The 144,179-nt window shown below is 38.4% G+C and overlaps 2 protein-coding genes across 11 annotated transcripts; both read right to left on the bottom strand.

The window, feature by feature from the left end:
- Positions 1–73,115: 73,115 nt before the first annotated feature.
- Rnase10 (ribonuclease A family member 10 (inactive)) lies at positions 73,116–117,957 on the bottom strand. Of its 10 annotated transcripts, none has more exons than XR_011706654.1 (6): positions 117,403–117,957; positions 117,144–117,261; positions 80,670–80,883; positions 79,460–79,758; positions 75,317–78,137; positions 73,116–74,328 (listed from the first exon to the last, which is right to left on the bottom strand). XR_011706654.1 is itself a non-coding variant. In XM_071608056.1 (6 exons), the coding sequence occupies exon 6, from the start codon at positions 78,130–78,132 to the stop codon at positions 77,482–77,484; it is 651 nt and encodes a 216-aa protein (XP_071464157.1). In that variant the 5' UTR covers positions 78,133–78,137; positions 79,460–79,758; positions 80,670–80,883; positions 82,442–82,518; positions 101,881–101,968; positions 117,403–117,957; the 3' UTR covers positions 73,116–77,481. The 10 variants fall into 10 exon arrangements, 9 of the variants coding, with proteins under 9 accessions (XP_071464157.1, XP_071464154.1, XP_071464160.1 ...); XM_071608056.1 differs by lacking the exon at positions 117,144–117,261 and adding exons at positions 82,442–82,518; positions 101,881–101,968 and having other exon boundaries at positions 73,116–78,137; XM_071608053.1 differs by having other exon boundaries at positions 73,116–78,137.
- Positions 117,958–126,157: 8,200 nt separating this feature from the next.
- Positions 126,158–135,917, bottom strand: Pnp (purine nucleoside phosphorylase). Its single transcript, XM_027929598.3, has 6 exons — positions 135,779–135,917; positions 133,029–133,198; positions 130,558–130,661; positions 130,202–130,377; positions 129,918–130,108; positions 126,158–128,240 (listed from the first exon to the last, which is right to left on the bottom strand). The coding sequence occupies exons 1-6, from the start codon at positions 135,787–135,789 to the stop codon at positions 128,023–128,025; spliced, it is 870 nt and encodes a 289-aa protein (XP_027785399.1). The 5' UTR covers positions 135,790–135,917; the 3' UTR covers positions 126,158–128,022.
- Between the last annotated feature and the right edge of the window lie 8,262 nt (positions 135,918–144,179).

The raw sequence follows: 144,179 nt of genomic DNA, 5'->3' as shown, positions 1-144,179 counted from the left end.
ACAATAGCTATATAAAAAATACCTAGGAATAAATTTAACTAAGCAAATGAAAGCCCCTTACAATGAAAATTATAAAACACTAGCTGGGTGCAGTGGCACACTCTTGTAATCCCAGTGGCACAGGAGGCTGAGGCAAGAGGATTGCTAGTTCAAAACTAGCCTCAGCAAAAGTGAGGTGCTAAGCAACTCAGTGAGAACCCTGTCTCTAATACAAAATAGGCCTGGGAATGTGGCTCAGTGGTCAAGTGCCCCTGAGTTCAATCTGCCGTTCCAAAAAAAAATGTAAAACATGAATGAAAGAAATTGAAGAAGGCACAAAAAATGAGATCGCCTATGTTCATGAACTGAAAAAAAAATACATATGGAACCACAAAAGATCCCAAATAACCAATGTAATCTTAAGCAAAAAGATCAAAGCTGTAGGCATTCCAATACCTGATCTCAAAACATACTTCAAGATCATAGTAATCAAGACAGCATGGTACTGGAATAAAAAACCCACACGTAGACCAGTAGAACAGACTGGAGATCCTCAAAACAAATCCATGTATTTACAGCCAACTGGTTCACAAAAAATACACTGGAGAACATCCCCTTCAGTAAATAGTGCTAGGAAAAATGGATATCTGAATACAGAAAAATGAATGTCAGCCCCTATCTCTCACCATATACAAAAATCAACACAAAATGGATCAAAGACCTAAATATAAGAGATGTAACTATGAAATTATTGGAAGAAAACACTTCAAGGGGAATGATACTGTATACTCAAATCTTAGGGTCATTTAAAATAGAACGAGGAAAAAATGTAATAAAATAGAACGAGGAAACTATAATGATGCCAGTCCAAACATGTTTAAAGAAATGAACTTTCTGCCTTACTAGTACAACTTCACATCCATGGGTTCTTTGAACCACATAGGAAAAGTAGTAGAGACTTTAATAAGTGATGTAAATTTTGCTGCCACAAGTGATGTAAGTAATAAGTGATATAAATTTTGCTGCCATTCCTAACAGAGTTTGGGTGTAGATGTGCTGAATTTGTATAAAAAAATAACATAATATGTATATATGTATGTAAGACTTATTATACATGTATTATTTACTTTTAAAAAGTATATATATGCCAGGGTTCAGCCCCAACAGGGACCCAGGGGTCCTGAATGATGAGTGGCATAGGCGAAAGAAGAAGAGATGGGATGACAGGTTGCAAGTTACAAGCAGCCTCCAGAAGGATCTGCTGCTCCTAAAGGGGCCTTTATTTTTATATCTTTTTTACAGATATTTTTTCAGGTAGTTAATAGATAGCCTCAAAGCCCAAAATTTCTTTGATTTACATAATTTTCAAGAGTTACATCTTTTCTGACATATATTGATTACTTAAGATATTGAGTACATTGTTTAAAATATTTTCCTGTAACCTTTGCCAATCATGATTAAGCTTTTACGTTTTTTACCTCAATCACTAGGTGACACAACTAGACTACATGTCTCCTGACCTATTATTAACTTCTAACTTTAAACCATACCTATAATTATTTCATTAACCTTTAACTTTAAAACATACCTATGATTATTGGAAAGCTTTCTTCTTCTAAACTAAAATAGTGAAAGTCTATTCCTTAAAAAGCCTACTACTCTGAAGTGCCTCTAAAATATATCTATATTAATTTTACATTATTCATTTTTAATTTCCAATGTAATTTTCTTTTTTCATATGACCTATTTAACTGCTTTCTTAAAAGAGTTTCTTTGATCCTTGGTCAAAGTACACCAAGGCTTACATCTTTGTATTCTTTAACTAAAGGGCAGGTTCTGCACCTCAACTCATTTGCCATTAATATTAACTAAGTGTTTCTCATTTTCATCATGAATTTCTGTGTAAGGCAAAGGAGGGTCTGTTGGTGGGGGGAAAGTGTGTTGCACAGGTTGTGGCTTTAGAACGCGGTGGGGGGGGCAGGGGCTAGTGTAAATTGTTAACTGTGGGATAAACATTTCTTGTTGCTTAGGCTTGAGGAATAACACTATTGTTTGTATCCTGAGAGATATTGAGACACACCTTGTGGCATGTTTTAATTGTATCCTTAGTCTCATTCTGGGAATTTTCCTGCAATCTCAGGCAACACGTACTTTTATTATTGATTGACGTATGCCCTATTATCCATATCATGAGGGTCATAAACAAAACAGTTAACATTCCCCATGGTTCTGGTTTCCAGATGGTGCGGCCCTGCTGAAGCATCCCCCATGCTGTGTCTCTGTCAGACAGCAGGTTCAGGAACGCCTTCACCATATATATATGTACATACTTTCAGAAATCAGTGTTGGTCTTTAAATTTTGGTTTTTGGTGTTTTTTGCTAGTAGAGTTTTAAAATTGTTTTTGTAATTTATTTTTGGTGTGGGTTTGCTTGTTCTTGTGCAGAGAGGTATGTAATACAGTCTTTCAACAATTTCTTTTATGCCTAAGGTATTGTCTTAATTATTAAGAACATTTTTACTCCAAAATTATGGAAAAGACCTTTATGTCTTCAGTACAACCAATGTTCTTTTTCAAAATTACTTTGATCTCTAAGCCATATCAATTGAGGAGTGTGCATTTTGGTATGTGTGGACAGGGTATGTGGGGGCATTGTGTGGGGGAGGAATACGGAAATCTAGATAACTTTTTCTTGATTAAAGCCTATTGTCTCACTATATTTATTATGATTCTCCCAAGAAAAATTTATCAGAATTTCTGATATTTTTAGATTCTATATTTTATCTTCATTTTTATCTCTGATTTCAGAGAGGAACTAAAATATGAAATGAAACAAATCTGGGAGTTGAATAAAAATGCATGGTTTCTAATCTCACATAGATGCATAGGAAAAAAATATCACAGATATCTACCTAACAAAAAAAAATTTAAATGTTGTAGAATTATATAATTATGTAATTAAAAAAAAAATCTTAACAAGACATGAGTAAAACTAACTCTGCAGAACACTTCAACCAATTGTGACAAATTTTCTGTGATCCCAAAGCTGGTTTGACTTCATTTTTCCAAAATTAGATATAAAAATTACTCTAGTTCTATTTTGAAAGTTAATTTTCAGTTATTAAGAAACTTGAGTTTTATGTATGACTATTCTGTGTGCTGCTAAATATTCTGTTTGTTGCATAAATATTGTCTCAAAATTTTTGTGAAAACTATAAATTTGAAACTGGTGAATGCCTAGATTTTTCTTATGAAACTTAATGTTTATCAAGAGATACCCTAGGATTTATCCACAGTTAGTCTAATTCTACAGAAGGAGGTTTATATGCTCTTTGTGGAACTCCTCAAACTAAAGAATTGACTTTCCTGATGCTGATGAAAAGTGGGAATTCCAGAATATTAGATTGTGAATTTCGAGGAAATCAGTTCTTCACATTTGAGATCAAGCCCAAAAAAGATAGTAAAGAAATTAATATCTTAAATAATGCTTTTTTTATATTTAACAAAATTGACAGTTTAACAGATAAGAATAAGAAATGAGCCAGAAGTATATCATTCAGTAATAACACTTCATTAAGATTTTATTTTTTCTTTCTCTTCTATGTAATCTTTTTTTTTTTTTTTTTTTTTTTTTGTGGTGCTGGGGATTGAATCCAAGGCCTTGTCCATGCAAGACAAGCACTCTGACAACTAAGCTATATCCCCAGCCCCCTGTAATCTACATTTTTAATACTTGGATCCTCTGTTAGATAGTTCAGTATTTTTATCTTCCCTCCCCTCTGCCCTCATTATTCACAATGTGCTTTTCCATTTGGTCTCTCTCTTTTTTTTTTTTTTTTTTGAGAGCAGCAGGGAACAGCCTTATTTTGAGCAGTTGAAATTCTGCTGGGGTTTTAATCCTGTGGTTCTGGCTTTACTTCTCCAAGAAGAGTATTTGTTTCAGGTTAACCAGTCAGGGGTCCCCAGATCTCTGGGTTCCTTCACGTGACAGAAACAAGGCCAATCAGAAGAGCTGTTTTCATGCTGAATGAAGGTAGGACAGGATGGCATTGCCTACTGTTGCCCTAAATAAAAGGCCACAAAGGTGACAATAATTGACTCTGCCATTACGTGGAGACACCTACACAGGAACAGATTTTGTGTACAAAGAGTGGAGTGGGAGACAGTAAAAACAAGAGTCTAGTGAAGAATTTGATTTCTTCTTGCTGGTGTACCTCTTGGACTTCCATCTTCTGTGAGTCAATATAGTTCCATTGAGTTTAAGATATTTCATTTGGGATTTCTCTATCAACCAGACACTGCTAGTACTGTGATATTGTGCTACCAAATACTTTATGTCTCTAAAATTTCATTCACAAATGTGTTTTTAGATATCTGAAGACATTTCTTTTCAAACTCTATTAGGATAAGGATCATTTTATGCATTGGCCTAAAAATGCCAATTTCTGGACCCCACCACAAAGACTTTGGTTAGTGATGCACTAAGATGAACCAAGGAGTCTACTGAATGTACTCTGTACTCTTTTCCCTCTTGTTTGTGGTTAATCCCAATTCCTTCTCCTTCCCCAAGCACCTACACATTTATTTTTATGTATCTCTATAGAGATACATAAAACATTTCAATAAGAAGGAGTGAAGATTGCTTTAGTCTCTAAAGTAAAATGTCTTATACACTGATAATAAATAAAATAGCATATTACTGGCATAACAAAACACAATACAGTGCTCAGAAACAGAATTCCTTAATATATAAGGAAGCTTTTAAAATTCAGGGTGAACGAATGGATCCCCCCCACCCCAGTATATATACTGGAATTATATATAAAGCATGTGGACAGAAAAAAAAAGCCCCAACATCTTATCATACCTGATAATAAATTCCAGTTGGATAAAATGTTTTCTAAAAATCTGTAGAAAGAATCTAATAGGGTATTAATGTAAATACATATACTTTGAAATGAGAAAAATTTTGAGAAGCATGAAACCAAAGGTGGAATTCATAAATAATGGAGTAAGAAGCTTGGAGAAATAGAAAACAGAAATTTTTCCTGGACAGAGCTGCATGTGTTCTCAGTAGGTACAGGGAGCATGGCCACAGGATCACTCTGCTGAGGAGACTCCCTGGGGTCCCCTGAGGAGGGTGTGAAAGCAGGGGTAGAGGAATGGGTTGTGAACATGGCCACACCAAGACTGCCCACGCTATATCACCACTGTGGATGAGTTCTTATTTTCTGTCCTATACTCTATGCTCCTGGGCTCCACTGTCCTATTCTCTCCAACTTCCAACATGTGTCCCCAGCATTACCCTTGCTTTGATCCCCCTCATTCTGCAGACTTCTGTATGCACCTACACACAACCTACCCAACCTTGAGTCAGAGGCTCTCCACCTCCAATTTCAGCACATGTGGGCCAGGATCTCTGGATTGTCACTGTTACAGAATCACTCATGTTGCCCCAAGGAAGAACTTATATTACACGAGAGCACAATAGTTAAGAAAACCCAAGAATCTGCTTCTGCAATAGAACAGCTGGGCTTCCCTGAATGTGGAACGATTTGTCACAGTACTCTAATGGCCCAAACATATTTCTAGTGTGGACTGTTTTGGTGGTCACTGTGTTTCTTTTAGTCTATTCTCATTTAGTTAAGAAGTCAGCCTGGAGAGAGTGATGGGGTGGGAATACAGTCTAGACTTTGGAGGGGAAAGTAGATAGATAGCATAGAACAGCAGCTGAAAACAGAGATGTGGAAATTATGAAGAACTGGACTTGAATCAGAATTCTGACTAAATATAATACCTTTTTTTTTTTTTTTTTTTTTGTGGTGCTGGGGATTGAGCTCAGGCCCTGTGTGTGGGAGGCAAGCACTCTACAAACTGAGCTATACCCCTAGTCCTAATGCCATGAATTTTTAAACAATCTCTGTTCACAAAGAGATGCTAATTATAAAAACAATAACAATACTAGGAGGCCTTTATCGTAGGATTGTTTGGATGATGGTGATATATGTATAAAGAACTTAGTCTAGCTGCCTCACCAACCTGCACAGGAACCTGGGCTCAGGGTAAACCTGGGTCCATCCTGCCACTTGCAGAACCCCCAGTGCTCAGGCCCCTCTGATGACCTGCATGGGAGCCCAAGCCCAGCATAGGCCTGGTCCGTGCCCCACCACCTCCTGGGAGCCCAGGTCTAACCCACTTCCATCTTGAGTCACTGTAGCCATCCCCATAGCCTTCTAACTACTAGATTATGGACTTCAAATGAACAAGAACATTCACAGTAAAAAAATCTCTCTCCAAATGTACTAAATGACCTAACATTACATCTCAAAGCCTAGATAAAGAAGAACAAATCAACACCAAAAGCAGTAAGAGACAGGAAATAATTAAAATCAGAGCTGCAATCAATGAAGTGAAAACTAGAGAAACAATTGAAAAAACTGACAAAACGAAAAGTTGATTCTTTGAAAAAATGAATAACATTGACAAACCCTTAGCTATGCTAACAAAGAGAAGGAGAGAGAAAACCCAAATTACTAACATACATGATGAAAAAGGAAATATCGTAACAGACAATACAGAAATACAGAAGATAATTAGGAATTACTTTGAAAACTTATACTCCAATAAAATAGAAAATATCAAAGGCATTGACAAATTTCTAGAGTCATGTGATTTGCCAAAATTGAATCAGGATGATATACACAATTTAAACATTTCAATTTCAAGCTATGAAATAGAAGACACCATCTGAAGCCAACCAACCAAGAAAAGCCCAGGACTGGATGGATACACAGCCAAGTTATACAAAATCTTTAAAGAAGAACTAATACCAATACTCCTCAAATTATTTCATGAAATAGAAAAAGAGGGAGCACTCCCAAAATCATTCTAGGAGGCTAATATCACCTGGTTCCAAAACCAGGCAAAGACATATCAAAGAAAGAAAACTTTAGACCAATATTTCTAATGAACATAGATGCAAAAATTCCAATAAAATTCTGGCAAACTGGGGACCGGGATGTGGCTCAAGTGGTAGCGCGCTCGCCTAGCATGTGTGAAGCACTGGGTTCGATCCTCAGCACCACATAAAAATAAAATAAAGATATTGTGTCCAACAAAAACTAAAAAAATAAATATTAAAAAATCTGGCAAACTGAATATAAAAACATATCAAAAAGATAGTGCACCACGATCAAGTGGGGTGCATCCCAGAGATGCAAGTTTGGTTCAACATACAGAAATCAATAAATGTAATTCATCACATCAATAGACTCAAAAATAAAACTCATGTGATCATCACAATAGATGCAGAGAAAGCATTTGACAAAATACAACACTCCTTCATATTCAAAACACTAGAAACACTAGGAATAACAGGAACATCGTAAAGGCTATCTACACTAAGCCCCAGGCCAACATCATTCTAAATGGAGAAAAATTGAAGGCATTCCCTTAACAAACCAAACAAGGCAGGGATGCTCTCTTTCACCACTTCTATTTAACATAGTTGTTGAAACACTGGCCAGAGCAATTAGACAGATGAAAGAAATTAAAGAGATACAGATAGGAAAAGAAGAACTTGAATTAGCACTATTTGCTGAAGATATGATTCTATACCTAGAAGACCAAAAAGTTCCACCAGAAAATTTATAGAACTAGCAGATGAATTCAGCAAAGTAGCAGGATATAAAATCAACACCCATATGTCAAAGGCATTTCTGTATATCAGTGACAAATCCTCTGAAAGGGAAACGAGGAAAACTACCCAATTTATGACAGCCTCAAAAAAATTTAAAAATTGGGAATCAACTTAGTGAAAGAGGTGAAAGGCCTCTACAGTGAAAACTACAGAACACTAAAGAAATAAATTAAAGAAGACTTTATAAGATGCAAAGATCTACCTTGTTCTTGGATAGGCAGAATTAATATTGTCAAAATGACCATACTATCAGAAGCATCATAAAGACTCAATGCAATCCCAATCAATGACATTCCTCATAGAAATAGAAAAAGCAGTCATGAAATTCATCTGGAAAAATAAGAGACCAAGAATAGCTAAAGCAACCCTTAGCGAGAAGAGTGAAGCAGATGGCATCACTATACCAGAACTTAAACTATACTACAGAGCACTGGTGACAAAAAAACAGCATGGTATTAACAACTAAAAAATAGACTTGCAGACCAATGATACAGAATAAAGGACACAGAGACTAACCCACATAATTACAGTTATCTTATATTAGATAAAGGTGCCAAAAACATACTTTGGGGAAAAGATAGCCTCTTCAACAAATGATGCTGGGAAAACTGGAAATCTGTATGCAATAAAATGAAATTAAACCCCTATCTCTCACCATGCACAAAACTCAATTCAAAGTGGATCAGGAATCTGAGAATTAAACCAGAAACACTGTGCCTATTAGAAGAAAAAGTAGGCCCTAATCTTCATCATGTAGGATTAGGCACTTACTTCCTAAATAAGACTCCTGTAGCATAAGAATTAAAATCAAGAATCAATAAATGGGATGGATTCAAACGTAAAAGCTTCTTCTCAGCAAAAGAAACAATCAGTGAGGTGCATAGAGAGCCTACAATTTGGGAACAAATTTTTTCAACATGCACCTCAGTTCTAGCACTAATCTCTATGATATATAAACAACTTAAAAATCTTAACACTAAAAACACAAATAACCCGATCAATAAATGGGTCAAGGAACTGAACAGACACTTCTCATAAGAATATATACAATCAATCAACAAATATATGAAAAAATGTTCAACATCTCTAGCAATTAGAGAAATGTAAATCAAAACTAAGATTTCATCTCACTCTAGTCAGAATGGCAGCTATTAAGAATACAAACCACAATAAGTGTTGGCGAGGATGTGGGGGAAAAGGCACACTCATATGTCCAGACCGGCAGGACACATCAACAAGGGCCGCGAACCTAGGTGGGGAGGAATGAAGGGACAAGAGACACAAGGGATGACAGCAAGACAGGAGTTCTGATCAAGCTGCAAACTTTTATTGTTCACACAGGGGTATTTATATGCTGGGGATGGGGAAGCTCTCTTATCGGCAGTTGCTGGATGTGGGTGGTAAAACTGCCAGCTGCAGGCTGTCTGATGATCCTGATAACCACAGGATGTTTCAGGGAGATAGGTCCTCTGCAGGACCTCTCCCAGGCAGGATGTCTCCCAGGGGGCTGTTTCTTGTAAATGTCAGGCTATTCTTTGAAGGAGAATTTCCTTCTAGCCCCTGACACTCATACATTGTTGGTGGGACTGCAAATTGATGTAGCCAATATGGAAAGCAGATATTGGATAACTGGGAATAGAACCGCCATTTGACCCAGATATACCCTAAGGACTTAAAAACAGCATACTATAGGGACACAGCCACATCAATGTTTATAGCAGCACATTCACAATAGCTAAAGTGTGGAACCAACCTAGATGCCCTTCAGTAGAGGAATGGATAAATGGATAAAAAATTGTGATATATATATATATATATATATATATATATATTACTCAGCAATAAAAGAGAATGGCACCTGCAGGTAAATGGATGGAGTTGGAGAATATAATGCTAAGTGAAGTTAGCCAATCCCCAAAAAAACAAATGCCAAATGTTCTCTCTGATTTAAGGTTGCTGATCCATAATGTGGTTGGAGGCATGTATGGAAGGATTAGAAGAACTCTACATAGGGTAAAGGGGAGGAAGCATGGAGGTAAGAAAGACAGTGGAATGAGATGGACATCATTACCATAAGTATATGTATGAAGACACAAATTGTGTGAATGTATTTTGTATACAACCAGAGATATGAAAAGTTGTGCTCTATGTGTATAATATGAATTGTAAAGCATTCTGCTATCATACAAAACAAATTAACGTAATTTTTTTAAAAAAGAACATAACCTAGTGATTGACATAACTGCTCATTACACTATTATTGTTTATCATTGTTTTTACTTTGGGGTGACTCCAAGAATGTATTTATCTAAGCTGCTCAAACTTGGTGCTTGCTTCACTTCTTCCCCAAGGACAACTATGGCCAGATATGAGCCAAAACAGAATAAAAGGCCTAGTCAGGGAGTTTTCCTTCTCAAAGCGGGATGCTAAATGGGGGAGGTTCATTTCAGAGCAAATTCTCCACTCCTAGGAAGGACAAGATGCTTGTGTTCCACATGGAGAAAACATGTGAGCCTCCTCTCCACCTGGGTCCCACTCTCCCACTGCAGTCTGCATTGCCTGTTCCTCTCCACTCACCTCCATTTCTTCCTTGCTCCATTCCTCAATCTTTTCTTGTTTCCTTTTCTTCCTCTTTACTTTTCTGTGTTTTCTATTCTCCTTTCAAATTCTCCCTCCTTTTCCTGTTTCTTTCTCACAATCCCTAGACAGGCTATTGACCTCATATGGTAATTTTTGTTCCTAATCCAGAGGAATTGAAATAGAGTCTGTGTTAGAATCTATTTAAATTCTTTAATTTGATTACATTTAAATTGATTCCAAGACAATTTTAAAATGGTGCAATTGTAGAGCTTAGAACAGTAATAGATGGTAGGAAATTCCCCTGCACAGGATAGATCATATCTCTTTATCTCTTTTAGTCTCTACAGAAAAAATGATAAGGACCCTGGTGACCAAGCATCCACTGCTTCTGTTGCTATTGCTGCAGCTACTACAGGCACTACAACCAATGAAAATTGACCGAGTATATTTGGGTATACCAGAAGAAAGCAGAGATGAATATGATGAACTTTTGGAGGAATTCTATGGTACAGGGCCTACGAGACCTCTCACCAAAAAAAAAAAAAAAAAAAAAAAATTCTAAAGGATTAGCATTCTTGAACCTGGAAGGCAATTGTCTGATCCCAGCTACTGTGATCACTTAGTCAGGGAAAGAAATGTTCAACACAAGCTAAACTGTTTGAAGGAACATTATTTTGTCATTATGGAATTCAGTGAAATGCAAACTCTCTGTTACTCAAAGTACGTACCATGTAAAAATGGAGTTAAGAAATGTATCAGGAGCAAAAATATAGTAGAGGGACTATATTGTAAACTCACAGGAGGAACTAAACTGCCAGATTGTAAGTATGAATCAGTTGAAAGGAGAGGATATGTTCTTTTCACTTGTCGATGGCAAGATGATATTCAGAGTCTTACTCCTGAGAAGATAAATGATATTGTGGTGCCATCTCAATAATAAACCTCCTTAGACAAAGAAGATCATTTTGTCAAAAGTGAGGGTGAAAACATCTACTCTAAGAAAGGAAAAGATAACTTTCACAATGAGGAAGAGTATTCTCTAAAAAAACAAACAGTGGCACACCCCTTAATCCCAGGGACTCAGGAGCCTGAGGCATAAGCCTCAAGTTCAAAGCCAAGCCAGTTGGAGCAACTTAGCTAGCACCTGTCTCAAAACAAGAAGGGCTGGGGATGTAGCTCAGTGGTAGAGTATCCCTGGGTTCCATCCCCAGTAACCAATAAAAAAAAAAAAAAAAAAAAAAAAAAACGTGTGAAGACATCACCCTGTTCATGCTGATCCATACCAATCAAACCTAAGAACAGTATCTTTGATTCCATTCATAGTCATCTTCTCCTCATTCACCTCGTTCCCTGCCCCAATAGCACTCAGAGGCAACATAGGCAGGTTCAAGACAGGTGGCTCTACACAGGTCACAAAGTTCAGAACGTTTGAATAAGCCATGACCCAGGAAGCCTGCAGTGAGAGGATGGCCAGCTGTAAGAGGACAGGGAATGATTGCCTAGTGTGCTCCAATGGCTTCATCATGGGATTCACCAGTTTAGCAGCAAAAATAAAGTGCTTCAATCTAGAGCTGTGGCTCACCTTTGCTTATGTGGGGTTTCTAGTTTTGCAACTTGCTTCCTGTGTCATGTGCATTGCATCCAGTGCAGATATTTCAGTTGTCCTGTTCCTTCCACACAACACAGCGCATGGGAGAAAAGTTTTTATATGTTTAGAAAAGCAAACTCCCCAGTGTGCTATTCAGTTGCCTGATGCTGCTTGTGTGAATTCCCACAGCTTTGCTTCAGTTGGGACAGTTGTGTCCATAGAACTGCAAGCATTTCCTCATTCTCTGGCACAGTCACAATTACCACAATTCCTTTTTCTCACTTTCCCACAGATGTGGCTACATCAGAGCACACATTGCCTCGGGAAGAAGCTGGACAATCAGGATGATAGGAGAAGTCTCTCTGTCCAGTTTAAGAAAAAAGCCTTCTCTTTCCTTCAGACTTCTTAGCATCTCTTCACTATTATTATTCCCTAAAATGTCCTGAGAATTGGGTAAGAGGTAATGATGGTGGATGGCAGGAGCACATCTGTTATCCTTGGACATTTTATCCCAATGCAATCTGTGTGTCTCCCCTGTTCCTTATCACTATGTTCCCATTTACAGCTAAGCTTCTACTTTACCAATCAGTTGATCTAAATGAAGGCTTAGAGTCAAATCTGTCATTCACTTTTCATTGACCAAGGAGCTGTGCACCAGAAAATCATGCTTCTAGACACCTGTCTTGACCTAGAGGACCACAGTTTTTGATTGTGATGTCTGAGTGGATGACAGTGATGCTTTTATGACCACCCCAAAAGCCCAACTATTACATTTAAACTGAAGAAATTTGGCATGTGGGCTATCCTGGTAAGTGCTATGAACCACTAGGCCATGTTAACATCATTGACTTTGGGTAATACAGTACACAATATATGTTTTTGTAAAACTAAAGTACAGTAGAATAACCAAGGCATGAAAACAGTTGTAATGTATCTTCCTCTCTCCAGACCAGATAATCCTCTCCAAATATCTTTTGAAAATAGAATCATGGAAATAAAACAAGAATCATGTACACAAATTTCTCCTGTTATTTAATATGCATATAAAGTTCAGCTATTGACCTCTACCAACTGGATTTTCTAGGAGAGCTCTTGGGTTGGTTAAAATGAGTCCCTTCCAAAATTCCCATGTGGTAATATCATATAAGGTCTTTAAGAGGTGATTGGGTAATGACAGCTTTTCTCTTGTGAATGGGATAGAAACTCTTATGAAAGAGGCTTCACCCAGCTTTCAACCAGCTTATCCTTCTTTTCCTCCATTACCTGCAGATACCACAAGGGTCCTTTCCCAGATTCTGGGGACTTGTCTTGAATTCCCTAGCCTTTAGGACTGTTAGAAATAAGTTTCTGTTCTTATAAACTATCTAGCATTTTTTTGTAGCAGGCTAATTTTGTGAGAAGTATGATTTTCAGCTTCATTGAACAGGATTTCATAAAGGTTATGTTCATTTTCTATTAGCATTACCTCCTAAATAATACTGGATCTCATTATTTAGATGAATATTGTCTATAATCTTATATCACAATTCATTCTTTATTAAAGAGTTCCCTGAAATAAGGAAACATTGATTTTAAATACTGGGGGAAACATAAAAGAGTTATAAAACAAAATAGATTGTTTTGTTCCCTAGACAATTGAAATGCAACCACCATTTTATCTTGGAAATTCCTGATGTACGTGGTATTATTGAATAGGTAAAATGTAAGAGAATTTAGCCCAATAAGCAGAGAGCATAGTTTCTCCTTTTCCATCTGTAGCAAAAAAAAAAAAAAAAATCTACAATGATGTAAAGACTAGAATGGAATCAGAGCTAACAACTAATCCTGTTGTGCTCCTTTGTGAAAAAAACTGATGATGTCAAATCTAGCCAAATTTATTTCCATTCTCACTAAGTATAACCGGCAGGGCCAAGAGATGTGGCTGTGTTTTAGAGCAGATAGAAGGTATCAAGCAATAAAAACTTATACTGGGCCTATGAACAAAAGGAAATTTGTTGTAAAGATAGCAACAGATTCACAACAGCAAAGAAGACAGAGGGCAAGGCTTATAAAAGGAACAGAATAAAGGAGCAAGAACAAGGAATATAACTGTTTTGTCAGCCTGGTACTGCTCCTATTGTTATTGATGCTGCCTTTGTTATGAGTGACTTCCTCCAACAGTTCCTTCAAAACCTTGACTCATTTACTTGAGAGACATAGTCCCTGACCAGTGTCATTGTCTGATCACAGGCAGAAACTGTCTCTCAGACCAGAGCTTGGAAATTAAGAATCTGTTCCTAAGGATTCCTGAAACCAATGCCACCACACCTCATAACACAAAGGTACATAACACAAAAGGAAATTGGGTGTAGTACAGAAGAGGAACAGTGCCCAAAAGCTCAAAAATAATAAATGTTCATTTTAGGCTTAAGTCAAAGCTTTTAGGAATTGTCTGCTTTGAATACTTAACTGCAGAGCCATGTTATGAAACAAGGTGTACATAGGAAATGACATTCTGGAAAGTGACACAAAGGTTTTTATCAAGTGATAATTAACATTAATAATAATATCCATACTAATAAATATGACTACTACTTTTTGAGTGACATCTGTGAATTAACTCCTTAAATCTTCAAAACAACTTTTACCTGATTTAACTGCTATAATAATGTGTACAGCACTGGTCATTGGGCTGAATACACTTCTTTGGTTTACTGTGTTAATAATTGTGCTTCTCTTTTCATAATTAGAAAGGATATAACTTGAGCAGGTAGTTACTGATTCACGCTATAGACTATATCATCACTCCTGGAAGCATGGGCATTTGGTTTGCCCTGCTAAGTCTACATTGTTACATTTTCTGCATGGTATTTGAACACATGTACATAAGTTTTTTTTTTCTTTTTTTGTCCAGTTTTTTAAAGGTATAATTGAAAAATAAAATTATATGTATTTACAGTGTACAATGTGATACACAAACACACACACACACACACACATACACACACACTGTGAAACAACTTCCACTATCAAGACAATTAAGCTATCACCTCACATAGTTCTCATTTTTATGTGTAATAAGAACATTTAAGATCCATCTTTGGGGAGTATGGACATTTAAAAAATATTAATTCATTCTTTCAATCCATGAACATAGTATATATCTTTCCTTGTATTTGTATCATCTTTAATTTCTTTCATCAATGTTTTTATAGCTTTCAGTACACATATCTTTAACTTCCTTGTTTAAATTTACTTTTATCTTGTTTTTGATATTATTATAAATGGGATTGTTTTCTTAATTTCTTTTTCTAGACACTTCATTGTTAGTGTACAGAAACACCACTACCCAAAACAATCTACAGATTCAATGCAATCAATATCAAAATTTAAATAGTATTCTTCACAGAAGTGGGAAGAAAATTCTAAAATGTGTACAGAAACACATAATACCTCAAATAGCCAAAACAATATTGACCAAAAAGTACAAAGCTGGAAGTATCACACTACAAGATTTCAAAATATATTACGAAGCAATAGTAATCAAAACAGCATGATACTAGCATATAAACAAACATATCAGTCAATACAGTATCATAGGAGCCCCGGTGTGAGAGATTCCTCAATTGGGAACTGCTGAGGAAGAGGGAGATGGGGCTAAAGTTTGGAGCCTAACAGAGAGACCAGGAACTGGAAATCTCCAGGAAAGACAGGGAGATAGTACTGGATGCTTACGTCATATGAGTGGTCCCAAAAAGAGACCCATGAGGTGCAGTCTCCCTGCAGGGACTGGTGGATGCCACTTCCTGTTTCCAGGTGACCTGCACCAGGACCAGTCTTCCCACCCTGGTTACCTCCACTGTCCTGAGGGCAGAGACACCAGCTTACAACAGACAACCCTACCAATTGGAGGAGAAGAGAAGCAGGAAAGATACAGGTCTCTAAAACTAGCAACAACCCTGGCTTTTTCCTTTGAGTTTTCTTTTTTTTTCTTCTACCCCTCTATTCTCCAGCGCTCACATCCCCAACATATGTGAAACTAAGAACTTTGAATGAAATAGAATTCTGAAGACTGAGTCATCTGAATAATATAATATAGAGGTATTGTGTGTGCCTTTTTCCTTTTCTTTTCCTTTTTTTTTCTTTCATTTTTCCCCCTCCAAATTTTACTATTCTAACATCTGTGTTTTTCTAAATATATATGTGTCTTTGTTTTATGTACTCTACTCTCTTCCCACATAGTTGCCTGCTCTAAATTACTTCCTGTCTGTTCTCTTGCTACTAACCCTCCTCATTAGATTTCTCTTTCACACTTCCTAAAATATATTAACTCTATATCCTCACATCCTACCTCCTCAGCATATGGTCCTATGCCCCATCCCCAGTTCATTGTCCACCATCAGAATCTGTAAACCTTTTTACAAAACTACTGATTATATTTTAGATAATAATTGAATCCATCATATCTGTACACTGAGACTAAGACTGTAAATATCTTAATAACAATAAATTATTGTAGGTGGTATATTGTTGATATTGAGATATGTTAACATTGTCCTTCCCCACAAAGGAGAGGTCTTGAAACCCTACAAGAGTACTACAAATCTATAGGGTAAAAACAATAACACCCCAGACCCACAGAGCTGGAAAGGAAGACACACAAACAACATGAAAAGACAAAAGCAGAAAGTGCCCCCAAATAAATCAAGACACCATATTATTAGAATTATTGGCAGCCACAACATAAGAAATTACAGAGAAGGAGTTCAGGATGTACATGGTTAAAATGTTCTGTGAACTCAAGGAAGATATAAGAGAGGAAAAACAAGCAGTGAAAGATCACTTCAATAAGAAGCTACATAAACAAATACAGGAAGCAAAAGATCACCTCAACAGGGAGATAGAGGTTCTAAAAACAAAACAAACAAACAAACAAAAAAACCAGAAATCCTTGAAATGAAAGAAAATCTCATTTGAAAGCATCAAAAAGCATTAAAAGCTCAAAAGAAAGCATCACAAACAGAGTAGACCTCTTGGAAGATAGTACATTAGACAATGAAGACAAAATATATAATCTTGAAAAGAACATAGACTACGAAGTGATAATGGTAAGAAATCATGAGCAGAATATTCAAGAAATATGGGATAGCATAAAAAGACCAAATTTAAGAGTTATTGGGATAGAGGAAGGCATAGAAGTCCAAATCAAAAGAATGAACAGTCTACTCAATGAAATAATATCAGAAAACTTTCCAAACATGAAGAATGAATTCAAAATCCAAATTCAAGAAGCCTACAGGATGCCAAATGTACAAAATCATAACAGATCCACACCAAGTCACGTTATAATAAAAATGCCCAACATACAGAATAAGGAAAGAATTATAAAAGCCATGAGAGAAAGGAATCAGATTACATATAGGGAAAATCCAATTAGAATAATGGCAGATTTTTCAACACAGACCCTGAAAGCTAGAAGATCCTGGAACAACATATATAAAGCTCTAAAAGAAAATGGGTGCCAACCAAGAATCTTGTATCTAGCAAAATTGAGCTTTAGATTTGAAGATGAAATATAAACCTTCCATGATAAACAAAAGTTAAAAGAATTTTATAGCTAGAAAATCAGCACTACAAACCATCCTTGGAAAAATATTCCATGAAGAGGAAATTAAAAACAACAATAAAAATCAGCAGAGGGAGGTAGTACCCTCAAGGAAAAAACTAATCAAAGAAGAAAATCAAGTTAAGTTAAATAAAATAAATAAACAAATATGGCTGTGAATACAAAACATGTCTCAATAATAACCCTTAATGTTAAGTGAGAAAGAAGAAAAATTCAATAAATAAATGACCTCACATTACATCTCAAAGCCCTAGAAAAAGAAGAAGAAATCAACAGCAAAAGCAGTAGAAGGCAAGAAATAATTAACATTAGAGCTGAAATCAATGAAATTGAAAAAAAAGAAACAATTGAAAAAATTGACAAAATGAAAAGTTGGTTCTTTGAAAAAATAAATAAAATGGACAGTCCATTAGCTATGCTAATGAAAAGAAAGAGAAAACTCAAATTACCAGCATATGTGATGAAAAAGGTAATATCCAAACAGACACTACAGAAATACAGAAATTACTTTGAAAACTATACTCCAATAAAATAGAAGATATTGAAGGTACTGACAAATTTCTTAAGTCATATGATTTTCCCAGATTTAATCAGGAAAATATACACAATTTAAGCAGACCAATATCAAGTGATGAAATAGAAGACACCATCAGAAGCCTACCAGCCAAGAAAAGCTCAGGACTGGATGCATACACAGCCGAGTTCTACAAGACCTTCAAAAAAGAACTAATATCAATACTCTTCAATTTATTTCAGGAAATAGAAAAAGAGAGAGCACTCCTAAACTCATTCTATGAGGCCAATATCACCCTGATTCCAAAACCAGGCAAAGACACATCAAAGAAAGAAAACTTCAGACCAATATCTCTAATAAACATAGATGCAAAAAATCTCAATAAAACTATGGCAAACTGAATACAAAAACATATCAAAATGATAGTGCACCACAATCAAGTGAGATTCATCCCAGGGATATAAGGTTGGTTCAAATACAGAAATAAATAAATGTAATTCACCACAACAATAGACTCAAAGATAATAATCATATGATCATTTCAATAGATGCAGAACAAGCATTTGACAAAATACAGCACCCCTTCATGCTCAAAATACCAGAAAAACTAGGTATAAAAGGAACATATCTCAACATCGTAAAGGCTGTCTACACTAAGCCCCAGGCCAACATCATTCTAAATGGAGAAAAATTGAAGGCATTCCCTCCACAAACCGGAACAAGGCAGGGATACCCTCTTTCACCACTTCTATTTAACATAGTTGTTGAAACACTGGCCAGAGCAATTAGACAGATGAAAGAAATTAAAGAGATACAGATAGGAAAAGAAGAACTTGAATTAGCACTATTTGCTGATGATATGATTTTATACCTAGAAGACCCAAAAAGCTCCACCAGAAAACTTCTAGAACTGGTAAATGAATTCAGCAAAGTAGCAGGATATAAAATCAATGCAAGTATGGTGGAATGTTGAATTGGATGTCAACATACTTTATATACAAACAGAGATATGAAAAATTGTGGTATATATGTGTATTAATAATTATAATGCAAAAAGTACATGATAAAGGCATGAATTGGCGTGAACTTACTTTATATACTATATATATATATATATATATATATATATATATAGTGCTCTATATGTGTAATAAGAATTGTAATGCATTCCACTGCAAAAAATAAAATAAAATAAACACCTATAAATCAAAAGCATTTCTGTATATCAGTGACAAATCCTCTGAGAGGGAAATAAGGAAAACTATTCCATTTACAATAGCTTCAAAAAAATAAATATTTGGGTCTCAACTTAACAAAGGGGGTGAAGGATCTATACAATGAAAACTACAGAACCCTAAAGAAAGAAATCAAAAAAAGATCTTAGAAGACAAAAAGATCTACCTTGCTCTTGGATAGGCAGAATTAATATTATCAAAATGACCATACTACCAAAAGCAGTATACAGATTTAATACAATTCCAATCAAAATCCCAATGGCACTCCTCATAGAAATAGAAACAGCAATTATGAAATTCATCTGGAAAAATAAGAGACCAAGAATAGTTAAAGCAATTCTTAGCAGAAAGAGTGAAGCAGGTGGCATCACTATACCAGAAGTTAAACTATACTACAGAGCAATAGTAACAAAAACAGCATGGTATTGGCACCAAAACAGACTGGTAGACCAATGGTACAGAATAGAGGACACAGAGACTAACCCACAAAATTACAATTATCCTATATTAGACAAAGTTGCCAAAAACATGCATTGGAGAAAAGATATCTTCTTCAAAAACTGGTGCTGGAAAAACTGGAAATTTGTATGCAATAAAATGAAATTAAACCCCTATCTCTCACCATGCACAAAACTCAACTCAAAGTGAATTAGGTACCTAGGGATTAAACCAGAAACACTGTGCCTATTAGAATAAAAAGTAGGCCCTAATTCTTCATCATGTGGGATTAGGCATTGACTTCCTTAATAAGGCTCCTATAGCACAAGAATTAAAATCAAGAATCAATAAATGGGATGGACTCAAACTAAAAATTTTCTTCTCAGTAAAAGAAACAATCTGTGGGGCTGGGGTTGTGGCTCAGCGGTAGAGTGCTCGCCTAGCATGAGCAAGGAGCTAGGTTCAATCTTCGGCACCACATAAAAATAAACAAATAAAATAAAGGTATTGTGTGCAGCTATAAAAAAAGAAAAAGAAAAAAAGAAACAATCTATGAAGTGAATAGAGAGCCTACTTCTTGGGAGCAAATTTTTACCCCTCACACATCAGATAGAGCACTAATCTCTAGGGCATATAAAGAACCCAAAAAGCTAAGCACCAAAAAAAAAAAAAAAAAACAAATAACCCAAACGACAAATAGGCCAAGGACCTGAACAGACACTTCTCAGAAGAGGATATACAATCAATTAACAAATATATGAAAAAAGTTTCATCAACTCTAGCAATTTAGAGAAATGCAAATCAAACTACTCTAAGATATTATTTCACTCCATTCAGAATGGCAGCTATTATGAAAACAAACAACAATAAGTGTTGAAATGATGTGGGGGGGAAAGGTACAATCATACATTGATGGGCACTGCAAATTGGTGTAGCCAATATGGAAAGCAGTATGGAAATTCCTTGGAAAACTGGGAATGGAACCACCATTTGACCCAGTTATCCTTCTCCTCAGTCTATACCCAAAGGACTTAAAAACAGCATACTACAGGGACACAGCAACATCAGTGTTTATAGCTAAACTGTGGAACCAACCTAGATACCCTTCAGTAGATGAATGGATTTTTAAAATGTGGTATAGATACACAATGGAATATTACTCAGCAATAAAAGAGAATAAAATCATGGCATTTGCAGGTAAATGGATGCAGTTGGAGAAGACACTACTAAGTGAAGTTAGCCAATCCCAAAGAAACAAATGGCGAATGTTTTCTCTGATATAAGGTGACTGACTCACAGTGGGGTAGGGAGGGGGAGCATGGGAGGAATAGAAGAACTCCCCATAGGGCAGAGGGGTGGGAGGGGAAGAGAGAGAGCAGGGTGTTAGCAATGATGGTGGAATGTGATAGACATTATTATCCAAAGTACATGTATGAAGACATGAGTTGGTGTGAACATACTTTATATACAACCAGTAACAAGAAAAATTGTGTTCTATATGTGTAATAAGAATTGAGGTGCATTCCGCTGTCATGTATTTAAAAAATAAAAGCAATTTTAAAAAAGAAAATATGCAACTGTCAAATTAGTCTTCATTATCTTACTAAAGTAGGTTTAGTTTAAGTAGGTATAAGTAGGTATAAGCATCCTATCATTTCACTCTATGTTCTAATGTTGTTCTTCCTGAACACCCCCATCCTGCCTTTCTTTTCTTTTTTTTAATTTTTCTTTTTTTTTAATTTTTATTTTTTTATTAGTTGTTCAAAACATTACAAAGCTCTTGACATATCATATTTCATACATTAGATTCAAGTTGGTTATGAACTCCCAATTTTACCCCAAATACAGATTGCAGAATCACATCGGTTACACATCCACATTTTTACATAATGCCATATTAGTAACTGTTGTATTCTGCTACCTTTCCTATCCTCTACTATCCCCCCTCCCCTCCCCTCCCATCTTCTCTCTCTACCCCATCTACTGTAATTCATTTCTCTCCTTGTTTTTTTTCCCATTCCCCTCACAACCTCTTATATGTAATTTTGTATAACAATGAGGGTCTCCTTCCATTTCCATGCAATTTCCCTTTTCTCTCCCTTTCCCTCCCACTTCATGTGTCTGTTTAATGTTAATCTTTTCCTCCTGCTCTTCCTCCCTGCTCTGTTCTTAGTTGCTCTCATTATATCAAAGAAGACATTTGGCATTTGTTTTTTAGGGATTGGCTAGCTTCACTTAGCATAATCTGCTCTAGTGCCATCCATTTCTGCCTTTCTTTTCTTTTTTTCTTTCTTTTTTTTTTTTTTTTTTTTTTGTATTTGGCTTGAACCCAGGGACAGTTTACCATTGAGATGGTAAACATCCAGTCCTTTTTGTCTACTTATTTTAAGGTAGGTTCTAATTTTCTGAGGATCTTCCTAAGTTCCTGAGACTTGTCCCTGGACTCTGTCCTTCTTAGCTGCCATGAGTTGAGAAGGCTTCCTCTCTATCACTCCTTTCTGCCATGATATTTTGCCTCACCTCAGGCCCACAACAATGGTGTTGGATGACCACTTAGTGAACCTCGGCAACCATGTACCCAAAGTAAACTTTTCCTCTTCTAAGTTGTTCTTGTCAGGTATTTTGGCCACAGCAATGAAATGCTGACTAACACACCTGATGTGGGTGATATAATATGTGACCTGGACCTTCTCAGCTGAACTAGGGACCCTTAGCATCCCCTGGCTGACTCAGCCTCATTCTGGCTTCCACTGTCTGCAGATTCATATGCAGCATGACTGCATCTGACAGTCCAACTCAGCCTCAGCTGCAGGCTTATCTTTTGGCAGTCCCCTTTCTACTCAACACACAATCAAGGGTAAGGGAGACAGAGTGCATCCTGAGAAGCCTCAGCATCTCCTCTGATGATTCATGTTGTACTACATCATTTGCTCTGATGATGATGTAACCCAAGGACTCCATCCTGAATGTCACCCTCAGTTTATATTATGAAGCACTACGTTCCCCAAGCCTTAGCCTCACCAGAATAAATAAAGACATACATGGGGCTTGGGAGGCAGCTGAATTGGTGGAATGCTTGCCTAGCATATGTAAGGCCCTGGGTTCAATACCCTGCACTGCAAAAATAATAAAATAAAATAAATAGAGGGCTGGAAGGATTTGCTCCTTATTGTCTGTCCTCACTCCCACCATCCCTCTGTCCTTGACTGGAAATGGAGAAGGCCTTTCTTTTGTTTGTCCTTGTCAATTTCTCTACTTGTACATAGCTAAGCCTCAAGGCCTGGCTGTCCTGGGCTTCTCTATGAAATAAATTGTGAGTTACGTTGGGCTTCCTATGACAGATTATGACATTGATATAGCTGATTCTTTGATCAAGGAAGACTAATTTGACCAATTAGGATATATAGTGGGCATTTTCCATCATTAAACATAACTCTAAATGCAAAAATGTTTTGATAAAATGTATTCAAAATGTATAAGATTCAAAGATTGCATCAACATATCATACTAACAAAGGAGTAGGAAAATTAAAAATATTGTAATGATTCCCAAGTCTTTCTAAGTATATCATATTAAGAAAATATTTCTAAAAATCCTAAAAAGCAAAGATAGCCCAATAACAATTGGCATACTTAGCTCCTAGTTCTTGATTTATAAAGATTATTCTTGGGGCTGAGGCTGTGGCTCAGTGGTAGAGCACTTGCTTAGAATGTGTGAGGCACTGGGTTTGATTCTCATCACCAAATATAAGTAAATGAATAAAATAAAGATCTATACATCTAAAAAAAAGATTATTCTCTACTAAAAGAAATCAGAGATCCATAGAGAAGTGATTAATATAAGGACCAACAAGGAAAATGTAAGACAAGCCTGTAGCATCTTGTGATGCCAGAAGATAGAAAAATATTTTTTAAAGGATAAAGTCTTGAAGTGTGAGCTTATTTAATTGTTGGTTTTTCCTTTTTTTGAGGAATGACCTCCAGGCAATGAATTTCCCTCTTAAAACTGCTTTCATTGTGTCCCATAGATTCCGATATGTTGTGTCTGTATTTTCATTTATCTCTAAGAATTTTTTGATTTCCTCCTTTAAGTCTTCTGTAACCCATTGATCATTCAGTAACATATTGTTCATTTTCCATGTGATGTAGGATTTTTCCTTCCTTCTTTTATCATTGATTTCCAGTTTCATTCCATTATGATCAGATAAAATGCATGGTATTATCTCCACCCCTGTATATTTACTGAGGGTTGCCCTATGGCATAATATATGGTCTATTTTTGAGAAGGATCCATGTGCTGCTGAGAAAAAAGTATATCCACTTGATGATGGTGATATATTCTATATATGTCAGTTAAGTCTAGGTTATTGATTGTGATATTGAGTTCTATAGTTTCTTTATTCAACTTTTGTTTGGAGGATCTGTCCAATGGTGAGAGAGGTGTGTTGAAGTCACCCATAATTATTGTGTTGTGGTCTATTTGATTCTTGAACTTGAGGAGAATTTGTTTTATGAACGTCGCTGCACCATTATTTGGTACACTAAAAAAGGAAGAGCAAAACAACAGCAAATGTAGCAGAAGGCAAGAAATAATTAAAATCAGAGCAGAAATCAATGAAATTGAAACAAAAGAAACTATTGAAAAAATTAACAAAACTAAAAGTTGTTTCTTCGAAAAAATAAATAAGATCGACAGACCCTTAGCCATGCTAACGAAGAGCAGAAGAGAGAGAACTCAAATTATTAACATACAGGATGAAAAAGGCAATATCACAACAGATGCTACAGAAATACAGAAGGCAATTAGAAATTATTTTGAAAACCTATATTCCAATAAAATAGAAGATAGTGAAGACATCGATAAATTCCTTAAGTCATATGATTTGCCCAGACTGAGTCAGGAGGATACTCACAACTTAAACAGACCAATATCAATGGATGAAATAGAAGAAGCAATCAAAAGACTACCAACCAAGAAAAGCCTAGGACCGGATGGGTATACAGCGGAGTTTTACAAAACCTTTAAAGAAGAATTAATACCAATACTTTTCAAGTTATTTCAGGAAATAGAAAAAGAGGCAGCTCTGCCAAATTCATTCTATGAGGCCAACATCACCCTGATTCCGAAACCAGACAAAGACACCTCAAAGAAAGAAAACTACAGACCAATATCTCTGATGAACCTAGATGCAAAAATCCTCAATAAAATTCTGGTGAATCGGATACAAAGGCACATCAAAAAAATTGTGCACCATGATCAAGTAGGATTCATCCCTGGGATGCAAGGATGGTTCAATATATGGAAATCAATAAATGTTATTCACCATATCAATAGACTTAAAGATAAGAATCATATGATCATCTCGATAGACACAGAAAAAGCATTCAACAAAGTACAGCATCCCTTTATGTTCAAAACATTAGAAAAACTAGGGATAGCAGGAACTTACCTTGACATTGTAAAAGCTATCTATGCTAAGCCTCAGGCTAGCATCGTTCTGAATGGAGAAAAATTGAAGGCATTCCCTCTAAAATCTGAAACAAGACAGGGATGCCCTTTATCACCACTTCTATTCAATATAGTTCTCAAAACACTGGCCAGAGCAATTAGACAGACGAAAGAAATTAAAGGCATAAAAATAGGAAAAGAAGAACTTAAATTATCACTATTTGCAGTTGACATGATTCTATACCTAGAAGACCCAAAAGGGTCTACAAAAAAACTACTAGAACTAATAAATGAATTCAGCAAAGTGGCAGGATATAAAATCAACACGCATAAATCAAAGGCATTTCTGTATATCAGCGACAAAACTTCTGAAACGGAAATGAGGAAAAACACTCCATTCACAATATCCTCAAAAAAAATAAAATACTTGGGAATCAACCTAACAAAAGAGGTGAAAGATTTATACAATGAAAACTACAGAACCCTAAAAAGAGAAGTAGAAGAAGATCTTAGAAGATGGAAAAATATACCCTGTTCATGGATAGGCAGAACTAACATCATCAAAATGGTGATATTACCAAAAGTTCTCTATAGGTTTAATGCAATGCCAATCAAAATCCCAAAGGCATTTCTTGTGAATCTTTTATCATATGAAAAACAATTAACTCATAATTAACAATTAACTCATAATAGAGAGAAATGAATTACAGTAGATGGGGTAGAGAGAGAAGATGGGAGGGGAGGGGAGGGGGGATAGTAGAGGATAGGAAAGGTAGCAGAATACAACAGTTACTAATATGGCATTATGTAAAAATGTGGATGTGTAACCGATGTGATTCTGCAATCTGTATTTGGGGTAAAATTGGGAGTTCATAACCAACTTGAATCTAATGTATGAAATATGATATGTCAAGAGCTTTGTAATGTTTTGAACAACCAATAATAAAAACCAATTTAATCCTCACAATTAAAAAAAAAAAAGGATAAAGTCTTATTGAATGAATATAGGAACCAATCTGAAGGATAAACCTCTGGAACAATTTGAGCACCAAAATAAATAAAAATAGTATTGAATGTAATCTATGTAATAAAATCAATCAGTATGAAGTCTATCCTGGTATGAATTTTAACTCAGAATAAACTTAACAGTCATAAAACCACACTAACATTTAGGTAGGTAAATAAAGCAGAAAAGGTAGTTTTTCATACAAAAGAATTTCAACTAATAAATTTACAAAGAAAGAAAAAGGGATCACCATTAGATAAACATCGTAGTAATATTTGTCAAAGACAGCATCTATCAATGAATGCTAAAATTAGTGGGCCAAATTTGTTGAGTAGGAGATCTGCATAATCTCAAATTATCTCCCCATAAAATATGTATTCATTATAAAGAAAAAAATAGCTGCTTACATTGGAGAAAACTGACAGACACCAACTTTATCAAAGTTATGACCAGAAATGAGAATTACAACATCCAAAATACTTGATACATTGAGTAACACACAGTATAGTTTTTGTGGTTTTCTTTTCAAAGATACATAACTTCATTCTAATCATGAAAAACATCATACAATCCAAAACCAAGAGATATTTAACAAAATAAAAGCCCAGTACTCCTCAAAAGTGTCAAGATAATGAAATATCACAGATTGAATGAATAAGAAGATAAAACTACTAAGGGCACAAGATGCTGAAAGAGAAAAAGAATGTTAGTGGAATGACTGCAGAAAGATTCTTTTGTTATCATTTGACTAGTCAGTCAGTTGATTTTCTTAGTTGTTTGTCTACCATAGCTACATTGCCTATCTAAAACTGTCAGAAAGATGTCTTTTGCAAGCTCCAGAAGCCACTCCAAGTATGTAAGCATCCTTGATGGTAACAGGGGCTGGGGGCGGGGGATGGGAAATAGAGCTCTGTGGGTGATCACCTGAAAGATAAGCCTATAGGTTTATTTGTCTTCCCTCCCTCTCTTCCTTCCTTCCTTCCTTCTTTCTTTTCTTCCTTGCTTTCTTTCTTTTTATTTTTTGCCGTGGACCAAAGTTTACACAGCCTAAGCAAACAAATCATCCACTCAGCTTTAAGATTACTACGGATACAGAGATATGATGGACACTTATTGGACTGAACCAAACAAACTTGACACACTGAGGAATATTTACCACAACACAGTTCAGCAGGGCTAATCAGGTCTGAGTAACTCCAGAAGCCACTCCACGTATGTAAGGGATAGCAAGGTGGGGCAAAAGTGACTTGGGCATGGTTGGAAGTCTCACACAGGTTCCTATGTCTATCTTCTCCACTCCTGACACCCCTCCATATCCCAGGGGGATAACTATTTTCAGTTTTTTTTTTTTTTTTTTTTTTTTTGAGAGAGAGAGAGAGAGAGAATTTTTTAACATTTATTTTTTAGTTTTCGGTGGACACAACATCTTTATTTTATTTTTATGTGGTGCTGAGGATCGAACCCAGCACCCCAGGCATGCCAGGTGAGGTCATTACCGCTTGAGCCACATCCCCAGCCCCTATTTTTAGTTTTAAAGTCTCTTTCTTTGTATATGTCTAGCTAAACCTCTCTGTGTATAACTAATTTTTCTCCTTTTACTACTCTAAAAAGTCTCCAACCTTCTTTTTAGCTTAGTGTATAAAAGTAAGAGACTGTTTTTGCTGTCTGCCTTCTCTGAGGCAATGACCACAGAACATGTTTTTTACCTTGGATGAGAGGAAAGGAAAACATAAAACTGGTTAATAATCTCAAAATGTAATTTTAGCCCATCTCTTGCACAAAGTAGGTATTTAAACCAAATTACTTTCCTAACAAATGTTGCTATATTCAAACCCCAAACCACTCCTTTCCTCTTCAGACCTATAAAGATCTATCAAATTATAGCTGGTTTCATAATGGTATGGATTACAGAAATTTAAACCATAATCCTCAGGTCAGAAATTACAGTCTTGATGCAACACTGATTTTCTGGGCATTAGAATCTCTGTGCTTCAGTGGTCTCATTCATTAAAAGAGAAGGCATGAAAAAAACCATCTTGTATTCCTGAATTGGAAGACTTAACATTGTTAAGATGTAAATACTATGCAAAGCAATCTATAGATTCAATGCAATCCCTATCAAAATCTCAATGACATTTTGCAGTAATAGAAAAATTCATCCAAAATTTTTGCCTTTTCAAGTGACCCCAAATAGCCAAAATGATCTTCAAAAAAGAAAGACAAAATTAGAGGTCTCATTTTTCCTGATTTCAAAACTCACTACAAAACTACAATAATCAAAACCATATGATACTGGCCCACAGACATATAAAACCAGGGAATAAATAGACAACAAAGCTCAGAAGTAAAATATTACAAATTTGGTCAAATGATCTTCTACAAAAGTGACAAGGTCATCTGTTATGGTTTAAATCTGAAATGTCCCCCAAAAGGTCACATGCTGAAGGCTCGGTTCCCTAGGCAACAGTATTCAGAGATGGGGCCTTTGGGAGCTGATTATATCGTAAAGGCTCTAAACTCATCAATGGATTAGTTCGTTGATGAATTCATAGCTTATTGGGTTATTGGGACAAAACGTAGCATTTAGTGGAGACTAGCTAGAGGAAGTTGGTCACTAGGAGCATGCCTCTAAAGGGTATATTTTGTCCGTGGCCCTTTCCTCTCTCACGGTGGTCTTCCTGGCTGCTGCAAAATAAGCATATTTGTTCTATTACATGCTTCCCACCATGATGTTCTGCCTCACCCCCAGTCCCAGAAACAACAAAGCCAAGTGACCATGGACACAAAACCCTAAAACCATGACCCAAAATAAATCAGTGGTGAAAAGATGAGTAACACACCATTCAATGGAGAAAGTCAGTCTTTTCAACTAACAATGCTGGAAAACTGAATAGTCAGATGCAAAAGAATGAAACTGTATTTATACTTAATATCATATGAAAAACAATTAACTCATAATGAACAAAAGACCTAAATATAAGATCTAAAACCATAAAATTCTTAGAAAAGAAACAGGGAAAGTGCTTCATGAAATAGGAATTGGCAATTATTTCCTGGATATCACACCAAAGCAAATACAGGGCTATGGTTTGAATATGGTCTGTCCCCACTGAAACTCATGTTGGGGCTTGGTCCCTAATGTAATAACGTAGAGAGGTAGTGGGGCCTTTAACACATCATTAGGTCTCTGATAGACATTAAGGCTGGTCTTGTAGGGGTGTATTTTTGCTCTAATCTAGTGTATTTGTTTCCACAAACCTGGTTGTTCTAAAACGAGTTTGCCTCTCATGTTTTCTCTCTTCCAGGAGTGCCCACCTGTCCTGTTTTTTCCATCAGGAGGTGCGACATCATGTGGTCCTCACCAGAAGCCAAGCTGATGCTGGTACCACTCTCTCAGACTTTCAACCTCCATCATCATAAGCCAAAATAAACCCTTTTTCCTTATCAATTTCAAAGTCTTGGGTATTCTATTATAGTAACACAAAACAGATTAAGGCATCAAACAAAAAAGAAGACAAATCGGACTTCATCAACATTTAAAACTTTTGTGTACCAGAGGACAATATCAACAAAGCATAAAGATAACTCACAAAAGGGGAGAACATATTTGCAAATCACATATTCATAAGGGACTAATATCCAAAATATGTAATGAACTTCTAAGCTCAAAAACCAAAACTAAAACAAAACAAAAATTCCCAAAACCCTAATGTAAAAACGGCAAAGAACTTGAGCAGGCATTTCTCCAAAGATATACAAAAGGCCAGTAAGAACTAGGGAAATGTTAATCAATACCATATCACACATTTTGAGATGACTGTTTAAAACAAACAAAGAAAAACCCTCACAGAAAATAACAAATGTTGGTACACTGGAACTCTCATGGATTTCTTTATTTTTACTGGGGATTGAACTCAGGGGCACTCAGGGACACCATGGAGCCACACCCCCAACCATATTTTGTGTTTTTATTTACAGACAGGATCTTACTGAGTTACTTAGCACCTCGCCATTGCTGAGGCTGCCTTTGAACTTTGATCCTCCTGCCCCAGCCTCCCAAGCTGCTGGGATTACAGGCATGCACCACTGCATCTGGCACTCTCATGCATTTCTGATGTGAATGTAAAATCACGTAACCATTGTGGAAAACAATATAGTAGTTCTTCAAAAAATTAAACACAGAGGAAGAAAGAGCTGAATGAACCAAAAAATCAACAACTCTTCTCAGATTGTGAGAGAAGTAAGAGTACAAGGAAAAGTGCTGCCCCACAACTGGAGAAGAAGGATGGGGGATGCAGCAAATCACAATATACCAAAGCAGGAAATTCCTCAGGACCCAGAGCTGGAGTTGAAAAACTTGAACTGAAATTAACAAATTGCTAGAGAAGTGCAGACCAGTCTGAGAGTTCAAAACTCCAGTTAAAACCCCAGTTATAGGGTGGGCCTCACAAATTTGTGAATTTTACCTCCAGAGTTCAAACAGATTCTCACAAAAATTATCAGCAAAAAATCCCTTGTGTTTCCAGCAGGGGAGGGGAAAGGAAACCATTTGAAATCTGCCACTTTGTTCTTCTTAACAAGGTCTGAATCAACTCCTCTCTACACAGACTGCCCCACCTGAGCAGGGAGAAATAAATAAGGAGCATTTCTGAGTTTACAAGCCAGAGGCATAAACTCACTAAAGCACTGAGACCTAAAATAGGACTATATAACACTCACCTTCCCCCAACATTACTACCACACTTTCAAGGCCTATTTACAGTAGGTCCTTTTACCCAGTAAAACATGCCCAGCTATCAAGAAAGAATTTCAGGGCATACTAAAAGGGAAAAAAAAAAAATGGCCAGTTTAAAGAGACTGAGTAAGCATCAGAACCAGATATGGCAGGCATGTTAGAATTATCAGATGGGGAAATTAAAATAACTCTGATTAATAAGCAAAGGGCTCTAATGTATAATGTACACATGGAGCAAGAACAGGTGGGAACTGTAAGCAGAGAGAGGAAAATCTAAAAAAAAAAAGGACAAAAGGAATTCTAAAATTAAAAGTACTGTATCAGAAATGAAGAGTGCCTATGACGGGCTCATTATCGATTGGAGACTACTGAAGAAACCATCTCTGAGCTTGAGGATATCGCAACAGAACCCTCTGAATTGAAAAACAAAAGTAACAAAAACTGGAACAAAACACCAGAACAGAATATCCAAGAAATTTGGAACAACTACAAAACACATAACTGCATGGAACAGAAATGCCAGAAAGACAAGAGTAGAAGGAACTGAAACAATGAAGATTTCACCAAGTAAATGTCAGACACTAAACCACAGATACAGAACCCCAAGAAGGATAAATGTCCGTGAAAACTATACATAGGTGTATCATTTGGAAATTAAAGGTTAAAAAAAAATCCTGAAAGAAGTCAGAAGAAAAATCACTACACCCATATAGGAGCAAAGATAAGAATTAGAACTGAAGTCACCTCAGAAACCATGCAAACAAAAAGAGAGTGGAGTGAAAGACTTAAAGTATTGAGGGGAAGTGGGAGGATAACAACAATGGAGAATTCTTTACTCTGCAAAATTATTCTTCAAAAGTGAAGCAGAGGGCTGGTGTATAGTTCAGTGTCAGAGCACTTGACTAGCATGTGTGAGGCCCTAGGTTCAATCCCTAGCAGTAGCAAGGAAAATGAAGAAAAAAGAAAAAGAAATGTGAAGGAGAGCTAGCATGGTGGCACACACCTGTAATCCCAGCTACTCAGGAGGCTGAGACAGGAGGATCACAAGTTCAAGGGTGGGCTAATGCAACTCAGTGAGACCTTGTCTCAAAATTAAAAATAAAAGGGCTGGGGGAGTGTGGCTCAGTGGGTAGAGACACTGTTCAGAGAGAACAAGGTTCTGGGTTTATTCCTCAGTTTCAAGGGGGAAAAAAAAGGAAGAGAGAAAAGGCAAAAGAAAATCCAACTGGGCACAGTAGCACATACCTGTAGTTTCAAGTTAGGATTGCTTGAGCCAGGAGTCCAAGACACACCTGGACAACATAGCAAGATACTGTTTAAAAAAACTTTTTTTTTTTTTAAGTGAAGGAGATATAAAGACCTTCCTAGACAAACAAAAATGGATGAACACTTTTGCCATTAACTTGACTTCTGTGAAATATTAAAATAAGTTATGTAGAGAGAAGGAAAAATAGCACAGGTCAGAAACTTAGGTCTACATAAAGAAAAACATCAAAAAATAGGAATAAGTAAAAGTAAAATAAAATTTTTACATATTCTTAATTGATCTAATGGCTAACAGCTTGTTCAAAATAGTAGTATAAACTATGCATTCACACACACACATTTTTGTATGCTACGTATAAGGGAAATGAATGACAGCAATGATGCATGGAATATGAGAGGAGTAGGATTACTTAGGATTACTTTGTTATTATAACAAATGTAATAATGTAGTCACATTATCTATAGGGCAGAATAATGTTAATTGAAAGTGTCTGGATGAGTGTAAAGTCATATTGCAAATTCTGACAATCACCATAAAAATAAGAATAATTGATATGGTAAAGAAAAGAAAACAGAACCACACAAAAAAAGCTCAATTAAAAAAAAAGAATGAAAAGCAAGTATAGGAAAGTAAGAACAAGGACGGCAAACAAAAAAGAGTAACAAATATGAAAAATATTAATTCAACTAAATCAATAATCATTTTTGGATGTCAAAGGTCTAAATGCACCAATTAATGTACCTGCATATGGAGGAGTTTCCTGAATGGGTAAATGTTTCATGCTCACTCATAGGGAAATGCAATATTGTAAAGATACTTATTTTTCCCTATTTAATCTACAGATTCAATGCCATCACAATCAAAATTCCAGAAAGTTATTTTGCAGATTTTGAAAAACTAATTTCAAAGTTTATATAGGGAAGCAAATGTCCTCCCTTCCTCAGCCTCCAAGGTTAGTTGGAATTACAATCATGTACCACTGCAGCTGATTCATTTTGCTTTATTAATGTGAGAACCAGCAGAGAAGATAAATGCTCTTGAGGAGAGGAAAAATAAATACAGTTCATAAAAGGGATACCTTTAAAAATAACTAGACTAAGTACAATATGATTGTCTCTAAAGGATTTTAAAACTTCTCAATGAGGATATAAAGTCATAAAACCTTATTTGATTCTGCATTTAATTTCTAACCTTAGAAGGTTGTAATCTATCCATGCCTCCATCCATTGTGATTATCAGTCAAGTATACAGTGCTAGATGGAAATTCAGAATGACTAATGAGAGTCAATTAATTACTGAAAGGTAGATCTTTTTATTTTACTAGCATTATTAGAAAATACACTAGAATGATGTTTTTTAAATTAATGAATTGTAATTTTGTTTCTTCCCAAATTGGAGATGATTTTTTTCATCTTCCTTCAGATGTAGTATGCTGCTCTGTATTTTATTTTAACTTAGAATTTTGAGAATGGCAGCGGTGTTCTGACTGAGACTATGAGGGGTGGCTAACCATTCCAAGGCATAATAAGCATCCGCTTTGACCCTACTTGAACACATGTTCATCCATTTATTCAACATGAATTTATTTAGTTTATACATGCCAGTCACTTTGCCAGCCAATGGGCTCACAAAGTGAAATATGGGTGCTTGGCTTATAACTAAATCCTAAAATCATAGTTCAGATTCAGGTATACAGAGTTAACTGGTGTGGCAGTATTTGGAAGGGTACCAGTTACATGAGAATAATTGCTCAAGAGAAAAGATTCAAAATGTAAATATGAAGAAGATATTGTATGAGAGATATTGAAAGACAGAAAAAGAAGCAATACTGTTTGGTGGGATAAGGGGTAACAGAGCAATCAAGGTGTAATCTTTCCCTTTTCCAAAAGAAAGTCACATACCTCAAAGGATTTCACTTAATTCATTTGGCACTGTTGATAGGGATTACATTTTGGAATAAATGCCACTATTTTCACGGAAGCACTGACAGCCATGATATTGACTCCCAAAAATGTCTTCATGAGTAAAAATATCATCAAGAAGGGCTGGGGAGGGCTGGAGTTGTGGCTCAGTGATAGAGCGCTTGCCTTGCATGCGAGAGGCTCTGGGTTTGATCCTCAGCACTACATAAAAATAAACAAATAAAAGATATTGTGTCCACATACAACTAAAAAAGTATTTTTAAAAAAGAAGAAAAAGAGTATCAAAGACACTATACCTGACTTACTTATCTGGGAGCATTTTGAGAGTTCCTCTGAAAAATTCTACACATGAAAGATATGAGAGGGATGGGATTTTTTTAAGAAATTTGGAGGCATAAGTTAGAGCAGACATTACCCATTTTCATCCATATCTATAATCCCTTTCTCCCTATGGGTTGTAATAGGATTTTCCAGTTTTTCCTCAGCACATGAAGAAATATTTCCCAGTTTTCTTCACAAGTAAAATTGATCTGATGACTAAATTCTAGGCAATAGTATGTATACCGAAAATAAAATGAGTAAAACTTCTGGAAAGTATTTCTGAAGGGAAGGAAAATGCCCACACTTTTCTTTATGGTGAACATGATGGCTGAAACTAGGGCAGCCACCTAGGATGCTTATGTGAAGGCCATGTGGTAGGTTTGGCCAGCAACTAGAAAGGGCCTAGATAGCACCACACCAGATCTGAACTGATCATCTCTGGACTTCAGAAAAAGAAATTTAACAGACAAATTAGCACCTATCTTATTTACACTAGAGCTATGTGAAGTTTTGATCACTGCCAATATGTATAGGAATTAAGGTAAGGGGAACAAAATCATATGAGATGTGAGTGGTTACTAGTAAAGTGACCCCATCAGTAACCCCAGATTGCTGAAGATTAGATTACCCAGGTATACTCAATGAATGTCTAGTATTGCATGTGGTGGTGTAATAATAAAAACAAAGCATACAACTGAGGCTACATTAAAGAAAATGTAAACTTTCTCCTAACTACTATCCAACCCATACTCTTTACCTCAAATGCTCTGGCATAAGAGAATAACAAAAATTTAAATATAAGGATTAGAAGAAATAACTCTTAGGTTGAAAATTACAGCTTGGGATGACATTTATGAGCCTGGAAGACTACAGAAATTTTTTTGTGCTTCATTCATTAGGCTCACATGATTCTTCTTAGTACTGAGACCATTAGGAGCAGAAGTGAGGCTCTTTGATCATCCATTTGCCTCCCTAAACTCCAAGCTAAGACACAAACTGAGATTCCTAGAGTTTTGTGTCCTCCATATCAATCTCGTCATTTATAGCCATAGGTCACAAGAGAGCTTTGTGACATACCAGAATTGCAATCAGGTATCTACACTCATCTTCAAAACCAGAATAAACTTCTGAATAGATTATATGGAAAAACTATTTTGAGTGCACTAAAAATCGTCAATTCTTCTGTTCCGCACACTCTATTCTTCAATAACCTGATAACATCAGCACGTCCTCAATTTTTGCTCAGCACTAAGTGTATAGAAAAATCTTGATTATGGTAAGCCCAGAGACTGTCCTGGGTCTTCTGCTTCTTGCTGAAGACCAAAAGGCTTAGATTAATGGCCCTGTACCTTATCAGCAATCCAGGGAAACCCTGGGGCACTGCTTGGGCATGATCAAAGGACAGTTGATGGAGTTAAAAAAATTATGTAAGAGATGTGGAACGTTCTGATATGTACTGTCCACACACACTCCGACCTCTTGCTCCTCATTATCTAAGTGGGAGCAGATACTGATTTCTTTCTTATTTCAAAAAAAAAAAAATTGGACAAAAAATAAATGAAAGCAACACGTCCAGGCTTCATTCACCTGTAAACATAAAATAAGGCCTCACTTCCATTAAAAAATAAATGTTAAACTCTCAAAATGTGCATGCCTAGGATACAGTCTCCCTTTAAAACTAAATGTCAAATTCTTCAAATGTGCATATATACTGGAATGTAGTCTCCCTTTCAGATCCTGGGGTAACTTCTGAATCTCTTGGGGCTACTGATTTCATGCATTCTCACAGATCCTTCCAGTTTGTCCTGCAGCTCTTTCTGTCCAGGAGTCACGTCCACTGACCATCCTGGCCATCCGAGGGTGTCACAAGCCTTACCCCATACTGAGTAGACTGCTTTCAACACTGTCTCAGCTTCAGAGGAGATGGCACTACTACTTCCCATGTACTTTTAGTCCCAAGAATATACCGTGTCTGCCCCTTGATTACCCAGAGCAGAATTGTGACCAATTGAAATGTCTTCAAAATTAAATTTTTAAAAAATTAAAATGGCACTAAAATATGATTAAGCTGACATCCCTGTATATTATAGATTCCTAGAAGTAAACCTCACAGGTTACATGAGTATTTTATTTATCATACTCACTAAGATGTACATTTAGCCAGACGCAGTGCACATACCTGTAATCCCAGCTACTCAGGAGCTTAAGGCAGGAGCATGTCAAGTTCAAGGTCAGCCTGAAGAGCTTAGTGAGATCTTTTCTCAAAGTAAAATTAAAAATGGCTGGGGATACTCAGTGATAGCACACTTGCCTAGCATTTGCAAGGCCCTGAATTGAAGCCCTGGCTTTGGAGGGGAAAAAAATTATTTAAAAAAAAAAAATATATATATATATATATATACATATATATATATATATATATATATATATATATATATATATACATATATATATATAATTTTTAAAAATATTTTAATTTTGTCTAGAATAAAAGAAAATTTATATTTTAAAGCCTGATGAATATGGACAAATTGTCTTCCCCAAACCTGTATCAATATATACTCTAACAGAGATTTTCTCTAAATCCTTCAGACATTTTCATCAGATACATCTTATTCCATTCAAGTAGATAAAATATTATTAACTGGTTATGAATAAAGGTAAACATCTCACATATTTACTAGCAATTTATTCTTTTCTTTAGTGAATTTCCCATTTGCATCTTCTGCATGTATTTATGCATTTATTGACTTTGGTGCACTTTACATACAATGGAGAGTAATCTTCTGGTATATATTGCAAATATTTGTCTGATTTGAATATTTATTTTGAAAGATTTTGATATACTTTCTCATTTAGAGGTCTTAAAATTTATATGACAAATTACAACAAATGGTCTAGCTATCTTTTAACATTATAAATACTTCCTAATTTTCTGCTTGTGCTTTTATAATATAATATTTAAATTTCTTATATTTAAAATATTTAACTCATATGAAATCATTTTTTAGCTTTTGATGTGAAGTAGAAATTCAACTCTACTGACTTTCAAAATAGAGCCTAACATGTCTCCATTTTTTTTGATACTCTACTATTTCAAGTTCTGGTCTGGTGGCATAGGCTGTGTAATGCCAATCATTTGCTGAAATAGCTGAAATTGTTAAACTATCAGAGAGTGCCATGGTAATAATGAATTGTGGGATTAACCTTCAGGAAAGAAGAGCCAGGCTTTGGGGGCCACCCCTGCCATACAACAAGAGAACATTAATTTCAAAAGTGGCATTATGAGAAACTGAGAAGAGCTTTACTCAGAATCAAAGAGCTAAGGAAACAAAAATTAAAATTTAAAAATCTAAGAATGAGGGCTGCAGTTGTAGTTCAGTAGTAGAGCACTTGCCTAGCATGTGTGAGGCACTGGGTTCAAGTCTCAGCAATACACATAAATAAATAAAAAATAAAGGTCCATGGACGACTAAAAAAATTTTTTTTAGATTTTTTTTAAAAATCTAAGAATAAGAAGGCATTTGATGATATGCAGACATCAGCTGATAACATCTCAGCTATTGATTAACCTGAGGAGTAAGAATGAACCAGAAATGGACCTACCTTCACAGAGACCAATGCAACCTTGAAACATTTAAAATTCTGATGAATAAGTTTAATTATGGTAAGAACCTCTTTCTTCAACAAGCAAAAGGAAAACCTCATAGAAGAAAATAACATCTTTTAGAGACTCAAAGCATTTTTCTAATTTGTCACATATTAGATTCAACTACACTTTAAAATCTTCAGGGATACAAGAAAAAAAAAGTCATGAAGGAAAACCAAGAACAAAACAGACAGTGAAAACAAGATAATGTCCAAGTAATCCAGGAAACAAAGTTTTTAGACAAGAATTTTAAAATGATTAATATATTCAAATACATGAAAGGCCAGTGTCACAGTCTACTTCTGATACTACAAGTCGGTCTCTGAGATGCCCACTGTTGTACACACCCAGCATCATCTCCTTCCCTTCAGCATAGGAAGGTTTGTGAATAACTAATTATCACTTCAAGACCATGTTATACTCTGTGGTACAGTCAGTGTTAAGAAAAGGGGAATAGGAGCTGGGGATAAGCTCAGTTGGTACAGTGCTTGCCTTGCATGCACAAGGCCATGGGTTCCATTTTCAGCACCACAAAAAAAAAATTTTTTTTTAAAGAAAAGAAAAGGAGATTACCTTAGTGGGCCTAGTGCAATGAAGAAGACTGGGCTCTGCTAAAAAAAGAGATTGAAGTGGAGGAGGGAATTGATGTGGAGAGATTCTCCATTGGTGGCTTTAATGATGGAGGGGCAACATGGCAGGTTGCTGAGTGACCCCTGGCCAATAGTCAAATAAAAACAAGGAACTCAGCCCTACAAGCCAAGAGGAACTTGTTTCTGCCAACAACCTGGGTGATCTTGGAAGTGAATTCTTCCCCAAAATCTCCAGGTAAAAATGAAGGCCAGCTGACACCTGGAGGTGTGTTAGTTGACAGAGAACCCAGTTAAACTGCACCCAAAATTCAGACACACAGAAACTTGAGATAATAAATATGTGCTGTCTTAAGCCACTGAGTTTGTGGTAACTTATTATACTACAATATAGATTTTGGAGGGCAACATGAAGCCATGCCAAAGAAACATATGGCATATCAGAACTAAAAACTACAACTGAAAACAACAACAACAAAAAAAAACTCAACGTGTAGATTTTAAAACAGCTGCAACCGAGAAAAAAAAAAAAAAAAAAGGAAGCTTGGGAAATTGATGAGACTATAATATCCAAGCCAAAGTACAGAAATGTAAAATGATGAGAAATGCAGAGGAAAGAAACCACACATTGATATAATTTGGCCAACTTTATTCCACTGTCCCTCCCCTTTCCCATTCCTCCTCTCTCCCTCTCAATCCTTTTCCTCTAGTCCATTGTTCTCCCTCCTATTTTCATGAAACTTTACCCCTTTTTAAAAGTTCCTTGTTCCTCTTTAGCTTCTGCATATTAGAAAGAACATTTGACTTTCTGAATCTGTCTTATTTCATTCAGTATGATGCTCTCCAGTTCCACCCATTTAATAGCAAATGACATAATTTTATTCTTTATGACTGGGTTAAACTCCATTATCAGTAGTCTGTTGAGGGACACCTAGCCTGGTTCCATAATGGACTTGTGAATTGCACTGCTATAAATTTTGGTAGGCATGTATCACTATAGTATGCTGATTTTAGTTATTTTGGATAAATACCAAGGAGTGAGATAGTTGGATCGTATTTTTAATATTTATTTATTTATTAGGTGTAGATGGACCCAACACAATGCCTTTATTTTTATGTGGTGCTGAGAATCGAAACCGGGTCCCGCTGGTGTGAGGCGATCGCTCTACAGCTGAGTCACAATCCCAGCCCATTCCCAGTCTTTTAAGGAATTTTCATAACTTCCCAAAGTATTTGTACTAGTTTGAAGTAATAATCAATGCATGAATAGACCTTTTCACCAACATCCTCACCAGCATTTATTGTTATTTGTATTTTTGATGGTTGCCATTCTAATGGATTGAGATGAAATCTTAGTATAGTTTTGATTTGTATTTCCCTGATTGCTAGGATGTTGAATGCTTTTTTCATATATTTGTTAATCACTTAAATTTCTTCATTTGAGAAGTATCTGTTTAGTTCCTTTGCCCATTTATTGACTGGGTTCTTGGTGTTTTGATGTTGAGTCTTTAGAGATCCCTATATATTCTAGATATTTATCCCTTGTTGGAAGAGTAGCTGGCAAATATTTTCTCTCATTCTGTAAGCTCCCTCTTCATGCTGTTGTTTCTTTTGCTGTGTAGAAGCTTTTTAAATTTAATGCCATCCCAGTTAGTGATTTTGGCGTGTGTGTGTGTGTGTGTGTGTGTGTGTGTGTGTGTTTTATTTTTTAATTTTTTGGATACCGGGGATTACACTCAGGGGCACTCAAGCACTGAGCCACATCCCCAGCCCTATTTTGTATTTTATTTAGAAACAGGGTCTCACTGAGTTGCTTAGTGCCTCACTTTTGCTGAGGCTGGCTTTGCACTTTCAATCCTCCTACCTCACCTTCCTGAGCTGCTGGGATTATAGGCATGTGCCACTGCACCCAGTGATTCTTGGTTTTATTTTTTGAGTTTTTTGAGTCTTATTAAAAAGATGTTGGTGCCCATGCTAATATGTTGGAGTGTTGACCCCTATGTTTTATTCTGGCAGTGGCAGTGTTTCTGATCTAATTCCTAGGTGTTTGACCCACTTTGAGTTGATTTTTGTGCAGGGTGAGATATGGAGATCTAGTTTCATTCTTCTATATACAGATATCCAGTTTTCCTAGCTCCATTTGTTAAGAATGCTATTTTTCTCCAGAGTATGCTTTTGACACCTTTGTCAAGATCAGATGACCAGATGTGAGCACAAGTGCATGGAGTACTGCATACATGGCATACATTAAGGGTGTCTGAGTGGCAAACCACTCCCCTGTGCTAGGCATGTGAGTGGCAAACCACTTACTCTGTAGGCACAGCCCTGGGCATGAGGCCATGTGTTGCAGTCCCTGCACTTGCTCCACAGCCAGCTCCTCAATTGGTCGCTGCAAGAACAGTTAGCAGAAATTGCATTGGTGGCTGCCTGTAATCTGCTTAGCTACTGCCTGAATATATACACATAATAACTGTGCAATAAAATCAGACCTGCTTCCTGCTTGGTCTCCAGAGGTCTTCATTAGTGACTTTGCAGCCACACTCTCCTCTACCCTGTTCCATGAACCTCCTTGCTGAATGAGAGAGAGCCCATGCAACCGTATCTATGTGGATTTGCCTCTGTGTCTTTTATTCTAGTCCATTGGTCTTCATGTCTGTTTTTATGCCAGGACCATGCTGTTTTTGTTACTATAGAACTCTAGTATATATTGTGATGCTTCCAGCATCACTCTAATTGCTCAAGATTGCTTTGGCTATTCCAGTTCTTTAATTTTTCCATATGAATTTTAGGACTATTTTTTCTAGTTCTAGGAAGAATGTCATTGAAGATCACATTAAATCTGTATATTGCTTTTGATAGTATGGCCATTTTGACAATATTTATTCTGCCTATCCAATTCTGTCTTTCCATTTTCTAAGGTCTTCTTCAATTTCTTATTTCAGTGTTCTATAATTTTCACTGTAGAGTTCATTCACCTCCTTGGTCAGATTTATTCCCAAGGGTTTGTTGTTTGTTTGTTTATTTTTGTTTTCTTTTTGTTTGGGGGCCATTATAAATGGAATTGTTTTCCTGACTTCTTTCTCAGCAGATTCATTATTGAAGTATAGGAATGCTATTGTTTTTTATATGTTGATTTTCTATCTGCTACTTTCATGAATTTATCAGGCCTAAAATTCTTGTGGAGTAGTATTTTGGGTCTTCTACATATAGAAATTGACCATACTTGCATGTTCTCCTTTCTCTTTTGTTTTTATCCTTACATACTAACTATAGCTTCTTCGTCTTAGCCCAAGATCAGTCATCACCTCTCTGACCTTCACTATGTCTCCATACATTTCTCTTCCCTGGATTCCATTTATTTTCTTCTTATTTATCTCAGATTTGTAGAAACCTGTATAATGAGGTATGAATATTACTATCCTGATAATTGATTGTCTTAGAAAGGAAAGTAATTCTTTTGGGAAAACAAAATCATAAGCTGCTCACACAGCAAGTAAGATCATAAGATCATACATGTCACAGGAGAGTAACAAATACATGACTTGAATTTTCAGGAATCAAGAAATTTGTTTTGCTCTGAAGGGGAAGGGACAATACAGAGGGAGAAAGTTTGTAGTTCCAATGTGCATAAGCCAGCAAAAAGGTTTAAGACTGAGATCTATACAGGATAAAGGACCAGCAAATTGATGATGGTACATTCAATGACATTTAAAAGAAAATTGATGTAACCTGGGTAAAATAAAGACTTCACTTGTCACATAAACCTTCATTTACTCTTTAACTTTCATGTCTTCTCAAGGCTTTTCCTGAATTGAGGTATATATGGTGGAAGTGGGGGTAAAATAGGAGAGACAGAGTTAGAAAAGAAGCTGGGTTTCATGAATGAGTCAACATCAGGTGTCATGAAAAAAGTATATCAGCTCATGAGATAGAAGCCTCACTAGAAATTTGCAGCAATATAAGAGAAGGGCTTTGGACTTCATTCATAAGAAGAGTAACAGACATCTGAGATAAACTTAACTATTATATAAATATTCTGTGAGGGTCTAAAGGACATCCAAATTGCACTTATTACCCAAGTTTGGGGCTTAAATATACAGAAGGATACAAGAATAAGGTTGTTGAGAACCCCCACTGGCCTTAATGTCTACCCTACAGACATATTTGCACATGCCCCAAGATTGGAGCTCTGAGAAACTGGTTTTTTGAAGTCACCATGGGAGATTTTTCAATTCATACACCCTAGTAATCTCACCACTTTACACTGTGAACGGATACTCTGAACAATGACCATAGAGTACAACGACACTCCCACTCCCTCAAGAACATCAAGGGTTAACCTTAAAGAATTCACACGTACAGTTTCCACTGTATAAATACCTTGTTTAAGGAATATAAGGAGGATCTCATTTAATTCTTCTGCCATGACTTTTTTGCACCATCTGTGTAACCCTAGGACAGTTACTGATTCTCCCAGTGTCTCAGTGGAACTGGAGAACACTATATTAAGTGAAATAAGATAGACTTGGGAAGTCAAGGGTCATATATTTTCTCTCATATGTGGATGCTAGAGAAAAAGGAGGTGAGGTTCTCATGAAAATAGAAGGGACCCGAGGGAGAAAGGAGGAAAGGAAAAGGGGAGGTAGAGAGGAATGAAATTGACCAAATTATGTTATGTGCATGTGCAGATATGTCACAATGAATCCCACTAGTATGCATAATTATAATGTACCAAATAAATTTTTTTTTAAAAAAAAGCTCTGTCTCAGAAGGAAGTTTTAAATTCTTGCACATTCCTATCCCTAAATGTAGTTTGATTCTTTCCTCTCTTCTATTCTTCTTCTCCCCATCTTTCCCTATCTGTGTTCTTGCTATGATTAACCCACACATAATCTTATCATATGGGGTTCTACACAGCACTTGATATGAAAGCTTGTTTTGGCATCTCCAGCTCTGAATAGAGTATTGAATGGCAAAAAAAAAAAATTAAAAAGACTAACACAACCCTGATTATTGAGATGGTTGGAGCAGAAGATGGGATTTGCTCTCCAAGTTGTCTCACTGTCGTAGTATCTGTGGTCTGTCAGCAAAGACTGATTCCACCGGATTATCTGTTACACAGATTTCCACTAGCCATATTATAAAAACTACCCATTGTATAAATTACAAGAAGCCTGTAGTCGTCTGAATAGTGACCCCCAAGGTATCCACATTCTAATTGCCTAAATCTTTGAGTATGTTACCTTACATGGTTAAGAGCACGAGCAATCTGATTAAGCTAAGTATCTTGATATAGGGAGATTATTCTGGAATATTTAAGGGTGTCCAATGTAATCACAAAATCTTTCCAAGAGAGGCAGGAGCATCCAAGTGAGTGTGATGACAGAAACAGAGAGAGAAGATCCGATGACCAAAGTGGGAGGAGAAGACAAGCCGCAAGCGAGAATGCAGGTGGCCTCTAGAAAAGCTAAGGAAATGGATTTTCCCTAGAGCTTCCAGAAGGATGACAGCTCTGCTCATATCAGGATTTTAGCCCAGAAAACTACCTTCAGATTTCTGACCAAATTTGTCTGACCAGACAAATTTGTGTTGTTTAAAGCCACTGAACTGTGGTAGTGTGTTATAGCAGCAACACAAAACTAACCAGACACTTTACCAAATTGAAAGTTTTGTTTTTCTCATGGAGGAGAACAGGCATGTATTTGTGGCTTATTCAGAGATAGTTGTGTCATACTTAAGACAGTTTAAAAATAATGTATATCTTAAGAAGAGTGAGTACATACACATGTGCATACTTGGTAGCTAAGGAGCAAAACTAAAGTGAACTTCTACAGCTTAGTCCATCTCTCTTCCTTTCTCATGGGACATCCTTTTCTTCTGGGAGAGCTGTTCCACTCTTCACTCAAACTGTGCAGCTCCAGTGGTTATTGTCATTATAGTAATGTGCAACACAGAGAACCCCTGCACTTCTTGTGTCTTGATTAAGAGAGCTAATAAATCCCTCTTTTTGTAACAGAAAGCTCGGTCCTCATCCTTGACACCAATCCAATAATGAAGACAAGGTCTTGAGAAAAAGGAAAAAAAAAAAAAAAGGTTTATTGCTTTGCTAGCAAAAAAGAAACACAGAGGACTCCTGTCCCCAAGGCTGTGATTCTGCCTATCAGCAGGAACAAGGGACTTTTGTAGAGGTGACTCAGAGAAAATGAGATTAAGGAGGAGAGATCAGGAAGGAGAAGATCAGAGAAAATAAGATCAGGGAGGAGAAGTTGAGGGGAAAAAAAAGATTGGGAAAAAGAAAAAAAACATGTAAGATTCAAAGTATCTAGTGAGCCCCTGGTACATTTTCTTTTCTTTCTTTCGTTTCTCTTTCTTTCTTTCTTTATTTGGTACCAGGGATTGAACCCAAGGGGGCTTATCACTGAGCTACATCCCCAGCTCTTTATGTTTTTTATTTTGAGACAGGGTCTTGTTAAATTGCTTAAGGGCTTGCTAAATTACTGAGGATGACCTTGAACTTTGGATCCTCCTGCCTTAGCCTTCTGAGCCACTGGGTTATAGGCACGCATCACCGCACAGCAAAAACTCCGCATATCTCCTTAGCTAGTTAGGGTTGCATTTCTGCCAGTGAAACTGGTTTCAGATTTCTGGCTTCTGGAAATGATGCTGGTGATGAGAATCAGGGCCAAGTTCCATTTCCACAGATGTTGAAGATTGAACACCCAAGAATCGCTGAGGCAAGAGTAGAAAGCAAGTTTTATTTAAAGAGTAGAAGAGAGATAGACTTCTCTCCAGAAAAGGGGCCCCAGAGCTGAGTGTCAGAGGAAGTGGGGGTGTCCTGCCCCTTTTATACATTTTAGATTTCCTTTGTTCTCATGGCCTCTCCTCACCCATCCTACCTATGTGACTAGTGCCCAAAAGGTGGGCCAAAGGTGGGAAAGAAGGTTTCTAGGGGTGTCTCTCCACATCTGCCCAAATGGGCTGGAAAGGAACCACCTGGGGCAGGAAAGGAGCCCCAGGAGGTGCTTCATTTACAACTCCCTGCAGGGAGGGACAATTCCCTGGAGGCAGGTATTCTCGCTACAGGTTGAAGAGGGGGACTGTTCCTGCAGGTATTAACATTTTATTTCCTCCTGAATCAGCCCCCATCTTTTTTTTTTTTTTAAGAGAGAGAGAATTTTTTAAATATTTATTTTTAGTTTTCGGTGGACACAACATCTTTATTTTATTTTTATGTGGTGCTGAGGATCGAACCAGCGCCCCGCGCATGCCAGGCGACCACGCTACCGCTTTAGACACATCCCCAGCCCAGCCCCCATCTTTTTGACCCAATCATTTATTACGTTCACTGATTTTCCTTTTTGTCCCCCAGCCTCAGAACTACAGAAAAAAGTAATTTGTTAAAGTAGCAACAGGAAATGAATTAGTTACTTTTATTCCATTAGTTACTAGTGGTTATGCTATCCACTTACATTTCAAAACATTAAATGAAATTCAGCATGCTGATTTTAAGTGTTTATATCATATTATCCTACTCTAAAAAAAAAAATTCAAGATCATTTTTTTCCAGTATCATGGAAAATTGTGATTCTCCTGATAAAGGACAAATGACTTTTATTTTTGTACCAAATAGGTAATGTACTCCACATGATTATGTAAGCATTTGCAATTACCTTGATGCACAAATCCATGTAAGTGAAGAAATAGCTCCTCCTGCAGACAGAGGAGGAAGGAATAGTTTGTCCTGGCTCTGAATTTTATAGCAATGAAATCAAATCCTATACTTGGTTGATATACCTAGCCTAGTTCTCTCATTAGATCAGAAGCCAGCTTGTCACAAGTTATGAAGAATTCATTTCTGTGTTTTCTGTAAAAATATTAGGATGTCTGTATGGCCTGGCCATTAGTTGATGTTGTAAAGCTGACTGGAATGCCTGCCCGTGCCCTGAACTCACCCATGTCTGGTTTTCCCTGACCAGATAACAGCCCTTTCCTAAACCTTAGTGACGCCTCATAAATTCTGGCCTTCCCTGGCCGATAACAACCCTCTCTGAGTCTCTAAGACCTCCATAAAATCTGATGCCGGGGCCAGCAAAAATGTAAACTTGTGTTATGCTCCTCAGAGTGTTGTTATCTGTAACCCCCCTTTGTGTAACTTTTTGGGCTATAAAACTGGGCTGCAAGGAAGCTTCGCGGCTGTCCTTGGCTCCCACGATTTTGATAGGAAAGGCAGCCTGGCCGGTAGAAATAATAAGCTTGCTTTAATTTGATTTTAATTGGAGTCAGTGGTCTTTTCTTGCGTCGTGGTCTAACATGGTTTTAGATGTATCTTTTTTGCTCTACATTATATTTATCCTATGCAATACATATGAAGCCTATAGCTGCAGTTTTCCTTTTCACTGCTGTGAAGCATTCCCTTTTGTTTTCATACTGCTATTTATAATGAACAATACTACTAAGAATATTCTTTCATGTCTCCAGTTACATTTGAAAGAGGATTTAGCTATGCTATATAACCAGGAACTGAATTGCTTGGTATATTATTTATATATTTTGTTTATTTTTGGCATGTTATGATGTTTTAATGTCTTAAAAATCTTTCTGGCAGAGGAGAAACTGCTTATCCCAGGACTCAGCTATATGACTTGATATGTGAATTTATCAACCCAGAACCCCACCTCTGCCTTAGTTTGCCCAGGACCAGGTGCCAGGTTACTAGAGGACATCCCGAGGGTTTCAAGTCCCCCAAATTATTCAAAACTAAACAATCCTAAACTGTTTATTCTGCCTATCTTGACATTCCCACAGACAATCCCAATAAATGCTATCCCCCTACCCCTGTCTTTTGCTACCTGTCCAGCCTTACCCTATAGCTAGGGAAGGCTGTCATTTGTCAAATATTCAAAGCTACATGGGTCCATTTCTAGGTTCTCTATTGGGCTTATTTGATTAACTCTGTATTAATAGTGTACTAGCTTAATAGCTATAATTTTATAAAAATTTTTGTATGGTAGACAAATCATCTTATTTTGGGCATCAAGGATAAGGACCGAGCTTTTTGGCAACACAGGGGGTCACTCTATGCTTTCACTATATCCCTTGTTGCTTTAAAACTTACATGTGTTTTTCTTTTTCCCATCCTTCTTTTCCCTGACCTTGTCCTCCTTGGCCTTCTTTTCACTAAACTTCTCCTTCCTGATCTCTCCTCCTTAAATCTCATTTCTCTAAATCACCTCTTTAAAACCCTCCTGGTCCCCTTGACAGGGAGAATCACAGACTCTGGGACGGCAGTCCCCTGTGTTCCAATCCAATAATAAGGAAACAGTTTTCACAAAAAGGAAAAAGGTTTATTGCCTTGTTAGCAAAGGAGAAATACAGGGGACTCCTGTCCCCAAGGCTGTGATTCTGCCCATCATCAGGAACAGGGAGCTTTTAAAGAGGTGAATCAATTCTTTGAGAGAATTCTACATGTTCTCTGTTGAAGTTGTAATTCATTTGTTAATTTCTGGAATCTTCTGGTACCATCCCCAAAGTCTGGATTACTTCATTCCTATGGTGGGTTTGTACTCAAGGACAGATTCACTCTGTCTAGGATGGGGAAGAAAGGTAATCCTCTTTCCTCTGCAATTAGGGAAGGGGAGAGATTAGGGAGGAGCAAGGAGAGAGGAAGAGAAAAAAATACAGGGCTGGGGATATAGCTCAGTTGGTGGAGTGCTTTCCTCGCATGCACAAGACCCTGGGTTCAATCCCAGCAGCACACACACACACACACACACACACACACACACACACAAAAATAAATAAATAAAAAATAAGTTACAGTGGCACAGCAGCATAAAGTGAGGCACTGTTAAATTTCTCCTTTGCTAGCAAAGCAATAAAACTTCCTTTTCCTCAAAACCTTGTTTTGGTTATTAGGTTTGTGTTGAGGATGAGGACAGAGCTTTCATTTACCCTTCCATATTTTATTAAGATAAGTGCCAGCATATTATTTATTAAGAAAACACAAGATGCTAACTTCCATTTTACAATTCCAATCATGAGACTAGTGTGCTGGTGCCATCTGGTGGCACATGTCATATACATTATATGTGCTAAATGCAAAAGGTCAGAGTCAAGACTAGAGTTCAGCAACATGTCAGAACTGCGAATGTAAATGTGTATACATACACATATGTAACTTCAACTACATTGAATTATCTTTATTTGTGTTCCCAAGACTACAAAATTAGCTTCATTTATTTGCAAGCTCCATTCTTTTCACATACTGAATTGTCTCCAAAAGTTTTTAAAGATTGCATTTACAAAACATGAAGTGAGAAACTAGAGTGTAGCTCATTGGTACAACACTTGCCTAGCATGCATGAGGCGCTAGGTTGGATGCCCAGCATCGGTAGAGGAGGGGCAATGAAGTAAAAGAAACATCACAAAGCAGAGACTAAAGAATAAAGCTTTAATAACCTCCATAAGAATATTCTGAGTTATTTGGTGAGCTATTGCTTTTATAAAACAAAAAAAAAAATGACTCTATTAAAAAAGAACTTTAAAAACAATAAATACTTGGAAAATAAATACATAAATTCGGGAGGAAGAATTATTATCGGGGTCAAAGATACAATCAAAAAATTAGTTTTGAAAGATGAAAAAATATAGGAGAATAAGATAAAATGTGGAAGAGCAGTCCAACCAATCAAATAATTAACTAAGAGAGTTCTATAAAAGAGAAAAGAGAGGAAAAGGAAAATTGAAAATTTGCTGAAGTAATTTTTTCAGACCCAAAGATTTGAGATTCCTAATTAAAACCTCCCTACTCCCAGTATAGGAGACAGTGACCTATACCTAAGCATAGTAATGTGAAAATGTAGAATACAGGTATAAAAATATCCTAAAATCTTTCTAGGGAAATGAAAGCACCACTTACAACAATTCAAAATGGCATCGGGCTTCTCAGCAGATGATGGACACTGACTGGAAGACAGACAACTGTGAAGAAATGTGTTCTCACAATTCTGAGAAGAAACTGTTGGCAATCTATCATTCTATCCCAGAAAATGTGTCAAGCAAATTTGAGAATATAATAAATACATTTTCAGATATGCAAGAATTCACACCATGTACCTTCCAAGCAAACTTTCTTATCAGTTCACTTGGGGATAGGATAAATAAACAAATAAATAAATGGGGTATTATAGTTTAGATTTGGAATGTCCCTCAAAGGCTTATGTGTTGAGGGCTTGGTCCCCAGCTGGTGGCCTATTAGGAAGTGGTAGAAACTTGATGAGCTGGGACCTAGTTGGAGGAAGTAGGTCACTGGAAGTGTGTCCTTAAAAGGTATTACCTTGTCTCAAGTTTCTTCTGTCTCTCTCTCTCTCTCTCTCACACACACACACACACACACACACACACACACACCAACCTGGCTGCCTTGAGGTGAGCAGCCTCCACAACTACACACTGCTGTCACTATGATGTTCTGCCTCACCTAGGCCCAAAACAGTAGTCAGCCAACCTTGGACTAAAACATTTTGTAACCATGAGCCAAAATAAATCTTCTCTAAGTTGTTTATCTTGGTATATTTTGTCACCGTGATGGAAAGCTAACACAGGCAAGTAGGCCAAGAAAGAGGAACACGTGGGATATAGGATTACAGCTTTGGGAAACACCTGAAAGGGCAGAAGCTCCAAGAGAGAAATCTTGGGAAAAAGTGAGTACTTGACAGGAAATTCAACTTAATTGAAAGAATTAATGAATTTGAGAACTTATAGCTTATAAAATATATAAGAAAATAAAAGGCAACGATGAACTCCAGAAAATACATAACATTGCTTTAAAAGTTATGGTGTTATTGGACCTCTAGAAAACATTTTTCAATATTTGAAATACTTAGAAATATAGTGTATCTATTTTCAGCTTTTAAAGCCAGTAAACATGGTTTTAATTTTGGTTATAGAATAAATATTAATGTTAGTAATCATGAAAATGTAAAAATCAAGAACAGTTGAATAAACTTGGGAGACAGAGGAGAATAGAGTGAAGGCCACTAATATCATCTTACAAAATAAAGACTTACATAGGGCATAACTGAAGCAGACACTAAGAGGGTTAGGAAATTACTAAATCAGAAAAATAAAAGCTAAAATACAGTGGTTTTAGGAGGAAGAAAGGAAAGTGAGTTGGAATTGAGCTAAATGTTAATCTGTCATATTGTGAAGTCAATAGGTACTTAATGAATTAGTAGATGGAACAATATTTCTATAGCTACTGAGGCACTTCTTAGGACTTATATTGGAGTTGGAAAGGTGGGGAAAGAGAATAGATTTTAGCTGTGTGCATGAACTATTTTGATAAATGCAAAATGAGAACCAAGTAACTGAGTTTCTGTTTAGAGTGATGAAAAAGTTTTGAAAATGAATGTAATTAATACCACTGAAATGAATACTTAAAATGTCAAATCTTATGTTACATATATTTCACCATAAAACTCAACTCAAAGTGAATCAAGGACATAGGCATTAGACCAGAGACTCTGCACATACTAGAAGGAAAAATAGGCCCAATTCTCTATCATGTCGGTTTAGGAACCAACTTCCTCAACAAGACTCTAAAGTACAAGAAGTAAAATCAAGAATAAATAAATGAGATGATATAAAACTAAAAAGCTTCTTTACAGCAAAGGAAACAATCAAGAATGAACAGAGAGCCTAATGGAAGAAAATCTTTGTCACCTACACCCCAGATAGAGCACTAATCTCCAGAATATGCAAAGAACTCAAAAAAGTTAACAACAACAATAACAAAACAAATAACTCAGTCAATAACTGGGCAAAAGAACTGAACAGACACTTCACAGAAGAAGAAATATGAATGATCAACAAATATATGAAAAATGGCTCAACATCTCTAGCAAGTAGAGAAATGCAAATTAAAACTATACTGAGATTTCACCCCACTCCAGTCAGAAATGGCAATTATCAAGAATACAAGTAAAGGGGCTGGGGTTGTGGCTCAGCAGTAGAGCGCTGGCCTCGCTCGTGCAAGAATGTGGGTTCGATCCTCAGCACCACATAAAAATAAATAAGTGAAATAAAGGTATTGTGTCTAACTACATCTAAAATTTTTTTAAAAATATATATTAAGAATACAAGTAAAAATAAATATTGGGGAGGAGGTGGGGAAAAGATTCACTTATACTTTGCTGGTGGAACTGTTCTCTGGAAAGCAATATGAAGATTGCTCCAAAGACTGGGAATGGAACCACAACTTGACCTGGTTATACCACTTTCTGGTTTATATCCAAAGTACTTAAAATCAGCATATAACAGTGATGCGGCCACATGAATGTTTATAGCAGCTCAACTCACAATAGCCAAGCTATGGAATCAACCTAGGTGCCCTTCAACAAATGAATAGATAAAGAAAATTGGTATATATATATATATATACACATACATACATATACATATATATATATATGTGTGTGTGTATACACACACACACACACACACACACACACACACAATGGAATATCACTCAGCCATAAAGAAGAATGAAATTATGGCACTTGCCAGTAAGTGGACAGAACTGGATAATATCATGTTAAGTAAAATAAGTCATTCCCAAAAAACCAAAGGCTGGATATTCTCTCTGATATGTAAATGCTAACCCACAACAAGGGAGGATGGGGAGGGGAAGATTAGAAATTCATTGGATTTTAGACAAAGAGGAATGAAAGGAAGGGTGGGGTGGGAATAGGAAGGCAGTAGAATGAATTGGATATAACTTTCCTATCTTTATATATGAATACACGACCAGTATAACTCCACATTATGTGCAACCACAAGAATGGGATCCTAATTAGAATAAGTTATACTCCATGTATATATAATATGTCATATACCTAAAAAGAACAAAGAAAAAAGCTAATATATAGGCCAAGCACCAAGCAGTGAGAATAATAATAAAGTATTTTAAAATGAAAAAAAGTGGGGGGGGGGGGCTGGGGTTGTGCCTCAGTGGTAGAGCACTTGCCTAGCATGTGTGAGGTGCTTGGTTTAATCCTCAGCACCACATAAAAGTAAATAAATAAATGAAGGCATTGTGTCCATCTTCTCTCTCTCTCTCTCTCTATATATATATATATATTATTTATATATATATATATATATATATATATACACACACACACACACACACACACACACACATACACACACAAACAGCCTGGGCAGTTTGTCCAGCAATTTGTCCAGGCTGGTTTAGACATTCTCAAGAATGCTAAGCAGGGTGATCCAACATGGCGGCCGGCAAGGAAGCAGCACTTTCAGTATCTCCACATTAACCGGATCAGAAACACCCATTAAAACAGCTACATTCTACCTACTGAGGAACTTCTAGCAAAATTCCGCTGAAAGGAGACCTGCCAGGAAGTAGTAAGTTATATTAGAGGTGACAGTTGGCCCCAGACAAGTGAATCTTGGCCGGCCACGCGGGCGCAGAGGTCCAATCCCGCAGCCACCGCCCAACCGGCTCTGCAAGCGGCCCCCGGCGGCCCGGGGCAGCAAGAAGGGTCCCCGCCTGGCCCGGCAGACGGCTCCTGCCATCCTGGCTCTCCTGGAGGCCCCGCTCGCTCTGTGATCGGCCACCCCGCCCGCCCGGCTCTTAGCCACGAGGCCACTGCCTACCGGGTTCTACAAGCGGCCCCCGGCGGCCGGCGCGTGGAGAAGGGTCCCCGCCTGGCCTGGCAAACGGCCTGCGCCCTCCTGGCTCTGCTAACGGCCCCACCCACCCGTCAAACGGCCCCCCCCCCCCCGCCCTCCCGGCTCTGTTGGCGGCCCCGCCCCCGGCCAGCGCAGGCTCGGCTCTGCAGGCAGCCCCGGCAGCCCGCGCAGCGAGAAGGGTCCCCACCTGGCCTGGCAGATGGCCTGTGCCCTCCTGACTCTGCTAACGCCCTGCCCGCAGGGCTAACGGCCCCCTGCCCGCCTGGCTCTGCAAACAGCCCCGCCCACCAGGCAAACGGGCCCCCCGCCCTCCGGGCTCTGCTGGTGACCCGCCCACGGCCAGCGCCCCAGGCTCTGCAGGCGGCCCCCAGCGGCCCTGCACAGCAAGAAGGGTCCCCACCCGGCAGACGGCCTGTGCCCTCCCAGCTCTGCTAACGGCCCCGCCCCCACTGCAAACGGCCCCGCCCACCCGGCAAACGGCTCCCCCCCCCAGACGACGTGAAGGAAACCTAACCAAGCCTTTATGAAATAGCGAACTGGGAACTAAAACCAGAGATTGGGTCAGACCAGAGACAAGCCAGTTCCACCCCTCCCTTCGGACACTCCAGCAAGGAGGCAGGGGCCCGCCATTGCACAGAGGGGAAGTCACCAAAGTTCGGCCAAAGAGATTCCTTCCCAGCGGAATCTACTTTAGCAGGTGTGTGACTCCCACCCGCATCAGATACAAACAACCGGGAAACTCCAAAATCTCTCCGTGGGCGTGACTGTAAGGGCCAACGGACTCTCGACCCCCAACTCCCAATACTGCCAGTGACGTGGGCGTGACTGTAGGGGCGGAGGGAAGCAGAGAAGACTCCCCACCCCCAACTCCCCCAACCGCCAACTGAGAGGGCGTGACAGTAAGGGCGGAGGGAAACAGAGGACACTCCAGACCCCCAACTCCCCCTACTGCCAGCGGAGTGGTCGTGATTGTAGGGGCTGAGGGAAGCAGATGGGATCCTCGACCCCCAACTCCCATTACCACCAGTGGCGACACCAATGGTCTTAGCCACCAGACTCCGAAGGTGTGCCCACCAAAGGGGTCCGGAAAAATTAAACTATTGACTCCCACAACACAGCTCCACAGCACTGGGGCTTAGATGAATGACAGAGAGAGTGCTCAGTCATTAGGGAAATAGAGCACCCAGAGGGGCTGAAAGTGTAACCAAATCCTTGGAGAACCTCCTCCGGTGCACAGGACCTGGCTGGCTGGCAGGAGGAAGGGGAGGAGGGGCTGTAGAAGTGAAACGGCTCTGGACCAACAGGATTGAGAGACTCCCAGGAGCCGCCTTACAGGGATTGCTGTTGACACATTGAGGGCAAATCTCAGCCCAGAGGGCACAGCTTTGCCTACGGGAAGAGAAGAAAATGGATCTCTAAGACCTAATTTTATTTCTTATTTTATTTTTTCTCTCCCTTTTTCCCTCTTTCTCTCCCCTTCCAAGTTTTATTGTTCTTTCCATTCTCCTCTAGGCTATCTAACTCCCCCTCCTTCTTTCTTTTCCAGAGCACCTTCCTTCCCCTTCCCCCCAACTTTCATCCCAAGCATTACGTCCTCCATTTCGTGTAACTGTCTAAATGCAAACAGGTGAATGTTTCGAGGCCGTCTATAGTGCTCCTAAATACCTAGCTACTACCAACACCCTGATCCAATTGACGGTTAGCATCCCCCTTCAGTAGAGCAATCTTCTAAAGTAGCCAAGACATACTAACCCTTATACCTTCATAGCACCCAACATAAAGTCCTAAGAACAAAAAACAAATCACTATATGCATACAAAATCCGGAAACCCTTTATAAATTGAATGAATCAGCTCTAAAGTACAATAAAGCCCAACATCTATAGGCATAATCTCCCACCACAAAGGAGAAACAACAGATATAAACAAAGCCAAAACAAATGTATAGGAGAAAGCAGTTACAAAGCAGTCAAACAGAGCTGGAAAGTAACGTGAACAACATGAAAAAACCAGGGAAAAAAGGAGTACAGATAATGCAGGACAACTTAAATCTACAGGAGGACCTAGAAGCATCAGAAACATGGACAGGGAAAGAAATCAAGGCATACCTAACTCAGATGGAACGGAATTTTAGAGAAGACATGAGACAGCAAATCCAAGAATTGAAAGTATATTTTGAAAACCAACTAAACAAACAAATCCAAACTGCAAAGAACGAGCTTTACCAGGAGATAGAGATCTTAAAAAAAAAACAAACAGTGATTTTAGAAATGCAAGAAACCATAAACCAGATTAAAAATGCTAACGAGAATATTACAAATAGACTAGATCAAGTAGAAGTCAGAACATCAGATAATGAAGACAAAGTTTATCAACTTGAAAAGAATATAGTCAATACAGAAAAGATGCTTAAATCTCACGAGCAATCTATCCAAGAGATATGGGATCTCATCAAAAAACCAAATTTGAGAGTCATTGGGATAGAAGAAGGCACAGAGATTCAAGCCAAAGGAATGGACAACGTATTGAATGAAATAATCCTAGAAAACTTCCCAGAGATGAAAGATGGAATGGATTGCCAAATCCTGGAAGCCTACAGGACCCCAAACATCCAAAACTGTAATAGGCCAACTCCAAGACATATAATTATGAAGATAGCCAACATACAGAACAAGGAGAGAATATTAAAATCTAAGAGGGAAAGGAGGCAGATTACATTCAGGGGTAAACCAATTAGGTTAACGGCTGATTTTTCATCACAGACTTTGAAAGCGAGAAGATCCTGGAACAATGTATTTCAAACTCTGAAAAATAATGGATTCCAACCAAGAATACTGTATCCAGCAAAATTAAGCTTCAGATTTGACAATGAAATTAAAATCTTTCACGATAAACAAAAGCTAAAAGATTTCTTAGCCAGAAAACCAGCACTGCAAAGCATTTTGGGCAAAATTCTACAAGAAGAGGAATGGAAAAACAGTGCCCAAAACCAACAGCGGGAGGTATCTCAGTAAAGGGGGAGGAAAACAACCAAAAAGTAAAAACTAGCCAAACTAAAATAAATAAATAAATAAACATGACTGGAAGTACAAATCATATTTCAATTGTAACCTTAAATGTTAATGGACTAAACTCACCAATCAAGAGACACAGGCTGGTAACCTGGATCAAAAAAACAAATCCAACAATATGCTGCCTTCAGGAGACTCATATGATAGGAAAAGACATACACAGGTTGAAGGTGAAAGGTTGGGAAAAATCATACCACTCACATGGCCCTCGGAAGCAAGCAGGAGTGGCCATACTCATATCGAATAAAATCAACTTCAAACCTAAGTTAATCAAAAGGGATAAAGAAGGACACTATATCCTGTTAAAAGGAACTATTCACCAACAAGACATAACAATTATCAATTTATATGCACCAAATAATGGTGCAGCAACGTTCATAAAACAAACTCTCCTCAAGTTCAAGAGTCAAATTGACCACAACACAATAATTATGGGTGACTTCAACACACCGCTCTCGCCATTAGACAGATCCTCCAGACAAAAGCTGAATAAAGAAACTATAGAACTCAATGACACAATCAATAACCTAGACTTAACTGACATATATAGAATATATCAACCATCATCAAGTGGATACACGTTCTTCTCAGCAGCACATGGATCGTACTCAAAGATAGATCATATATTATGCCACAGGGCAACTCTTAGTAAATATAAAGGAGTGGAGATAATACCATGCACCATATCTGATCATAATGGAATGAAACTGGAAATCAATGAAAAAAGAAGGAAGGAAAAATCCTGCATCACATGGAAAATAAACAATATGTTACTGAATGATCAATGGGTTACAGAAGACATAAAGGAGGAAATCAAAAAATTCTTAGAGATAAACGACAATTCAGACACAACATACCAGAATCTATGGGACACAATGAAAGCAGTTTTAAGAGGGAAATTCATTTCCTGGAGTTCATTCCTCAAAAAAAGAAAAAACCAACAAATAAACGAACTCACACTACATCTCAAAACCCTAGAAAAGGAAGAGCAAAACAACAGCAAATATAGCAGAAGACAAGAAATAATTAAAATCAGAGCGGAAATCAACAAAATTGAAACAAAAAAAACCATTGAAAAAATTGATAAAACTAAAAGTTGGTTCTTTGAAAAAATAAATAAGATCGACAGACCCTTAGCCATGCTAACGAAGAGAAGAAGAGAGAAAACTCAAATCACTAACATACGGGATGAAAAAGGCAACATCACAACAGACACTACAGAAATACAGAAGATAATTAGAAAGTATTTTGAAACCCTATATTCTAATAAAATAGAAGACAGTGAAGACATCGATAAATTTCTTAAGTCATATGAGCTGCCCAGATTGAGTCAGGAAGACACACACAATTTAAACAGACCAATAACAAAGGAAGAAATAGAAGAAGCCTTCAAAAGACTACCAACCAAAAAAAGCCCTGGACCAGATGGGTATACAGCGGAGTTTTACAAAACCTTCAAAGAAGAATTAATACCAATACTTTTCAAGCTATTTCAAGAAATAGAAAAAGAAGGAGCTCTTCCAAATCCATTCTATGAGGCCAACATCACCCTGATCCCGAAACCAGACAAAGACACTTCAAAGAAAGAAAACTACAGACCCATATCTCTAATGAACATAGATGCAAAAATTCTCAATAAAATCCTGGCAAATCGAATACAAAAGCATATCAAAAAAATTGTACACCATGATCAAGTAGGATTCATCCCTGGGATGCAAGGTTGGTTCAATATACGGAAATCAATAAATATTATTCACCACATCAATAGACTTAAAGATAAGAACCATATGATCGTCTCGATAGATGCAGAAAAAGTATTCGACAAAGTACAGCATCCTTTTATGTTCAAAACACTAGAAAAACTGGGGATAACAGGAACTTACCTCAACACTGTAAAAGCTATATATGCTAAGCCTCAGGCTAGCATCATTCTAAATGGAGAAAAACTGAAGGCATTACCTCTAAAATCTGGAACAAGACAGGGATGCCCTCTATCACCACTTCTATTTAATTTAGTCCTTGAAATACTAGCCAGAGCAATTAGACAGACAAAAGAAATTAAAGGCATAAAAATAGGAAAAGAAGAACTTAAAATATCACTATTTGCGGACGATATGATCCTATACTTAGAAGACCCAAAAGGGTCTACAAAGAAACTACTAGAACTAATAAATGAATTCAGCAAAGTGGCAGGATATAAAATCAACACGCATAAATCAAAGGCATTCCTGTATATCAGTAACAAAACTTCTGAAATGGAAATGAGGAAAACCACCCCATTCACAATATCCTCAAAAAAAATAAAATACTTGGGAATCAACCTAACAAAAGAGGTGAAAGATTTATACAATGAAAACTACAGAACCCTAAAGAGAGAGATAGAAGAAGATCTTAGAAGATGGAAAAATGTACCCTGTTCATGGATAGGCAGAACCAACATCATCAAAATGGCGATATTACCCAAAGTTCTCTACAGGTTCAACGCAATGCCAATCAAAATCCCAACGGCATTTCTTGTAGAAATAGATAAAGCTATCATGAAATTCATATGGAAAAACAAAAGACCCAGAATAGCAAAAGCAATTCTAAGCAGGAAATGTGAATCTGGAGGTATAGCGATACCAGAGTTCAAACTGTACTACAGAGCAATAGTAACAAAAACAGCATGGTACTGGTACCAAAACAGGCAGGTGGATCAATGGTACAGAATAGAGGACACAGAGACCAATCCACAAAACTACAACTTTCTTATATTTGATAAAGGCGCTAAAAGCATGCAATGGAGAAAGGATAGCATCTTCAACAAATGGTGCTGGGAAAACTGGAAATCCATATGCAACAAAATGAAGCTGAACCCCTTTCTCTCGCCATGCACAAAAGTAAATTCAAAATGGATCAAGGACCTAGATATCAAATCAGAGACTCTGCACCTGATAGAAGAAAAAGTTGGCTCCGATCTACACATTGTGGGGTCGGGCTCCAAATTCCTTAATAGGACGCCCATAGCACAAAAGTTAATAACTAGAATCAACAAATGGGACTTACTCAAACTAAAAAGTTTTTTCTCAGCAAGAGAAACAATAAGAGAGGTAAATAGGGAACCTACACCCTGGGAACAAATCTTTACTCCTCACACTTCAGATAGAGCCCTAATATCCAGAATATCCAAAGAACTCAAAAAATTAAACAACAAGATAACAAACAACCCTATCAACAAATGGGCGAAGGACCTGAACAGACACTTCTCAGAGGAAGACATACAATCTATCAATAAGTACATGAAAAAATGCTCACCATCTCTAGCAGTCAGAGAAATGCAAATCAAAACCACCCTAAGATACCATCTCACTCCAGTAAGATTGGCAGCCATTATGAAGTCAAGCAACAATAAGTGCTGGCGAGGATGTGGGGAAAAGGGTACACTTGTACATTGCTGGTGGAACTGTAAACTGGTGCAGCCAATATGGAAAGCAGTATGGAGATTCCTAGGAAAGCTGGGAATGGAACCACCATTTGACCCAGCTATCGCCCTTCTCGGTCTATTCCCTGAGGACCTTAAAAGAGCATACTATAGGGATACTGCCACATCAATGATCATGGCAGCACAATTCACAATAGCTAGACTTTGGAATCAACCCAGATGCCCTTCAATAGATGAATGGATTAAAAAAACTGTGGCATTTATACACAATGGAGTATTACGCAGCACTAAAAAATGACAAAATCATGGATTTTGCAGGGAAATGGATGGCACTACAGCAGATTATGCTAAGTGAAGCTAGCCAATCCTTAAAAAACAAATGCCAAATGTCTTCTTTGATATAAAGAGAGCAACTAAGATCAGAACAGGGAAGAAGAGCATGAGGAAAAGATTAACATTAAACAGAGACGAGTGGGGGGAGAGAAAGGGAGAGAGAAGGGAAACTATGGAAATGGAAGGAGACCCTCATTGTTACACAAAATTACATATAAGAGTTTGTGAGGGGAAAGGGGGAAAAAAAAAACAAGGGAGAGAATTAAACAACAGCAGATGGGGTAGAGAGGGAAGATGAGAGGGAAGGGGAGGGGGGATAGTAGGGGATAGGAAAGGTAGCAGAATACAACAGTCACTAATATGGTATTATGTAAAAATGTGGATGTGTAACCGATGTGATTCTGCAACTTGTATTTGGGGTAAAAAATGGGAGTTCATAACCCACTTGAATCAAATGTATGGAAGATGATATGTCATGAGCTTTGTAATGTTTTGAACAACCAATTAAAAAAAATAAATTAAAAAAAAAAAAGCCAAAAAAAAAAAAAAAGAATGCTAAGCAAGGGAGCCAGCTTGTGAATTCCTATAATCTCAGCAGTTTGCGAGGCTGAGGCAGGAGGATGGAGAGTTCAAAGCCAGCCTCAGCAACTTAGCAACTCAGTGAGACCCTGTCTCTCTATAAAATATAAACAATGGCTGGGATATGTCTTAGTGGTTAGGCACCGTGGTTTCAATCCTTGGTCCAAAAATAACAGAATGCTAAATTCGGTGGTATTGCTCCCCCGTGAAAGGCCTGTGGTGAAGCTCGAGGTGGATGAGCAAAGAAATCCCAATGGTGCTTAATAACCTATGCATTTACTACAATTTTCCTTTAGGAGAAATTTTTGAACCAGCCTTCTCTGGGTATTTTCTGAATGAGCCCCAGATTCAACACATGGAACAAGACTGATGACACTACAGAGCCACTATGAATAATCCACTCAAATTTAAAGAGATTTCCATTTCTGTTTCAGGATAGCAAAAAGAGTAGATGTGCTATGAACGTTAGTGAGAATTTTTGTCACAGAGTGGAGAAAATCTTGGGGAAGAGGAGACACTGAGACACTGGGAAGTGATTTAGGCCTATTTAACAAAAGGCATGCAATGTTAAAAAAAATTTTTTTTAAAGAGGAATCATATTTTACTTATGAAACTGTCAGAGAGTAAAATAAAACATAATACCAAATTATACAAAGGATACAGTGCCATGGGCCCATTAGGTGGCCTGCAGGTGGGAGTGTACAGAAAGGAAATCTTCAAAGAGAGGGAATATGTGAATAGGTACCCAAAGCTTTAATATGATTTAAACTCTTTTGACCTGATGATTCTACTTGGTGGAATTTGTTTTAAGGAAAACAAACTGATTGTTTATGGCTGGAAATTTCCTTAATGTTCAAAAGTAGAAAATTAGTTAACTAAATCATGTTTTATTAATAAAATAAAAATATAACTAGGAAAAAACTTCTAAAGAACACTAGGCAATATGGAAAATGCTATCATGTGATTTAATTTTAAAAAGAAAATCAAGAACTCTTTTCTTCCCTTTTCCTCCTTTCCTCAACAAAAGCCACTGGGTGGGGCACAGCAAGGTGGCCATCCCTGAGGAGGGGCAACCTGGCATGGGGAATAGGAAACTGTCAGATCAGGTGAGGCGGGCAGCAACCAAAGGAGGCAGATTTAAAAGAGCCGCTGAACGAGGCTTTATTGAGATATCACTCCCTGGGGGGAACTTGATCAGACCCACAGAGGGGACAGGAGAAGGGTGTGAGGAGAAACCGCATGGAAGCTCAACAGGACTGGACTTTTATGGGGCTTACAGCAGGAAGGGAAGGGCTTGGGACAGGAAAAGGGTGTTTTTAGGGTCCCTTGCCCCTTTGGAGTTGGTCAGAGGAGTTGGCTGAATTCCAGGATTGGCCAGGGGGTCCTGCTGATTGACAGGCGTTAGTCAGGAGATCTGGCTGATTGACAGGCATTTCCCCGGCATCTGATTGATGTTCTTTTCCACGCATGGGCTGCTTTGTTCTAAGTTGCAACTAAGTCGCCACCAAGTCACCATCACCGACCTAACAGAAACCAAAGCCCAAGAGAGGAGGAGCTTGTTCCACTGGTGTGGGGTGAGTCAGATCCAGGGCAGGTGAAGGGGTGTCTACTCAGAGGGGTGGCCTGGTGTGAGATATCAAAACCCAAACGAGGGGCATCCTGGACCAGTCAGAACCAGAGTAAGTAAAGGGCTTCCATTATGGGAGAGGGGAGAGCAAAACAATGGAAGATGGGTTACATATGTAAAAATAAATCGAATGAGCAAATATATTAGGGAAAATGTGGGAGTTATAAATTAAAGTTATAATAACAATGGAAATGGCAACTTAAACATGGAAAGGGAGAAAACAAATATGCGCCTTGTAGAGCTAGATTAGAATTAGGCATTGATGTAAACCCATGTTTTTTTGATATAGATACATAATGAAAATGCAAAAGGAGTGGCGGAAAGGGAGCAGGGAGAGAAACACAGAGACACATGAAGATTAGAATTCTTGTTACATTCCCAACTCTGAGAGATATAGAGGTCTCTCACCCTCATCGTAATGAGCACACACTTTGGGTTCAAAATACTTGTTTCAAAATTGACCTGGTTTCCTTAGAAAAATGACTGGTTCTAGGGCAAGGAAAATATGAGTTAGGCATAGTGGCACACACCTGTAATCCCAGTGACCCAAAAGCCTGAGGCAGGAGGATCACAAGTTCAAAGTCAGCTTCAGCAAGTTAGCAGGTCCTAAGCAACTCAAAATAAAAAAAAAAAAGAGGCTGGGGTTGTAGTTCAGTGGTAAAGCAAGCCTGGGTTCAATCTCCAGTACCAAAAATTACACACACACACACACAAATATAATGAGCTTGAACCATCTTCTTGTTCCTTAAAGCAAGGAAATGCCTAAGAATGATGAAAACATGTCAAAGCACAGAGAAGACAGAGTAAAAGGGTTTTCACTGGCTAATGTAGGGCAGATTATAATTCATAAAACATGAGTCCAGAGTAATATAAAAAATGAATGCATTTAATATGTAATAAGGAATTAAATACTTAGTTTTAAAATATATCCACCACAAAACACTAGTTACAAAGCATAAACAATAATGTCTTTATTAGAGAAGTGGGGCATATTCTCCTTAATCAAGTAAACAAAGTAAACATCAATAGTGGTTCAAATTGAAATTTAACTGGAACTGGGAGAAGGCAAGGGAAAAACAGGCCTTATTTCTCTAACATCCCTGGCCAATACACAGAATCTAAATCTAATCAGAACAAACACACATTGAAGAACATTCTACAAAATAATTGGCTTGGAATCTTCAAAAGAGTCAGTCACCATAATAACCCAAGAAAGCCAAAGGAGCTAGCTATCTCAGGCCCAAGGAGAATAAAAGAGACAAGACTATTAAAAGAAATGCACCATTCTTTTTGTTATAAAGGACATCTTAGGGACAGATGGTGAAATTTGAGCAGTATCTGAATTAGATGGTAGCACACATCACTGTCATGATTTCAGTGAATGCATTGTGGTTATATAGAATAGCCTTATTATAACAAGAAAGACATACTAGTTACAGAAAAGAGTTTTTGTACTGTACTTGAACTTTTCTGTGAGTTTGATATTATCTGAATAATTTTAAATTACATTTCAAAAGTACAATACAAAACTACAAATAAAGTTTTATCCTAATTTTGTATTTTAAATACATATTTGTGATAAATCTAAGCTTTTAAATTTTCTTGTATGTGCCAACATGTTTATATTCCTAGGTATTGTTTGTTTGCATAGTACCAAACTGGCTTTTAGATTAAGTAAACACATAATTTAAAACCTGTTAAATTAGCCTCCCCCCAATTTTTTTTTCAATTCACATGACTTAGTAAATCTGTGACATTAAGTTAATCTGAACTTTTTGATAATAAGGATGTCTTTAAAATAATAATAATAATAATAAGGATGTCTTTAAATAATAATAAATAATAATAATAATAAGGATGTCTTTAAAATTCTGTAACAAAATTGTCTTCTGGCCTATTACAACTTTTTCAATTAAATAACTTTTAAAATGTTAACTCTGCTTGATTTCCATTAAAGAAATAAACATAGAGGAAAGGCATTTATAATTTTTCACTTTTTAGAAAGTTATCTGTTGTTTTGCTATAAAAGCCCATTTATGAAGACTTTTCCAAGTAGAATTGATGTTTATAAAATATTATTTACGTAGCCAAATGCCAACAGTCTAAGATTAAAATCTAAAGGGATTAATCTTTTGAGATTCTGCTATTTTCCTATTTATTCTTTGCAAAAATTGGATTCTTGAGAATGTAGCTTTTCAGTCATTTTGGTTTCTTGAGTAACAGCTTGATTCAGAATTAAAATATTAGAACTTTCATAATTCAAATATGCTGTGTTTTCTTTTGATAAATTGTAATTCTTTTATCTCTATATAATATTCATGTAGAGTGTAAATTATTAACTGTTCAACAGACTTGAAAATTTGCAAGTAAATTTACGCACTAAAATATTTAGACCAAGTTTGTACTAAGTTTTAAAAGGGCTCATTATTAAGTATTATTTAACACATACTGGTCAAATTCCTAATTCAAGGAAATTATTTGACATTCTTTCATTGCTCCAGGCCTGAGATGAGCCCCAGAAAATAAGATGATTTAAAATGCTAATAACCCATGTGTGGCTTCTGTTTCTGATTTCTAGAATAGCATCACTCTGTAATAAGTGAAAATTTATGGGTTTTTTGTTAGTGATGTTGAAAATTGATTATAAATCCTATCAGTACTTTCTGAAATTAACTGTTTTTCTGTATCTTCATTTAGTAATTTAAATGTTATATTCATTTCCTGAATTTTAATTGTTATATTTACATCAGATATGAGAATCTGATGTTTGACAGGTTTTTAGACATAAGCTTTAAAAACTAATTTGCCTCTTTTAAGTATATTTTTACAACTGCTAGAAAAGATTCATATTGATATATAAACCCTAAATTTGTGATTGTTAAAAATAAAATTGATAGCTAATCAGCTTTCATTACAAACCTGTTTATAATTTGTAAACTAACCTCAGCTCTTTTGTTAACCTAGAGTTACAAATGAATTTATATAGTGTTCTAATCATCAAGCTGTTTTACTGCCAAAAATATATTCTTTTAGATATACATGACAGCAGAGTATATTTAGATATATTTATACAAACATGGAGTATATCTTAGTATAATTGGGATTGCAGTCTTGTGTTTGTATGTAATGTGGAAATTCCTTGTGGTGTATTCATATATGTAAATATGTGTCAGATTCATTCCACTGTCTTTCTTATTCCTATGCCCTGTTCCTTTCCTTCATTTCCTTTTGGCTAATCCAATAAACTTCTGTACTTTACTTCCCCACAACCTTTTTTGTGTGTTTGCATCCACTTATTATAGAGAACATTTGACCTTTTGGTTTGGGGGGATTGGCTTATTCACTTAACATGATATTCTCAATCCCCATCTACTTGCTGGCAAATGCCATAATTTCATTCTTTCTATGGCTGAGTAGTATTCCATTCTGTATATAGACCATATTTTCTTTATCCATTCATCTGTTGAAGGGCATATAGGCTGATTCCATAGTTTAGCTATTGTGAATTCAGCTGCTATAAACATTGATATGGCTGCGTCACTGTAGTATGCTGATTTTAAGTCCTTTGGGCATATGCCAAGGAGTGGAATAACTGGTTCAAACGGTGGTCCCATTCCAAGTTTTCTGAGGAATCTCCATACTGCTTTCTAGAGAGGTTGCACCTCCCACGAGCAATGTATGAGTGTACCCTTTTCCCCACGTCCTTGCCAACATTTATTGTTACTTATATTTTATTGTTACTTATATTTTATTGTTACTTGTATTTTTGACAGTTTCATTCTGACTGTAGTGAGGTGAAATCTCAGTGTAGTTTTAATTTGCATTTCTCTAATTGCTAAAAATGTTGAACAATTTTTCATATATTTGTTAACCATTCATATTTCTTCTTCTATGAAATGTCTGTTCATTTCCTTAACCCATTTATTGACTGGGCTATTTGAGGGTTTTTTTTGTTTGTTTGTTTGTTTTTGCTAAGTTTTTTTAGTTCTTTGTATATCATTTTTTTCATTCTAATATTTTTTATTGATTAGAAAAAATGACAGCAGAATGCATTATAATTCTTATTACACATATATACCACAATTTTTCATATCTCTGTATATAAAGTAGGTTGACATCCAATTTGTATCTTCATACATGTACTTTGGATAATGATGTTATCACATTCCACCATCCTTGCTAATCCCCTACCCCTCCCTTTCCTTCCCACCCCTTTTCCCTATCTAGAATTCATCTATTCCTCCCATGCTCCCCCTCCCTACACCACAATTCACAATAGCTAAACTATGGAGCCAACCTAGATGCCCTTCAGTGGATGAATGGATAAAAAAATGTGGCATTTATACACATTGAAATATTACTCAGCGGGCTGGGGATGTGGCTCAAGCGGTAGCACGCTCGCCTGGCATGCGTGCAGCCCGGGTTCGATCCTCAGCACCACATACAGACAAAGATGTGTCCGCCAAATATTAAAAATAAATATTAAAATTTAAAAAAAAAAGAAATATTACTCAGCAATAAAAGAGAATAAAATCATGGCATTTGCAGGTAAATGGATAGCATTGGAGAAGATAATGCTAAGTGAAGTTAGCCAATCCCCAAAAAACAAATGCCAAATGTTTTCTCTGATATAAGGAGGCTGACTCATAGTGGGGTAGGAAGGGGGAGCATAAGAGGAATAGATGAATTCTACTGAGGGCAGAGGGGTGGGAGGGAAAAGGAGGAGGCAGGGGATTAGCAAGGATGATGGAATGTGATGGACATCATTATCCAAAGTACATGTATGAAGACAAAAATTGGGTGTCACCCTACTTTATATACAAACAGAGATATGAAAAATTATGGTATATATGTGTAATAAGAATTGTAATGCAAAAAAAAAAACAAAATACATGTGTAAAGACATGAATTGGCATGAACATACTTTATACACAAAGATATGAAAAATTGTCCTCTATATGTGTAATAAGAATTTTAATGCATTCCACTGTTGTTTATTTTTTTAAAAAAAAATCAATTAATTAAAAAAGATCACCTTTTGAAAGGAAGAGTATCAATGAATGTATAGAAAAAATTTAAAGCTATCATGACAACTAAAAACCAACTCTTACCAATAGCTTCTGTAGCCTCAGATAGTGATGAGTGATGGCTGACTATCCCTAGATGGAGAAAGTTGGGAACCCAGTGTAGTGATGACATCCTTGATTCAAGGGCCATTGATTCCTGGGTTCATCTCCCTCTTCAGTGGTAGTGTCTATAGAACCAGAGTAGATTAAGCCATGTCAGCCAATGTTTGGGAATAGGACTTAGAAAAAAATGTGAGTTCGAGTATATATATGTGTGTATGAGCCTGGCATGGTGGCACATGCCTGTAATCCCAGTGGCTTGGGAGGCTGAGGCAGGAGGATTGAAAGTTCAAAGCCAGCCTCAGCAAAAGCCAAGGTGCCAAGCAACTCAGCGAGACCCTGTCTCTAAATAAAATACGAAATAAGGCTGGGGATGTGGCTTACTGGTTGAGTGCCCCTGAGTTCAATCCCCAGTCCTGCCCCCCCCAAATATAAATGTGTGTGTGTGTGTAGATATATTGCACACTTGCAGTGTATAAGGCATTGTGTTACTTCAATTAGGATATGCCTACTTACTGATAAACATGAACCAGAGAGGTTACTTACTCAAGATCAGCTAATAAATGTTAGAGCCAGGAGTTCAACACAATCTTGATGTGGCCCAACTTCCTAAAGCTTGCAGTGCCGGATCTCATAATGTTACTGCACTATTCTCAAGGAATGGTAACTACCTTACCCCAGAGCAAATGAACAAGTGTTATGCTTCACTGACATTCCATAGTTTACCCTGCCTGCCAGTCTGAAGTGAGCTTCAAACTGGGCTTCTGTCCTTCAGTTCCATGGAGGACTTCAAGTAAAATGAGTTACTTATCCCTTCCTTACAATATGTACATTCTGAAGAAGCAGCTTCTGTCAGGGCTTGCCTTCAGCAAAGATATTAGGCCAGTTTTTAGTTGTCATGATAGCTTTAAAATTCTTCTATACATTCACTGATACTCTTCCTTTCAAAAGGTGATCTTAAGGGCTGGGGGTGCAGCTCAGCTCCTAAGATGGAGATTATTGAGCTAGTAATTTTGGTTTTAGGAAGTACTCTGAGGAACTGCTCTTAGGGGGTGCAGAAAGAAGAAAAAGCAAAACAGAGATATGATTTCAACAAAAGTCTAGCCTCAAACCTGACCAATGGGGAGTTTTAAAACATGACTAATGCTATAAAATTAAGACAAGAGGTCCAGGTAGGTTCCTCTACATCTTATCAGTCAGTGATTGGCTGTGGGCTATCCTTGAGGAAGGAAATGAACTCTTGTATTTCCAACAAGGAGGTCCCCACAGACTGAAAACGATTCTCTGCTGAGGAAGATACTTGTGAATTCTCAGCAAGGAACATCCACAGCAGCTGGGGAATAGTTGCACCTGCCTGGTTAAAAAAAAAAAAAAAAAAAAAAAAAAAAAAAAAAAAAAGACTTTATCAGCAGATTCCTTAGATATATTTTCCTTAGCCTTGGAAATACATTGTTATAACCCCAGCCTCCTAATACTGTTGCTTTCTGTATGCTGGTCTGTAGCTATCCCAGCTTCCAGAGCAGTGCCCAGTGCTAGATCTAATCACATCACTTTCCTTTTCCTACCACAATTATCCATTCTGGTTCTCATTTGTAGAGATGCTACAAGGACAGACCAAGTGCCTCATCTTCTTTATTGAATGAATATCCAATAAATATTACTATGTTAAACTTATGCAAAAGCATTCATAGAATAAGGGCTATTTTGCTTTTTTTGATTTTCTTGTTGTCACCTGATAAAGGTGCTGAAAATGCCATTCATTTTTTGTAATTAACAATTTTATATCCTTATGTACAGGCATACACAATAAATTTATGGGAATATAATTCCAACATGAACTTCATGCCAGTGCAAGATAGCTGACATTTTCAGACAATGGGAACCCGGAACCCTAATACCTTCTCAGTCCTATATATATAGGTAATAAACTATGATACCATAATATGAGCACACACATTTTCCTCATTTTTCCCTTTACTTAGACTTAATACCACTATCTTCCTCTTTTCCTTCCTATTCCCCTAAACATAACCTCTAACCTGATTTCTGAATCATAATTCTAATAAAGAACCAGTCTAGCTGCTCTTAGAAGTGACATCACTGTGATTTGAATCATTTTCTGAAATTAACTGGAGTCTAATCTGCAAACATGAGAGAGAGAAATGGGTGAGATGCAGGGTACAGAGTCAGGAACATCAACAAATTGTGTGCTATATCAAAATGTTGCTGAAAATAGCAACAACTCTGTCCCTTGGAGTCCTTTTGGGCCCCACTAGGGATGAAACTCTGCTAGATTATATAGCTCAGTCTGCTTTGCCTGGCAAGAAAGAGACTGAGATGTTTTCTGGCTTTTTTTTTTTTTTTTTTTTTTTCAGACAGATTCTCACTAAGTTGTCCAGGCTGACCTGGATCCTTCTGCCTCAGCCTCTTAAGTAGCTAGAATTACAGGCTACTTGCAAGTTGGTCAGTACATTTCGCATACACCACCATGCCTAACTACCACAGTTTTTAAATGTTTTCCAAAGTATACGGAACTGAATTTTATTTATTATACAAAGTCAAGCATGTGTATTTCTTATCTAGACCTAGGAGACAATTAAATGAAGGAAAAAGTACAAATTTGTTTGTTCTCTCCTTATAAAATCATACATGGTATTCATTTGAAATGTAGATGAAATAGGATAGTGTGGAGAAAAATATGAAAATCTCCTATAATCCAACAAGAGTTGAACTCAGTAATTTGATTTCCTTTATCTGGATTGGATTTATATTTTTAGATCCTTCGTTCAAGAAATATTCAAGAGGTCATCATGTGCTTTGGAGGATGGAGGTAAGGATTGGGGGGGGGGGGGGGCGGGGAATGTCCTAAGAGAATTGGTTGGAGCAGCCAAGAAGGAGGTGCTGGATATTGGAGAAAACTTTGTCCTTTAAGAAGTTCAAGATAGTATGAAAATATCTTCTCTCTGTGTCAAGGACTGTTAAGCAGAGAAGTGTTTGTACTGAGGAGGCTCAGCAACAAAAGAAAAGCAAGGAATATATTAGAGCGGCAGAGAAGCATCTACACTGGGAGCCCTGGAAAGATGGGTTGGGGCAAAGAAGAGCATTCTGGGAGCAGGGGAAAGAATTGTTTGAATTGTATTGTTTAATTTAAGATTAGGTTGTCACTTAGAGAAGCATTCAGTGCAGTTTTACATAGTATTAAATTTCATTTCATATTGTATTATTTTCCCATGTCATTAAATAGCCTTAAAAACATTTAAGGAATTTGTAACATTCCATTGTAAAAATGAGCCGTGATTTATTTTACTAACCCTCTATGACTGGTCCTTATCATTTCCATTTTTTTAATTATAATTGCTATTGATGAAAATCTTTGTCAATCTTTGTTCATGTCCATGACTATTTCCTTAGGAGACTGACACTTGACAGTGTAATTACTGGATCAAAGGATATACTGTAGACAGTATTGACACATACTGCTAGTTTGCTCTTTCAAACAGTGTATGAAAGTGGCAACACCCTTGCCTGCACTGGATATTATATATTTTTTATTTTTTCCATTTTAGTAGGTGAAAAATGTCATGTCTTTGTTTTAACATGCATTTTTTCTGATATTAATATAGTGTTTTTCATGTTTTCTTGTCTTTTCATATTCTCAATTTTAAACTACTTTTCTTACTAATTTATAAGAGTTTTTAATATACTAAGAATATCAATTTTTAAAAAAAAAGAGAGGGAAAATGGAACCCAAGCCCACAAAGATCCAATTCCTAGCTCAGAGCATCACTCCCAGAGAGCACTGCAGCTCCAGCAAATCCCATCACAAGGATCTTCATATGTAGAAGATTACATTCCAAATTGTAGGGGAACCCTGAAGGACTAGGCCCGGGACAATGATCCTGCTTGCTCATGTCAAAGAACTGCACTCTCTCCAAGTATATAAATTTTGTTACCAAAGAAATGAAATTTAAGGAGTTCTATAAGATCCCACAGATCCACACACTAGTCAATGCACTTGACTAGTGCAGATGGTATTGCACTTTGTGTTACAATACTGCCTCCAGAAGGAACCCGTCAAAATACTTATATGTTCTCTCTGAGCAGTGAGCCCAGCAACAGCACCACTAAGTGCAGCTGCCATTCACTGAGCCCCACAAAGTAACTCTTAATCTGGTGTAATCCTTGCAACAGTAAAAAGTAGGTACTATCATACACATGTACATATAAATAACCTGAGGTGCTGAGAGCTCAGAACAACTACCTTGGGCATAATTGCTTTTAAATGGCAGTGCTGTGATTGTTTCTCACATCTGTCTGAAATAGAACTGAGGCTTACATGGGTCTGGGTCCTATTTCTCCTCTTTAGAGTACCACCCTCATGTGTGAGGTCAACCAGAATACTTGAAAGAGTGCTGGGGGACTTGCACCTATGGGGTCATTCTGAGTCCCCAAGGCCAGGAGCTTGTTCCAAGAGGATGACCTGGCAAGTAGGTTGCTCCCTCTGGCTAGTATGGTATTTCTTTTGTGGGATCATGTGAGAATGAGCCACCTGAATGGTGCTAACATAGTGATTTGGAGTGATGCAAATACGTCCTAGACACATGATGAATTTAGGACTCTGGGCCACCAATGGTCACTATTGACCTTTGGTCATATATCCTTTGTCTGTCTGAACTGGTTCTTTTATTTTATGGTATACAAAACAACATTCGTGGATTTGAGCATAGATTATTTATAATCTTAACTAGATGTCAGTCTTTAGGATAGGCCTCATCATAACTGTATTAGATAAAGATGAAAGATTTAGAAAAGTCTAGGGAAAGAAAAGAAAGTTTAGAACAATGTTTTCCAACTGGAAACATTAGTTCTAGAAAAATGTTACTAATGATGGGAATGGTAGATTACTTCATGGGAACAATTACAGAAATGTTAAATATGATCTCTATTATTAGTGATTCACAACACATATTAATATTAAAGATTACAAGATCTTGAGAAAAGAGATCCATTTATCTATATTTAATTCAGGATCTCCCAAATCACTTCAACATCTCTGTTAACAGTCTTTGAAACACTGATTCACAGAAAAACTACCTTAGAAGATATAGTAATGTAGCCCCACCATGACTAGACCTTGCCTGATGCCCAGTCTCCAATTCAGACTAATTATATGAATATTGCTGGAAGAGGGCTTTTGGAATTGCATTTTTCATATTTTTAAAGCTTCCCGGGGTAATTCAAATAACCTTCAACATTGAGAAAAAATATTTAGAGTGTTCTGAACACAGTATTTGAGTGTGCAAATAGTAGGGGATTTATCTTTTGGCCCTGATTCTTCCCTCCCAGCCACTTTTAATGCATTCAGTGCTACATCACCTAAGAAACAGTCTATAGGTAGGCTGGGGATATAGCTCAGTTGGTAGAGTGCTTGCCTCCTATGCACAAGGCCATGGGTTCAATCCCTAGCACTGAAAAAAAAAAGAAAAGAAACAGTCTATAGGGGCTGGGATTGTGGCTCTGTGATAGAGTGCTCACACCATAAGAGAGAAATAATTTTAAGGAGAACAAGAGAGAGAAGTCAGGTGGGAGGATCCCTTAAACACAGGAGTTAAGACTAGTTTGGGCAACATAGAGAGACCACATTAAAAAAAAAAAAAACTAACAGCAAGAGATTGATTCTGAAAAAGCTTTATATTTCATATTTTTTATCCTAGTAAAAGTTCAAATCTTAAATATATATTATGGTTTAGATTGGCTGTGATTTTTAAAACTTTGAATAACATTGAGAAGTGTCTCCATCATCATCCAGACTGTCAGGACCGGTATTCATGAGGAACCAAAGCCCGGAGGTTTTCTTCTGCTTCTCTCTCTCTCTCCCCCATATCTATCTATCTCTTTCTCTCTCTCCCCCACCCATTTACCTATAATATCAAGTACGTATGTTCTTAGCACAATAAATGCTTTTAACTGATGTACAAACATAATCTAGGCCCTAAACTACTTAGAGTTGAATCTCATCCTTTTGAATCACTGTGAGAAAACAGAACGATGTTTCAAATTGGGAAGCAGCACCTGAAGAGAAGCACAGGAAGCTTCCATCTGAAATACGGATCAGCCATATATGAGTTGGGAGATTCGCATCAAGGTAACTGGGGGCTATGATTTGGATGTGGTTTGTCAGTAAAATGTTCATGTGTTAGAGGCTTGGTCCTCGGTGTGGCTATGTTGAGTGGTAGAACACTTAAGGAGTGGGGCCTGGTAAAAGGTGGTTAAGTCATTGGGAGCCCTGCTCTTGGTAGGGATCAATTCTGGTCTGGTGGAGGGGTTAGTTCTTGCAAGAGTGGGTTGATATAAAAAGAGCAAGACTTGCCCCTCCCAAGTATCTAGCTTCCTGTCTTACCCGTGATCTCTCCCTCTTGCATATACTTCCTCCATGATGCTCTCTACCATATGTGACCCAACTAAGGGGACCCTAATCATAGACCAAACTGATAGAGTCACTGATCAACTTCCAAAACTGGAAGTTAAATAAACCTCTTTTCTTTATATGTAACTAGCTTCAGGTATTTTGTTATAGCAACAGAAAATGTTACTCTTTCTGAACTATCACTTATCTTTAAAATGGAGCAAACATAATCTACCTCCTTATAGGAATAAAATAAAACCAAATATATGACAGCATCTAAAAAGAGTGCCTGAAATACAATAATAGATTCCTTCCTGCTTATCTTGGAAAGAAAAGAATTCATATGAAGCCCTTTGAATCATGCGTTAGGCTGCTCAGCTCTCTTCATTTTTGTGGTACTTGATTGGAGTTATAGAACTTCTTAATCCGATTAAGTGATTCTGTGCTTCCTTGCAATTATTATAACTTCTGAGAAAGTACTGGAGAATCAATAAGTAGAAAAGTATTGATCAATAAATGTGCTGATGAAGAATATAAAAGAATTTTATAACATAACTGCTTCCACAAAGATGCTTGTGCCATAACTAGGATCATATATGATATACTCAAATTAATTAAGAGCTCATTAAATTGTAAATATAGGTTCACAATCCCTTAGCTGAAACTTGGGACCAATGCATATGGGAACTTAGAATTTTTTGAATTTTTAAAAACAATATTGTGTTTGTGCACATACATACATAACATACTACTGAAACACCCATAGAAGAGTATATTTTAGGCAGCACTCATGATCAAACACATTGATATTTCCATAAAGAAATGTGTCATGGTTGCATCGCATAAATAAAGATAATAAGTAGCCTCGCTTTGTCAATTTAGTCAGGTGCTACATCTAAAGGAGTTTTAAAGTCACTTTGGAAAAAAAAAAAACTTGATTTTTAGAGTTTTAGGAATTCAGGAACTGTGGATAAAGGTCCAGGGACTTGTCACAAGCATGTACACTGGAAATGTAAAGAGGAGGTGAGATGTCCATCCACAAAGCCTTGTCACTGTGTTACCTCGGCCACAGAAGCTGTATTTTCCTGCTCAAGCCACTAGGAGCCAGGAGGGTATTTTGTAAATTGGTTTCTTGAGTTTATCTCCACAGTCAGAAAAAGCCTGATGGCTGCGATTCCTACAAAGTGGAGACCAAAATGGGGAGATAGGAGTCCTCACTGAGCGGTGTGAGAGCCCTGAGAAAGTTGGGGACCCATAAAAGAATGTAGCTGTATTTGCAAATGAGAGAAGACAGGCTTTAATCTCGGATTAAAGACAGGAGAGACAGTGAGAGAAGGCAGGCTTTAATCCCTGTCTCTTACTAGTTCACTCTGTACAGTGGCCTCTTTGGCTTCTGGTTAGGGTGAAGTCACCCGTATGGAACCCTTTCACATTCATTCCCAGTACTATAGCCCTGGGTTTACTTACCAAATTTCTAACTCCGACTGTACTTTTTTTTTCTTCTCTTCTTACTCCATTTCTCATTTTTTCCCTTGTCTTACATAACCTTCTTTCTCTCCACCATCAGGAAGAAGAGGAGTTTACATTGGCTGCGTCCTCACCACCTGCCTCTCCTCCATCCACTCCTCAAATGTCAGGGCAGTCCACAAACGCAGACACACTTCCTGCCCAGCACTGTTTACAAGAGGCCATTACTAGGAAAGATGAGTCTGAGGAATGGGAGAATCTTACCACATCCAAATGGCTGTCTGCCTGCAAGAACTGGAAGAATTAAGGAAATAGGAAAACAGAGACCGTGGGAGTTGGGGGGACAGGTCAGAGTGATGGAACTTTTTCTTCTTTCCCATCTCCCGTGTATGTGTATTCCTGACTCTTAGGTCTATTACCAGATATGAAGATGAAGCTGAGGAAAACCCCAACAGGAGGAGATCTCAAAACCAAATCACACAGTGAGTCCTTCTAGCCATTTCCTCAAACTTTCCCTGTCCCCATGCATTCTAACTACACTTAAAAAAAAATGAATTTAGAGGAAATAAGCTGAGGGTAGCCACTTGCATCCTCTGTTTATTCAACCCCGTAGCATCCCTGCCCTTCCCTGTTTTGTTTTTGGTGGTTGTTGTTCTTTGTTTTTGTTTTTATTTCTTTTTTTTTTAAGAGAGAAAGAGAGAAAAATTTTAATATTTATTTTTTAGTTTTCAGCGGACACAACATCTTTGTTTGTATGTGGTGCTGAGGATCGAACCCGGGCTGCACACATGCCAGGCGAGCGCGCTACCAGTTGAGCCACATCCCCAGCCCAGTTTTTATTTCTTTTTATTTTATTTATTTATTTTGTTTTTCCCCTTCTTAAATAAATAAATTCAAACATCTGCTGAAATTATTCTTTCACCAACTTTCCTTGTTCTTTAGCACAAGAAATGGGCAAGGATGGGCTGGGGTTGTGGCTCCAGAGATAGAGCGCTCCCTTAGCATGAGTGAGGCACTGGGTTCAATCCTCAGCACCACATAGAGTAAAATAAATTATGTCCACCTATAACTAAAAGATAAATATTTTTAAAGAAAGAAAAGAAATGGACAAGGATGCTGAATGAGAATAAGACTCCTCCCACCTCATTCATCCCACATATAATGAGCATCTACTATGAACACTCTTCTACTTTTTATTCTTAACTTGGAAAGATGGTGCTCTCTTTTCCTCTCTGCTTCTCTCGTTTTCACCCTCCTGACCTACCTTCCCTCCAGCCCTTCTGCCTGACTCTATAGGATCTTCCTCTGCTTATCTGGTAAAGCAGAAGTGTCCAGTCTGGGCTGATGGAATCTCTGAAAAGATCCGGAGAAAGTGAAAAAAAGGCCCCAAAAGAAAAAGAAAAGGAGAGAAAGAGAGAGAGAGAGAGAAGGTGAAAAAGAAACAAAGGGGAAAGAAAGGAAGAAAAACAAAGAAACAAAGCAAAGTGAAGATGGGAAGAAAAACAAAAGGGTAAGGAAGAGTCGGGAGAAAGAGAACAGTTCATGCCCCTGCACATGTTCTGTCTTGATGTGCACCACTATACCACCTGGCTACCCGTAAGCCTAGGCTCTGTGTTTCCAGGCTCAGGAAAAGAAACATGGTCCACGTGGTCTTCTACACACAGTCACAAACACAATCACTTTAATTGCATTCACAGTGCAAAAAAGGATAGGTGTGCAAACCTCAGAAGTCTCAAGTGATTGCTGTAGAGGTTTGAGGTGGGTCGCAGGGAGGAACATAGGAAATAGAGGCATTAAATAAAACTCTGCCAGTCCACACTCAAAGGCAAACTCAGACCAGGGAACAGACTAATGACCAGGGCCACTGGAGGGGCAGGAGCAGTCCTTTATTTATCCCCTTCCACAGCAAAGATTGGAGAGGAAAAATAGAGAAACTGAGCATCATTACTCTCTTAAGCACCTCTAAGTCCAGGGACAAGATGCATGTTGGATGGTCCCTAAGGCAAAGAAGAATAACATTTTTAGAAGATGTTGATAAAGAATAGTTCATCCTCTCTTCCTAGAAAATTCTCTGCAAGATTACCTAAGAGGAGGAGTGCAACTTGAGAAGTGGAAGTGGAAAAGGAAAAGAAAAAGGTAGAAGAGAAAGAAGAGGATGAGTTGCTTCACTGTATAGATGTTAAATGGAGGTTCATGCCATTACAGGTTATGACAATGACCCTTTCCAGAATGAAAGTCAGATAATTACAGTTAGGAGTGAGCTGGCCGGACTTGGACAACTTGCAGAATGTCAAATCGAAAGGACGGGGGCTTCTGTGACATTTTATCCCCTTGAGGTCACAGGCAACAACAGGACTGCTACAGACAGCTCTGACTGTGTTGATTTCCTCGTGGATGAATGTGTACTCAAATATGCAGCTGCGATTGTGCTCCTTCACCTTGTTTGCCATCATGCTATTGCATTCCCTGGCCTCCAAACTAAGCCTAAAATCTTCTTGGTTGCTCCGCAAGAAAGTCTTGTCTCTGAGCACCTTGTTTCCTCCCACCTCATCTTCACTGGAGAAGGTCTCTTCTGGCGAGTCAGGTTGCTCTGTTCCTTTGTTGCTAAGCACCAGGCTTTCTGTGGCTTGTGTGCCTTTTCCCTCCTCAGTGGTCTCGACTTTGTCCTGTGAGTCACTGGACCAAAACTGGTTCAGTGGCTGATCAATATCCTCCAGGACTGCTGCGGCCATGTGAAGCCCCAGCCCCAGGCCCAGCCCCAGGCCCAGCAGCAGCAGCAGCAGCATGAAAAAGATTTGTACCAGAGTCAGCTTCATTTTGCCTGGACAGGTGGAGGGAAATGGAAGGACATGATGTTGAGATGAAAACTGGCACCAGTGGAGACTGTGGCCTCTCTAAATCCTACAGCATAGGCTTTGGGGTCTCCCCTTTCTTCTCCACATGACTCCATCTCCCAAAGCAGTGATCCTTTGTCTTTCTCTTTCCATTTCTCAGTCCATCCCCCACCATACTCCCTGTTAGTGTGTAATAAGGTATGGATCCCAAAGATTGGGAAGACAACCAGGAAAAGCTGTTCTGAAATTGGCTTACAGATGAGGAGTCAGTGAGGAAAGCTGGCACCAATGATTTTTAAATAACTAAATTCTTAATCAAGTAATTAACTTGAATTTTGCCCATTACTATTTATTTCCTCCCCCAAAAGATTAATGGCACACGCCATTAATCCCAGTGACTTGGGAAGCTGAGGCAAGAGAATCGCAAGTTTGAAACCAGCCTCAGTAACTGAGTGAGGCCCTAAGCATCTTAGCAAGACCTTGTCTCAAAATAAAAAAGAAATAAAAAGAGTTGAGGGTATGGCTCAGGGGTGAAGCGCTCAAGTTCTACCCCAGGTATCAAAAAAAAAAAAAAAAAAAAGATTAAAATGAATAGAAAAAGTACTGTAGTCTATTCAACTGAGACTAAGGGTTAAGATGTCCAGTCTCAGTCTTCATTCTTACTAAAGTTACATCTTGTCATACCAGATTCCTTCTTCTGTGAAAGATCACCTACTACCTAGGTATTCCTGCTGATTTGTACTTTCAGGGAAGAAATGGAATAAGAATGAAAACAAAGAACAGTTGATCTGCTGGGGCTTTCTTAACTAATGAAGATCTTAATGAGAGCTGAGGCAACGAAGTATGTCTTTGTCTTGCTAGGTCAGTATCACATTCTATCAAAGAGAGACCTTCTCTACAAGAAAAAATAAAATAAAATGCTATGAAGAACATTATTGAGACAGTTGATAAAATTAGAATATAGTCTGCGGAGAAGCTGATGATGTTATTATGTCAGTGTCTTATACAATAAACTTTAAAAGTAAATTCAGATTATTTAAGAGAATATCCATGCTGTTAGTAAATACATACTGAAATATTAACGTGTGCATGTGTTAAGTGCATGCTTATAGGGAAAAAAGAAAATGATAAAATAAACTTGAGAAAAATAATTTTAAATATTTTTTCTGAATAAAGAGCAGTGAGAAGTCCCTTGTTTTATTATTGCAACTTTTCTATAGAGATAAAAATGTTTTCAAAAATTTTTTAATTAAAAAAATAGAACTTCTCAGGTTGTTCCCTGAGAAGGGTACCCAATACCATGACTTACCTACACTCCTAAGTAGCTTCAGAGGTTCTTGTATCTTCCAGTTCCCCAAATTCTTCCCTTCCAGGGTTTTCTTCTTGGTAACCAGCGGATGCTAGTCTGCATAAAAATGACGGACCCTATGGTTCCTATGATCTTAAACACAGAATGACTTCCTAAGCCACTCCTCTTTCCTCTCCCCCAATCAACACTGAACAATTACACTCAAGCAATTTGGCTTTCTACTCCCACAAATACTTTGAAGTAAGGCTATTTGGACAATAATTCAGTTCCAGACTTCCAGGACAGGAAATGTCTCCAACCTGAAAAATTACAGACAGTTTTACTTTATCAATCCATCATTCCATTCCTGAGATATACCCATTCATCTGTGGTTTATAAGCAATCTGGTCTTGTGCATGAATTTCGAAACTAGTTGTCTTTAAATTATTTTCTCCCCCCACTGTATTTCTTTAAACCCTTCCCTATCATTTCTGAAATGTCAAGATCTTTGTCCTTTATTTGGGTTAACTGTCCAACATAGTTATTTTATTTTTCACATTTTACATGGTATCATGACTTGATTTGAAGATCTAGACTATTTGAGTCAATTGTAAACGTTCACATACTTTTCTTTGCCTATGCCTTTACCCAGCCCTCCACTCCACTCCTCTTTCCATTCTCCAACCAATAGCCACATGCCCATAACAACACCTAGATTTTACAAAGCTAATTATTTAGCCCTAGATAAGAGATAATCCAAAGCACCACTATCATTATCAATCCCTACAGGCTGGGTGAATAAAACCAGGAAGGTTATGCTGTGGTTGCTAAGATTCTCTTCTTTAGCAAATGTTGACAACATGATATAATATTGTTAAATGCATGTTGGAGATTATTAAAGCACTGTAAAAAAAAACCTCTCTAGGCATAAATAAGCCCTCTTGGGAGGATGTTTTCTGTAGTCACTCAGACAGGAGCTTTCAAATGGTAGTTTGAAAAACACTCGTGTAATCCACATGATCTATTCAGCTGACTTTCTGCAGTGCCAATGTTTATAATTTAGAACAATTAAGCAATCTTTATTTTAAAAATATTTTTTAATTGTAGCTGGACATAATGCCTTTATTTTATTTATTGTTATGTGGTGCTGAGGATCTAATTTGGTGACTCATATGTGCTAGGCAAGCATTCTACCACTGAGCCACAACCATAGCCCAGCAATCTTGACTACCTGCTTGAGTGAGGAATTCATGGCATTTCACCATCACAGTTTGCTTGTGCTGTTCCTCTTTTGTGTTCATTCTGCTCATTCACTCTGGAGAGTTCTCTTTGCAACAGAAGGGGAAATGGAGAATCCTCTGCTGAGCCCAGCAGCAATCTGGGCTTCACTTCCTTCTTTATTACTGGAGTGTTCTGGTTACTTCTAGAGATCATTGGAAACCAACCTTTAATTGAATATGAAGAAAGGAATTATTCTTGGTTTGTTTTTTTTTTTTCCCCTAGGCAACGGCTTTCTCATCTTCTAAATTTGGATAGTAGTGGCACTTACGTCATAGGGCTATTGTAAATATTACATAAGATGCTGCAGGCTAAATGTGTTAGCTATTGTTGTTGTTCTTGCTATTTCACAGCAATTACCAACATATGATAATTTCCCACACAATCAATACCATTTTCCTGTTTATAAATAGCTAAGGACTAACGAACAATAGCTACAGACTAAGAACCAACACCACACTAAAGATTGCTACCAATACTTCTCACTGCGTCTCCTACAAGAGTCTGTTAATATCCTAGACTATCAGAGAAGGAAGTAAGACTCATATAGACTCTCTGTTTTACAAATAAACTAGCTTAAAGAGGTTGATGTCTCAGATGAGTAATGGCAGTTCTGATGACAAAATTCTTGGCTTCTAGTTAGGTAAAAATATATGGAAGGAAGGAAGGGAGGTAGGTAGGGAGATAGAGCAGACATCCTGATTAGAAAACTGATAATCAATCCATTTAAGAGTTAGATTCTGAATGTGCTATTTCTCATTGTACTGGGATCACTGAGAGATGGGAAACAACTGAGATGATCCCCACAATTCCCCTAGCTTACTCCCTGTAGAGAGTTTTCAGGATGCAGCTGAGAGGGAGAACCTAGGTGGAGACTGTCAGTCTCCCTGAGTTGAGGAGACAGAATTGGGTGTCCAAGAGGGCCAGGTCAACCTGAACTCACAGGGTTCCAAAGGGGACAGAGATGCAGAGAGAACTTCAGAGCTCTGGACTGGTAAGAGAGACCCCTACACATCTGTCAGAAAGGCTAACATTTAAAAACCAGTGATAATTATAAACTCTGTCTGGAATGCAGGGGAACTGGATCTTGGGAACATTTCTGATAGGAATGTAAAATGTTGGAGTTACTCTGGAAACAGTTTGGTGGATTCTTAGAACACTAAATTTGCATTTATCATACAGTCTAGAAATCATACAATCTAGAAATCGCACTCTTGAGTGTTTAATCCAGAACAATGAAAATGTATGTGTGCAGAAAACCTGTATATAAATAAAATAGCAGTTTTAGGCATATTAGCCAACAACTGAGAACAACCCAAATGTCCTCCAGTGGGAGAAGGATCAAGCCAACTTTAGTATGTGTATACCACAGAATACTACTCAGAAATAAAAAGATTGAATCATTGATAAATGCAGCAACCTGGAAGGATATCAAGGGCACTATATTGAGCGAGGAAAAAAAAAGTCAAATGGCATGTACTTACACCAGTAATAAACCCACTAAGAAAAAACCTGGGAAAATAATTTTATTCACAATAGCTTAAAAAATAAAATAAGAATGAACCTAACCAAGGAAGTGAAAGACCCCTATAATGAGAATTACAGAATATTGAAGAAAGAAGTTCAAGAAGTCACTTGAAGATGGAAACACCTCCCAGGTTCATGGATCAGCAGAATTCATATTGTTAAAATGGCCGTATTACTGCTGGGTGTGGTACCACATACCTGTAATCCCAGTTATTCAGGAAGCTGAAGCAGAAGGATGATAAATCCAAGACCAGTCTGAGCAATTTAGTGAGACTCTGTTTCAAAATAAATTAAAAATAGAGCTGGGGATGTAGCTTAGTGGTAAAGTGCTTACCTAGCATGTGGTAGGGTCTGGGTTCAACAACTTAGCACTAAAATAAATACATAAAGCCATATGACCAAAAGCAATCTATAGATTTTATGCAATGCCCTTCAAAATACCAATGGCATTCTTCACAGAACTAGAAAAAAATCATAAAATTATATGAGAGCACAAAAGACCCAGAATAGCAAAGCAATCCTGAGCAAAAAGAGCAATGCTAGAGGCATCACCATACCCTATTTCAACATATACTACAGAGCCATAGTAATAAAAACAGTAGGGTACAAAAACAATAGTAACAAAACAGTAGGCATAGACAGACACAAAACAAAACATAGTAACAAAATAGAAATAGTAACAAATACAGTAAGCATAGACAGACACATAGACCAATGGAATAGAATAGAAGACACAGAATAAATCCATACAGCTACAGTCATCTGATTCTTGACAAAGATGCCAAAAATATACACTGGAGAGAAGAAAGCCTCTTTAACAAAAGGTGCTAGGAAAATTGGATATCCATATGTAGACTGAAACTAGATTCTTCTCTTACCCTATACAAAAATTAACTCAAAGTGGAGCAAAAACCTGAGTACAAGACCCAAAACTCTGAAACTGATAAAAGAAAACATAGAGGAATCCCTTGGGGAGATAGATACAAATAACAACTTCCCGAATAGGACTCTGATAGTTCAGGAAATAATAGCAAGAATTGACAAATGGGATTGCATCAATTTAGAAACTTCTGCACAGCAAAGGAAACAGAAGAACGAAGAGACAGCATACAGAGTGAGAGTTTCTTTTCTGACAGAGGATTAATGTTAATATTAAAATATATGAAGAACTCAAATTTTAACACCGAAAAAAAAAATCAATAAATGGGCAAATGAACTGTTAGACCAGGACACAAGAAAAGACCACTGACTCCAATTAAAATCAAATTAAAGCAAGCTTATTATTTCGACCAGCCGGGCTGCCTCTCCCACCCAAAACCACAGGAACAAGACAGCACCACAGTTTTCTTGCAGCCCAGCTTTATAGCCCAGAAAGTTACACAAAGGGGGGTTACAGATAACAAAACTCTGATGAGCATAACACAAAGGTTTACATTTTTGCTGGCCCCAACATCAGAATTTATGAAGGTCATCAGAGCCTCAGAGAGGGTTGGTATCTGGCCAGGGATGGCCAAGATTTATGAGGCCTCACTAAAGTTTCAGAGACGGCTGCTATCTGGTCAGGGAGAGCCAGGCATGGGCGATTTCAAGGGATGGGCAGGCATTCCAAGCTAGTTCAGAATTTGCAATAATTTATAGTAAAACTGAAATTATCTTTTCATGGCTTTGTGGCGAGATGGCTCCCAATTTTAAGAGAAAATCAGGTTGGGTTTATCAGAACTAAAAAGACACTTCTCAAAAGAAGAAATACAAAGGGCCAATAATTATACAAAAAAAAAAATGTTCAACATCTTTAGAAATCAAGGAAGTGCAAAATTAAAACTTACATTGAGATTCCATCTCATCCCAGTCAGGATGGTTATCATCAAAATACAAAAAATAGGGCTGGGGATATAACTCAAAGGTAATGTTTTCCGTGTGTGTGTGTGTGTGTGTGAGGCCCTGGGTTCAGTCCTTATCACTGCAAAAAACAAACAAACAAACAAAAACAAAACAATACATTCTGGAAAGTTGGGGAGAGAGGAAAGGAACACTTACACACTGTTGGTAGGCATGTAAATTAGTACAAATTATTACAGCTACTATGGAAATCAGTGTGGAATTTCCTCAATTAAAAACAGAACTACCATATGGCTCACTTATACCAATTCTCATCATACACTTGAAGGAATAAAAGTTCTCATGCTATAGAGATACCTGCATACCCATGTTTATTGTGACATAATTCAGAACAGAAAACTTATGGAATCAGTCTAAGTGCCCCTCAACAGATAAAGAAAATGTGGTGTACATATACAATGCAATATTATCCCATCAAAAAGAACAAAATCAGGAAACCAGCGGCCACCATCTTGGAGAGCTGAAGTAACCACCGCCACTCTCGGACAGATTGCAACAATAAAACAGGTGTGTGCCCGCCCCGCGGCTACAGATGGCGGGGCCCCGCAGAGAAGCAGCCAGCAAGCAGAGAGAAACGTTGCTGTGGATTCTGTGGAATCCTGCTGGCTGAGCCCTCACTGAACCCCAGGCTGAGTTCAGGATTTCAGACGGGGAAGGAAGCGGTACAGTTCTATCCCCCACAACGGAAACTCCACCAAGGAAACCCGCGGCCACCATCTTGGAGAGCTGAAGTAACCACCGCCACTCTCCGACAGATTGCAACAATAAAACAGGTGCGTGTTACTCAGCTCATCTCCCATACAGTGGGGAATTCGCATAAAGTCTCACCTAGACTTTCCGGGGGAGGGATTATCAGAGCGAGCCTGCATAAAGCTAGAGACACCTGACCTTCAACTCCCCCTCCCATCAGCGGCGAAAACGAAACCTGTCTTGCCAGCACTGGGGGAGGGGCAAGCGGAAAAAATCAAAACAATAGAGTGCTGGGGTTCCCAATAGCCACCCTCCACACTCAACAAACAGCAGGCCCAGAGTACAGTTTGAACTACCGAAAGGCATCACTCAGGGGAAATCTGGTCTAGCAGGAGAAACCAGGACTAACAGGAGAAACCAGGGGACTAGAGGCCAGGCCCTCGTGACTGGGCGGCTGGAGACTGCCCGCCTGCCGGCGACAGCCCGCCCGCTGCCCGCGCGACTGGGCGGCTGGAGACCACCCACCCGCCGGCGACCGGAAGCTGAAACCAACCAGAGACAGTCCAGTCCCACCCCCCCATTCGGACACCCCGGCAAGGAGCCTGGGGCCCACCATAGCAGAGAGGTGACATCACTGGAGCTCGGCAGTCGGAATTCCTTCCCAGCAGAATCCACTTTAGCAGGCATAGTCTACCAACACAGAGGAGAGAAAACAGAGATATACAAAACCAAAACAAATCTATAGGAGAGAGCACAGCAATCAAATAGAGCTGAAAAGTAACATGAACATCATGAAAAAACAAGGGAAAAAAGGAGTACAAACAATGCAGGACAACTTAAATCTACTGGAGGACCTAGAAGCATCAGAAACATGGAGAGGGAAAGAACTCAAGGCATACCTAACTCAGATGGAAAGGAATATTAGAGAAGACATGAGGCAGCAAGGCCAAGCAATAAAAGTATATTTTGAAAATGAATTAAACAAACAAATTCAAATGGCAAAGAACGAGCTTTACCAGGAGATAGAGATCTTAAAAAAAAATCAAACAGTAATCCTAGAAATGCAGGAAACTATAAACCAAATTAAAAACTCAAATGAGAATATTACAAATAGACTAGATCAAGTAGAAGTCAGAACATCAGATAATGAAGACAAAGTTTATCAACTTGAAAAGAATATAGTCAACACAGAAAAGATGCTTAAATCCCACGAGCAATCTATTCAAGAGATATGGGATGTCATAAAAAAACCAAATTTGAGAGTCATTGGGATAGAAGAAGGCATAGAGAATCAAACCAAAGGAATGGACAACCTATTAAATGAAATAATTCTAGAAAACTTCCCAGAGATAAAAGATGGAATGGATTGCCAAATCTTGGAAGCCTACAGGACCCCAAACATTCAAAACCATAATAGACCAACTCCAAGACATATAATTATGAAGATAGCCAACATACAGAACAAGGAGAGAATATTAAAAGCTATGAGAGAAAGGAGGCAGTTTACATTCAGGAGTAAACCAATTAGGTTAACGACTGATTTTTCATCACAGACTTTGAAAGCGAGAAGATCCTGGAACGATGTATTTCAAACGCTGAAAAATAATGGATTCCAACCAAGAATACTGTATCCAACAAAATTAAGCTTCAGATTTGACAATGAAATTAAAATCTTCCACGATAAACAAAAGCTAAAAGAATTCGCAGCCAGAAAACCAGCACTGCAAAGCATTTTGAGCAAAATACTACAAGAAGAGGAATTGAAAAATAGTGCCCAAAACTAACAGCGGGAGGTATCTCAGTAAACAGGGAGGAAAATAACCAAAAAGTAAAAACTAGCCAAACTAAAATAAATAAATAAATAAACATGACTGGAAGTACAAATCATATTTCAATTGTAACCTTAAATGTTAATGGCCTAAACTCACCAATCAAGAGACATAGGCTAGTAAACTGGATCAAAAAAACAAATCCAACAATATGCTGCCTTCAGGAGACTCATATGATAGGAAAAGACTTACACAGGCTGAAGGTAAAAGGTTGGGAAAAATCATACCACTCACATGGCCCTCGGAAGCAAGCAGGAGTGGCCATACTCATATCGAATAAAATCAACATCAAACTAAGTTAATCAAAAGGGATAAAGAAGGACACTATATACTGTTAAAAGGAACCATCCACCAACAAGACATAACAATTATCAATCTGTATGCACCAAACAATGGTGCTGCAACGTTCATAAAACAAACTCTCCTCAAGTTCAAGAGTCAAATAGACTACAACACAATAATTATGGGTGACTTCAACACACCGCTCTCGCCATTAGACAGATCCTTTAGACAAAAGCTGAATAAAGAAACTATAGAACTCAATAGCACAATCAATAACCTAGACTTAACCGACATATATAGAATATATCAACCATCATCAAGTGAATACATGTTCTTCTCAGCAGCACATGGATCCTACTCAAAGATAGACCATATATTATGCCATAGGGCAACTCTTAGTAAATATAAAGGAGTGGAGATAATACCATGCACCATATCTGATCATAATGGAATGAAACTGGAAATCAATGAAAAAAGAAGGAAGGAAAAATCCTACATCACATGGGAAATGAATAATATGTTACTGAATGATCAATGGGTTACAGAAGACATAAAGGAGGAAATAAAAAAATTCTTAGAGACAAATTACAATACAGACACAACATACCGGAATCTATGGGACACAATGAAAGCAGTTTTAAGAGGGAAATTCATTTCTTGGAGTTCTTTCCTCAAAAAAAGAAAAAACCAACAAATAAATGAACTCACACTACACCTCAAAAAACTAGAAAAGGAAGAGCAAAACAACAGCAAATGTAGTAGAAGACAAGAAATAATTAAAATTAGAGCAGAAATCAACAAAATTGAAACAAAAAAAAAACCATTGAAAAAACTAAAAGTTGATTCTTTGAAAAAATAAATAAGATCGACAGGCCCTTAGCCATGCTAACGAAGAGAAGAAGAGAGAGAACTCAAATTACCAACATACGGGATAAAAAAGGCAATATCACAACAGACACTACAGAAATACAGAAGATATTTAGAAAGTATTTTGAAACCCTATATTCCAATAAAATAGAAGATATCGATAAATTTCTTAAGTCATACGATCTGCCCAGATTGAGTCAGGAAGACACACACAATTTAAACAGACCAATAACAAAGGAAGAAATAGAAGAAGCCATCAAAAGACTACCAACCAAAAAAAGCCCTGGACCAGATGGGTATACAGCGGAGTTCTACAAAACCTTCAAAGAAGAATTAATACCAATACTTTTCAAGCTATTTCAAGAAATAGAAAAAGAAGGAGTTTTTCCAAATTCATTCTATGAGGTCAACATCACCCTGATCCCAAAACCAGACAAAGACACTTCAAAGAAAGAAAACTACAGACCAATATCTCTAATGAACTTGGATGCAAAAATTCTCAATAAAATCCTGGTGAATCGAATACAAAAGCATATCAAAAAAATTGTGCATCATGATCAAGTAGGATTCATCCCTGGGATGCAAGGCTGGTTCAATATACGGAAATCAATAAATGTAATCCACCACATCAATAGACTTAAAGACAAGAACCATATGATCATCTCGATAGATGCAGAAAAAGCATTTGACAAAGTACAGCATCCCTTTATGTTCAAAACACTAGAAAAACTAGGGATAACAGGAACTTACCTCAACATGGTAAAAGCTATATATGCTAAACCTCAGGCTAGCATCATCCTAAATGGAGAAAAACTGAAGGCATTACCTCTAAAATCTGGAACAAGATAGGGATGCCCTCTATCACCACTTCTATTCAATTTAGTTCTTGAAATACTAGCCAGAGCAATTACACAGACAAAAGAAATTAAAGGCATAAAAATAGGAAAAGAAGAACTTAAATTATCGCTATTTGCGGATGACATGATAATATATTTAACAGATCCAAAAGGGTCTACAAAGAAACTGCTAGAGTTAATAAATGAATTCAGCAAAGTGGCAGGATATAAAATCAACACGCATAAATCAAAGGCATTCCTGTATATCAGCAACAAAACTTCTGAAATGGAAATGAGGAAAACCACTCCATTCACAATATCCTCAAAGAAAATAAGATACTTGGGAATCAACCTAACAAAAGAGGTGAAAGATTTATACAATGAAAACTACAGAACCCTAAATAGAGAGATAGAAGAAGATCTTAGAAGATGGAAAAATGTACCCTGTTCATGGATAGGCAGAACTAACATCATCAAAATGGCGATATTACCCAAAGTTCTCTACAGGTTTAATGCGATGCCAATCAAAATCCCAATGGCATTTCTTGTAGAAATAGATAAAGCAATCATGAAATTCATATGGAAAAACAAAAGACCCAGAATAGCAAAAGCAATTCTAAGCAGGAAGTGTGAATCTGGAGGTATAGCGATACCAGAGTTCAAACTGTACTACAGAGCAATAGTAACAAAAACAGCATGGTACTGGTACCAAAACAGGCAGGTGGACCAATGGTACAGAATAGAGGACACAGAAACCAATCCACAAAAGTACAACTTTCTTATATTTGATAAAGGGGCTAAAAGCATGCAATGGAGGAAGGATAGCATCTTCAACAAATGGTGCTGGGAAAATTGGAAATCCATATGCAACAAAATGAAACTGAATCCCTTTCTCTCGCCATGCACAAAAGTTAACTCAAAATGGATCAAGGAGCTAGATATCAAATCAGAGACACTGCGTCTGATAGAAGAAAAAGTTGGCTACGATCTACATACTGTGGGGTCGGGCTCCAAATTCCTTAATAGGACGCCCATAGCCCAAGAGTTAATAACAAGAATCAACAAATGGGACTTACTTAAACTAAAAAGTTTTTTCTCAGCAAGAGAAACAATAAGAGAGATAAATAGAGAGCCTACATCCTGGGAACAAATTTTTACCCCTCACACTTCAGATAGAGCCCTAATATCCAGAATATACAAAGAACTCAAAAAATTAAACAATAAGATAACAAATAACCCAATCAACAAATGGGCCAAGGACCTGAACAGACACTTCACAGAGGAGGACATACAATCAATCAACAAGTACATGAAAAAATGCTCACCATTTCTAGCAGTCAGAGAAATGCAAATCAAAACCACCCTAAGATACCATCTCACTCCAGTAAGATTGGCAGCCATTATGAAGTCAAACAACATAAGTGTTGGCGAGGATGTGGGGAAAAGGGTACACTTGTACACTGCTGGTGGGACTGCAAATTGGTGAGGCCAATTTGGAAAGCAGTATGGAGATTCCTGGGAAAGCTGGGAATGGAACCACCATTTGACCCAGCTATCGCCCTTCTTGGACTATTCCCTGAGGATCTTAAAAGAGCGCACTATAGGGATACTGCCACATCAGTGATCATAGCGGCACAATTCACAATAGCTAGACTGTGGAACCAACCCAGATGCCCTTCAATAGATGAATGGATAAAAAAAAAATTGTGGCATCTATACACAATGGAGTATTATGCAGCACTAAAAAATGACAAAATCATAGAATTTGCAGGGAAATGGATGGCATTAGAACAGATTATGCTAAGTGAAGCTAGCCAATCCTTAAAAAACAAATGCCAAATGTCTTCTTTGATATAAAGAGAACAACTAAGAACAGAACAGGGAGGAAGAGCATGAGGAAAAGATTAACACTAAACAGAGACGAGTGGGGGGAGAGAAAGGGAGAGAAAAGGGAAAGCATATGGAAATGGTAGGAGACCCTCAATGTTACACAAAATTACATATAAGAGGTTGTGAGGGGAAAGGGGGGGAACAAGGGAGAGAATTGAACACCAGCAGATGAGGTAGAGAGGGAAGATGGGAGGGGAGGGGAGGGGGGATAGTAGGGGATAGGAAAGGTAGCAGAATACAACAGTCACTAATATGCCATTATGTAAAAACGTGACAGTGTAACTGATGTGATTCTGCAATTTGTATTTGGGGTAAAAATGGGAGTTCATAACCCAATTGAGTCAAATGTATGAAAGATGATATATCATGAGCTTTGTAATGTTTTGAACAACCAATAAAAAAAAGAACAAAATCATATCATTTGCAGAAAAATGGATGTAAAGAGCATCATATTAAGCATAATAAACCAGATTAAGAAAGACAAGTATCAAAGGTTTGCTCTCATGTGTGGAATCTAGACAGGAAAAAAAAGGGGGGGTGGGGGTCAGGGGAAGTAGCTGGGAAACTTAGGAGGAAAAAGATGGGGGAAGGGAGAAAGGGAAAGAGCATAATTGTGCGGATATGCCACAATATGCCACAATCATCCCATTAATTTATATAGTTAATATGTACTAATAAAACAAAAAAGGGGTGGGGGTATAGGTTAGTGGTAAAGTACCCCTGGGTTCAATCCACAGAAAAAAAAAAAATATATATATATATATAATTACACGCATGAGCCACTGAGCCTGACTACATATAGCCAGGCTCAGTGGCTCATGAGTGTAATTCTAGCAACTCGGGAGGCTGAACCAGAGGAAGCAAGTTCAAAGCCAACCTCAGAAACTTAGCAAGGCCCTAAGCAACTTAGTGAGACCCTGTATCAAAAAACAAAACAAAACAAAACTGGCATGTATTGTATGATTGCTTTTATATAGCATAGAAAACAGATTAGAGGTTGTCAATGGTTAGGATGATGGGGGTGGAAACGTAAGTGTGACCAGACAGGTGTATCGCAAATGTGGTGATGCAATAGATCTGTATCTTCTCTATAGTTTTTTTGTGTGTTTAGAAGCACTGGGGATTGAACCCAGGGTCTTGGTCACTCTAAGCAAGAGCTCTACCACTGAGCTGTATCCCCAGTCTATAGATCTGTGTCTTGAGTGAGTGATAGTTGCATGAATTAACACATGTAATAAAATTACATACACGTTATGGTAATGTCAGTTTCCCAATTTTGATATTGCATTGTAGTTAGTTAAGTAAGATGTAACCCCTAGGGGAAGCATGGGACCTCTGTGTGCTATTTTGCAACTTCCTATGAACTCATAATTATATCAAAATAAAAATTTGGGGGTGCGAATGAAGCTCAGTGGTAGAATGTGTGTGCCTCATGTTCATGAGACCCTGGGTTCAATCCCATCACTGAAGTAAATAAATAAAAATTAGAAGGGTCTGGGGTTGTGGCTCAGTGTAGAACACTCACCTAGAATACGTTGAGACACTGAGTTTGATCTTCAGCACCACATAAAAATAAAATAAATATATTGTGTTCACCTACAACTAAAAAATATTTATAAAAAAGTTATAAGTTGAGCCGTCACATGATAGCCAAATATAGTAGAGTCTGCAGGAGACTGCAGTTCAGAAAAGGCTGGGCTGGAGTTGTAAATTTGGGAAACATCAGCACATAAGTATCTAAATTTGTGAAACTAGATGAAAGTGAAGAGAAGGATTTTTTTTTCACTTTGTTTTATTTGTTTATTTTGTGGCACTGGGGAATAGAACCCAGGGCTTCATCATTATAGGTAAGCTCTCTTCCCCCTGAGATGTACCCCAGTCCTTTTGTGTTTTTAAGATGGGAAAAAAATAATAGCTTGTTTGTTGATACTAAAGTCCTAATAAAGAGGAAAAACTGATAATGCAAGAGAGAAAGGAGAAATTGGGGGGGGGGGGCAATGATGAGTGATCATACTCTGAATGAATTCCTGGATTTATGCATGTGAATGTGTTGTTGTCTATGAATTACACTTCAGGATAGTAAAGGAGCCACACAACATGTTTGCTATGAAAGGTCAGATCTAGTGACATGGTTGAGAACCACTGGTTAAAAGAATTAGTAATGGGCAGGGGTCCTGCTGTACTGTACACGCATTAGTTTTTCCTTCATTCTGCACTTTTTGGGTTGCTCCTGCCCAATAATGGTTGATTAGCTATAAGAATCTACCTTGGCCTTAGACTAGAGGTTCTATAGCTATGAGAAGTCTCTTAGCATAGGAGACATAGGAACAGGAGAAGGAGGAAATGCTGAATGTCCTTTTTTTTTTTTTTTTTTAAGATGTTGATGGACATTTATTTTCACTTATTTGCATGTGGTGCTGAGAATTGAACCCAGTGCCTCACACATGCTAGGCAAGCATTCCACCACTGAGCCACAACCCCAGCCCCCTGAACAATGTTTTTATAATAAGGATTCTTAGTTTGGTGCAGGTCTCAAATAAGCTGTTATCATCCTTTCCAGGGTTTTTGTCATTCACATGCCCACTAGATACACAAAAGTCCAGGAAGAAGGGGCTTTTTTTTTTTTTTTTTTAGAGACTGGCACGTTATCTAGGATGATCCAACATCTAAACACTGTCTTTCATCAGATTCCCAGAGTGCTCAATTGTGTGCAGAGCATAGTGTCACTTTCCCTGACCTACCAACACAAAGGAACCTGGCCTATTGAAGATATTCAGCAGATGTCCTGGTAGTAAGTGCTTGTAAGATTATGTAGTGGAATTCTTCTTATAAAAACAATTCTGCTGGTTATGCCCTACTCAAGGGTGACCAGCAAAGAGGAAGTAAGAGATTGAAACCTCACCAGTACTCTGCTAAGCAAACTAGGCAAACTGGCACAGAGTTGGCTTTACCCAGCAGAAGAGAATTTTCTTCTCATTCATACAAAGGTGCTATTTCTGGGGACCTAATAGATGACTTTACATTTGAGTACATTGTACATAAGTGATCTCACATGGCTCTCACAATTTCTCTACCAGGTAAGAAGACATCCCATTTTATAGTAAAATTGAGGCCTCGAGATGTTTAGTGACTTGCCCAAGGTCCCCTAGGTGGTAGGTGGCAGGGACAAGAATGAGCCCCTGATTTGCTGACTCCTACACATTTTTCCTTCCCTTATATCACCTGTATAGTTAACTGTTTTCAGTTGCAGTCATTTCCTCATGGAACAACTGGTTTCCATTGATGTCAAAAGCAATCTTGAATATATAAGGTGGAATTTTCAGTTATTAAGAATCATAACAGTCCAGGTGTGGTGGTGCATGCCTATAATCCCAGCAGTTTGGGAGGTTGAGGCAGGAGGATCATGAGTTCAAAGAAAGCCTCAGCAATTTAGCGAGGTCCTAAGCAACTCAGCAAGACCCCTGTCTCTAAATAAAACAAAAAAGGGCTGGGGTTGTGGCTCAGTGTTTAAGCACCGCTGGGTGGTTCAATCTCCCATACCAAAAAAAAAAAAAAAAAAGAATCATAACAGTCAGGTGCATAACAGTCCCAGTAGCTTGGGAGGCTGAGGCAGGAGGATTGCAAGTTCAAAGCCAGCCTCAGTTAGCAAGGCCCTGTCTCAAAATAAAGAGGCTAGGGATGTTGCTCAGTGGTCAAGAACCCCTGGGTTCAATCTTGAGTACCAAAATTCAATCAATCAATCATTACAATTCACATTTGTAAAATAAATTCACACAAACCTGTTCCCGTTCCATAGAACCCAAGTCTTCTACCCTCTGCCAATGCTTTTATCCTTCTAATCTTTTTTTTTTTTTTTATTCTCCCTTCTAATCACTGCAGCTCCTCTGTGCTGGGTTTTTACCTATTCAGGCCCTGCATAGCCCTGATCCATCTAATGGACTACTCTCTACAGATGTTATTGCACTGTGTCTTATTTTTTCTACATGAGTAAATTTGGAAATTTCTATAGTGTTGAAGGAGTTGTGCTTAATAATATATGAACAATAAAATAAAACACAACCAGCCCACTCTAGTGTGACAGGAACTTCCAGAACCAATAAAGCCTACAAAGAAACTCCCAGAGATTTCATCTGATAATGCAGGAGAGAAAGGAGAAAGCTATGAGCCTATTCATCAAAACTATGATCCCCTCTTGCAAGAAGTTTTCTGCTTCTCAAGGTGTAGACTTGGAAAGATGCCACCTTACTGACATTCTGGGTGAATCCTCTATAAAAGTTATGTTCATCTATTTTAATAATATTTTAATTACTTAATAGAGTGAAGTAATATTTGCTGTCTTTTTAAAAAAATATGCTTAATTATCTTTAGAGATATTTTTGTCTAAAAATATCTTTTGAAATGGCTTATTTAATTTTTATGCCAAAGAAAGAAATTTCTTTAAAAGTTGCATTATTTATTTATTTATTTATTTAGGTACTAGGGATTGAACCCAGAGGTTCTTAGTCACTGAGCTACATTCCCAGCACTTTTCATGTTTTTGTTTTGAGACAGGGTCTTACTAAGTTACCTAGGGTTTCTGTAAGTTGCTAAGGCTGGCTTTGAACTTGCAGTCCTGCCTCAGCTTCCTGAGCTGCTGGGATTACAGATGTGAGCCTTGCCACCTGGCAAAAGTTGCATTGTTTTATTATGAACTTCTCATAACCTTTCACATTTGAAAATTATCAGAAATAAGTTAACCACAGTCATTCTAAGGCTCCATCACCTACAGGTAGTTTTGGGGTTTCTCTAAGTTTCTATGAAAGTGTTGCTATGAACTACAGGCCAGAATTTTTGTCTTTTATAAAGAAGGACAATCTCAGAGCCTCAGAGAAAAGAACAGCACTAGATACTTCAGACTATTGACCCTTTAAGGCACACACTTGGATATAGTCTTTTGAGTTAACACCTCTTAGACAACTTTTGGACCAAGATTTCCAGAACTTTTTAGTCAAAAAGCAGATAGCTCCATGAGGCTGTTAACTCAAGTTCCACCATATAAAAATTAATAATGTAAAACTGAATGAAATGATATACAAAATTTGTAGTTATTTGATTAGAATATTGTTTTAGCTGGGTGTTGGTGTATTGGCACACATTTGTTAATCCCAACTGCTCAAAGGCTGAGGCAGAGGATCTCAAGCTCAAGGCCAACATCAGCAATTTAGTAAGGCCCTAAGCAACTTAGCAAGACCCTGTCTCAAGATAAAAAATAAAAAGGGCTTGGAATTGTAACTCAGTAGTAAAGGTAAAGCACCCAAGGTTCAATTCCCAATAGTTCCATCTGACACTACTTACAAAAGCTTATAGGAAGAAATTCATTTTGTGACCTTGTCAATATTACATGGCTCTAGATTAACAAAGCACACAGAAGGAGTTCTACATGGAAAGTTAACACTCTTGATCACCTATGGAAATAATTGGGCCAAATTTTCAGTGTTACCCTTTTACCCCCGCCCCCCCACCTCTCCCAGTGAACTTAGTTTCTTATCCTGGTTTTCTTCTTGTCCTCAGTGTCAAACACAGTGTCTACAATAAAGAGGAAAGTCAACAGTATTCATTAGGACAAAAGAATATCAGGTTATGAATTAGCATTTGCCCATGATTCTAACCATGAGCTAGCAACCAAGGGAGGGAGCTGAAATCACCAAGCCCAATTTCCTCTGTTCAGCCTCCAGCTTTAACACTAGGGAGGCAGAGGATCCATTAAAAATAAATTCCCACCTAGCTTTAAAATATTCCAGTAATAAATTATAAAAATAATAAAGTAAGGAGAGAAGAAACAAGATGGGCAGAATACTGATTATTGTTGAAATTGCATGTGATGGGAACTTGAGGTTTAATTATACTATTTTCTCTAGTTCTGCATGATTGAAAGTTCCTGCAATTACACACACACACACACACACACACACACACACGTAGACTTTGAAGGGGAAGGAAATTATAAAAAGGACGTCTGCGGCATCAAGGAGGAAATTAAAAAAATTCTTAGAGGTAAATGAGAACACTGATACAACATATCAAAATCTCTGGGACTCTATGAAGGCAATACTAAGAGGAAAGTTCATTACATGGAGTTTATCCCTTAAAAGAAGAAAAAGTCAACAAATAAATGACCTAACATTATATCTCAAAGCCATAGAAAAAGAAAAAAAAACACCAAAATTAGTAGAAGACAGGAAATAATTAAAATCAGAGCTGAAATCAATAAAATTGAAACAAAAGAAACAATTGAGAAAATGGACAAAACAAAAAGTTGGTTCTTTGAAAAAATAAACAAAATTGACAAACCCTTAGCCATGGTAACAAAGAGAAGGAGAGAGAAAATTCAAATTACTAACATATGTGATGAAAAAAGAAGTATCACAACAGACACTTCAGATATATAGAAGATAATTAGAAACTATTTTGAAAACTTGTACTCCAATAAAATATATTGAAGGCATCGAAAAGTTTCTAGAGTCATAAGATTCGCCCAAATTGAATCAGGATGATATACACAGATATAATTAAACAGATTAATTTCAAACGATGAAATAGAAGGTGCCACCAGAAGCCTACCAACAAAGAAAAGCCCAGGACCAACTGAGTTCTACAAGATCTTTAAAGAAGAACTAATACCAATACTCCTCAAATTATTTCATGAAATAGAAAAAGAGGGAGCAGGCTGGGGATGTGGCTCAAGCGGTAGCGCGCTCACCTGGTATGCGTGCTGCTCGGTTCGATCCTCAGTACCACATACAAACAAATACGTTGTGTCTGCCGAAAACTAAAAAACAAATATTTAAAAAATTCTCTCTCTCTCTCTCTCTCTCTCTCTCTCTCTCTCTCTCTTAAAAAAAAAAAAGAAAAGAAAGAAAGAAAAAGAGGGAGCACTTCTAAACTTATTCTATGAGGCCAGTATCACCCTGATTCCAAAACTAGGCAAAGACACATCAAAGAAAGAAAACTTCAGACCAATATCTCTAATGAATATAGATGCAAAAATTCTCAATAAAATTCTGGCAAACTGAATACAAAAACATATCAAAAAGATAGTACACCACAATCAAGTGGGGTTCATCCCAGAGATGCAAGGTTGTTTCAACATATGGAAATCAAATAAATGTAGTTCATCAAATCAATAGTCTCAAAGATAATAATTATATGATCATTTCAATAGATGCAGAAAAAGCATTTGTCAAAATACAGCACCCCTTCATGTTCAAAACACTAGAAAAACTAGGGATAATAGGAATATATCCCAACATCATAAAAGCTATCTGTGCTAAGCCCCCAAGCCAACATCATTTTAAATGGAGAAAAATTGAAAGCATTCCCTCTAAAAACTTGAACAAGACAGGGATGCCCTCTTTCACCACTTCTATTTAACATAGTTCTTGAAACACTGGCCAGAGCAATTAGACAAACGAAAGAAATTAAAGGGATATGGATAGGAAAAGAAGAATTCATATTAGCACTATTTGCTGATGATATGATTCTACACCTAAAAGAGCCAAAAAATTCCACCAGAAAACTTCTAGAAATATAAATGAATTCAACAAAGTAGCAGGATATAAAATCAACACCCATAAGTCAAAGGCATTTCTGTACATCAGTGACAAATCCTCTGAAAGGGAAATGAGGAAAACTACACCATTTACAATAGCCTCAAAAAAAAAAAAAAAAAAAACCTTGGGAATCAGCTTAATGAAAGAGGTAAAAGACCTCTACAATGAAAACTATAGAGCACTAAAGAAAGAAATTAAAGAAGACCTTAGAAGATGGAAAGATCTACCTTGTTCTTGGATAGGCAGAATTAATATTGCCAAAATGACCATACTACCAAATGCACTATACAGATTCAATGCAATCCCAATCAAAATCCCAATGTCATTCCTCATAGAAATAGAAAAGTTAATCATGAAATTCATCTGGAAAAATAAGAGGCCAAGAATAGCCAAAGTAGTCCTTAGCAAGAAGAGTGAGACTGGTGGCATCACTATTCCAGACCTTAAACTAAACTACAGAGCAGCAGTAACAAAAAACAGCATGGTATTGGCACTAAAATAGACCTATAGACCAATGATACAGAAATGAGGACACAGAGACAAATCCACATAATTACAGTTATCTCATATTAGACAAAGGTGTCAAAAACATACATTGGGAAAACTGGAAATCCACATGTAACAAAATGAAATTAAACCCCTGTCTCTCATCATGCACAAAACTCAACTCAAAGTAGATCAAGGATCTAGGAATTAAACTGGAGACCTTGTGCCTAATAGAAAAAAAAAAGTAGGCCCGAATCTCCATCATGTCAGATTAGGCCCCAATTTCCTTAATAAGACTCATATAGCACAAGAATTAAAACCAAGAATCAATAAATGGGATGGATTCAAACTAAAAAGCTTCTTCTGAGCAAAAGAAATAATCAGTGAGGTAAATAGAGAGCCTACAGAATGGGAGTCAATCTCTACCACAAGCACATCAGATGGAGCACTAATCTTTAGGATATACAAAGAACTAAAAAAGCTTAACACCAAAAAAACAAATAACCCAATCAATAAATGGGCCAAGGAACTGAACAGACACTTCTCAGAAGAGGATATACAATCAATCAACAAATATATGAAAAAAAAATGTTCTTCATCTCTAGCAATTAAATAAATGGAAATCAAAACTACTCTAAGATATCATCTTACTCCAGTCAGAATGGCAGCTCTTATGAAGCCAAACAACAGCAAGTGTTGACAAGGATGTAGGGGAAAAGGCATACTCATACATTGCTGGTGGGACTGCAAATTAGTGCAGCCAATATGGAAAGCAGTATGGAGATTCCTTGGAAATCTGGGAATGGAGCCACCATTTGACCCAGCTATCCCTCTCCTCAGACTATACCAAAGGACTTAGAAACAGCATACTACAGGGACACAGCCACATCAATGTTTATAGCAGCACAATTCACAATAGCTAAACTGTGGAACCAACTTAGATGCCCTTCAATTGATGAATGGATAATGAAAATGTGATACACACACACACACACACACACACACACACACACACACACAATGGAATATTACTCAGCATTAAAAGAGAATAAAATCATGGCATTTGCAGGTAAATGGATGGAGTTGGAGAATATAATGCTAAGTGAAGTTAGCCAATCCCAATAAACCAAATGCCAAATGTTTTCTCTGATATAAGGATGCTGATTCATAATGGGGTTGTGGGGGGTGAGCATGGGTGGATTAGACAAACTCTAGATAGAGCAATGGGGAGGGAGAGGAAGGAGGAGGGCCTGGGGTTAGGAAAGATGGTGGAATGAGATGGACATCATTACTCTAAGTACATATATGAAGACATGAATGGTGTGACTCTCCTTTTGCACAACCAGAGATGTGAAAAAATGTGCTCTATCAGTGTAATGTGAATTGCAATACATTCTGCTGTCATATGTAACAAATTAGATTTTAAAAAGTGTTGAAAAACAAGAACACATGTGGGAGAAAAACATAATTATAATAAAAAGGAAGTCTGCGAGTTTTGAGAGGAAGGAAGGAATGGTTTGGTGAGTTCAGCAGTTTGTTTTGTTTTGGTTTGGTTTTTGGCAGCCAGTAATTCAAACCACTCCCTGTCCTGCCTTTGATTTATTTTTCTATTCTGGGAGTAAATTTGCAAAACACTGAGATTTCAAGGAAGAAAGAGCCAAGGGAGTGTCCAAGGGACATTGTTTCACTCAGACTGTTGAGAAGTCAGCCCCATACCATGATGGGCCTTTTAGCTGGGCTCCCCTAGATCTGAGACAGCTGGGTGGCCAAATATTGCAATGAGTAGATGGAATGGAATGGAATGGAATGCCCTCAGAGCTGAAGTAGAGACGAGGAGTGTGTGTGTGTGTGTGGGGGGGGGGGGGGGGGGTCAGCACTGGAGTCCAGGGAGAGACACCAGGACAGTGGGAAGCACTGGGCCCTCAAGTTCTCTATTTGTCATCCTTTACTCACAACAGCGAGTTGCAATCAGGAATAAATGAAGTCAGCCTGGCTCTGGGAGGCAGGAAGGAGGAGGGAGAATGGATAATGCTCATTTGCATTGGACTACAAATGTTTCCTCAAATCACCCTCCCATCTCCACAGTTGCACACAGAGCCAACCTCATTGTAAATACAAGATAAAAGTCACCTGATGCCAGAATATTCTTGAAGTTTCTTCCCATCACACTCCAAGTTTCTTTCCACACACACTGTTTAAGATTTGACCATCTGAGTTACATTCCTGTAACATTCATCTTTTTACCCCATTTTGTTATTTAATGAAATTACTTCTGAAAGGGCTGACATACTTAATTATAGTTGCAGTCAATATCACTTTAGTATGATTTCATATAAAAAGTCATTATTCCTGGGAGATGAAAAAAGAAAAAAAACTAGCACTTATAAAATGCCTACTGTTAGGGTTAGTAAAAAATTGGGTTAAACACTTTATTCACATTATCTCATCCAGTCCTGATGCTATGAGGTATTGGATGTTACATTCTCATTTTATAAATGTGCAAAGAGAGCATTAGGAATCTTAAGAAAAATACTCAAGATCATCCTTCTAGTAAATGATGGAGTCAGCATTTAAACTCAGATGGGCCTGACTCAAAATCTATGTTTTTGGAAGTCTGATGTAGACAGGAAAAAAAGTACGGAGATACAAAGATAGACTGTCAGGGGAACCCCACAGTAAGGAACGCTGGACACATTGGAAGAGCATGATAGTACTAAACAATAGGAGTGAGAAGGAAAAGAACACTGATAAAGAAGTAAATGAGTGCTGAGAATATAGTTCAGTGGTGGAGTACTTGCCTAGCATGCACAAGGTCTAAGGCTCAGTCCCTTAGGAGGGAGGGAGGATAGAGGGAAGGAGGGACAGAGGGAGGGAGGGACGGAGGGAGAAAAAAGAAAGAAAGGTGGTCAATAGGTCATAGAACCACATGCTTTTAGAATAACCACAAAATGCTGAAACAGTGAACTAATTTCACAGAGAAAGGACCAAACTTCCATACAATTGTTACTATGTGATATTTCCACTTGAGATAGTAGCCAAACAAGTTTTAGTGGAAACATTTAATCCACTTGGCAAAAAGCCTCTGAAGTCGAAAGAAGATATACCAGCTAAACTGGTAGCTTCTAATCTTTAACAACCAAGGACCCTTTTTAGTTCTCTCAGCCCCCAAGGGTCCCTACAACCTACATTCTTCAGGTTTCAACTATTTCTCCTACTTAGACTGAGAGGAGATAACAAAGGCATCCAAGGAAGGCCAGATGGCCACTCACAAAGGATCTCAAGAGGTGGAGGTATATTGATTCCCCAGGCCACGCTGGCTCCTATCCTCAGCTCACACGTCCAGACTTGACTTTGCTTCTGCATCAGACAAAACAGTACAACAGCTTTCAGTTTCATGAGATCATCTCACATTGACAAATTCCAAAATAAGACTACAAACAAGAAAAATATGTGCAGTGAAAAATAAGCCTGCCCCACACATTCTCTCTCTGACTCAAGTGGGAGACAAAACTATGAAGAGCTGTTTACTTGTGGAGCAGGAGAGATGAGTACTGTGGTTCATTCAGGCCAGGATGAAGTTGGGGAAACATTTCTGACTTGGAATTAAGAGCTGAGTCATTGTGGCGGGGCATGGCAGTCCATATCTATAATCCCAGTGACTCAGGAGGCTGAAGCTGGAGGATTGAAAGTTCCAAACCAGCCTTGGAAACTTAGTGAGACTCTCTCAAGTTAAAAAGGACCTGGGAGCATAGCTCAGTGGTAAAGCACCCCTGAGTTCAATATTCAGTACAAAAAAATTAATAATAATGATGGGGGGGAGGGGAGAACTGAGCCATTGTCATAATCCTGAGAAGTACTGGCTTAATAGGAAACAGTTCCCAAAATTTAGACTTTCCCTTTCTAAATGAGGCAGATACAGTTTGATCCATTATGCCTAGGTTGTGTGGAAGCTACAATTGCTACAGTTCCTGAAGCTTGAATTTTGCTCCCCATAGCTAGAGTCTGTGGGTTTGTACCCACCCCCATTAATATATTAAGAATATACAATTCATTTTCCTATTTATTTATTTAGGTATTAGGGATTGAACCCAAGGGCACTTTACCGCTGCACCACATCCCCAGTCCTTCTTATTTTGAAGCACTGTCTCACTAATTTGCGTAGAACCTCGCTAAATTGCCAAAGCTAACCTCAGACTTGTGATCCTCCTGCCTCAGCCTCTCTAGCTGCTGAGATTATAGGCATGCACCGCAGTGCTAGGCATTTTTCCCATTTTTATTAATAATAAATAAATAAGTAAATTCATCCCCCAAAAAAAGTTTTTGATAAGGAGGAGAAAACCATAATGAGTTGAATGTTAGCATGTTGTGGCCTCATTCCGAGTAAATGTATGATTTCCATAAAGATTTCTGAAATTTAAAATCTGCTCACAGACCTTTTTTTTACATTATAAGATCTAGGAACACTCTTGAAAGGACTGCCAACAACCATATCTAAACAAACAAAAACAAAGACTGCTCAGGTCAAGAAGGTAGACACAGGTGTACCCCAGTATGCAAATCAGATATTTTCCTTGCACAAAGAATCATCCCATGGGAAGAGCAACTGAGATAAAATTTCTTTATGATGGGGCTTGCTTTCTCTTCATAAAACCATCTGGTGCTCTGGTCAGGTAATGATGATAGTCAAGGCATCTAGTGGTCCAAGAAGCAGAAGCTTCTTCCCATATATCCTGATAAAGATACCAGATCAACTAGTCAGTCCTATTAGCATGATGCTCCTAAAGAGCAAGTTACAGAGCCTAGGGAAAGAACAACTCACCAACAAGAAACTGACTTTTCTGAACCTTCTTGAGATCAGAGACCAAGTTCACTTGGTTGGCAGACACTGGGCACAGGAGTTAGCACTGAACAGGTGCCTAGTAAATTTTGGAGAAGGAGAGAGAAGGGAAAGGAAGGAAACAGAGAGAGGCAGGGAGCCTGTAACAATGCCTGGAGGAGAGAAGTTAAGATGAACTATGCAAGAAGGAAGAATCGTAGCTCCTCAGAGATGGTCCTCTACCAGACTCCAAGGATCCCACACTCTTTGAAAGCTTCTTTCTTATCCCCCCAGTACTGTATATATGGTTGCTTTAGTCTGGCTGGCCAGATACACAATGGAGATTCTACCTTCAGAAATGAGAGTTGGAGAAATAAGAAAAGGGAAAGTGTTTAGAATTCTAGTAATACATATTGATAAGATATGCCAATCTTATTGAATAGGTGACATGATGGTGAGGTAGTTATGTAAGAGATGTAGTTATTCTTAGAGATGCAGCCAATATACTTATAAGAAAACTGACAGGCCTGTAATCCTAGAGATTCAGGGGGCTGAGGCAGGAAGATTGTAAATTCAAGGCCAGCCTCAGCATCTTAGCAAGGCCCAAACGACTTAGTGAGCTCCTGTCTCTAAAAAATAAAAAGGGACTGGGGATACGGCTCAGTTGTGAAGCACCTCTGGGTTCAATTCCTAGTACCAAAAAGAAAAAGAAAAAAAGAACTGGCAGGATGTGTGCAGCAACTTAGTTTCAAACAGCTCAGGGGAAAAAGGAAGTACATGTGATAAATTGTTAATAATTGATGAATTAGGTGAAAGGTGCAGTACTGTTCATTACACAATCCTCTCAACTTTCCTCTAAATTTGAAAACATTCTAAATAAAAGGTTAGGGACAAATGGACAAAATTTAAAAATTTCCCCCAAAATATATTAAACAGACCAAACTGGTAATGGTACTTATTTTGGTTGAGGGATATGAGATTCCTTTTGTTCTTGGTTATACTTTCCAATTTTTCTACATTCATATATATTGATTTTCTACTCACATAATATTTTTATTTAAAATTTAAGCCACAGCAAAAACTCTTTTTCATCTCTCTGGCCTCTCTCATTGCATCAAACACCCTACTCCTGGGCCTCAGCAAAGAAAGCCTCCTGCAAACCACATTTCTTAACAAGTGCTCCCATGCATATTACTAGCCCCATAAACCTTCTCCCATCACGCTTTTCTCATAAACTATTGCCCACAAAAAAACATGCCCCCTTTAAACTGCTCTCCTGGAACAAATGGCTTCCTTTACCACTGAGTGCACCTACGTGCAAGGCTTCCACCCACAAACCATTCTTCTCCCAAAGTTTCTGCATAACCTACCCACACCTATCCTCTCTGAGTCACTGCCTCCATCCCCTGAGGTCAGCCTTGCTACACATTGAATTACTTAATGTGAGGCTAAAGATTTCTCAATGGCTAAGCTGAAAAATGTTTCTTCTCTGGCTGATGAAGCAGTAAATTTCATCCAGGTTTCCCTGAAATCTGTCACAGACCCTACTCTTCCTGCCTTTAGTGCACCAACTCCTCCAATCCCACCCCTAAATGGGTCAAACAGAAATGGACATGCATGGGTATATAATTACTATAGCATAAAAGTACAGTGTATAACCTAACCCTCTTTCTTGTAAGGTTGGGAAACTCTACTATTGTTATTCAAGTTTTTGCAAAGAAGTCCAAATGTTTCAGAAAACATGGTTTGAAAAGAATTTTAGAGTCAAATTTTTCTCTATATAGCCTTGTCCATTTTTCACCCAGCCTCTGCTTCAACACATCAGGAATGTAACTCAAGGATTTCGTTTTTGCAGAGCTCTTCCTGCTATTGAGTGGAATCTTTCTCTTGTCCTAGTCCTACTTCTCCAAAGTTGCAAAAATAAATTTGATCCTCCTGCTCTTCTTCTAAACAAATGCTGTTTTAAAATAATAAGAGATGGCAGCCATAAATACGAATGAAATTATGGCATTTGCCAGTAAATGGATGGAACTGGAGACTATGATGCTAAGTAAAATAAGCCAATCCCCACCAAAACAAAGGCCAGTTGCTCTCTCTGATACATGGATGTTAATCCACAACAAGGGAGGGAAAGGAAGGGAAGAATAAAAGTTCATTGGATTAGTCTAAGAGGAATGCAGGGAAGGGAGTGGGGATAGGAATAGGAATGACAGGAGAATGAATCGGACATAACTTTCCTTTGCTCATACATGAATACACAACCAGGGTAACTCCACATGATGTTCAACCACAAGAATGGGATCCTAATTGGAATGGGTTGTACTTCATATATATATATATAACATGTCAAAATACACTCTACTGTCATGTATATCTAAAAAACAATAAACAAACAAAAAAATAATAGGAGATAGGGTTAGGGATGTATCTTGGTGGTAGAGCACTTGCCTAGCATGCACAAGTGTGAGGGCTCTCTCTCGCCCAGTGAGGAGGTCCACAGAACAGGGTAGAGGAGAGTGTGGCTGCTGAGTTGCTAATCAAGACCTCCAGAGACCAAGCAGGAAGCAGGTCTGATTTTATTGCATAATTACCATGTATATAAACTCAGGCAATAGCTAAGAAGATTACAGGCAGCCACCAGTGCAATTTCTGCTAACTGTCCTTGCAGTGACCAATCAAGGAGTGAGCTGTGGAGCAAGCGCAGGGACTGCAACACATGGCCTCATGCCCAGGGCTGTGCCTATGGGGTAAGTGGCCTGCTGCTCACCACCTAGCATGGGGGAGTGGCCTGCCATTCAGACGCTCTTAATGTATGCCATGTATGCAGTACTCCATGCACTTGTCCCCACACACAAGACCCTGAGTTTGATCCCCAGCACTCTCCTACAACACACACAGAGGCACACATACACATCCTAAAAGACAGAGATTCACAACCTAGTTACATCTCCAGCTTGTCCCCAAACTTAACTCCCCCTCTCCCCAGGCCTCTCATATTTCCATGCATTTCCTCCTCTTATCACTATAGTAGACAAGAAGACAAAGTCCTGCATCAGCTATTCCTGTGGCAATTGGAAAACTCATGTAATCTTTCTCTACGCCTCCCTTTATTTATCTGAAAAAAAATGAAAATGAGAATAATTCAGTGATATTCGCTCAAGGTTCTCCATTACTATCAAAATTAAAAGGACAAAAATATAAAATATTTTGTAAACTGTAAAGTCCTATCTATGTACATATTACCTTCTGCAGTTATTCACATTAGAGGTCTACTCTCAGCACAATCGTCCTCCTATTTTCCATCACAAATTAAGGCCCTTCTCTACTTGACATTTTTGGTAAAATTTGGTCACACACATTGGGATTCAGCATCAATTGTGCTTCTGGAATGATAGTGGAAGTGATTACTCCAAGAATATCAGTCTATTTAGAATGCTAATGAGCCAGGGCTGGAGACAGTTCTGTTGGTAGAATGCTTGCCTTGCACATGTAAGATCTTGTATTTGATCCCCAGAGCCACAAAAAGAAAAAGTAAACTTATAATGACAATAACCCAGCCTACTTCTTTTTTTAAAAAAAAGGTTTCAACACAATAACTATAGCTTCCCTCTGTATTAGCCATTCTTCCACATCTCAACCAGTTTTATAATTGCTTCTTTCACTCTTTGGCTTTGGTTTGGCCACATTACCCAAATGCATTCCCAAACTAGAGCCTTTGGGGTCTCTAAGCAGATTTTATCACTGAGATTCTTGAGCAAAAGGGTTGAGTTCCCCCTATTATCTTTAAAGAGTCTGCTAAAAAGTCATTACCTTGCAAGGACCAACTTACAGTTTTTTTTCTATTTCCCAGTTCTGCTGTCATCTTATGGTTGGCTGTCAAGTCAGAACCACATTCCCAATGTGGATTCATTTCTCTCTATCCACAAAGGTCAATATCACACAGCACAGTTGTTACTGTACTATAAGCAAGCCATAGGGTACTGTCAACATCAATTAAAGACCTTACTTAACTCCCAAACTATAGAACAGCCTAACTCGTCTTCTCCTTCATATCATACTCAAGACCTACTTGATTTTACTCTGCTTCAAGATATTTCCCATTGAGAAAGAAAGAAAGAGAGGCAGAGGAGGAAAGAAGGAAGGAAGATAGGGAGGGGGGGAAGGAAGGAAGGAAGGAAGAGAGTAGGGAGAATAAAAGAACCTTTCCTGAACCCACATTCTTCCTCTAACTACCACTTCCTAAGGACCATCCCCAAAATTCTCAAAATAGTTGTTTGTACATGTTATCTCTACCTTTTCATTTCACCCTCTTTCTGGTGCCCACTCTAATCAAGGAACCATCATTGCTGCTTCTTTGAGACTGTTTCTCGAGGTCAGCAATGACCTAGATCACCTTCTTCTGTTGAGACACTTTTTCTTCACTCACCCACTAAGACATTCTACACTCTGGTTTTTCTCCTTCCTAATGGCACTTTTTCAGACTTCTTTGCTGGATCCTTCTCTTCATCCTGATGTATGTCCCTAGGTGATATCATCCAGATCTTTTGTTTCACATGCTATTTTATGTGATGATGACTTCCAAATTAATATATCTAGCTTAAATATATCATTTATCCTACTACATATTCCACAGAATATGGAAAAGTCTATACTTTTCCAATGTAATGGTTGCAGGCTGGGATGTTGTTCTCTGGTAGAGCACTTGGCTAGCATGCTTGAGGCCCTGGTTTCAATCCTCAGCATTACCAAGAACAATAAAGTGGTCTAACTTTATAGCAATAAAAGTAAACTTTTCATTACCCTTACCAAACTGCTGCTCTCTTAAGATCTCATCTGAGTAAATGGCAACTCCCTTCATTTAGTAGATTAGATTGAAAACTTAGAAATCATTCTTGAGTCATCTCTTTTTATCAAAGCTTATTTTTTACATAACAACAAGCCCTATCTAATCTACCTATTAAAATATCTGCAGCATTTGACCTTTTCATGATTCCTGTGTCATAGTCCAAGCCAAAGCCAACATTTAGCCTGGTCTAACACAGTGGACTCCAGATCAATCTACTTACTATCCTTTTTCCTCCATACCACTAGTATTCTACAAAGCATACTACAAAATTCCAGATTTCTGGAAGCAGATAAGTCAAAAATCACTTCAGCCTGGTTTAGTGATCAACAACTGTAAGTCTGGGTGGCTGAGCAACTTGAAACAAAAACTTCCTAGGCCCCCCTTGTGCAAGAAGGGTGCCCTACTGGTCTCTTCTCAAAAGAACTTTACTTTTAATTATTTGAAAATGAGGTGGATGTCATCTTGCCAACTCCTGAGATGCCCTAAAATCCATCTTTCTTATTGTCTCTGGACAAAGTCTTTGGGATTTATTTAGTAGCAGTAATATCTTTAACAATTGCAACTTCCTTAGCCCCAGTTTTACTCCTGCCTTTCAAGTTCAAGTTTTTCAAATCTTTCTGTTCTGCTTTCTGCTCCTGAATATCACAATAAACTTGGCTAAAAGCCACCAACAATAAACATGCCACTTCTTTAATGCCATGCTATCTAGACATTTCTTCTATCAGGATACCAAGTCCATCGCTTTTAAAATCAGCCTCCCAACAATGTCTCAGGACATGGGCATAATGCAGACTACTTCTCAGCCAGAACATGACAGGAAGAGCTCTAGTCCAAATTCCAATAACTGTCCATTTCTGAACATTTTTGAGCCCTGTCTTCTCTTGTCCACAGTTCTATTGGCATTCTGAGCTCCCACCAGAATTTGCCATTAAGCTCCACTTACAACAATTTAAATAAAGCATTTCCAGCTTGCACTGCTACACATCTCAAAATTCCTCCAATAAATTCAAAAAAGCCCTCCAAAAGCTTCTGAACCATATCAGGTTAATCACAGCAATAACCCCACTCTGTACCAATTTCAGTTTTAGTCAGCTTTTTTCTTGCTGCAACTAAAATACCCGACCAGAACAATTTTTTTCTGGGGGGGGGGGGGGGGAGTTAATTTGAGGCTCAGGGATTCAGAGCTCTCAGTTCATGGACAGCAGTTTCCATTCCTCAGGGCTTGAGGTGAGGCTGAACATCATGGTGGAATGTGTGGCAGAGGGAAGCAGCTCACATGATGATCAGCAAGCAGAGAGAGAGAGAGAGAGCTCCACTTGCCAAATACAAACACATACCCTAAAGCCATGCCTCGAATACCCCCCCACCTCCTCCAGCCATATCCCACCTGCCTTCAATTAATACTCAGGTGATTAATTCACTGATTGGGTTAAGGCTCTCATAACCCAATCATTTCTCCTCTAAACCTCTTCTTGCATTGCCTCACACATGAGCCTTTGGGGGACACCTCACATCCAAACCACCACACTAGACAAGTGCTCTGCCACTGAGCTAAAACCCCAGGTACGAACAGCTTATTCTTTAAGACACTAAAAAGATCTCAACTTGACTAAGAAAATCAAATACCATACTAACAACTACACTATTATATTTGGTTAATTTTCAGTGAAAGTTATTTTACCATGAAAACAAACCTCTTTAGCTGGATGTGGTGGTACATGCCTGTAATCTTAGTGACTCTGAAAACTGAGTTAGGAAGATCAAAAGTTTGAGGCTAGCCTCAGCAAATAAAGGTATTGTGTCAAACCACAACTAAAAAATAAATATTTTAAAAAATTTATAAATAAAATAAAACATTGGGCCATTAAAAATGTTGAGTACCAATGTGTACTACAACTTGGATGAACACTGAAAATACTATGTTAAGTGAAAGAAGCCAGTCACAAAAAATCTACACAATTCTTTACATAATTCTTTTCATATGAAAGTACAAAATAGTTAAATCTATAAAGATAGAAAGTAGATGAGTGGTTGTTTGGGTCTGTTGAGCATAGGGGACACTAGGGTTATGGAGAAGGTTTCCTTTGGAAATGCTCTAATTGACTGACAATGACCACATTTGTCTGTGAATATACTAAATACTATAAACTTTAAATAAATGAATTTTATGTGTGAATATAAAATATTTTATATGTGAATGTATATATTATGTGAATATTTCAATATGGCTCTTTTTTTTCTTTTTCATTTTATTTTATTTATTGCCAGGCATGCTGATACATGTTTACAATTCTAGTGACTCGGGAGGCTGAGGCAGGAGGATTAAAAGTCCTAGACCTGCCTTGGCAAGACTTTTAATCCTCCTAAACTTTGCAAGACTTTGACTCAAAAAAATAAAAAGGGCTGGGGATATAGCTCAGTGGTAAAGTGCCCCTGAGTTTAATCCCCAGTACCAACACAAACAAACCAACATAAACAGAAGAAAATTTACGTATGCATATGAGTACATATGAATTTAATAAACTCACTTAATGAATCTAAAATACTAAAAATGCCCAAAATATTCCACTCAAGTATCTCCAGGACATATTTTTTAATCTAAGTACAGATCAGCAATAGGAAAGTCAAGCACCAAATGCAGCCTTCCTCTGGCCTCCAGTTATCTTTCTGCCAATGTCCCACAAGAACACTTCATGCCCTTGTCTAGCCACAGTGATTGTGACAATGACAAATGAATGTGCATAGTACTTTTTTGCAGGTCTGTGCTTTGGCTTACCCTGATGTGAAATCCTTCCTACCTTCCATCCTTTAAAACTAAGCTCAGGGGCTGAGGTATTATTCATGAGTTCAATCCCCAGCACCTCCCATACATACAGAACTAAGTTCAAAAATTTTTATGAAACTTTCCCTACCCTACCCAATCTCCACTGTCTAGTGTACACAATCACTCCTTACTTTGGGTCCCACAACATGACTTATACTTACTTCATACAAGCCTTGTACAACAGGTACTTTATATCTTTTAAATTGTAGGGCAGCCAGGTGCAGAGGTATACACTTGCACTCCCAGAGACTTGAGAGGCTGAGGCAGGATTGCAATTTTGAGGCCAGCCTCAGCAATTTAGTGAAACTCTCAAAAACCTAACATGACCCTGTTTCAAAACAATAAATAAATAAATAAATAGGGCTGGGAATGTAGCTTAGTGGTAAAGTGCCCCTGGGTTCAATTCCCAGGACTCCCTCAAAAATAAATAAATAAATAAATAAATGTGTAGGGCACTTGAGAGAAGTACCATTTTTATATTCTCAACTTAATATTGTTATTTAATGCTATATAAAGAAATATTCAAAAATAAAGAAAAATATCTAAACCATCTCATAAAATGAATGCTAGAGTCATGCACATCTCTAAAGGATGCACAATACTTCTCTCTAAACCAGTTCTCAGAAAGAAATAATAGATAGTAGCAGTTCCCTCAAAGGCCTGGGGAAGACTTTAGTGAGGAGTGGAGAAGAAGATGAGAGGAAAAGAGGCAACAGGACCACTCCAGAATGCTTTTTCTTTAAGCAAGGCTCAGCTAAATTGGTCAGTGACTAACAAAGGATTACTTGAAAGAGTTCTTCAAAAGCTTCCTGTTCCAAATACCTCTTCCATATTATACCACTAACAATCATCAGTCTTTTTCTTCCAAGTACTGGGGATTGAACTCAGGGGCACTTTACCACTAAACCACATGATCTGATCCTTTTTTTAATTGAGACACAAAATTGTTGATGGTGATCTCAAACTTGCCATCCTCCTGCCCCAAACTTCTGAGTTACTGGGATTACAGACACGTACCACCATGCCAAGCAAGTACTGTCCTTTCCTAAAAGGCACATAAACCTGGGAGGGCAGTGTGGTTTCAATCATGCCAGCCAGCTGAATGCAAGTTGATAAGCAAAAATAATTGCAAAACAATGCCTACATGCAGCATGACAGGAACGTTCTGATCAAGCAAAAGTGAAAGGACTACAGCCCAGAAAGCAAAGAGTAGGAAGAAAGAAGGGCCTCAAAGAAGCTGGGTATGAACTAACTTCAGAGGTTGGCCTGGACTGGCAGGAATCTAGTCAGCAGGGGGGCCACTGGCAGCAGACAAAAGGATGCTTGCCACTACATTGTCAGAATGTAGTGATGGAGAGTATGGCTACAGAATGTGAGAGTAGAGGGGAAGTAATGCAAGAAGAGATATGTAAGGGGCTTAATAAATTCAGATATTCATGAGGGTAGACAGGGAATGAAACAATCAGAAGAAAGGACAGAGGCAAAGACTGGTCTGAAGAAGTGGTCATTGAGTGTCAGAAGTTAGCCCTCCCTCAGCTTATAACATCTTTCAACATTTGGCTTTTTTCTTCATCCTTTGCTGCTCACACATCATCTTGTCCCCATTCTCAGCTACTTGTCTGAGAAGCAGACAGTCACGCAAGATATGTGGCTCACACCTTTTCATGCCAGTGTTGGGCTGTGACCCAGCCTCACCCCAAATTGCACTAAAAAATGAAAAAAATTATTTCATCTCTCTTTATTGTAAAAACATTATGATATTAATTAAATTCCAGGAGGTTCTGGGCTGGTCTTGTTTGGTCTCTAGTGCTTTAGGTGAGGCAGTAGTAGAAGCTACTGTGTGACAGTCAAAGGCCTATGTCAAACCATGGGTATATCCCCAGGTGTGACAGAGCATGGGCTCTGTCTCTTACAAAGAATGGAGGTGAAAACAAACTGCTCTGAGAAGACAATTGAGCAAGAGTTTCTAGTACCAGAAGTATCTGGTAGAAAAGTGGGGAAGGTGAAGGACGGGGATCTTCCACTCCTTTCCTTTCTGCTATTATTGAAGGGTACAGGCACATGACCCAGAAAAGGGCCAAAGAAGGTAGCAGTTACTTGGATCCCATTAGCGGCTGGACCATTCCAGGGCTGGTCAAATGGTATTGTCGGGGCGGGGGGGCGGGGGGTGGAATGCTGGCCATAAGAATGGAGACAAACTTTTCCAGTTTCTGTGCAGCTTGTTTTCCAGTCTCTAATACTTCCTCATGAGTTGTCTTTTCCAGGCTTTCATAATCCATGATGACCATGTTAGTGATAAGGGAGAAGCCAAAGACTCGAAGCCCACAGTGCCATGCAACTATAACTTCTGGTACTGTGCTCATGCCTGATTTGGAAAAAGAGAGAAATAAACTGTTTGGGATCCACAAATGACTCGTCCTCACCTTTGAGACTATCTTTTTTTCTTTTTAGGGGGAGGATGGGGTGGGCTGGGAGCATACCAGGAATTGAACCCAGGGGTTCTTAACCACTGAGCCACATCCCCAGCCCTTTTTAAAACATTTTTATTTGGAGACAAGGTGTCACTGAGTTGCTTAGGGCCTTGCTAGGTTGCTGAGGCTGGCTTTGAATTTGCAATCCTCTTGCCTCAGTCTCCTGAACCCTTGGTGCACAGGCATGCACCATCATGCCCAGCTAGACTATCATTCATAACTTCATTGAGAATTTAAAAATTCACCAGGGGCAGTGGCACATACCTGTAATCCCAGCAATTTAGGAGGCTGAGGCAGAAGGATCTCAAATTCGAGGCCAGCCTGAGCAACTTATTGAAACCATGTTTCAAAGTGAAATATAAAAAGGGTTGCAGATGGAGCAGGAGTTATAGCTCAATTGGTAGAGCGCTTGCCTTGCATGCATAAAGTCCTGGGTTCCATCCCCAGCACCACAAAAGAAAAAAAAAGGGGGTGGTGGTTGGGGGTATAGCTCAGTGATAGAGCACCCTTGATTCAATCCCCAGTACTGAGGAGATAGGAAGGAAGAAGAGAGAAAAAGAACAAAAAACTTCAGTGCTTCTCTTTCATGCTCAAAATAGAACCCAAACTTCTTACCATAACACCTGCCTGTGTTTCCAAGCCTGCATTTCCAAGTTTGTCTATCATTTCCCTATTCTTTCCGCTCTAATAACATTGGCCTTCCTATTGTTACTAAACTGCTAAGTTCCCTCAGAACTTTCATGTTAGCTATAATTCCTGAACAATCTTACCTCATCATTGCATTGCTCACTATCTACTCATTCAGGCCTCTCTGGGGAGGACTTCCCTGAACCAACCTATTTGAAATCACTTGTCCCTTTATTATCTTCTTTTCATTTCTTTTATTTTAAACTGCCATATTGAATACTATAAAATTCACCCATTTCAAGTATATGGTTCAATAATATTTTTGGTAAGTTTATTCGATTTTATTTGTTGCCACTATCACCATCAGTCACTTTTGAAATATTTTCATGCCTGGAAATAAGATCTCTATGCCATTTATATCAATTACTATTTCCACCCTTAGCCCCAGGAACCCACTAATCTACTTTTTGTCTCCACATGTCTTTTCTGAACATTTTATATAAGTAGAATCATACAATACATGGTTCCTTGTATCTGGATTTTTTACATAGTATTATGATTTAGATGAGGTGTCCTCCAAAAGTTCATCAGACAATACAAGAATTTTCAGAGGTAAATGAGTAGACTGAAGTGTAACCATTATCAGTGGATTAATCTGTATCAGTGGACTGAAGTGGATTAAGTGGGTGGTACCCGTGGGCAGATAGGATGTGGTCGGAGGAAATAGGTCAGTGGGGACATACCTTTGGAGTTATATTTTGTCCCCTAACCTCCTTCCTTATTGCCATGTCCTTAACTGCTTTCCTCCACGGCATCCTTCCACCATGATGTTCCACTTCACCTCTGGCCCAGAGCAATGGAGTCAGCCATGTGTAGACTGAGATTTCCGAAACCATGAGCCCCAGATAAACTTTTTTTTCTTTACATTGTTCTTGTCAGGTCTTTTGGTCACTACAAGGAAAAAGCTGAATAAAACTCATGGTGTGTTTTAAGGTTCATCTATGATATAGCATGTGTTAATAATGTGTTCCTTTTATTGATGAATAATATTCCATTGTGTGTGTGTGTGTGTGTGTGTATATATATATATATATATATATAAAATATATTTTGTCTATTCAGTTGCCAGTTGGACATTGCAGGTTTTATCTTTTATGAGTAATGTTGCTGTGAATGTTTTTGTGTATTTAAACGGTTTTGGGGGGTAGAAACTTACAAGTAAAATTGCTGGGTCATATGACAGTTTTGTGCTTAATGTTTGTGAACCTGACAAAATATTTTCCAAAGTGGTTACATCATTTACATTCCAACTAGCAATGAATAAGTGTTTTTTGCTTCTTTGCATCCTTACCACCATTTTTTGATATTCATCTTATTTATTCTAAGGAGTGGGAAGTAATATTTCATTGTAATTTTTAAAAAATGTATATTATATAAACAAGCTTCTTTTAAATTTAAGTCAATATACATAATTGGCCTAAAATTTCAATAAAACAATAAATTTTAAAACCTTTTGGAAAGTCATTTCCTTAAAAGTAATTTTCCTAGGACAGTAACCAAATGTAATATTTCCCAACACCACCATAATTGGACGGGCTCCAATAAGTTGGAACAGTATGTTCCTTTCCCACTGAAAGTTTACACTAAGGGTTGTTAAATATAAACTCTACAAGGAAAAGAACCTTGGTATTGCTTTCTCTTAGTAGTACAGGAGAAAAACTCAGCCTAGTTATAAGAAAACTGCAGTATGAGTTCAGAATATTGTAACAAATGAAGCTAGTGTGAATGACTCATATTTTATTCTAGAGCCCTTATATATAAAATCCCCAGGTTAATGTTTGTATTATCAGCTAGAGGATTAGTTTACATGACATAGAATGACTTATGCAAAGTATAATGTACTTAGCATTCTGCTACTATGAAAACAAGAACAGCCTAGACAGGAGAAAAACAACTGGACTATAAGTTATACACACAGTAATGTCAAGAGTCCCCACCACTTATGTTGTAAAACATTTCACTTAAAAATGTCAATACCAGGGATTGGGGTTGTGGCTCAGCAGTGGAGTGCTTGCCTCAAACATGCGAGGCACTGGGTTCGAGACTCAGCACCACATAAAAATAAATAAACAAAATAAAGGTATTGTGTCCATCTACAACTAAAGTAAGTAAGTAAGTAAGTAAATAAATAAATAATGTCAATACTAGTCAGGTGCAGTGGCCCAGTGCCTGTAGTTCCAGCTACCCAAGAAACTGAGGCAGGAGGATTGCAAGTTTGAGGACAGCCTGGACAACTTAGTGAGACTGTTTCAGAATAAAGAATTTAAACTGCTGGGGATATAGCTCAGGGGTAAAACACCCCAGAATTTCATCCCCAGTAGGACAAGAAAATAAATAGTTTCAACACTACAATATACAAAACAGCTACTATAAATACATAAAGTTTACTTCATAGCTGTCAGTTTACTCTTCTTCAGTTAACCCTAAGTTACATTTAGATGAGGTGTCCTCCAAAAGTTCATCAGACAATACAAGAATTTTCAGAGGTGAAATGAGTAGATTGAAGTGTAACCTTTATCAGTGGATTAATCTGTATCAGTGGACTGAAATGGATTAAGTGGGTGGTAACTGTGGGCAGAAAGGATGTGGTTGGAGGAAGATGAAAGATATTCAGGAGATGAAAGACAGTCAAGCCAGGTATGCTGGTGACTTCCTTAGTTACATCTACTTGGAAGGCTGAGATGGGAGCAGTGCTTGAGCCTTGAAATTTGGGGCCAGTATGGGCAAAATAGCAAGACCCCACCTCAAAACCAAAATGAATAAGTCAACATTTTATCCCAATGATACATGGTCAGACTTAATAGCCCCAACTGTTAAACATTTGGATCAAGTCATAACCAGTTTCATTGCAAAAAGACCCATACACATGTATTTATCAACTCTAGTACCTTTATAGCACCCAAGTCAGCAACATACAGGAACTTGATCATGAGAATAAATGTCACCGGCCCTTTCTGCAAATTGTCCCTCTGGAGTAACAGTGTGAACAGTCACTTTTCACATTGACTAAGGAAAAACGGAATGAAAAGTACAAATGCAACATAGTATAAACAATCTTTTGCAAAAAAAAAAAAAAGTCACAAATTAAGCCAAAGTATTTCATAGAAATGACTATAAACAGCCTTCACTTATATTCGCTATACCCACACAGAGCAAGCCAGCTGGATGTCCTTGAGCACAATGGTGATCCTCTCCCTGGGGATGGCACCCAACCTGCTACAGCAGCCACACAAAACCTCCAGGTAGCTTCCCTAGCTCCCGCTGGGGTGCTCTAAAGCCTCCAGTCGGTTTTGAAATCCTGCACGATCTCCTTCAACCGTCTCTCCAAAGGTAGCCCTTAATGCTGGATGGATTTCAGGTAATGACGAAATCTCTCCAAACGCCTCATTCCGGTAGTCAACAGGTTTCTTCACTCGGGAAACAGAAGGGAGCGCTTTTCCTGGCAGCTATAGCGGCCCATCCCCTTGTTACGGCTATTTTCTTCCTGTGTTCTTTCTTTCTCCCTCCTGTTGCTCCCCTCCCCTGTTTTCTTCTTTTTTGTTGTACTGGGGATCAAACCCAGGGCCTCCCTAGGTAAGGGCTCTGCCAACTAGCTACATCCCCAGTCCATTTTCTTTCAGCCCACATCTTGGACCATTTATAGGACCTCCTGATTGTTCAGCTGTGCAATGAAAAGCTACATTCACAGAGCAAATAAAAGAGGCTCCTCTGAGGAGGGGACAAAGCGTTCTGTTCTGTTTCATTGCAGTTAACCCCCTCCCCCTCCCCCTCCCCCTCCCCCTCCCCCTCCCCCTCCCCCTCCCCCTCCCCCTCCCCCTCCCCCTCTCAGGGGTGCTTTACCACTGAACTACATCCCCAGTCCTTTTTTTTTTTTTTTTGGTTGTTGTTGTTTCAATATATTTTTTTTATGTTGGTGGACCTTTATTTCATTTGTTTATTTATATGTGGTGCTGAGAATTGAACCCAGTGCCTCACACGTGCTAGACAAGTGCTTTACCACTGAGCCACAACCCCAACCCCCTTTTTATTTTTTATTTTGAGACAGGGTCTTGCTAAATTTCTGAAAGTCTTGTTAAGTTGCTGATGCTGACTTTGAATTTGAGATCCTCCTGTCTCAGCCTCCAAGTCACTGGGAATATAGGCAAATGCCACAACACTTGCTTCCTTCTATCACTTTCTATTCCCTTGCATTGATTCTTTTTTCCTTGACATTTATCATTACTTTTGATTTTTTTTTTTATATTTGCATTTATTTTAGTGTGACTCTCCTAATTTAGTGTGAACTCTGATGGCAGGAACATTGTTTTATTCTTATCCATGCCCTAACACCTAGACCGTTTGAGTAAATGAATAAACGCACCCTCTACATGTGCTCTTCTCTCCTGCTGACAAATGTCATTACTAGATTCAGATTAATGATAAGACCTGATGCAACATCCTTTGAGTAAATTAAACAGTGTTATTTCACACACACACACACACAAAAAAAAAAAAAAAAAAAAAAAAACACAGAATAAGTCAGCTTAATCAGAGAAATGAACTTACTTTCCAATTTGAACAGAAGTAGAAACATTGATTTCACTACAAGCGTGTATCATTACTGAAAACTCCTAAGTAAGTGAGGAAAGTTTATGGAATGTAACAGTCTGTCTTGATCCAGCCTAGCTGTACTCACAAGCAAGTATAAATCTGCCCAGACCCCTTCCACGAGCAGAGGTACCTCATAAGTCCAATAGTTATGCAATGTATAATACTACTGCAGATTAGCTTGTTTCCCTAAAGCATCTCTTGAAGAATTTCCAGGATAGTAGAACTTGGTTTGAGAACATTAGAACGCATTATGGTGGAAATATAACAAGAATCAGTTTCCTATATTTCCAGGAGACCTGCCAACAAGCCCTTAGACCAGCCATAGGTCTTATCCTAAAGTGAAGACTCAGAAAACAGGAGATAGTTTAGAAACTGGACAGCAATAAAGAATTGTAGTTTCAGAGATGGGGATGTGGCTCAGTAGTAGAGTGCTTGCCTAGCATATACAAGTCTTGGGATTTGATTCCCAACACTGAAAAAAAAAATTCATAAAATTGAATTAGATGCGTAGTGGTGCATTCTTGTAATCTCAGCTATTCAGAGGCTGAGGCATGGGGATCACAAAAATCATGCCGGCCTCAGAAATTTAGCAAGACTCGTCTCAAAATAAAAAATAAGCTGTACATGGTGGTACACACTTATAATCCCAGTGACTTGGCAGGCTGAGGCAGGAGGATCACAAGTTGGAGACCAACCTCAGCAATTTAGTGAGGCTCTAAGCAATTTAATAAGATCCTGTCTAAAAACAAAAAAATTTTTATAAAAGGGCTAGGGATGTTATCAGTGTTTAAGTACCCCCTGTGTTCAATTCCTGGTACCAAAAAATTTTTTTTTAATTAATAAAAAAGAACTGGACATATAGATCAGTGATAGATCACCACCTCTGGTTTCAATCCTCAATACAAAAAAAGGGGAGGGGGACAAATTTACAGAAACTATCTAAATTACTTTTTTTTTAATTTTGTTTTGGGGGTAGTATATGGACACAACACCTTTATTTTATTTTGTTTATTTATTTATTTATTTTAATGTGGAACTTGAGGTATTTTTTATTGTTGTTGTTGTTTTTGCCCAGTGCCTTACATATGCTGGGCAAATGTTCTACCACTGAGTCACAACCACAGCCCCCTAAAATTACTTTTAAATCAATTTTTTTTTAATTATAGTCATTCTGTTTATTTGTGAGCAGAGAGGGGGAGTTGGCATCCAAGGAAGCCTAATGATCTAAAAAATTTTGGACTCCCATAATTTTACATTTCAGGGGCTTCACAGTTCCCCAACATATTATTTATTATGTCCAGAGTGAGAAACTTCCCACCTCCAAAACAACCACTGGCTGGTTGTGGTTAATCCCAGCGGCTCTGGAGGCTGAGACAGGACAACTGAGAGTTCAAAGCCAGCCTCAGCAATGGTGAAGCGTTAAGCAAATCAGTGAGACCCTGTCTCTAAATAAAATACAAAATAGGGCTAGGGATGTGGTTCAGTGGTGGAGTGCCCCTTAGTTCAATCCTCAGTACCAAAAAAAAAAAAAAAAAAAAAAAAAACACTGTGTCAAATTTCATCTTTATCCCCTATTACAATTAAATTATTTTCATACTTTGTTTGCTGGAGTTGGTGGAATTACAACAATGGTGGTAGCCATTATTATTATTTTGGTGGAGCAATGGGGATTAATATTTTGAAATTGACCTTAGACAATATCTAATTAGTAAAAAGAATATTTGGTAGAACTAGAACTTGTCAGGATGCATATACAGAAAGTAGTATTGTATTCCTACTAATCTTTTATTACAAATTATAACAGAAGTTCCAGTAGAAACAGTTCAGAATAAAACAGGAAAAGGAAAAATCAAAAAGGCTAAAATCAAAAGCTAACAAAATGGCGCTTGTGCGTGCGCAGACACACACACACACACACAATACAAACAGAGGAAAGAGCAGGAGAACAAGGAAAAAATATTGGCAAGTGAGATAAAGCAATCTTCTTAGAACAATGAAACTGAAAGAGAAAGCCAAATGAGGAGGAAGGGTTCTTTGACCTAAAAACAAGAGAACAAAAGCAGATTAATCCTGAAAAACATTAAATCTAATTTAAGCCCAAACTAAAAACCAGGCAAAGAAAAAAACCCCTAAAGACAAGAAATTTTTCACTTTTTCTGAAACACAAATTTACAATAACAGAAATCCCAGGCAAATAGCCAGTGTGTGCTCAAAAGATGTCCCTTTGAAACAAAACTTAATTATAAAAAGCAGAGGCCTATTTACAAGGAAAAAAGGCAATACAAATCTGAGCCAAATCAAGTTTAGGCAGAAGGCACAACACGGAACGAACAGCTGTCTTCTCCCCACCTTCTCATCGTATTCGGGAGCAGGTGGCATTATCTATTTGTCTCTATTTCTATTAGTAATCCACACACATACTAACTGGGAAGTAACTGAGAAAAAAAAAAAAGAAAGAAAAAAAATTAAGACAAAAGCAATTTTCCTGTGCTTCTAAAAACTTTGAGTTAACCCACATGTATCTTTGTCAACATTGACTTAAAAATCAAATCAGCTCATTAATTTACTGATGTGAAAAGATGTCCAGTGTATTTAGTCATTAGTTAAAACAGAAAGATGTGTAACAATACATATGATATGTTAACTTCTGTATATAATAAGAGATAAAATGAAATTTTATATTTATTTATATTTGCATGAATCCTGGAAGGATGCAAAAAACACTAATAACTGGTTACCAAGGGGTGGGGAAGGAAAGGCCAATACGGGATAGGATGCAGGTGAGATTTTTCACTATATACATTTTATGCTGTTTAGTTCTTTCACTGTGTGATTGTACCACCCATTCAAAATTTTAAGCTAAGAAAAAACAAATTTGACTTAATGTGTGTTTTTCTTTTTCTTAACATATATGTTTTAATTAGGAAAATATTATCGGTCTGGGTAAAAAATAAGGAAGTAGGGGCAAAATCTGGACATTGCAAAGGCACTGGTTTAAGAAATACTGTGTATAAGTAAACTGATAGTAGTTGGAGAAAAAGGAATCCCCCTTTCTCTCATTTACATTCTTTCTTTTTTCTTCTTCCATTATAATCACAGACCACCGAGTCTCTACAAATGCACATTTTTCCAGGGGAAAGTCAGATATTTGGAGCCATAGGGTTGCCTTGGGGACTGACCCACCATCTGATGGCAAAGTTCATGGTTCATAATTTCATGTTCCTTACAGACAAAATAGGAGCAAATCTCATAGTTGATGTACATACATTGTAAACTGGTGGAGCATAACTAATTAATGCATGACTGACTGGCCAGTGCACAAGACTATGCAATCAAATTTCTCACCTCAGTACTCTGTGGTGGTACTTTTATCATTGGGTGAGACTGTAAGGCAGGAATTTTGTACCAATTCTAAAGTCACTGACATGTTGCCTCCAGTGTGTTTTCATTTCCAAATTATTGCCTTTGCTTTTTCATATACATATTTTTTTTCTTGTAATAGCTTATGCTTGTGTGTATGTGTGTGCATGTATGTGCTTGACATCAAACACAGGGCCTTGCACATGCTAGGTTGTTTTAGTCAGCTTTTTTGTTGCTGCGACTAAATACCTGACTAGAACAATTTTAGGGGAGGAAAAGTTCATTTGAGGCTCAGGGTTTCAGAGATCTCAGTCCATGGACAGTAGGTTCCATACCTTGGGGTTTGAGGTGAGGTTGAATATCATAGTGGAGTGTGTAGCAGAGGGAAGCAGCTCACATGATGATCAGCAAGCAGAGAGGGAGAGAGAGCTCCACTTGCCAAATACAAACACATACCCCAAAGCCATGCCTCGAATACCCCCCCACCTCCTCCAGCCATATCCCACCTGCCTTCAATTAATACTCAGGTGATTAATTCACTGATTGCGTTAAGGCTCTCATAACCCAATCATTTCTCCTCTAAACCTTCTTGCATTGTCTCACACATGAGCTTTTCGGGGGCACCTCACATCCAAACCACAACACTAGGCAAGTGCTCTGCCTAAACTGAGCTAAATGCCCAGATACTAAAAAGATCTCAACTTGACTAAGAAAATCAAATACCACACTAACAACTAAACTATTATATATGGTTAATTTTCAGTGAAAGTAATTTTACCATGAAAACAAACCTCTTTAGCTATAATCTCAGTGACTCTGGAAGCTGAGTCAGGAAGATCAAAAGTTTGAGGCTAGCCTCAGCAACTTTGTGAGATCCTGACTAGGGTTTTTTTGTTTGTTTGTTTGTTTTTTCAGGCAAGCCTCTTTCCTTCCAGTTAGGCTTTTATCTCCAAATATGGTCCTTAGTGTAAAAGTCTTCAATGGCTGCCCATCTTACTTAGAAAATAAGGTTCTTACACTTCATCCTGGAACCAAGGCCCAAACAATCTAGTCCCTCTCTATCTTCCCCCTCATTTCTTCAGTTGAACTATTTTAGTCTGTTTAGTGATTAAACATTTCTGAATTTGCCTGCATGAAGCACCTTGTTCCACGTCTTTGCCACCTATCTTTTCTTGTAAGGCTTAACTGAAATCTCATCCATTCTTCTTCCACATACCCAACCTACCCTCAGCTCCTACAAGGTTGTTTCTCCTTTGAATTCCTGTAACACGTGTAATCACTAATACTTAGCATGTGCTATTTTTCACACGTTGCTGTATATCTTTTTTTTTTTTTTTTTACTTTTTAAAAACTGGGCCCTCTTCCTTGCAGTCCAGTAGAGAAAGCCAAGTTTAAACCATGACAATATAATGTACAAAATGACTAGGAGTAGTCATTTTCTTTATCAACAAAAGATTGTTCCTCTTCTTATGTGTATACCTGTTTCTCATCCATATTGAAAGCATTTGTCTCATATCAGTTATGATTTTTAGGATAATGTTTTATTCATATCACATAATAGATACTGATTGGCATCCAAAAAGATGACTGATAGGCTCAAGAAATAAAGCTGACTTGAATGTGCGTCCTGACATCACAAGACTCAGGAAAACCCATCTATATTGCAGGCATCCTGCAGCCTCTCTAGAAACAAAAGGACTCATCAGTTTTCTTTTTTTTTTCCCCCAAGAACTTCTTTTATATAGGAAGCACTTCCAGACCTATTTCCCTTAACTTTGAGCCATTATTCCCTTGCTCTCCTAAACATTTAGTTTTGGCTGGATTGGTCAAATTTATACATTAAAAAATTATAAATAAAATGGAACTCAAAAAATTGTTGAGTACTTGGATGAACACTGAAAATACTATGCTAAGTGAAAAAATCCAGGCACAAAAATCTAAATAATTCCTTAAATAATTCTTTTCATATGAAAGTACAAAATAATTAAATCTATAAAGAGAAAGTAGATTAGTGGTTGTTAGGGTCTGTTGGGGGTAGGGGACAGTGGAGGAATGAGGAAGGTTTCCTTTTGAAATGATGAAATGTTCTAAAATTGACTGACAATGACCACATTTAGTTATGAATATACTAAATACTATAAACTTTAAATAAGTGAATTTTATATGTGAATATAAAATATTTTATATGTGAATCTATAGATTATGTGAATATCTCAATACAGCTCATCTTTTTCTCTCTTACTTTTTAATTTTATTATATTTTATTGCCAGGCATGATGACACATGTCTACAATTCGTGACTTGGGAGGCTGAGGCAGGAGGATTAAAAGTCCTAGACAGCGTTGGCAAGACTTTTAATCCTTCTTAACTTTGCAAGACTCTGACTCAAAAAAAAATAAAAAGGGCTGGGGATATAGCTCAGTGGTAAAGTGCCCCTGAGTTTAATCCCCAGTACCAAAACAAACAAACCAACAAAAATAGAAGAAAATTTATGCATGCATATGAGTGCATATGAATTTAATAAACCCACTTAATAAATCTAAAATACTAAAAATGCCCAAAATATTCCATTCAAGTATCTCCAGGACATATTTTTTAATCTAAGTACAGATCAGCAATAGGAAAGTCAAGCACCAAATGCAGCCTTCCTCTGGCCTCCAGTTATCTTTCTGCCAATGTCCCACAAGAACACTACATGCCTTGTTCTAGTCACAGTGATTGTGACAATGACCAATGAATGTACATAGTACTTTTTTGCAGGTCTGTGCTTTGGCTTACCCTGATGTGAAATCCTTTCTACCTTCCATCCTTTAAAACTAAGCTCAGGGGATGAGGTATTATTCATGAGTTCAATCCTTAGCACCTCCCATACATACAGAAGAACTAAGCTCAAATTTTTTTTATGAAACTTTCCCTACCCTACCCAATCTCCACTGTCTAGTATACACAATCACTCCTTACTTTGGGTCCCACAACATGACTTATACCTACTTCATACAAGCCTTGTACAACAGGTACTTCATATCTTATAATTGTAGGGCAGCCAGGTGCAGAGGTATACACTTGCACTCCCAGAGACTTGGGAGGCTGAGGCAGGATTGCAATTTTGAGGCCAGTCTCAGCAATTTAGTGAAACTCTCAAAAACCTAACAAGACCCTGTCTCAAAACAAAAAATAAAAAGGGCTGGGAATGTAGCTTAGTGGTAGAGTGCCCCTGGGTTCAATTCCCAGGACTCCCTCAAAAATAAATAAATAAATGTGTAGGGCACTTGAGAGAAGTACCATTTTTATATTCTCAACTTAATATTGTTAGCTAATGCTATATAAAGAAATATTCAAAATAAAGAAAAATGTCTAAACCATCTCATGAAATGAATGCAACAGTATATATCTAAAGGATGTATATATCTAAAGGATGCACAGTCCTGCCCTCTAAACCAGTTCTCAGAAACAAATAGATAGTAGCAGTTCCCTTAAAGGTCTGGGGAAGATTTTAGTGGTCAGTGGAGAGGAAGATGAGAGGAAAAGCATCCAGGATGCTTTTTCTTTAAGCAAGCCTCAGCTAAATTGGTCAGTGACTAACAAAGGACTACTTGAAAGAGTTCTTCAAAAGCTTCCTGTTCCAAATACTTCTTCCATATTATACCACTAACAATTGAAATGTCATCACTAGGACATTAGAGGATCATCAGTCTTTTTCTTCCAAGTACTGGAGATTGAATTCAGGAGCACTTTACCACTAAACCACATAATCTGAGCCTTTTTTTAACTGAGACACTAAATTGTTGATGGTGGTCTCAAACTTGTGATCCTCCTGCCTGAGTTACTGGGAGTACAGGCACATACCACCATTCCCAGCTTTTTGGAGTCCAGCTCCAACAGGGGGTCTCAGGAGACAAATGGATGGTGAGGAGTCGGCGAAAGGGGGGTGGAGAAACAACAGGCACAAAAGTGAAGGTGCTGAATCCCAATCTTTACTTGTGAAGTTAATCATATATACTTTTCATTTTGGCAGGTTCACAGTACTTTGTGGTTACAAAACAGGAATCATTATTCAAAGAAACAAAATCGTAGCTACAATTAGATAAGAAGAATATATCTTGGCTTTTGCATAAGCAAGCATTTTTACTTTCAGTTCGCATTTTGCTTTGAGCTGTTTCTGCTTAGTTAGCTTTTAATAATAGTTAGAAATGTCCCAGACTATTGACCTATATACCTTGACTATTCTTTCTTGACTTACTGACTAGAATCGGTGCCACGGTTATGGCAAGTGGTTAACTTGAAAAGAGAGGCTACTAATTTTAATCAAACAACAGCAAGAGCACAAACCATTGTGCACAGGAACAAGAATAAGTTGCCCACTACTAAGCACTAATCTGTCTTCTTAACATTAATTCTTCTCTAGATTTTAATTTAATTTCTCAAAAAACTTCCTTGACTGTTTTTCCTACAGGGGGTTTTTCATTAAACATTAACAATTTACGTTCCACAGCTGAATCATTGCATTTAGAGCAAACAGATTTATTCTTTAGAAGTAGTTGCATTTATTGGGAAGGTCATGTTTTTTCCTTCATACTTAATGGTCATATGAGAAGTCGCATACTTCTTAAAGGAATACAAAAACAAACCAGCCCATTCCCAGAAACATACTGCGCTCCTCCAGAGGATGGACGCCTTGCCATTGCCTGAGTCAGAGGAGGGGCGCAGCACCAGCTGGTACTGTCCTTTCCTAAAAGGCACATAAACTTGAGAGGGCAGTGTGGTTTCAATCATGCCAGCCAGCTGAATGCAAGTTGATAAGCAAAAATAATTGCAAAACAATGCCTACATGCAGCATGACAGGAACGTTCTGATCAAGCAAAAGTGAAAGGACTACAGCCCAGAAAGCAAAGAGTAGGAAGAAAGAAGGGCCTCAAAGAAGCTGGGTATGAACTAACTTCAGAGGTTGGCCTGGACTGGCAGGAATCTAGTCAGCAGGGGGGCCACTGGCAGCAGACAAAAGGATGCTTGCCACTACATTGTCAGAATGTAGTGATGGAGAGTATGGCTACAGAATGTGAGAGTAGAGGGGAAGTAATGCAAGAAGAGATATGTAAGGGGCTTAATAAATTCAGATATTCATGAGGGTAGACAGGGAATGAAACAATCAGAAGAAAGGACAGAGGCAAAGACTGGTCTGAAGAAGTGGTCATTGAGTGTCAGAAGTTAGCCCTCCCTCAGCTTATAACATCTTTCAACATTTGGCTTTTTTCTTCATCCTTTGCTGCTCACACATCATCTTGTCCCTATTCTCAGCGACTTGTCTGAGATGCAGACAGTCACATGAGATATGTGGTCTCACACCTTTTCATGCCAGTGTTGGGCTGTGCCCCAGCCTCACACCAAATTGCACCAAAAAATGAAAAATTATTTCATCTCTCTTTATTGTAAAAACATTATGATATTAATTAAACTCCAGGAGGTTCTGGGCTGGTCTTTTTTGGTCTCTAGTGCTTTAGGTGAGGCAGTAGTAGAAGCTACTGTGTGACAGTCAAAGGCCTATGTCAAACCATGGGTATATCCCCAGGTGTGACAGAGCATGGGCTCTGTCTCTTACAAAGAATGGAGGTGAAAACAAACTGCTCTGAGAAGACAATTGAGCAAGAGGATCTGGTACCAGAAGTATCTGGTGGGAAAGTGGAGAAGGTGAAGGACGGGGATCTTCCACTCCTTTCCTTTCTGCTATTATGGAAGGGTAGAGGCACATGACCCAGAAAAGGGCCAAAGAAGGTAGTAACTACTTGGATCCCATTAGCGGTTGGACCACTCCAGGGCTGGTCAAATGGCATTGTCAGGGGGGGGAATGCTGGCCATAAGAATGGAGACAAACTTTTCCAGTTTCTGTGCAGCTTGTTTTCCAGTCTCTAATACTTCCTCATGAGTTGTCTTTTCCAGGCTTTCATAATCCATGATGACCTTGTTAGTGATAAGGGAGAAGCCAAAGACTCGAAGTCCACAGTGCCGTGCAACTATAACTTCTGGTACTGTGCTCATGCCTGATTTGGAAAAAGAGAGAAATAAACTGTTTGGAATCACAAATGACTCTTCCTCACCTTTGAGACTATCTTTTCTTCTTTTTTTTTTTTTTTTTTTGGGGGGGGGGGGGTGGCTGGGGTAGGGCCATACCAGGAATTGAACCCAGGGGTGCTTAACCACTGAGCCACATCCCAGTCCTTTTTAAAAACTTTTTATTTGGAGACATGGTATCAACTGAGTTGCTTAGGGTCTTGCTAGGTTGCTAAGACTGGCTTGGGGGCTGGGGATGTGGCTCAAGCGGTAGCACACTCGCCTGACATGCATGCGGCCCAGGTTCGATCCTCGGCACCACATACAAAGATGTTGTGTCTCCCGAAAATATTAAAATTCTCTCTCTTAAAAAAAAGACTGGCTTGGACCATGTTTCTTTTTTGTGGGGGAAGTGGGGGTCATACCAGGAATTGAACCCAGGGGTGTTTAACCACTGAGCCACATCCCCAGCCCCTTTAAAAAAAAAATTGTATTTGGAGACACTGAGTTGCTTAGGGCCTTGCTAGGTTGCTGAGGCTGACTTAGACCATGTTTCTTTTTCTTTTCTTTTTTTCTTTTTTTTTGGTGTGTATGGGGGTGGGGGGGTAGCATATCAGGAATTGATCCCAGAGGTGCTTAACACTGAGCCACATCCCCAGCCCTTTTTAATTTTTTTTTATTTGGAGTCAGGGTGTCACTGAATTGCTTAGGGCCTTGCTAGGTTGCTGAGGCTGGCTTTGAATTTGCAATCTTCTTGTCTCAGTCTCACGAACCCTTGGTGCACAGGCATGCACCACCATGCCCAGCTAGACTATCATTCATAACTTGAGAATTTAAAAATTCATCAGGCACAGTGGCACGCACCTGTAATCCCAGAAGTTTAGGAGGCTGAAGCAATTTAGAAGGCTCAAAGGTGAGGAAGAGTGAGAAGGAGGATCAAGTTTAAGGCTAGGCCCTAGGCAACTTAGTGAGACCCTTACTCAAAATATAAAATAAAAAGGGCTAGGGATATTGCTCACTGGTAAAGCATCCTGGGTTAAATCCTCAGCACATCCCTTCACCCCCCAAAAACCTCAAACATCCAAAGAAGTGCTAAATTAGTGTTTAGCTAATCTCAGCAACTCAGAAGGTTAAGGCAGGAGGATTTGAGTTCAAAGCCAGCCTCACCAGATAAGCAAAGCACTTGGCAACTCCACAAGACCCTGTCTCTAAATAAAATATAAAAAAGGGCTGGAGATGCGGCTCAGTTGATTAAGTACCCCTGGGTTCAATATATATATATATACACACACACATAGCTATATATATTGCTAATGCAATGTGTTATTTCAGTGTGTTTATGCTACTTTTGAAGTCAGGAATAACTGACTAAATAAAGAAGTCCACCTTCCAGCATGAGTTAGACAGTAGCTTTACTGATATTTTTTTATAATAATTCTTAGAAATATTTCAAATCATGAGTTGGGTTATTAACACTGAAGCAGTTAAGTCCTCGCTACTCAGAGGGGAAGTTTCTTGTGCTGTAACATTAAACTTCCCCACTGGTTTCCTGAAAGTCAGTTGAATCCAACCTTCCTTTAAATAAGATCCTCTTGAACTAACTAAGAGTCTCTAATCTACTCCTCCCCCATGTTCTTTTAGATCCCCAGTCAAATTCCCCTTCTCACCAACAGCATCTGCCCCCAGCTGCTGCAGCAGGCGACTCTCTGCCACAGTCTCAAAGCTGGGGCCTGCCACCATCACATAGGTGCCTTCCTGTAGCTCTCGATTCTCTCCCATTAGTTTCCAGGTACTGAGAGCCTTCTCCCTCATGTTCCGGTCATAAGCATCAGACATGGCAGGGAAACGAACTCCAAACCTAGGGCATAAGTTGTATTATCTCAGAAACAAGGACTCTCTCACAACTCCTAGAAAAGTCCTGAAACCCTATACTCAAGAGCCAGATACATACCTTTCATCATTAGGCCCTTTGAGAGGATTCTGACCACCCAAACCAGGTAGGTTGATGTGATCACGAATCAGCATGATATCTCCAACCTGGAAATTAGGGTTGAGCCCTCCAGCTGCATTGGTGACCACCAAGGTGTCCACACCCAGAAGCCGGAAAACCCTCACAGGGAATGTCACCTTAGAAGAAAAAGTTAGAAAAAGTTTTCTCAAACGTTCACTATCTACTTAGGCAGATGTGCATAATACATGAAAGATGAAAAGGGGGACCAAAAGTCTATGTCACCCAAAGAGCTAGGCAATAAAAGAGTAGTTCTCTTCCACTTCTTCCAGACCCAACAGCCCTCTGCCCCTGATTACCTTCCAGAGGGGGTAGCCTTCATATGTGTGGAATCTGCCTTGCATCATTACACAGGCCTTGTCATTCAGGAACCCAAACACCAGTCGACCAGCATGACCTGGCACTGTACACAAACAAAAAGGAAAAAGAACGGTATTATGCGCTCATATAACACAGAACCTTTGGGGACCTACTAGGAGCCACTCTCTCCCTGTGTTTAACACATTAAAGTTATAATTAAACAAAAAGCATTAAGTCTGGTGGAAAGACAGGCAATTATAATCATAAAAATGTATCCTGAGATTAGAGCTATGTTGGTAAGGATGCTCCATATGAGTATATGGAGAAAGAGCAAAAGGCTTTTTAAAGCAGTTTCAGTCAGTGCTGTGGCATATACCTGTGCTCCCAAGCAACTTAGGAGGCTAAGACAGGAGGATCACAAGTTTGAGGCCAATGCAAGGGATTTAGAGAGACCCTGTCTCAAAAAAAGGCCAGAGTAGGGGGTGTAGCTTGGTGGTAGAGAACCTGTGGGTTCAATCCCCAGAACTGCATACAAAAAAATATATATTTTTTTTTCCCCAAATTAACGAGAAAGACATTTGAAAGAAAGTAAAAGTGACTAAGAAATAAAGTTGGTGATAATGAATGCAGTAGTTATAGGCTTTTTCCAAAATTTTTAAAATTCTTAAAATAAACCCAGACATGCTGGTTCAGGCCTGTAATCCTAGCTGTTTGGGAGGCTGAAGGTAGGATTGGCAGTTCAAGGGAGCCGGGACAACATAGTAAAACCCAGACTCAAAAAATAAAAAGGGCTAGGGAGATAGTTCATTGGAAGATCACTTGCATGAGGCCCTGGGTTTAATCACTAGTACTGAAAAAGAATATCCTTGCATTGTGCTAACGAAAGGATATGCCTCTTCATTCCAGCAAGAAAGCTCAGGTATACATTGTCTTCCTAAAGAGGAGGCTTCTGAGCAAGGGGGAAAGAGGCTGAATTTGGGCCCATGCAAATCTTCCTTATGATGCACAGTACAGTTTTGGGGGAATGCATGCCAAGGTAGGTATACGTGGCAATTGGAATACAGATAACTCCCCACAAACATAACCATATCACCATTTCCCTCTTCTGACAGCCCCTTCTAATGGATGGCCAATTTATCCCTGAGGGTATGAATGGTCTGGGAGAGGGGCCAGAATCAAGAGGAAGTGTTAAGGGCTACACAAACAGAATTTATCTTAAAAAAAATTAGTAGTGCTGGGTGTGGTAAGGCATACCTATAATTCCTGAGACTCACAAGGCTAAGGCAGGAAGATAATAAGTTAAAAGCTAGCCTCAGCAACTTAGCGAGATCTTGTCTCAAAATAAAAAATAAAAAGGGCTGGGTATGTACATCCGTAGTACACCACTGAGTTCAATCTCTATTTCCAAAAATTTTTAAAAATTTAAAATAAATAAGTAGTAAAAGCAAAGAAAACCAACATAGAATATGAAAAATAAAAAGACTGATAAAAACTCATTATCACTTAGTGCAATATCCTGCTCACTGGAGGCAGCAGTCACATGGCAGGTGGAGCCAATGTCACTACCCTCTCCCTCTGACAACTATGCCCTTCCTCTTTCTATTTTTTCCTTTTCCAACCCCCATTCCCACACCCGCCTGCTCTGGTCTCTGTCTTGTTCCAAAGGGTTTTTTAAGTATTTATTAAAAGTCCTAACTCTGTAGAACTCTACAGAGAAAAGAGGAAGGAAGATAGAAACCTAAAAAATTAATAAATAAACTAAGGGAAGTTAGTTTTTTGAGAATAAGTAAACCAAATAAACCACCCTGTCCTTTACTTGTCCCTGTTTCACCTAGCCCTTTTCTAACTTAGCGTTAGAGCTTTCTGGCTGTTACAGGAATGCTAGATGTGCTATCTTCTCACCCCTCAATTCCCCATTATGTGTGGGGAACATCCACCTCCATCCCCTTCCAAAGGGTCAGTGTGAATCAGACCTTGTGCAATCATGTATTAATCTAGTGTCTGTAAGAACATAGTCCACATCTCTTATCCTAGGCCTGGAGCTAGAGTTGGGGAAAATGGCAGGAAGACACTGGACAGAAGCCTGACCTTGTCCTGGGAGGCTACAGGCATTGTTTCCGTTTTGCTGCAGGCTGGAGGGGCCTATATAAGTGGTAATGATAGTATATGGGAGGAAGCACATGTGGGGACGTATTGTAGAGTTATTGTAAGGAGCTGAGTCAGTAAAGCACAGAAAGACATCATCATACTCACAGTGACACACACATGCCCTGTCTATTATGGGATTTCTATGAGGGGAATTCTCTTCTCAAGTCATTCTGATTCATGGTAGTCTTTTTTTCCTCTCTTATAACATTTTTTTGAGGTCAAATGCTAGGTCCAGGAATAGACACATTGGTCTCCCTGGCTGAGTTCCACAGACTCCCATCAGAATACCTCAGTCCTATCCCCCACTTCCCCTTGCCAGTACCTGTGCTTTGGGGAAAGTTGGGTATCTCACTATAGTCAAAGAACTGGGCCTCAGTTAATTTATTGGTCAGGCCCCCTAAGCCAGAACCACAGATCACTGCCACTTGAGGTCGGTGCTTGGTACGAGAGAGAAGCCATTCTGCGGTCTTCTGATAATCTTCATATGTGAATCTAGGGAACAAAAGGAAAATAAAGTCAATTCTCCCATTCCAAAGGCATCATAGACAAATGACCATCAGTACAAAAAAAAAAAGGTTGGCAGGTATACCAGGGCAACAGGGACAGAGAAGCTGGCCAAGAAGAAGCCATACTATGTTTACTGATCACTCACCACCCCTCTTTTGAATCAGGCCCACTGAAGTCTAGTGTGTGACTCTTTCCATTGTAGTGCCTGGCAAAAGTTAGTGAACCTGTGTCCACTAACAGCCACAACTGCAATGCTGTTAACACCACCAAGTTTGTTTGCTGCTGCTGCTTCTTTTTTTTTTTTTCTTTTCAATCCTGAGGGACAAGACCCAGGGCTTCTCACATGCCAGGCAAGCATGCCAGCCCTGGGATATATCCCCAGCACAGGCAGGTTTAATAGCTCTTCCTTGTGACAAAGATTTAGAGAGGAGAACCACAGGGTGCAGAGAAGTGCAATGGAATAATCAAATCAAGGTATGTAAGGCTAAGGAGAGCAGTCAAAATGGAATTGAGCCCTTCCTGAGGGCAGTAACAGATCTAATACAATCTTCCTTAGTACCCTATCTATTCCTTGGGGACACTCAAAATGTAATTAAGACTAATGACCTTGAAGACAGAAATAAGTCAAATTTCCTTTTGGATCCTCACCCTCTAGCTTCTTCCTCAGCCAAAATACTTAACACTATTTTTTTTCTTTCTCTCTCTCTCTTTTGCAGTGCTGGGGACCATACCACAGCCTCGTGAATACTAGTTAAACACTCCACACTGAGCTGCCACACTCTCAGCTTTCGTTGTTTTTGTTTGTTTGTTTGTTTGGGAGCACTTCTATGCACCATTCCCTGGATCATCATTTCTGGGATTCCTAGGCCCGCACAGACCCTTGTCATATGGTAATTGCAAAGGTACCTAAGATCGGACACTAAACTATTGCAAAAAAGCCGACTCAATCCACAACACCAACAAAGGCTATAGGACTGACCATAATTCTCAGAAGCTTGTTAAAAATACAGATTCCAAGCCAGGCGTAGTGGCACATGCCTGTAATCCCAGCAACTAGGAGGCTGTGGCAGGAAGATAGCAAGTTCAGCCTAGACAATTTAGTGAGAAACTGTTTCAAAATAAAAAATAAAAAGGGCTGGGGATGTAGCTCTGTTACACTCAGTGTTTGAAACTTACTTTTGCTTTCCTTCTGTCTGTGATTCTTTCTTTCCTGCAGCCTCTCCTTTCTTTCTTTCTCCCGCCCCTCCTCCTCTTCCCTGCCTACTCCCATCTTCCCTTCACATTACCCTTCAGGGACCAAAGGGCATATACACTTACCCAGAATCCCTATGCCTCCAACAAAAATCAATCCAGAATTTCTCAGTTTCATGTCCAATCTATCACACCCATCTTAAAAGATCAAAGATTGTTCTCAGAGGTGGAACAATGTTGAACACAACGAAGCAAGCCTCCAGAGGAAAATTTTCTCTTTAAAAGCAGAGCCTAGGAACTGGGTGCCTCAAGTGTCCACTTGTAGTCTCAGATACTCAGGTAGCTGAGCTGGGAGAACTGTTCGAGTTCAGAAGTATGGGACCAACCTGGACAATATAGTAGGACCCCACCTCAAAAACAGATCTATCAATCCATCAGAGCCTAGGAAACCAGATGTGACAATAAACCAGACTATTCTCAGGGAAATGACTGGGTAAGAGCTGGGTGGAAGCAATAGAGCTACAAGGTGATGCAAAGAAGCAAAAAAGTCGGCAAGAAATTAGTCAACTAGCATCCCCCCATAGGTGCAAAAAAGGAACTGTTAAGCGTGGCCACTTGGTATGTCTCATTCACAGCTCATAGGACTTCCTCATTCATGATCTGTCCCCCAAGAATACCTTGAATTCCTAATTATCCAAAGCCACTGTGATCCCTAATGTTATGTTGATTACTTGGACTGGGAATTTCACGACCAAAAGAGAGCAGGGTTTTTCAAAAGTGTGGGAAGGAGTGGTTACTTGTCTGTTGCTCAACTCAGTGAATAAATATTTCCTTCGACACTCCATTCACGACCTCCAATTTGGAGGGAAAGGAGGAGCCGTCTAGGGAAGTGAGCATTCTTTCCTCTAAAGCAGAAACTAAGAATTCGCCCTCTGAAAGTACCTGGCGCTTTACCCAGACACTAGAATGGGGATTTGTTAAGAGCATACGGGGTGGGAGACCTCCTCCCTGGTATGGAGTTGGGGGTATACTTCCCTCTCCACTTGCACCCTTAGTGCGCGCGCGCGCGCGCACACACACACACACACACACAGACACGGACGTACAACAGTCCCTTAGAGTAGCCACACTACACAAACTTGTCCCCTTCCTGTTCTGGCGGCGCTACCCAGCTCGATTCCCGCGCGCGCCGGCTCTGGCTGCCCCACTGTTCTGTTGCCTTGACCCAGACACGAGGCTTCGTGCCAGGCCTCTCTGCATCATCAGGGCACTCGCTCCCTCCCCCGGCCACCTCTGGGCCCCGGGTGCCAAGTTCCCAGGTCTGAGTGACAGCCATTTCCCCTCCCCAGGGCCTCCCGGGTCCCCGGGCCTCACTCGTTCTCCATGGAGCTGCCGACTCCCTGCCAAAGATCCTGCCGGTCTTCGCTGGCTCTGCTCGGTTGAGCTGCGTGGCCGTTGCGGTAGCCGAGTCTGGTCCGCACAGTTGGGCACTGTTCTCCGGGCTCAGGCTTATATCCCCAAGCCCGGGAGTCCACAGCCAATGGCAGCTGAGCACGCCGGCCAGCCCCGTCTCCATGGTGACACACCCTGATTCAATCGCCCCAGGCTGGGCTGTAAATCTAATCAGAGTTCTTTCCAGAGGTGGTCCCTCTCCTCTTTAGAGGCATCCAGCCTTTCCTCCCTGAACCCATTTCCGTTCTCAGGGTTAGGGTTTTCAGCAAAACAGGCCTACGTGGAGGAGGGGTAGAAGAAGGGTGGAGAGCTCCTGAACTGCCTATCTTCATTCCGGACTGTGTGTATAGCAAGCCGTGAGAGATTTAAAAAGAGAAAAATTTTAAACCTTAGATTGTGAAACCGCAGAATAAAAATGAAGGGAGCCTTGTCCCCTGGACAAGGGAAGCCGGGTATAACAATGCTGACTTGCAGAGGTTGCAGAAACACATCCAGGCGTAGATTCGAAGAAGAAAAACTTCTATGGCAAGAATTCTAGGATCCTAGAACCAGACAGGATGGATGGCCAAAGTGTAGTTGGGTTCATGTTATTGGATTCAGGCAATTAGCATAACAAGACAAGGAATCATCCCGCGATGAAAATTCCTGCAAAAGAACAGCACAGTAGAACATCTTTGTAAGAATTAAGCTATTTCTTCTCCCACTCTTACAAGTTTAACAAACCTCACATCAAATTATATCTCAACAGCCCTTGCTTAGCTATTGAAATCCTCTACTTTTTCTCTCTCCTATCTATAATCTTTCTTGTTTGCCATTTTACCCACCACCATTGCTCAAGTCACTGTTTTCTAATCCTGTTTTTCTCATTCATTATGCAAGTATTTATTGAACATCAACCATGCACCAGAACAGTCCCAGTGCTGTGAACACAAGAGTGAAAATAATATCTGTAAAGAAAAACCAGTATATGTAAAGAACTGGGCCCAATGCCAAATAAGTGGTTTATTCTATCATCATCATAATTATTATATTAATTACTAGTGGTAATTAATTACAATAGTAATATTAATTATTATTATTTGGGTACTAGATATTGAACCCAGAGGTCTGTTACCATTGAGATACATCCTCAATTCTTTTTTTTTTTTTACTTTTTATTTATTTGTTTGTTTATTTATTTATTTATTTATTTATTTATGATACCAGGGATTGAACCCTGGGTGAGGGATCTTGCTAAATTGCTTAGGGCCTCGATAACTTTCTTTGAATTTTCAAGGGCTTTGAACTTTCTTCTTATTATTTTTTTTTTTAGTTGTAGTTGGACACAATACCTTTATTTTATTTATTTATTTTTATGTGGTGCTGAGGATCAAACCCAGGGCCTCACACATGCTAGGTGAGTGATGTACCACTGAGCCACAACCCCAGCCCTGGCTTTGTACTTTCAGTCCTCCTGCCTTAGCCTCCCACTGCTGGGATTATAGGTGTGCATCACCATGCCCTGCTCAGTCCTTTTTTTTTTTTTTTAATATTTATTTATTTATGTATCTTTAGTTTTAGGTGGATACATTAGTTGTTTTTTTTTTTTTTTTAGTTTGTTTTTGTGGTGCCTCATGCATGCTAGGCGAGCACTCTACCACTGAGCCGCCAGCCCAGGCCCTGCTCAGTCCTTTTATAAAATTCTAAATTTTGAAACACAATCTCACTTTGTTGTCTAAACTGGGCCCCAACTTATGACCCTCCTGAGTCACTGGAATTACAGGCATGCACCACTGTACCTGGCAATTATTGTTATTGCATTATTAGTGCTATTGTTACTATCCTAGTAATTTTTATTACTATCTAGTAATTTTAGCAATGATAACAGCAGCATGATTTGTCTCATTACAAAAGCAATACTTTCTTTCAAATCATACTGTGTCTCAGTGGAATATTGAAAGCATTATTTAAAATAATGGAGACCAGTCATAAGTAAAAAATCAGTCCAAGGAAATATCTATCAATATTTGATTGCTGAACAGTTTTTTAAATTCCCCAAATCTAATCCAATTTACATAGAAGATACTGATAGACCCAACCTGATCTTTTCTTAAAATTGGGAGCCATCTTGCCACAAAGCCATGAAAAGATAATTTTGGCTTTACTATAAATTACTGCAAATTCTGAACCTGCTTGGAATGCCTTGAACTCACCCATGCCTGGCTCTCTGACCAGATAGCAGCCCTCTCTGAAACTTTAGTGCCGCCTCACAAATCTTGGCCTTCCCTGGCCAGATAACGACCTTCTATGAGGCTCTAATGACCCTCATAAATTCTGATGTTGGGGCCAGCAAAAAATGTGACCTACCATCAGTGTTATGCTCGTCAGAGTTCTGTTATCTGTAACCCCCCTTTGTGTAACTTTCTGGGCTATAAAGCTGCGCTGCAAGAAAGCTGGGGTTGCTGTCTTGTTCCCACGGTTTTGGGAGGGAGAGGCAGCCCAGTCGGTCGAAATAATAAGCTTGCTTTAATTTGATTTTAATTGGAGTCAGTGGTCTTTTCTTGCGTCCTGGTCTAACAATATGATTAGAACATAATTATGTCTAAGGAAGTTCAAAACTAATCAATTAATTTTAATGAACTCTTGCCTAAAGGAAGTGTATTTATTTTTATTTTTTTGTACTGGGGATTAAACCCAGTGGGGCTTAATCACTGAACTACATCCTTAGAGCCACAACCATCATCACCACCTTTTTTTTTTTTTTTTTTTTTTTTTGAGAGAGGGTTTCACTAAATTGCTTAGGGCCTCTCTATATTACTGAGACTGCTTCAAACTTTCAATCCTTCTTCCTCAGTCTCCCAAACCATTGGGATTATAGGTGTGCAACACCATAACCCAGAAATTAAGTGTATTAAAATCACAAAGCCTAATGCCCTGAATACACCTGTAATCTCAGTTATTCCAGAGACTGAAGTAGAAGGATCAAAAGTTTAAAGTCAGCTTGGACAATTTGGGGAAACTATGTCTCAAAGTAAAAATGAGTTAAAAAAAAAAAAAGCAGGGGGTGTTGGTGGGGATGTAACTCAGTGATTGAACCCAGTTATCACAAAAAATCAAAATTAAAAAAGTCACAAAAATATGATCTGCCATATATATCTACAAAAGGAAAACTGAACAACAAGTTCAACTTTCTGTAGTGTTTCTCCAATTTTCTGTGAGGGACAGTTTGATTTACGTCTTACTACAGAGATAATGTTATTACCAGAAACATTGATGCACAATTGTAATCCCAGCTACTCAGGAGAAAGAAGCAGGAAGATCACAATTTTGAGACCAGCCTGAGCAACTTAGTGAGACCCTGCCCCACAATAAAACAAAAAAGGGCTGAGTATGTAGCACTATGGTAGAATACTTGCCTAGCATTTCTGAGGCCCTGGGTTTGATCCCAGAACTGCAAAAGAAAAAAAAAAATGTACCTTTATGTGGTATGCAAAGATAGTTTACCAACAATATCTTGGTCAGAGTGACATAATCTTCAGACTTTAACACACTTTACTTTGTTTGTTTGTTTGTTGTTGTTATTGTTTTCCTTTCTTTCACCATGCTGGAGATGGAACCCAGAGTCTCACACACAGTAGATGCATACTCTCTGGGCTACATCTCTACTTCTACACTTTACTCTGATTCAGGTTCAGCAACCAAACACCTTGGACCCTATTTTTTTTTTTTTAATCCTGGATTAACCCATGACCCTGAGAAGAGTTTGCCCTATGAGGCCTAGCAGGCCTTAGATCACATCTTCAGGCTTTGGATTGCTTAAATCCTGTCTGGAGTCCTGTCCTGTCCCTGTCCTTGTTAAACCTTCTTTACTTCTCTGTTTTCCTCAGAGGTTTTTAACCACGAAAAGGTACAGATTTGGGTGTTTTGTACATTTATGGATTTGTTGTACCGTGAACATAAACACTGGATGGCCATATACATGAACTACCTATTAAATATCTTGAAAGAATTCCCCACGCAAAGACACTTCGCCGGGAGAATTCCAATTTTATTGCAAAAGGCTGTGTGCTTATATAGAACTAAGGGGGAGATGGTAGGGCTTAGATAAATGGCAGGCCACCCGTTTATTGGCAAGTTCTTCCAGATATCAGTTCTGGAGCCCAGGAATTAGTTCTTATTGGGGCTAAGGTTCCCAGCGAGATTTGAAATTGGAGCCGGCGGGAGAGTTCACACGGGCGGGAACTTTTCACACCAATGCAGAAAAGAGGAAGGTAGGAAGAAGAGGTCCTTAGGCGCCATGTTGGGGTTTTTCTCTGGGGTGTGGCTGCCGTTTATACTTTTCCCAACATATCTATTATTACCCATTAAGCCATCTCAAACCAAATGTCCATACTCTACTTTATGACTATTTTGATCTGTTTTCAACAATTAAGTCCAAAGTTTCCAATTTCTCAGTTCATAGCACACTTTAGTATCTCAACAACTTTTTCATAGCACCTCTAGATCAAAAGAAACACCTAATATCTTTCTTTGCCTTTTTTCTCCCTCTAGGTTTGGTTTTGAGTAGTTGATTCATAACAGTTTGGTAGCCATTTGAAAAACAGTACAACTTGAAAGAAAATATATTTTTCTTTTTTTTTCTAAAATAACCGTAAATAGTTACTAATAGGATATGTGCACCTGCTGGGTACTGTACAACTTCTCAAACTTTTTTATCAGAAAGATCTCCTAAAACTAATGTATTTTGTCACAAAAAGCAATGTAGCACAATCTAATGTTCGAACTATGAATGACCTCAAGATAATTATTCAGTGTGCAAGAACTACCAAATAGCTTGGCGCAGTGGTACACTCCTATAATCCCAGCAACTGGATTGTAAATTCAAGGACAGCCTGTAAAATTTACAAGACCTTGCCTCCCCACCCCACCTGCTTTCTCTTTCTCTCTCTCACATACAGACCTACACACATATGCATGTATGTAGGTGTGGTGTGTAGGTCTATAGTTCCAACTACTCCAGACCAGAGGCTGAGGTGGGAAGATCACTTGAGCCCAGGAGTTTGATACCAGCCCAGACAACATAGCAAGATCCTGGTCTTGACAAAATAAACAAAGATACCCTATAGTGCCGCTACAAGTTTGCACCTTGGTACAGAGTTTGGAAACCATGGCCCCAGTGACTCCATTGCCACCTCATTCTCGAATCCATGTGGTGTAGATGAGGCAAGTAAAAGTCTTCTATGCCTCAGTTTTCTCATCTGTAAAATAGCAATAATAATAGTACTTACAACAATAGTACTTACTATTTCTGCAAGGACCACATAAAATAACTTTTAAATGTTTAGATAAGTGCCTGGCATTATGATGAGAGAGAAAAAAAAAACGAAAGAGGATATGTGGAATACATGCAAAAAGAGAAATTAAATTGGGACACGTTGGGTCACAGAAGCCAGACACGTGTCTTTCAACCCACTCTCCATGCTCTCCATGCAAGCTAGTTACTACTTGGTTGAAAGGCCGAAGGAAAAAAAAAAACAAAAACAGTAAATGTTGGCTATGCTTATTATTCCTCATTGTCTTTTTCTATTTGATCTTTCTAGATTCTCCTAACCATAAATTGGATTTAAAAAATAAAACTAGAGGTACAGTAAGCCTATCAACACTAAATGGAATACCACACTATTTGAATAGCAATTTTGTTTAACAAAAGCTATTAAGCTTAAATAGCTACTAAATGGTTTAAATTTAATAAAATTAAGATTATATAAAAATAAAATTTTAATTTTCTAATCATACTAACTCCATTTCAACTGCTCAGTGGCCATATCTAGCTAGTGTCTACCACATTCCCTAGCATATAAACATATCTATCACCCCAGAAAGTTCTAATGTAGAGTACTCCCTTTATCTGTTTTAGTCATTGCTACCCTGTATCAACATACAAAAGCTATAAGTGTTTTATTCTTTATTCTTATGGTAAAGTGTAAGTACTTTTAGAGCTTCTATTGTAAGGAACTAAACAATCACAGGGTGATTATAGTTTATGATGGGCTTATTATTCTTTCTTCAGTCTTCTTATCCTTTTTATCTTCAGAGGGAATCCTGTGTCCAGCACATATTGAGTAACATACCCATTTTCCACCCTCAAGATCAAGAAGTCTTAACAATAGAAAATAGAAAAAGTCTGAAAAAGTGGCAAGGACAGGTTCTAAGGCATTGGGTATTGCCTTGGAGAATGGGGCAGTGTCTCTAGAAAGTGACTCCCCACGTCAACAATTATAGGAGCAGGCTCGGCTTCTATAATGCTATAAGAATTTTTATGGAAGACTCTTAGGATTCTTTAGGTGGGGAGCCTGTTTAATTTCCTCAACTGAGATCTCTCATTCTCTCTAGACCATAAGACAAAACAAAAGCCCAGTATACTCAACATAAATGAATCCCTTAAGCCAGAACACACCCTCCCCCACCCTATCCAAACCTCCACATTTTGGCTCACTCTGCATATTAACAGAAACCTCTTTGCCCTGGAACTGGAGTAAAGATTTGTGTTGTTTTCACACAGGTGGTAAACTACCAACTCAGAGAAAAAAGAAATAGGGTATGTGGAATACATGGCAAAAGAGAAATCAAATTGGGACACTTTGGGTCACAGAAGCCAGCCACTCTTCATGCAAACTAGTTACTACTTGGTTGAAAGGCTGAAGAAAAAAAAATGCTTATAAATCTAGTTTCTTTCTCTCTCTCTCTCTTTTTTTTTTTAGTACTGGGTACTGGGGATTGAACACAGGACTACTTAACCAAAGAGCCACATTCTCAGTCCTTTTTTAATTTTTTATTTTAAGAAAAGGTTCTCACTAAGTTGTTTAGGACCTGGCTAACTTGCTGGGGCTGGCCTCAAACTTGGATTTCTCCTGTGTCAGCCACCCAAGTCGCTGGGATTACTGGTGAGTGCCACAACACCTGGCAGTTTCTTTACGCCTTCTGGTTATGAATTAAATTGTGTTTTCCCAAAAATGTATATACTGAATCCCACCCCAGTGTGATTGTATGTGTTCCCCAAGCTAGACCTCAGACTTTTGGGCTCAAGCAAATCTCTTGTCTCCACTTCTAAGTAGCTGGGACTGCAGGTGTGCATCATCACAACCAGCTTCTGTCCTTTCCAATCTGCTAACAGATTATGTGAGTGTGAAACATTAAACCATAAATCAGGTGGGGTATGGCGGAACACAATTGCATTCCCAGTTACTCAGGAGGCTGAATCAAGAAGATGGTAAGTTCCAGGACAGCCTTAATTTAGCAAAATCCTGTCTATAAATAAAAAGTGCTGGGGATATAGCTCAGGGGTACAGCACGCCTGGGTTCAATCTCCAGTACTGCAAACAAACAAAGCCAGAAGGGAGTTCCGTCAGAGACAGCGTGAAGAAATAGAGTTGTTAGACCACCTCTTGAGCAACAAGCCCGGCCTGTTCTAGGAGTTGCAGATGCCCTGAGCCCCCCTGCCCGCTGGCCGCTTGCTCAGGCTGTGAAGAAGCCCAGACACAGAGGGCTGGCGGGTCTCACGTCCCAGTCCTGTCCCGCCCAGGGTAAGCCACAGCTGAGGACCTGGCTAGGTGAGAGGAGTGGAGGCCTCAAGAACACTCGAGGGTCCCAGGAGGCAACAGATGCCCCAGAGCTCCACCATGCATTAGACGTGGGGCTACGCCTTAACGCCCTAGAAGGTGAGGAAGCCCCGGCCACGGTGAGTGGAACGGTGAGTGGATCGTTCAGCAACCATCGGGCGGTGGTCTTTGACCTACCAAAGAGAAATAGATTCACTGACTGTTTGTAGAAGGTCTGTGTGTATGATATGAAAAAACTGCTGTACCCTAAGTTTTTAAAAGAAAAGTTTTGCTACATCCAGACATTCTAGATGTAAAAAGGTTGCCCACGGATGATAAACTAGAGTTAGAAAATAACGTGTCTTATAAATATACATTTGTTTTTAAAAATCAGAAAGAAATGACTTTCTGGAAGTTGACTTTGAAATAGAGTTGTTAGGGGCCGGGGTTGTGGCTCAGTGGTAGAGTGCTTACCTAGAATGCATGAGGCACTGGGTTCGATCCGCAGCACCACATAAAAATAAAATAAAGCTATTGTGTTCATCTACAAGTTAAATATATATATATATATATATACACACACACACACACACATATAATATATATAAAAGAAAAAGAAATAGAGTTGTTAGACAACCTCTTAAAGCAACTCGAGGAGCGACACTAATCCACGTTTGTGCACAGGTTAGGCGTGGAGCAGAAGACTGAGAAGGAAGGAAAGGATGCCATGTATAACCATTGTTTTG

This window comes from Marmota flaviventris, chromosome 2, assembly GCF_047511675.1.
Source record: "Marmota flaviventris isolate mMarFla1 chromosome 2, mMarFla1.hap1, whole genome shotgun sequence".
Taxonomy (NCBI): Eukaryota; Metazoa; Chordata; class Mammalia; order Rodentia; family Sciuridae; genus Marmota; species Marmota flaviventris.
This window is presented reverse-complemented; position numbering and strand designations above follow the sequence as displayed.

Coding starts and splice junctions, on each gene's coding strand:
- Rnase10 (XM_071608054.1), bottom strand. CDS start 78,132: ATGAAGCTGACTCTGGTACAAATCTTTTTCATGCTGCTGCTGCTGCTG.
- Pnp (XM_027929598.3), bottom strand. Junction 130,378..130,557: donor AAGGCTACCCCCTCTGGAAG/GTAATCAGGGGC, acceptor TTTTCTTCTAAG/GTGACATTCCCTGTGAGGGT. Junction 128,241..129,917: donor GCTGGGGGCAGATGCTGTTG/GTGAGAAGGGGA, acceptor TTTCCAAATCAG/GCATGAGCACAGTACCAGAA.